Source organism: Zootoca vivipara, chromosome 1 (genome assembly GCF_963506605.1).
Source record: "Zootoca vivipara chromosome 1, rZooViv1.1, whole genome shotgun sequence".
NCBI classification, from domain to species: Eukaryota; Metazoa; Chordata; class Lepidosauria; order Squamata; family Lacertidae; genus Zootoca; species Zootoca vivipara.
The window spans coordinates 123,298,699-123,412,892 of NC_083276.1; the positions used below are offsets into that span (position 1 = coordinate 123,298,699).

Genomic DNA, 114,194 nt, shown 5'->3' on the forward strand with positions numbered 1-114,194 from the left:
TTTTGTGAATCTTTGCACTTTTGTCCATTTACTGTATTTATTTTTCCTGATTTGAACTATAAAATTGTGATTTTTCTTGAGTCAAAATGAGAGTACCCCTGAACATTTTTTTAAAGAAAAAAGCACTGTAATATAATATAATAATAATGTGGTTATAATGTCAGACTAGGACCTGGGAGACCAGAGTTCAAATCCCCACTCAGCTGTATATGTCACTGGATGACATTGGGCCAGGCAGTGCCTCTTAGCCTAACCTACCTTACAGGGTTGTTGTAAGATTAAATGAGGGGGAGAACCATGAATGCCACTTTGAGCTCTGGAGGAGGGAGGTGGGATATAAATGCAATAACTCATCATCATCATCGTTACCCAATCTCCGTGATCCTGAGTGTCTCCTGCTCCCTGGCTGCCCTATGTGCTCAGAATTGCTGCTCATAACACCTGTGTGATGCCACCTCTCTTACTTCAAATTTCCCAATGGCCCTTCCATTAGGCAGCCACCCCCAACCCAGGCAATAGTTTTTTTAAAACTGCATCTCTAGTTCCTTTGCCCAATTCAGCCTGCAACTAAACCTAAGCATGTGTAACTGAAACAACCACATATTGCTTCCCTGTTTATCTGTGTTTCCATTCCCTCCCCTTTGTTGTTTCCCATTCTTAGACTGCAAGGTGCACAGGGCAGGGACTTGTCCCCTCGAACTTTGTAAAGCACCAGTCAAACTGATGATTATATAGAACCTGTGATTTTTATAGAAAATAAAGGAAAAAATAGGTGCTGAATATTTGTCATAAATCTGTATACATCAGCGCTTGCACACATCCGGAATATGCTGTAAAAGGTACAAGGCTGTTGTGATCCTTGCTCCACACCTGCAATATGAGGATGACAACGATCTGAACTACAACCCTTCCATAAAGTGGGCAAAACTCTAATTTGCAATATAGGGGAAATTAAAAGAAAAAGAAAAGTTTAGACCCAACTGTGGCTTGGCCAGGCTACTGTTGAGCTGGGCTTTAAGCCGGCCCTGTCTGCTGGCGCGGACACCATGAATTGGGCTGTGCCCTCTTTGCCCACCGATAAGTCTCGGTTCATCTGCATATATCCTGCTTATGTAAATAACAGTAAAAGACAATACCAAAAGGAATAATACCGCTTGAGAAAGCAGTTGAAAATCCAACATCTACAGAAATTCAAGATGTATGTGCAGTTGGACTTAATGTACTTTTGGAGGAAAACAAAATGCATCTCAGGGAGTGGAACCATCATGCACAGTACAGAGGAAGAGTGCTCATTCGGCTGAAGACAGAAGATGGCAAACCATGTCAGCCTCGGTTTCCAACACGTAAGGCAGCAGAAACAATTCCTAAATGAGAAAACAAGGACACAGAAAATGGGAAGCAGTGACCAAAGCCTACAGCAAGGAGAGAGGAGTTAAAAAAGGTAAAGGAAAAAAGAATAAACGAATGTGGCTGGTACATGTGCAATGTATTAAATATAGATGAAAGCGGTTGTTGGCATCTGAACTAAAAGTTGGAGAAACAATTGCATTTATTGGTGCATAAAGTATTGATCTGATGGGTAGAGATCTTTCCTATTCCACTTAATTCAAGAGGGTTCTGGAAGCTTCTCTGTGCGAAAGAAACAAGCAGAAGCTTCATGATGTTTGGGTGATTCCTTCAGAGAAGCTGAGTACAAGCGGTTTAAACTGGTTCTGTTTTCTTTTCTGTGAAGGTCATGCTGACTAGAATAATGGGCCAGAAGGAGACTGAGTTTCACTCTTCTCCCTCTCTCTTTCCTTCTGGTGTGGTGTTATGAATATAGTGTTAAGGTTTAGTCTTGTTATAAGTTACTGTAAGTTTAAATTAAGTCCGCTGCAAGTGGACAGTCCTGAATGTATTGGATTTGTGACCATTATGCTCATTTGCCTTCAGTAGCAGTAAAGCTCTGCTGGATGAAATGCAATTGCCTCTGGTCTATTTTGGGGTGGGGGAACCCCGCAATGTGTTTAAGTTTTACTCTGCTAACTATACATTGGAATCTTTTGTTGTTGTTTAGTCGTTTAGTCGTGTCCGACTCTTCGTGACCCCATGGACCATAGCACGCCAGGCACTCCTGTCTTGCACTGCCTCCCGTAGTTTGGTCAAACTCATGTTCGTAGCTTCGAGAACACTGTCCAACCATCTTGTCCTCTGTCGTCCCCTTCTCCTAGTGCCCTCAATCTTTCCCAACATCAGGGTCTTTTCCAAGGATTCTTCTCTTCTCATGAGGTGGCCAAAGTATTGGAGCCTCAGCTTCACGATCTGTCCTTCCAGGGAGCACTCAGGGCTGATTTCCTTAAGAATTGATAGGTTTGATCTTCTAGCAGTCCATGGGACTCTCAAGAGTCTCCTCCAGCACCATAATTCAAAAGCATCAATTCTTCGGCGATCAGCCTTCTTTATGGTCCAGCTCTCACTTCCATACATCACTACTGGGAAAACCATAGCTTTAACTATACGGACCTTTGTCGGCAAGGTGATGTCTCTGCTTTTTAAGATGCTGTCTAGGTTTGTCATTGCTTTTCTCCCAAGAAGCAGGCGTCTTTTAATTTCGTGACTGCTGTCACCATCTGCAGTGATCAAGGAGCCCAAGAAAGTAAAATCTCTCACTGCCTCCATTTCTTCCCCTTCTATTTGCCAGGAGGTGATGGGACCAGTGGCCATGATCTTGGTTTTTTTGATGTTGAGCTTCAGACCATATTTTGCGCTCTCCTCTTTCACCCTCATTAAAAGGTTCTTTAATTCCTCCTCACTTTCTGCCATCAAGGTTGTGTCATCTGCATATCTGAGGTTGTTGATATTTCTTCCGGCAATCTTAATTCCTGCTTGGGATTCATCTAGTCCAGCCTTTCGCATGATGAATTCTGCATATAAGTTAAATAAGCAGGGAGACAATATACAACCTTGTCGTACTCCTTTCCCAATTTTGAACCAATCAGTTGTTCCATATCCAGTTCTAACTGTAGCTTCTTGTCCCACATAGAGATTTCTCAGGAGACAGATGAGGTGATCAGGCACTCCCATTTCTTTAAGAACTTGCCACATTGGAATCTACTCTGGATCAATATTGAGTAGAATTTCAATGACATGGATGCCTTCAGGCTCCCCTCCTCTTGCACAAAACAATTCTTATAATCCTCTTTAGCATTAACCAGCAAGATTCATTGAGAAGTCCAATGGGGCTGCCGCGGCCAGAGTAGCATGCTTCTCACAGGAAGAAGTACAATACAGTATCAGGAAGAAGAGGAAGGCCAATATCCAAAGTGCCACAGGTGAGGGAAGGAAAAGTGTGAGGTCCTGATTTATACACTGGAATCTGCTCTGGATCAATACTGAGTGGAATTCCATGACAGGTTATGGCCCAGAATGTTTTCTTTGCTGTGCCGATGGGTTCCTGAGGCTGAGCAGTGGTGAGGAAGTCCGGCTGCGCGGTGCCGGAGTGTTTGCTGTGCAATGCAGGAAGATGCAGCTGTTCCCAACGGGGATCAAACCAAACAACCTTGGTGTTGCCAGCGCCCTGCTCTAACCAGCTCGTCTTCTTCTTCCCTGCACCCACCCACATGGACTTCCACTTGGCTTTAACAGCAGGTCAGTCTCCACCGGATTAACAGCTGCAGCCGCGATGAGAAACCTGCCAGTCGCTTCCACAACTGCCTGCCATGCGCCCTCCAAGAAGCGCGCATGGCGCTTCCCGTTGCGCCTCCCTCTCCTTTGCGCGCAGCTCGACGGGGCGGTTCCCTCGCCTCCCGGGACGCCGCAGCAGCTGCAAATCGGTTGGCGGAGGGATACGCATGGGCTGGGCTAGGCGGGAGAGCGGCTCCATTGGCTGGGGCTTAGCCAACGCGGGATTGTTGCTAGCAGAGGAAATGGACGGGTGAAGGCAGAAAACTGCTGTCTCCGGGATGGAGAGGGTTCCTCTCCACGGTACTCGAGGCTGAGCGCCTGTGCTTGCAGCCGACTGGGAAGGAATCGCATTGCAAAAGGGCTTCTGATCTCTCCTCCCAGCTTAAGATGTAAGGGAATCTGGGGTCCTAAAAGTGGGGAGCGTAGAGGCTCCGTGGGTGGGGGACAGAGAACGAAAGCGGCTTTGGAGAAACATCAACCGATTCCGAGGATTTGGCACGAGTTGCAAACGGGCTGCTGCAGAATGGGTTCGTAATGTATGCATGCATGCGCGTAACCTGGTATAGAGGCCTGATAACTTTTGCCTCTTTCTTTCTCCCCATCCGGAGGAGTGGAACCGCTGGCACAGGGAATCATTGCTTGAAACTACTACCGGTACCCCTGGTAGGGAGGTTCCACTGCAACATTTTGTTGCAGGTCCCATTCAATCACTTATTCAATGTACTTATTTATGTATCTTGTGAAGCACCACCATGAACGCACATTGGGAATGAGGCTCTAGATCAGACATCCCCAAACTTCGGGCCTCCAGCTCCAGATGTTTTGGACTACATTTCCCATCTTCCTCGACCACTGGTCCTGTTAGCTGGGGATCATGGGAGTTGTAGGCCAAAACATCTGGAGGGCCGCAGTTTGGGGACGCCTGCTCTAGATTCCTCTTTCTGGTTGTGCAGTAGGTCTCTACATGAATAATGCTATACCTTCTTTCGTTTCTAAAACTGTAGCATCTGTTGCTAGTTACTCCATTCATAGCAGGTTAATGCTATGAATCTCTGTGGCTCTATGATATTATCTAGCTTAGATGCAGAGGGTCTCTGGTTCAATTTCTGGCTCATAGGAGCCAAACTCCTAGGGGCTGAGGTCTCTTCGCCCCCCATAAAATAATTTAGGGGGTCAAGCCCCCACAAAGCTGATAAGCATTGCCATTAAAATGGGGAGGGGGTGCCATGTCATGTGATCGATTATGCGGGATTAGGCTTACCTGCCCCCCTTCCCCACTATTTCATTCACGTTGGCACCCCTGCTCTGGCTGCATCTATGAAGTCATTCGTACTCCCCTTATATGGGAGGAATAAGACCAATGATTTGACAAAGGCCATTCAGTGGTCCATGGCTAAGTGGGATTTGAATACACTTCAGGCTTTGCCCAGCTGCCTCCTGCTAGAACCCTTGGCAAACTTTGATCAGCTCGTTCCCAGCGACACATTATTTCCTTCCTATGTTTAAACAATGGTGCTTAAGCTTTCACGAACTTTGCAGTTGAGATACTACATGGATAAATATTGTCACAGATTTGTGGGGGGGGGAGGAAGACCCCCCCTAAACCCAAGAAATTAATGAATGTCAGGATCTAGCTAATATTTGGAGACTATTGAAGGGAAGAATTCAGACCATTGGGGAAATACATGCTAAGCTTCCTTTCCAAGCCAGGGCCTCACCTGGGACAGAGGCACATGACCAGAGGTGTTGATAATAATAATAATAATAATAATAATAATAATAATAATAATAATAATAATAAATTATTTATACCCCGCCCATCTGGCCGGGTTTCCCCAGCCACTCTGGGCGGCTTCCAACAAAATATTAAAATACAGAAATCCATCAAACATTAAAAGCTTCCCTAGAGGTCTGGTAGTTGTTGTTCTCTTTGACCTCTGGTGGGAGGGCATTCCACAGGGTGGGTGCCACTACCGATAAGGCCCTCTGCCTGGTTCCCTGTAACTTGGCTTCTCGTAGCGAGGGAACCGCGCACTAGAAGGCCCTCGGTGCTGGACTTCAGTGTCCGGGCAGAACGATGACCCATCTAAAAGGAATCTTGGGCTTGAACAGATAGAGGTTGCCAAGGTGATGGGGTGCGTGAGAAAGGTGACAGGAAGAGAGTGTTTTAGCAAAGTGTGCTGGGAAGGAGAATGGTGTGTGGGGGGGAGAGAGACTGAGATCCATCTTGGGCAGGATGGATCCTGCCCAAGTGCTGGATCCTGCCCAGTGCTGCACTGCTGTGGGCAACAAGCCCGGCTTGAGATGATCATGCTGTAAAATCTGGACTCCATCCAAACTCAGGTGTAAATATGTGAATAAATCATATTTCTTAAAGCTACGACAGTCTCCACCTCATCTTCAGTTTTCCAAATGAGCACAGACCCTGGGTGAGTGCCTGGAATACCCCTGGAATCTTGGTACCACTTGGCAGAGAGTGGGGGTGGCACCCAACTTCTGTAAGAATATACAGTCGTACCTCTGGATACGAATGCTGCATAGTGTACAACACGGGTTACAAACGTGCCGAACCCGGAAGTGACGGAATGGGTTACTTCCGGGTTCAGCACATGCGCAGAAGCGCAACCCGCGCGTGCGCAGAAGCACTGATGCGGGTTACGTAGTGCTCTGGATGTGACCGGGGCTCCAGAACGGATCCCGTTTGCATCCAGAGGTACCACTGTATTCAGAACTTGGCAGTCATTACTTAGGAAAACAAATCTACCACCTTTGCTAGTGGGAAAGTTATAGCACAAGCCAATCTTTACTGTGTTGCTTTAAAACTTCATTTTAAAAAATGTTTTCTACTTTGTTTTCAGAGAGTAAACAGTGCTTTGTTTTCAGAGAGTGCTGGTGAGCACATTACCGTGATGGCTCGCAAGCAGATTGGAAAGTGGGAAAAGTACGGTAAAAGGTATTGCAGAGACTGGGAAAGAGAAGCTAGCTTAAAAGACTGGGTTCGGAGGGTACCAGGAGATGAGTCAAAAGCAGCATGCAGATACTGCATGTGTGAAATCAGAGCTCACCACAGCGATCTTGTGTCGCACAGTAAAACTAATAAGCATCAGAAGCATGTTGCGTTGCTCTCACAGCCTTCAGTGAATGTGGATAAACACCCCTATGAGTTTGAAAAGCGGCATTCATTGCAGCTTGGAAAAGAAAAGTCATTTGGAGCCAAACCAGACACATTCGAGGAATTCAAGCATATGGAAATGAATGATTCCATAAATGTGTGTGCTCTGAAATTAGCCACACACATAGCTTGCCATATGAGCATTTTTACTGTTGATCACCTGGGGTGTATTATTGGTGGAATGGCCGAGAAAGACATAAGCCTTCATAGGACAAAGTGCTCTACAATTATAAGAGATATCATAGGTCCTACAGTGCACAAAGAGCTGCTTCGGGATATTGGCAGCGGGCACTACTCCTTGATCATTGATGAAAGTTCTGACGCATCTTCACAGAAGCAACTTTGCTTGATGGTGCGATACTTCAGCAACAAGCTTAAATGCATTGTATCCTCCTTTGTAGGGTTAATTACTTTCAGTGACACTGATCTAATCACAGAGGCCCTCTTATCATTCCTAAACGAAAATAAGCTCAACATAAAGAAGTGTGTTGGGATTGGTGCCGATGGGCTCAGCGCAGGTATATGCGGTCACAAAAATTCGCTGCTCAAAAAGTTTTACGAACTCAATCCTTGCGGAGTTTTTATTAAGTGCACGTGCCACTCCATTTATCTGTGCTTATCGAGAGCTATCGATGTGCTTCCCCTGAACCTAGAATATATGGTTGCGCAGACCTTCTTGTGGTTTTCTCAGAGCACGTTTCGCCAGAAACGGTACGCAGAACTGTATGCTGCAATCAACGTTGGAGAGATTGCCCTGAAAGTGTTGCAAGTTACAAACACGCGGTGGCTGTCTATTAGTCCTTGCCTTAATAGAATACTTAGCCTGTATGATACTCTGAAGTTGCATTTTCAGTCTGTCAAAGACACTGAAAACGACTACAGTGCTCAGCTGCTCTATCAAATGTACTCTGAGCCTCTTAACAGACTTTACCTGGTTTTTCTGCAGCCTCTCGTCCAGGAAGCAAACAGGCTCAGTAAGTTATTTCTTTTGGAAACTGCTAATCCAGTAAAACTGATTACAGAGTTAGTGATGTTCTACAAGACTCTGCTACAGAGAGTCGTGAAGCCTTCTGCCTTTCCAACATGGTCATCCATAATGAACTATGACATTAGAAGCAAGCAAAACTACCTGTCCCTCTCCGAAGTTAATCTTGGGCAAGTGTTCCTCTCGGAATTAGCAGAAGCCAAAATCTCTTGCCAAATTAGAGAGGCCATTCAAACGATGTGTCGGGATTGTGTTTTTGAGCTTGCAAACCAAATAAAGCTTCGCCTGCCCCCAAACGTGGATCATCTTGAATCGCTCACCGCTCTAAATCCTTCAGTTGTTCTGAGTCCCCTAAGACCTGCATTTTCAGCTTTGTCGTTTTTGCCTTTATACAGAGGGGATCGCTTGCAACTGGAGCAACAGTGGAGGAATCTGGATACAGTTTCTTGGACAAACACAGAAGATAGCCAGATAGAGCAGTTCTGGGTAGAAGTTGTAAAACATACAGATGACGTGGGAGATAAAGATTTTGTCGAGCTAGGATTATTTGCCCTTGCACTTCTCACCCTGCCCTTCAGCAGTGCCGCCGTGGAGTGTACAGTTTCACAAATGAATCTGATAAAGCACAAGCTGAAGAACAGGCCACAGGACAGCCTGCTAGAAAATATTCTAAGGATCAGAGCTTACATGCACAGAAATAAGATTTGCTGCAACCAGTTTCAGCCATCCAAAGAGATGATTTCTTTGTTCAGTAGTGAATTTTATGCTGTTGCTAATAGCAAGGGTGCTATAGAAGGCTATGATGATATATTCTGAAGAAGAAAAAGTCGAGATTTTTAACATTGCATTCTTATAAGAGCATTGAGTGACTTGTAGTTATACACTTTGCCTTTCTGACATTCTCTTACTGTTGAATTCACTGTTTTTAGTGTCATTTCCACTGGTTTTTCAATTCTGTGTTTTATCTGAAACATGCTGCCTTTTACTGCAGAAGTAGCAGATACCATTGATTAAATATGTAGTTTTGAATATGCCTTGTATTTTGCCTCTGCTGCAGGCTTCCAGGTGCTCGCAGCTAGGGAGACTGCGAGAGATCTCAAGTTCTTAAAATCTGTTACTCTCTTCTGTCATTAAAAATGGTTCTGCATTCTTAAAAATAGCTTAAAATCAGACTATACTACCTGGCGACAATATTTATTGTGCAGTCTTGCATGTAAAAATGCTGAAGCAGAGACTGGAATTTATAGAGATGCCGAGATTCATGTACTGTAGAACAGTGTTTCCCAACCTTGTGCCTCCAGATGTTTTTGGCCTACCCTAACTCCCATGATCCCTAGCTAGCAGGACCAGTGGTCAGGAATGATGGGAATTGTAGTCCGAAAACAGCTGGATGCACAAGGTTGGGAAACACTGCTGTAGAAGGCTTGAGTCAGCTCAATGAAATCTACTCTTCCTTTCCCTTTAATCAGCTGACTATCACACCATATCACATACCGCTTTTGAAACACCTTTCAGTTTCAAAAGCAGTTTGGTTTTGTTGGGTGTCTGAGAACACAGTCCTAGGCTTACATTTCTTTACATCCTAGCCGACATGTTTGCATCATCGAGAACTAAAATAGGACAACCAATTCACTGATGAGAAACAAACCTTGAAATTAGCATATTAAACTTAGTTTGCTTAATTTTGCTTAATTTACTCCTCTGAAGTCAGTAGGATATTTTAATAAAAATATTGATAAGTGACTCCAAAGTTGTATCGAGGGAGGATTTAATGGTAGCTTAGTAGAGTTTTAAATTTGCTTTCAGAATAATACTGTTCTTTCAGAATACAGTAACCTACAGTAGACATTGGAAACGGGCGGGATTGGAAGTGGGCACCAACTTCAGTTTAGTGCAAACATCAAATCTTCAGGTGTCACTTTTCTAGATATCAGTGCATGGAGTTTTTCTTACATTCAAAAGTTTTAAAACAATTAACAATTATTAAACCAAGGCCTTAAAAGTCAACATGGACTTTTAGGTATAACATGTTTTGGTACTTGTATCAGATTTAATCATCAATAATAATCTTCTGGTAACAAATAAATTAAAACCCATACCAAAATGAGCTGGCTTTTGCATGAATATTTGACAAGTAGCAGGAACTAAGCTGTGAATGAATAAATTATTAGAGGGCTAGAGAAGAAAATGGAGTGAACTTGCAGCTTGACCTTTTTAAAAAAATATGTAAACATACAATGACAAGCTTCTTATGTTGAACATAATTGTTAGACTGCTAGCTTTAAATGCAAACTAAAGCTCACTTACCTAGGCCTAAGTTTTCTGGAGAGCTTTTGAATGAACTTTTCTAAGATCTGGTTAGAAATGGCAAATAAAATGTATCTGTATGACAGGATAAATTATTAGGTTTAGAATACAAATTTGCAAGAGGCTTTTGAAAAACGATATATAGTTTTTGGTTATATTTGCATTAGTATTAGCATGTATTTCATTCATTCCTTGAGAGTGCGGTGTGTTAATACAGAAGATGACAGACATAAACGTTCTTTGCTGACATTTAGAAAAAAAATCTTCATGAAAACTGTAGCTCTACACTAAAAGGATAATGATGAATACATAAGAGTGGGAAAATACATCTGTGTACATTAACATTACAGTTTTAGGAACTGACTTTTTTATTGACTCTTCTAAAAATTTTTAGCAATATACAGTTGTGAAATCAGTCTAAAAATAAAAAGCGACATTCAATGCTTTTAAATTTCAGAGCAGGCCCATTTAAATCAATAAGACTTTATTTCAGCAGGTACATTATGGGTATGAGTTAGTTGACTTACCGGTACCACCCAAAAGGATCTAAAATGTATTCTAGTTATTTGAACAAATGTTTGTTGTTTATATAAATAATTATTTTTATAATAAATGTTTACATTGTTTTGAATGTAGTCTCTTCTGATGTTTGCCAGTGAAGGGGGGCACAGCTAAATAAACTAATTCCGGAAATTTGCAAAATTTGGTACTAATGCCTGTTAATGATAATATATTCCCCAAGGGGGGGGGGGATCATATATGACTGCAACCCACACTTGTATAAGTGCACCAGCTTGTGAAATAAGAATCTAATTAATGCAGTGCCTAATTTAGCCACTCATTTCTAAACATAGAGCAGATATCTGGAAGATTAGCCTCTGCCTAGCGGAAACGTTTTGAAACGGATGTTGCAGAACTCTTCCTATAAAAACGATAAATGCTCTTTCCTTTGCTTAGAGTGGAAGATTTGGTAGTCCTGAATTACCTGAAGGTCATCTGGAGTCAGGATCTCTCCTTGAAACTTAGAAAAGCAGATACAGCAGGCTGAAGTTTTGACCATAATGGCTTAATTCTGCCTAAGGCTATTGAAACAGACTTTTAAGTTGGCTTACACCCATCTCAGTGAGTTTCATAATTTACAGTGTGCTGTTAATTATTCTATTACTTCTATAACATAGCCTCATCCTTATTTTGTTTCCCTTCAGCTAAGTATGTTGAGGCAAGAAATGTGACTGAAACAGACTTTGCTTGGGGGGATGAAGAGTGTGATCTTGAGCAACAGATAATTCATTTACGGTAGATCCTCTGCACATGAAACGGGCAGGATTGAGTAGTTATTCCTACTGCCTTCGATATAATAGGTCATATTTAAGTAAGACCTTGCTCCTTTAGTGAGCCTGGGCTTTTAAGTTACCAGTTTTAGAGAAAGAGAGGAGTTAAGAGCAAATTGTAAGAGTAAGAAGCTGTTTATCCGATTCTCCATCCTTGCGCTGCCATGTGCAGAACATTTGATAAGCCCACAACATGTGCATTTAGCTTCTGCACACTGAGCTTTATGTGCTTGGCAAACTTTTGAAAAAATAAATATGGGGCGGAAAGGGAACAGGCGTACGGGGAAAAATGACTTGGACCGTATATGTGCTTTTGGCTTTAGATGTGATCCCTAGTACATGACTCGCGCTTATGTTGCCAGCTTACTGTATTTGCAAACCACCCAGCGATCTTCAGATGAAGGGCAGTATACAAATTTAATAAATAATTTTTATGGGTTTTTTTTTTGCATTTATTTTCCACATTTTCAGTAGGAGCAGCTTTACTTGCTAACAGTTGCAGTTGTAGGCCACCCACCCACCGTGGCGCAGGATCAGAACTCAGGTCCCTGGGATCTGCAAGCAGAGGGCATCTGGGGATGGGGTGGTGGTGCTGGGAAGGGGTCAGGAGCCATTTCCCTGGGCAGGAGGGATGCAGCTGTTTGGGGCCCCTGGCTGTGATGGAACTGGGAGGGGACACGCATGACGGGGGGCGCAGATGCAAGCACTTGCCTTTGCAGGTGACGACCAACTGCTCACTGAGGTCTCGTGGGGGGGGGGGGACCAGGACATTGGAGGATGGGAGGGGGAGGTTTTTAAGCAGAGCTTGGTTGGCCACCTGTTAGGAATTATTTGGCTGCAAGTCCTGCATTGCAGGGGGGTTGGACTAGATGGCCCTCAGGGTTCCTTGCTGTAAACAGAATCTGTCCTTATTCCCTTATGGGGTACGCAAGAGCCCTTACAGCAGGCATAGGCAACCTTGGCTCTCCAGATGTTTTGGAACTACAACTCCCATGATCCCTAGCTAACAGGGCCAGTGGTCAGGGATCATGGGAGTTGTAGTTCCAAAACATCTGGAGAGCCAAGGTTGCCTATGCCTGCCTTACAGAGTCCTTTGTAGGTTCTCCATCGGTAGGAGAAATAACAGAGGCCAACCAGAGAATACAGTATTGAGAAGCAATGCAGCTAGTAAGCCTGATCTTTATTGAACTGTTGCAACAGGGTGCTCCCCTTACAGGCAGGAGAAAGTAGGAGGACCCAGAACAAAGGTGTGCCTGCCATTATATAGACATTTTGAAATTCCCTGCCATGGAGCTCAAGACCACCCCTCAGATATGTTATGTTTTTTTATAACAGATACATCATATATACATCACAGAAGGGGCGGTCTACAAAAGAAATCTGAGTGCCTTGTTTATCTCCTGTCACTTGATTGGATTACCTGGGGAGCCTGGCCAGTCTTTTTGTAATGATAAATACTTAGTTCCTGAGCTAGGTCACAGGCTCACCCTATTCATACACAGACATACCCTTAAGACAGGATTTGTGAACGAAAGACAATGGGGAGCCTTTTCCATTTTCCTTCGGCCTTGCAGAGAAATATTTGAGGTCAATTTGGGAGGGACAAAATATTTCAGGACTTTTTCTGTGGTTTACATATTTATGTACGTGTTTGCTTGGTACATTTATGAACATTTATTATATATCATTATTATATACCACTGAGCCTAGGGCTTGCTGATCAGAAGGTCGGCGGTTCGAATCCCTGTGACGGGGTGAGCTCCCGTTGCTCGGTCCCAGCTCCTGCCAACCTAGCAGTTCGAAAGCACGTCAAAATGCAAGTAGATAAATAGGAACCGCTACAGCGGGAAGGTAAACGGCGTTTCCCTGTGCTGCTCTGGTTCGCCAGAAGCGGCTTTGTCATGCTGGCCACATGACCTGGAAGCTATACGCCGGCTCCCTCGGCCAATAATGTGAGATGAGCGCGCAACCCCAGAGTCGGTCACGACTGGACCTAATGGTCAGGGGTCCCTTTACCTTTTTATTATATATCTAAGACCTTAAAATTCTTATAACAATTCTATGAAACGGCTTGCTTTACTCCTCTGAAAAGGCAAAATGTGGCTGCCCCTGGCAAACACATGCAATGTTAGGTTTGGTAGGAACCAAGGCCTAGGTTCAGCACACACATACCCCACCCAGGCACCCCCAAACTGCGGCCCTCCAGATGTTTTGGCCTACAACGCCCATGATCCCTAGGTAATAAGACCAGTGGTTGGGGAAGATGGGAATTGTAGTCCAAAACATCTGGAGGGCTGAAGTTTGGGGGTGCCTGTCTAGTTCATACCCTCCCAACTTTTCTCTCTGATGAAAATAGAGATGTCCTGTTCCATTATAATTATACTCGGGGCAACTGATTGGCACACTGCGTGGCTTCCAACATACACGGAAACATAATAAAACATTAAACTTTTTTTTTAAACAAAGTTTCCCTATACAGGGCTGCCTTCAGATGTCTTCAAAGGCTGTATAGTGACTTATCTCCTTGGCGGGTGGGGGGGGGGGTTGCATACCTCCATACACTCCAACATTTCTCTGATGAAAATAGGGATATCCTAAGGAAAAGTGGAACCTTCCGGGATCAAATCAGAAACCGGATGGCTTCTGTAAATTCTGGGACTGCCCCTGGAAAATAGGGACACTTGGGAGTTGGGAGGGTCTGCTAGTCTATATAGATTGGGGGCCAAGAAATGCCACGAGCAAAGTCTGAATCATTCTGAAACAACTTTAGATTGTTGTGTGTTAGGAAAACAGAGCAAGGACTTGAATATGAACTTTTGCCTGTTTATTTATGGGAGGGGGGAGCTAGATACCGTAATATCTCCATTCCCCTGTGTGTGTGTGTGTGTTATGTGTATATGGTTACAGGTAGGTAGCCGTGTTGGTCTGGGTCGAAGTAAAATAAAAAAATTCCTTCAGTAGCACCTTAAAGACCAACTAAGTTTTTATTTTGGTATGAGCTTTCGTGTGCATGCACACTTCTTCTTATGTGTATATGTGTGTTATGTGTATATGTGTCCCTTTTTTGGCAGAGGGAGAGAAAAGAGCTCCTACGGCCTCCCACACCCAACTATGACTGGCGGGTTCGCGCGGCGCCGCGGAATAACAGAGTGTAGTGACAGGCACCCTTGCCAACCAATCGGCTGCTAATTTTAACTTTCCACGGGCTTAAAAGGCCCTTATGTAACCCAAGCGCCCGCCCGGCAGCGCAGGCCTTGTGACTGCGCGCGGCCCCGCGTCGACGGCCTTGCGCGAGCTCGGCAAATCACGTGCCGAGGGAAGGCGGGGGTGGGAGGAAGAGGGTGGGTGGGGTGAGGCGTCCGCGAAGGAGAGGGGCGCGTCAAGGGGTGGAGGGAAGCGCGTGGCGAGCGCTCCGCTGACAGGCTGAGAGCCCGGGGCCGCTCGGGACCGATTGGGCCGGCCTACGAGCGGGGCGGGGAAAGAGGCGAGGCCTAGCAGTTGACAAGCCGCCGGGAGGGCGGTTGTCTCCGGAGTGGAGGAAGGGTTGGGATGGGGACCGTGAGGGAGACCTAAGCGGCGGCGGCGGCGGAGGGTCGACTATGGCGCGGAGCGGCCGGGCCGTTGGGAAGGCGCTCGCCGCGCGGCTGGCCTTCACTCCGCGGAGAGCCGCTCTCAGGTATGAAAGGCGGGGTCGTGAAAAACTCCGCCCACCGCTCTCTGAGGTGTGTGTGGGGGGGATAGCTCCCTCAGACCCAGAAAGGCCGGCGGTGGGTGCGGGGAGCTTCACCTTTCGCAGCCCGGCCTCTCTTGGGAGCTTTTTCAGACAGGCGAGGGAGGTCACCTCACCCCACCCCCCGGCTCTGAGGGTGGCTCCCTGCCCTTGTTAGGCTTCCTTTGGTTTCCCCTTTCCCCGCCTCTTCTTTCCTCAGCGCGACAGGCAGAAGTTCAACAGGTAGCGTTCGCGCTCGCTTTCACGCTCTCCCCGCTGGGTCGTGCTGTGGGGAGGAGTGGAAAGAGGCCAAGGCTTGGGTACCTGGAGAACTTGGTTCTCTCCCCCACCTAACCACCCACCCTCCTCCACCTGGATCCCTGTAACTTGGTCCTCTGCCATGGAAGAGAAAGCACAGGACAAAGCTGGTAACAAGAAAACAAAACGGAAGAAAAAGCCCGGAGAAGCAAGATGAGTTGTAGGAAGTCGCCTTTAACTTGCCCAACAAAATGAAGCGAGCAGAAGTGTGCATGCACACGAAAGCTCATACCAAAATAAAAATTTAGTTGGTCTTTAAGGTGCTACTGAAGGAATTTTTTACCCCCCCACCTGTTAAACATCTATATATTATATGGAATTAAATGTTCATTGTTGTCGGAACTACTCATATTAAGGGCATAGCTGCCAAGTTTTCCCTTTTCTCACAAGGAAGCCTATTCAGCATAAGGGAATTTCCCTTTAAAAAAGGGATAACTTGGCAGCTATGATTAAGGGACAGGGGGATGTAATAGTGAAATACTTTCACTACGAGACTCTCCTGTCTACCCGCCTGGAGTTCATTAACATTAGTAGACAATTCTCGTAGCGCTTTGCCTGGTTCGCTTGTCTGGAGTGTTTCTGTGGCATCTTGTTTGCAAAACGTTGCTGACTACAAACAAAAAGTGCAAGAAAAGGATATGTTGTCCTATGGCTTTTATTTACAGTGCAGTCCTATGGAAGTAAGTCCCACTGAGCTTGAGAAGACTTACTCCAGGGTAACCATATACAGGATTGCAGCCTCCCATCAATGTTTTTCTTCGACTTCCCCATTAGTATCCAAAGCCACTCCTCCTGCAAAGACCCTTTGTTCTTTGGTACCTGTTGTCTGAGCTTGGATGGTAAACATCATAGATTGTGCATCGTCTTAGCACATTTCTACTTACATTCACCCACCTTTATTCCTTTCCAACTCCCAGACTTTACTAAGAACCTAATGCCTTTGCACTACTATGAGCTGTCATGTGCTGCATGATTATACAGCCCTTGGCCCTTTCCACCCTTTGGATGTTCCAAATCCCTGGGTTTTTTAGCAAGGGTAAAATGTACTGGTAACTACTGATAGCAGAGACCACCTCATACACTACCCCTGTTTCCAAGCCCCAAAGACAGATATTCAACTTGGAAAATAGATTCTTGATAGGGTTATATGCATCAGAAAACTTTCTGATGCCCTCAAGTGATCTATTTTAGCATGTTTGTTGTACATAGTACCGTAAAGAAAGTTAAAAACCCTGCAGGTACTAAAATTGCTCAATAATTACTTGTAACTAGCATCCATTTATTGTTGCTATCAAAATAATGAAGTATCCCCCCCACTGGAAAATTTCCCACCCTGCATCACTAGCCAGAAACCGCCCCCCCCCCATTAATCATTGCATCTGCCAATTAATATCTGTCAATTAATCGTATCTTCTAACTTGGTGTTGATCAACCTTGGGATCCCCAGGTGTTGTTGGACTACAACTCCCAGCATTCCTGACTGGGCATGTTGAGATTTGGAGTCTAGTAACATCCGGTTGATAGTGATAATCTCTCTAGCCGCAAGGTTTTTATTCTATGGTTTGCTGATTAAGTGGGAAATGCTTTGAATTAATGTGCCTGTTGCTACAGTAAACGCAGGGGCAAAACTAAGCTTTATTTCACCTGGGTTAAAGACCCAGTTAGGCACCCCCCACACGTGCATTTGAGTACACACACACAGAGGTTGGGAGTCCTCTGGAGGCTTCACCCTGGGCAAAAAACCCCCGGCTATCCCCCCTGTAGTTACAGCATTAGTTAACATATATATTTAAGAAGTTTAAATCAGTTGCCTTTCAAAAATGTTATATAATTACAACAGTCTGTACAGTGGTGCTTTCTAAATTGCTTTTTTGAGGTATTAAAGCCTTTGCATTTGAACTTTACTCTTCACTTCGTCTTGAATAGCTGGTGTATGAAAATCTAGAGTCACCACATCAGTGTTACTCAGAAAAAGTATGCCTTTGAAATTGGTACAACAGTACGCTAGTTTTTGTCTCTAAACAACACTTTGAAACATTGATAATTTGAATTCTGTGATTCATAGATTACCTTTTTGATTGAGGAGATCAGCTGGGAAAGGTCAAGTTCATTTTTAACTTCTTATCCTTGTGCCTGTTCAATTCTAATGTTGTACAGTAATTCTAATCTAGTTTTATAGCTGAAGCTATACATTTAAGGTTTTGATGAGGACATACTGTGAAAAGCTTCACAGCTTTCCCTTGATACATAGAGGATTCCCAGCCAGTAAGCTAAATTACACACACACACACACACACCCAACATACACACTTTGAAATCTCAACTCATAACTTTACATATGTGAACACTGATCTTCTGGTGAAGGATGGTATAGAAATTTAATAAATAAAATGTCAGGGATCCCAGTTGGATCCATATGGCTGTTTCCCCCCAACCACATCCACTTACCCCACACCTGACATCATAAGTGACATACAGTAATGTAAAACCTCTGAGAGCTCAAAGTGATCTCTCAATTGTTCTTTATCTGCAGTTCATTGCTCCAAGCGGGGGAAGCTGTTTCCATTGAAACCGGTGCTGAAGCCTAACATTCTGATTAATTTTGCATTCAGTGTTGTTTCCCAAAGAAAATTGTTAGCAGTTAAGTGAAATATCAGAAATCTGGTCAGAGTTCACTAGATTAAAATGAAAAAGAAAAATCCTGCACACAATAGAAGCTTCAGTGTTTAGTTTGCAAGTTAAAATAATTGGTTCTGCTAAAGAACGTGGTTATTTTGCCATCAAGCTAAGTAGAAGATATCTTAATTGAAATCCCAAAAGAGTTGTTAGCACATGCTTGAGTACATATATTAAAATACAGCATGTGCCCTAATGTTTTTGTTCTGGACACAACATTGAGGGATTTTGAGATCAGAAAAAGCGCCCTACTTTTTCTGATTTTCTCAGAAGCTTGCGAGTATGGCTGCAAGTTAAAACAAATTTATGATACAACAGTTATCAGCTATGATAGCTAACACGAACCACTGTGTTTAGAGAGGGAATATGAATTCTGGATACTGAAGGACCACTATACAAAATGGTCATTGCTATAGTATCTTCCTTCTGGACTTCCAGAGACACCTGACTAGCTTTTCTTAGGAGTTTATGACAATACTGAATTATGTAAGAAAATTATGCAATAACATTATTTAAGTGACTGCCTTTCAGGGTCTTTCACATATATTACCAGCACTATTACTTTGGGGGTAAGAATTTAGATGTCTAGGGGAGGAGGGCTTTATTTATGGATAAATGTTGATATTTCAAGCAGTGTGAAATTGCTTTTGCCACCATGGTTAAGTTTTGAAAATCTAGATGCTTTCATTCTAAGCCAGCAACATTTGTACCAGTGCAGATCTGTGGCATGTGTGACCCTCAGGGGTAGGGAGAAATTTCCCCTGACCATTACCAGCAAGTTTGTCACAGAAGATGTTAGAAGACTCCTATACAAGATTGCTCTTCTCGGTGTGCTAAGAAGGGTGAGAAAACATTTTGGTACAGAGGAGCATATGATTACTACTTCTAGTTCGCACAATCCCTGTCTGTGCAAGAACAATAATTACTGTTTTCAAGGATGTGTGATTCAAGCTCATTTTACTGTTTTTATAGCAGAAAGGGACAAAGTATTAGAGGTGCTATAGGGCAGTTCAAACAGATGAGCATAGAGTAACGTGGCCTCAGACTGACTTGGAGCCAAGTCTTAAGGGGTGGATGGCCTTTGTAGTGTACTGTTGCCAGGTTCTTTCTCATGACTGAGATATATTTAGGTTGTCCTAAAAAGTTAGCCTAATCCTGAACAGCTTGCAAGCTATGATTGTCCTTGTGTTACATTTTGATTTAATGAGCGAGATCCAACTGCGATGTCCTGCTTGTGCAACAGCCTTCTACTTGCCAAATGGGACTTGCCCTTCCTCTTCTCCCCGTAACCCTTCAGCTCCCCAATCGGCTCCAGAAATACTGGAGAACCCTCTGGAGCAGATTGGAGGGCTTCAGGGAAAGGAGATGGGGCAGCCTTCTGGCTTGACGCTGGATCTTGCACATTGTTATTTAGATAAATTATAAATTATTTTGTTAAGCATGGGCCAATTCTAATAAAAAATTTAAATCATTGCAGGCATTTGACTTCTTGGGAAATTTTGTTGAGCAAGGCCCCTCTGCTTCAAGTACCTGGAACGCACTGTGTTTTTTCAAGAAGAACTTTTTTCAACATTACTTCACCATTTGGGAACAAAAGGAAAGAATATTCAGAAAGAAGAATTATAGGGTTTGTATACAAATACAATTTGTATTTGAATGCATGGTGTTGATTTGCATGGCCAAATATTGATCAATGTCTCGACTTCTATTGGTTTTGCCCAAGATGTGTTTACTTAAAATTGATTCAAGTCTTATTTCTTTGTGAATTACTTCATTCTTTTGAACAATTTACATTCACAGATAGTCACGTTATGAGGCAAACATGGGACTCTCATCTCCCTCTTTGCAGCATAATTTTTTATATGGGGATGTGGCAATTGCAGGGCACAACTAGCAAGCAGACTATATTATCCCTTCACTGAGATCATGTTGTTGTCTAATTTAGAAGCAAATATATTGTACAGTGCAGTTTAGAAAGAACATGGTGTGCTTAAATTAGGTGCACCATATAGTGTAATATTGTCACACCAGTACACATGTGAACGTTTCTTTACTAATTTGGAAGGCAAGGGTATTTAATAAATTTGACGAAGCTATTATGTTTTGCACCCACGCTGAGGGTTTTCTGGTTCGTCATCCCCTTGTATCCATGGAAATCTGTTCTTCAGAATGGGGTTTTTTGGGAACAGCACAGAATACAGGTTTGGAGGGCTGCAGCAAGAGAAGATAATTGTCCAACTGGAAGTTGTTTTCTCTGTGTGCAAAGTATCTTTTGGATCCAAACCACAGAATGGCTCTTTGCTTAAAGTTATAAAAACTGCTACACTGTTTTGAAACAGTTAAGCAGTCTTCACGTTTACAGTGAAAGGATTCCCATACATAAGTAGGTTACCATAGTTGAGTTGCTGAAGCGTGTATTTCTGTGTTAATAATTTGCAGAGCTGTACTGGCAATATTAATTTTGGTAGAAATTGCTATGCTGTTACAATGTGGCTTGAAGTGTAAAAATAAACCACTTGAGTCAAAGAACACCATAGAGTGAAGGAGACTATTACTGTATGTACATTTACATGGAAGTAATTAAGCTTCACTGAATACAGTGGAGTTTCTTCTGAGTACATTCATAGGATTGTGCTGTAAAACAGGTTTGAGCCTGATTTAACTCCTATTGAAATGAATGGGAAAGTGAAAATACCAAACACTTAAGGTAACTGTGGTCCATTGTATGCTCAGCAATTTCTGAGTAGGGAAGGGAAAGCCTTAGCGTTTTGCCCTTATCATAAAATAAACTTTAGTTGGGTCAAGAAAACTGGAGTAGTTTTGGTTTTTTTGGCTTTGTTAAAAAAATGTGTGGACCAAAACTATATATAAATGTTAAAAGGCTACAGGAGCTAGTGGGACCCCAAAGAAAAATATTACCTGCCCTTCCTACAAGGTGCTCAAGGTTGGCGCACATATTTCTTCATCCTCCATTCATTTTTATCTTCCCAGATGCCCTGTGAGGTAGCTAATGTGTGTGCGTAAGAGATGCATTTTATGACTGAAGAGCTCAAGCATAGGAAAGCACAAAAATGATGCAAGACTTGGCCATTTGAGTACTGCTTATAATAATAAGTTCCACTTTTCTTGTTGTCAGGTATTCTATGCAAGAAATGTATGATGTGGTAGCAGTTGTAGGCGAATACAAGAACTTTGTGCCATGGTGCAAAAAGTCAGATGTGTTATTCAAGCGCTCAGGATATTGCAAGGCACACTTAGAAGTTGGATTTCCTCCTGTGTTAGAGAAATACACTTCGGTTTGTACACTCGTGAGACCTCATATGGTTAAGGTAACGATTTTTTAAAGCATCTTGTATTGTTTAATTCAGGGGTAGGCAACCTAAGGCCCGTGGTCCGGATGCGGCCCAATCGCCTTCTCAATCCGGCCCACGGACGGTCCGGGAATCAGCGTGTTTTTACATGAGTACAATGTGCCCTTTTATTTAAAATGCATCTCTAGGTTATTTGTGGGGCCTGCCTGGTGTTTTTACATGAGTAGAATGTGTGCTTTTATTTAAGATGCATCTCCGGGGTATTTGTGGGGCATAGGAATGCGTTCATATTTTTTTTCAAAATATAGTCCGGCCCACCACGTGGTCTGAGTGACAGTGGACCGGCCCACGGCTGAAAAAGGTTGCTGACCCCTGGTATAATTGCTTGCAGCTTTCCTGCCATTCTGTTATATGTAGACAGGTGTGCTTGTTTAATAGAGAATGCACACACAGTGGTACCTCGGTTTATGAACACAATTGGTTCCGGAAGTCGGTTCATAAACCGAAGCAAACTTTCCCATTGAAAATAATGGAAAGTGGATTAATCCGTTCCAGACGATGAAAAACATCCCCTAAAGCAGCAATTTAACATGAATTTTACTGTCTACCAAGAGGTTTCTGAGGCCTATGGAGGCCTCCACGGAGGCATCGGAGCGTTCGCGACTGGGACCAGCCACGGAAGCGCTCAGATGCCTTCACGGAGGCAAACTGCGCAGAAAGGATACTTTTCCCGATGCAAGTGCCCTGCGCTGCGGCCGCGTCTCATTCAAGGCGGCTGAGAACAGTGCGGGAAACCCGGGGGGGGGGGTGTTTCCCTTCGGAAGCTCTTACTTCGCGCGTAGAAAAGGGCTCCCAGCAGCAGCAGCAGCAACAGTGGTGAGAGGCTTGGCGAGTTGTTTCGCTGCACGGCGGCAGCGCTCGCAGCTCTCCTTCCCTCTCTCTCCGCGGTGCCGGACGGGCGACCTTCCTCCTCCTCAGAGCAGCCGCCGCCACCACCAGGCGTCAGGACTGGCCGGGGTGGCTCGCAGTGCGTTTGGCTCTGGTTGGAACGGCGGCAGCTGCTTCTCTCAACCCTGAGCCGACGTCTCTCTCCACTCCGCAGGGGCGCAACGGTGAAGGCCTGGCCTCGCGGACAGGTCAAGAGAAGCGAGGCCGGGCCTTCACCATGGGAAAGTTCGCTTCAGTTTATGAACGCTTCAGTTTATGAACGCTTCAGTTTATGAACAGACTTCCGGAACCAATTATACCCCTGCTTCGGGTTAAGTACGCTTCAGGTTGGGTACTCCGCGGACCCGTCTGGAACAGATTAATCCACTTTCCATTACTTTCAATGGGAAAGTTCGCTTCAGTTTATGAACAGACTTCCGGAACCAATTGTGTTCATAAACCAAGGTACCACTGTAATTGGAGATGCTAGACTTTGAACCTGGAACTCTCACTGAGCCGTAGTCTCTAACCCAGGCATCCCCAAACTTCAGCCCTCCAGATGTTTTGGACTACAATTCCTATCTTCACCGACCACTGGTCCTGTTAGCTAGGGATCATGGGAGTTGTAGGCCAAAACATCTGGAGGGCCACAGTTTGGGGATGCCTGCTCTAACCATACCCTTGGGACTTTTATTCCCCCCCTCTGCTTCTCTGGGCTTAAAAAGGAAATAACAAATGAGAAATTATATAACACTAGCTGGCCCTGCACGCGTTGCTGTGAAATGGAGGGTAATAGCTCCCCTTCAGGTCCCCCTGAGCCTCAGAGTCCCCCTGAGTCGAGGCGAGATACTGTGGAGAGGGCAGGTTTCATCCCTGTGTCTCCCCCCCCCACCCTGTTCTGACCCATTACGTATCCCTGCCCTCTATTTGGACACCCCATCCCCCCCAGGCAAGCCCCTACCTCCACTTGGCCTAGTCTGGAAAGCGGCCTAGTCTGCAAAGCCGAGGTGAGATACTGTGGAGAGGGCAGGTTTCATCCCTCTGTCTCCCCCCACCCTGTTCTGACCCATTACGTATCCCTGCTCCCTATTCGCCCCCCCCATCCCCTCCAGGCAGGCCCCTGCCTCCACTTGGCGGTGTTGGTTATTGGTGGGGGCCTAGGGGTCTGATAATGGCTGCCTTGGTGGTTTCAGTTGCTTGGTTGATGATGTCATTTGGTTTGTGGGTGTGGCTTAGATTTCACAAGAAGGGAGGGGGTGGAGGAGGGTATTACGCCACTTGAGGGCGCTGTTTGACTTTGTGGAAAACCAGGTCTATACCTGCCCAGGTGTGTGATTTGAGGGATTTTTGTCCCCAGCAACGCTCGGGGAATATCTAGGTCTGAGGGTTTTGAATCCAATGCAAAAGTGTTGAAACAGTTAACCTTTTTCCTAGGCATCATGCACAGATGGAAAACTATTTAATCATCTTGAAACAGTGTGGCGCTTCAGTCCAGGAATCCCTGGCTATCCAAGAACGTGTACCTTGGATTTTTCAGTAAGTATGAGAATAATCCTTCCAAACTCTTCAGACTACCGAAATATACCTTTAAAGCCACAACAAGCTGTGCTTGCATGTCACACAAAACTATAGTTTAATGCAGGGACAGCCAGCATGGTGCACAGTAGATGCATAGCTGCCAAGTTATCCCTTTTTTTAAAGGGATTTTCCCTTATGCTGAATAGGCTTCCTCGCGAGAAAAGGGAAAACTTGGCAGCTATGAGTAGATGTTGTTGGACTACAGCTCCTGTTAACCCAGCCAGGCTCACTGATGGTGAGAGATGAAGGAGTTGTAGTCGGACAACAGCTGCCGGGCACCACGTTGACTACCACTGGTTTAGTAAGGTGTGAAAGAGGAGGAATGAGCTGCAGTGAACCTCAGATTTGTGCACTTCCTTCCTCTCCCTGCTGCATGGTTGGGAGGGGTTTGGAAGCGCTTGCTTAACTGCCATTTGTTATGTCACCCAAATCAACAAAGTCTGGTTAACACTGACTGTGATTTGGCATTAGCTTGTACAGAAGTAACCATGGTTGTTGAAGCTTGGCTTGTTTAAACTAACCATAGTTAGGATCTGACCCAGAACTATAGTTAGATGACGTGATAAGCCAGGGATATTGCTAGGTAGTTAAAAAGACTGGGGCCCAAGCCCATGACACAAATTTGCTTGATAATTTGCATGATAATTTCTGTGTAAAGAAACAAATTTAGATGGCATACATTAGTACAGCTAGGTGATTTTTGTCAACCCTGTTTAAGTAAAAAAAATACTCTGAACACGTGCAGTTTTACATTTTAAACTCACTTAAATCATAGCACCATCTTGATTACTCAGGAATACGCATATTGTTTGGGAAACATATGATATAGTGGTACCTTGGTTCTCAAACTTAATTCGTTCCGGAATTCTGTTCCAAAACCAAAGCGTTCCAAAACCAAGGCGTGCTTTCCCTTAGAAAGTAATGCAAAATGGACTAATCAGTTCCAGACTTTTAAAAACAACCCCTAAAACAGCAATTTTACTATCTAACAAGACCATTGATCCATAAAATGAAAGCAACAATCAATGTACTGTATTATAAAATAAAGAAGACAGTATTGCAGATGATAAAAATATAAATTATTATTTTTTCTTACCTGCACTGATGATAGTCATTCTTTGGATGGTTTTTTTTTTAATCCATTTCCACAGTCCTTCAATCAGTAGCTGAACTGGGTTCCACACAGTCACAAAAACAAATTAACCAAAAAAGCCTCAAAAACAAATACGCAAAATAAATAGAAAAAACAAAAGCGCCAAATTTAATCCGTTCCAGAAGTCCTTTTGACTTCCAAAATGTTTGAAAACTAAGGCACAGCTTCTGATTGATTCAGGCGCCCTGGAAATAATAGCTGACAGCTGCATCAGACATTCGACTTCTCAAAAACGTTCGAAAACCAGAACACTTACTACCGGGTTTTCAGCGTTTGAGAACCAAGGTACCACTGTGTTTATTTTTAAAAAGAAAAGTAGCAATATGTACATGCCTAGTCAGCTGCCTCCCGATGATAGAGTGCTTTAAAAAATAAGAGAGGATGATGCAGTGACCACTGTCATGGGACATGTTTGCCGCTACCCCCATTTTCTGCTGTTCTCTGGGTGTTCATTTTGGAGAAGCTCTGGTTGTGCCACTTCTGTTCCTGCGTGTTACAGCATGTCCCCAGTTGTCCTGTAAGCCAAAAAGATTTTTCTATAAAGTTGGGAATGGGGAAGAGATTTGAGGCCCAGTACAGTATAAAAGACCTGGGGTTCTGGCTTTCAAGGTCACCCCTTATAAATAAAACCTGTGTGCCACAATGTGGTTAATCAAAAGGAGATGTGAAAGCTTCCAAACTCCATGGGAGGAGGGGAGCACAAGTCTGATACTTGTAAACTGCAGTTTAGTACAATGTGCAAATGCTGTCAGTGTGTTGCTCCCAACTGTGTTTATTTTAATTAAAGAAGCCAAAAATGACCTGAATTCTAAACATGCCTTTTAAACGTGTATACATAAACATAAATTATTATAAACTTTAAAGTTTTCTTTCTGCTAGGGGAGGCATGTGAAATATCTCCACTTCTAATGTGTTTATTTTCAAATTATGAAAGAATGCTGATTTCTAAATAGCTTTGAATACACTTTGGGGTACTGGAAAACTATTAATTGTGCTTTCCTTCACTAAGCAATTCAACACCATTGTTTGTGTTGTTTCTAGCTCATCATTCAAACTTAGTTTGTTTTAAAATTAATATTTTTTTTCAGAAGATGGATTCTCATTTGTTACTACTAATTTGTAGTTTCAACATAGGGCCAGGATCCAAAGTGCCATTTCGGGCACACCAAGGAGCTTGGGCATATCTTTCAGGTTTTTCCATTTTCAACAGCAGATTTGGGGTGGGGTAGGTGCAAGGGGCTTCAGAGGGGGAGAATGTTCAATATTTTTGTGCAAGTGGAAATCGGTTCAATCAATTGTTTTATTTGTGTGTATGCTGCCTTTCCAAAATTAAAACCCTGCTCAAGCAGCTTGCAACATATAAAAAATTACATTATTACAAACTTAACAAAAGCAGTCATAAACAATAAATAAAACATCAGGAAGTACACAACCAAATTGAACCGTTTCCTCATAAATCATAAGATCTAAAATGTACAAAAATTTAACATCAATAAGAGCAACAACCCCCACCCTAAACAAAATTCCTAAACAATACCCCAGCCCAATAATCTGTTCAGTAGCCTCAGCTCTTTTAGCTGGAGTCAGTCAGGGGTCACCGTCCCAGGTCAAGTGGAAAAAGGCCTGCAAGGCAGGGAGCAGGTCTTCTGGGACTCACAGCCAAGAGAATACCAAGGTTGGCTGTCACTCAATGAAATGACAGGCTTTCCCTCATATCCTGATGTTGCTGCCTTGAATGTTGTTGTTATTACCCCACCCATCTGGCTGGGTTGCAATGAAATTGTCCAGACTGGTCACATTGGTGCCTAACCTAGTAGAACTATTGTAAATTCTACGGTATATCACAGGCCTCATAAACCTAAGTAGTATATTTTTTCATGAATTTCTTCCTGGAGTCTATAAACTTATTAATAAACCAGTGCACTTTTAAATGCACAATATACTGGTAGTCTGTCCAAAAGTTCTGCTACCACCTGCTATTGACTCCCTAGCTTCCTTTTTTTGTCCTTCTTTTTAGAAAGGAGCACAGCTTGCATGATGAGATCATTTCTGTAACTTGAGAATTTGTTTAATTTCCTTTTAGCTACATTGGTTTGAGAATTGCCATGCAAGTTCAAACTAGTAAAAACCAAACCGTTGCAAACAGTTCATTTATCCAAGGGCTGTTTTTGAGTTCTTCCACATTTTAAATCTAGTCATCTAGTGCAACCCCCTGGAATGCAGGAATCTTTGGCCCAATGTGGGGCTGGAATCCACAAACCTGAGATTAAGAGTCTCATGCTCTATTGACTGAGTTATCCCTTCACTTTGCGTATTCTGACTTTTTGTCAAAGTTTAAGAAGAATTAATGTGCGTTGCTATGCATGCTCAGTCACACTTTCCAATTCTGGTGCTTCTGAAAGTCTGTAACTGCTGTTTGCAGCATTTAAAACAACAGCAACAGCCTTATTTTTACAAACCATCTTCAAACCTTGCCAGCAAAGGAAGTGAAGCATGTGGCTATTCTATAGCACTTCCTGATCCTTCATACTTTATGCAAATTAGTTGAACCTTCTTAATAAACTTGGTTAACCATGTATTTTTTGTTGTGTTCAGTTAGTACCTGCACAAACTACTCTTGGCTTGGCTCAGATAAATTTAGAATGAAATTGAATGTTACATTGCCAACCCCGTCTTTTCTTCTTGTCTGCCTCTAACACTAATGCGAATATTGAGTGTGGTTGCAGCTGCAAATAGGTGATCAGAAGCAGGGTCCTCAATTCTAATCCTGCCCTGCTGATAGTCTCCCCCCCCCCAAGTGTTTGTCCTAGCTGGGCTCTGCAACTGGAGCTATGCTAAGGAAAACTGCAGCGAAGAATCAGCATGTGAAGGTTTTTTAAAAACTCTTATCAGTGCCCCTCACCCGCTCCACCCAATTATCTCAGCACACAAATTTGTGCTTGCTGTGATGATTCTAGTTCTGCCTTCACATATGTACATGATTGCATATTTGGCTGCAAAACTTTTGAGTGGTTCTACCAGAATAAATCCGTTTTTTAGACATTGCATAGTCTGGCATGAAGAGTGAAATGTTTAATGCTTGTGTCTGAATTTCCACAGCAACCCACCACAACCTGAAGAATAAGGGATGGATTTCTAGCCAAAAGCTTTCAAATTAACTCCCCCCGCCCTGTGTTTTTGGGATTCCACTTTTGAAATATTTTCTTTGCTATAGTTGAGGATTATTTCCGAATACAATAGCTAAGCATCTTGAAAGCTTGCTAATGAACCTGTTTCATTGTTTTCAATTTGATTTTGTCATGACTGACGACTGAAGTGAGGCTGTAGATAACAGCAGACTGTTGAAGACAGATAAGGCCAGATATAGAAAGGCCAAAGGCCTGGTTACAGAGGAACACATTGCCTGGTGCCTAAAGACCTCCTGGACCTCTCGCTTCTTTAAGAGTAATGTCCTTAACAGGCATACATTCTCAGTAACTTCATGCATATCCTTATAGTTTGGGTTGCAACCATGTGTTGCAATATGACAGTGGCAGTAGTGGTATTAGTTTTCATTTATTGAAAGTGAGCGGTTTAATTCCTGTGTCAGCAGAAAGGTAGTGTGCAGTTTTTTTCATGTCAGGTATTAAAATTTCAGCCTACATAAATTCTATTGGTGAAATTCAGTGGTGATGCTTAAGCAAGTGAAATGCTATCCACAAAAAGGTATTAGGAGACCTGATGGAAACTCAAGACTGCCCAACTGCAGAAAATCAAACAAAAAGAGAAACTTACTCCACACTGAAGCGTTTTGTGTTTACATTGGTATGTGGCTGTTAGCACCTAAATTCAATATGCACATAAAGATAAGTGGAAGGCAAAATGCAGAGCCACAGCTAAAAACTTTTCTGTATAAGGTGGTTTCATTAGCTGCAAGTTGAGGGAGCCTAACATGAGAAGATGCAGCCAAGAGGAAAATAGAGAGGTACTATCCTATATAATAAAGTGCAAGTGTCTCTGCTGTCTCCCTGCCTGCTTCCCTGAGCCGTAGCGCATCGGGGGACAGAGCCGAAGATCAGCGGGCGCTGTTTGCCGGGGTTGACAAGCCCCGGCAAGCAGCGCCCGCCGATCTTCGTGTCCCAGGGCTTCCCCCTCCGTTCCCGCCCGGCTAGCGCCTGTTTACTAAACGGGCTGAATGAAACTAGTGGTTCCATAATTGCCTTGAATATATTTGGCCCTTTGCTGAAATTGATGCAGAAAAGAATGGGTCTAGCCATCTTTTTGTGAGTGATACAACTTACCTTTTGTCTTTACAGATTTCTTTTGAGTTTCGTTCCCTTCTACATTCTCAGCTTGCCACACTGTTCTTCGATGAAGTTGTTAAGCAGATGGTTGCAGCATTTGAAAGAAGAGCATCCAAGTTGTACGGTCCAGAAACAATCATACCCCGAGAGCTAATGCTTCACGAAGTGCATCACACATAAAAGGGGGACATTAGTCTTAAACTGCTTGGACATCGTGTTTTTACATGAAGTGTTCTCTCATGTGGGCGTCCAGTCACATGGGAATTTGAAAATTATGTATACTACTACTGTACAACACAGGCCTGTAAGATGCAGATGTATATAATATAAAGTTTCAATCAAGTGCAATTATAAGGTGCTGATAAAGAGTGGCAGCTATAAACTACACCAAAATTGCCTTCTTCCTCTTGCCAGTTTTTATGAAACTCAGCACTACGTCTACTGCCTAATGTTTTGCAGTGTTTCTAATATTTACTATTGGAATCAAGTTTTAAGTTATTAGTCTTTTGAATGCATATTTAAGTTATTTTTGCTATTCAGGAAAAGCTTTAAATTAGCACATATAATTCTGAGAACTAATTTCTCAGTATGTGTAACTATACTTAGTATGGAATGTTTAGTGTGTAAGTGGAATGAATATATAAAGGGCTCTTTTAATCAATAAACATGTATGACATTGTGATGTGCTTTCACAAGATTCTAGCAGGTAAATCTGTTGGGAGTCATGAATTCAAACTTTAAAGTGACTTGAGTTTCACAGACCTACCGTGTTTCCCCCTTTTTAAAGCGTAGTCATAAAATAAGCCATAGCAGCATTTCTAAGCATTTGAGAAATATAAACCGTACCCCGAAAATAAGCCATAGTGATAGGCGCTGTGTGGAAGAGAGCACTGAGCTCCCCGAGTCAGCAGCAGCAACGCCGGCCGCAGCAGTGTTTGCTGAGTCCTTTCTTGCTTTTGGGACTTGGTTACTGTGCTGGCTTGGGATGGTGTGTGTGCAATTGCTGTTGCTGCTTCGTGTTTTTCAGCTGGATTCTCTGGGTTCTAAGCACTTTCCCCCGTTTGTTTGCGAAGCAGCACTCGGCTGCAGCCCCTGCCTCTCCCGGCGGCTGCATCGATCCCCAGGAGGCTGCATTTGATCGCTATCTCCTTTTCTATTTCTTTTGTCTTTGAGCACCCGGCCCCGCCCCCTCTCCCCTTCGTGGAATGAAGAACGGAGTTTTAGCAGCATTTCCTCATTATAAAAAAAAGGTCAGGAACTTTTACTTTAACCTCAAAAATGGGATATTTCCTCTCTCTAAAAACAACTCTGACCTGAACACCAATAAAACAGGGGTAGATCACCTCCAGTTTATAAATCCGCAAGTAGATCGCAGTCTCCTGGAAGTTGGGCTCTATACTTTGGCTGATTGCAAGCCTTTGCATCTTTAAAAAACAAAAACCATGCGCTTCTCAGTCTTAATTTTCCTTTAATTCATCCCCCTATACCCTCCTCCAACCATTGCCTCCTTCCATTCCTTACCCCCCTCCCTCTCTCCCCACTTCCCTCACTCCTGTGCGATCTCATTGCTTTTTCTGTTGTGTTGTCTATTTTATATTTAATATTATTACCCTTTATGATATTTTTTCCCTTGCGATAATTATTTATTTTTTATCTTTAACTAACTTTCCTTTCCATATTTTTCCATATATAACTCAACACTTTCCCATTCCTTCTTAACTCTTTGGATAGAGTGCCCCCCCCATTATTGTTGTTAATTTTACAATTCCTGGATTTTTTATGGAACCGAACAGTTTGGGTGCTTCAGAATGTGCCTTCTGTTGCTACAGGGCTATGGGGCTTCACTATTTGACCCCCCCCCCAGGTTGGGATTTTTAAAGTAGTTCTGTGGGTCCCAGGGCGCAGAATCACCCCCGATCCTTTCTTTTGTCTAAACAGACCTCTTCCCCCCTAACTTTGGAAGGCTGTGCTTCAAGGGTGATACCAGGGGTTTTTAAGACCTGCGCCTCTTAAGGATTGTTACGGTCCATAACTTCCATTGCTTTCTACAGGGTTGGGGGTTTAAAGCACTGCCACCACCCCCCACCCTGCAGGCGCTTGGAACTGGCAGCGCCAACAACGCGCCCAGCAGCGCGCAGAAGAGAGCACTGAGCGTCCTGAGCCAGTGGGTCCCAGTTGTACCAGCACTTTAAAAAAAAAAGACACCCCCTGAAAATAAGCCACTGTGTGTTTTTTTGAGGGAAAAAAGTTATAAGACGGTGACTTAAAAAAGGGGAAACACGGTAATTGTATATTACAGTACAACTTTGCTAGGATAAAACATACTATTTATTCCCTTTGTCTAGACTAGAGCAAAATTTTGGGCAATCCTCTCTACAGCTAGCACTGAATTTTGACATTTCCCGAAGTTGTATAACTGGCTGTGCAGCTCAATGTATCCTTTTCAACATATTCCTAAAACTGTTTCAAGATTACTACCTTTACCTAGGAAGAGTCTTTAGGCATCACAAGACAAGCATTTTATCTTGAGTGATGCTAAATACCTCGGGTTGCACAAATTTAAAGTAATAAAGCGAAGAATGTAGCTGCCTAAACTGATAGCTCTTAATCTTGAGCAAGAACAAGGAGCTATTTAGGCTAACCATTCTCCCATTCCTACAAAAAAAAAAAGTGTTTTAAGAATGATGGGCATCTGGCTTTGTACTCCAAGAAATGTTTTCAGGCTCACATATGCGATACAAAACAGGATTGAGTTGTGAATAAGTGAACACATTTCATACTTTTTTGAGCAATCTTTTATTACATAAAGTTGTCACATAATTGTATATTTGTCTACTTTGTACACAATTTTTATTCAGTCTTGCACACAATGGCTTCTGCATGTCCTAGTGATAGCAAGCACCAATAAAAGTTGATTTTAACAGAACTGCAAGTGCTTGAACTGTTTAGAGCACAGCATTAGTACACGGATCTTCCACCCAGTATCAGGAATGTACAAATGTCTTTATTCAAAGTACAAAATAAATTATCTGTAGGCATGGATAATGACTGTAAACGATTATGCATGTCTAAACTGAAATCCAGTAACTAATGTTACAGTGATTCTTCAAACACCGGCCCTTCTGCAGTCACTATCCATCCTGTTTCACCCTGACCTGAAGTTTTACTCAAAACTGTCAAGTCCCTCACTGTAGTTCCACGTTGGGACATCCCTGTAGCTGAGCATTAGAACATGCCACCTCCCATGCCGCCACCCCCCATGCCTCCCATGGCAACTTCCTTCTCCTCTTTAGGAAGTTCAGTCACTACTGCTTCAGCTGTAGACAGAAGGGAAGCAACACCTGCTGCATCCATCAAGGCTGTCCTTACAACCTAAAAAAAGAAGTTTAAGATAGATTTCAGTGAAACACTTGTACAGCTCATTACATATTGTGTTTAGATGATAGGCCTGTTGGGAAATAAGAGAACTTACCTTCGTTGGATCAATGATGCCTTTCTCTACCATGTTTACGAACTCGCCAAGCATGGCATCATAGCCAATATCGGCTCCGCTTTGCATGATTTTCTCAACTATCAGCGATCCTTCAACACCTGCATTCTTGGCAATAGTCATTGCTGGAATTTTCAGTGTTCTCTTGATAATTTCAATACCTTAAAGGAAAAGGTAAATTGATGTTAGCAGAAACTAGTCTAGGCAACATAATGGGTACATTTGAAATCCCATTACCAGCAAGGGAGCCAACAAAGATAGCAACCCTCTCTACTCTGCACATATGCTTGCCAGAAGACTTCAAGAACAAGCAGACCTTTTGCCCTTTCAAAAATCTTAACACCTCCCACATCTGGGTTGGCGAAACATTTGGCCCGCACAACCTTTTGGACATATGCCAGTGATGGACAGAGCAGTAAATAAAATTGTTATCTAATGGGAGGCCAGTTTAAACGTGCGCATGCGCACACCCACCCACCCACTTATTTTCTATCCAGGCAAGCAAGAGGCATCCTTAAATATTCAGCCCCTGAGCCTGAGGTTCCCAGTCCTTGCTCCAAGGGATGATGACCTTGGGGGCATCCAGATATTGGGACTCCCAACACCCACCAACATAGCCAATAGGAGCCATTCAAAGACAGGTTAACCAAAGGAGTTTCCTGCCCACCCAACTGTCTGGACCCCACAAGAAAGGCTGATAAATGCTCCAAGGAACCAAGATTTCTATGCAAGGGTCTACTGAGGTAGGGAGATGGTGCTGGGGAACCTCACGTTAGCTTGATCCAAGCCCTTAACTGTTACTTTCACTTCTATAAAGCATGTGTAATGCACCTACCAATTTTCTGATCCTCATTGGCTGGAGTCAAAGTATCTAGTGCTGGAATGCACCGAAGCAACGCACATCCGCCTCCTAGAACGATGCCTTCCTCTACAGCAGCACGAGTGGCATTGAGGGCATCCGTGACTCTGTCCTTCTTCTCATTCACCTCAACGTCACTCGTTCCTCCAACCTAAGAAAAAGTCTTATTTTAGACTGCTGTTCCAAGCTCTAATTTGAAAGTTATTTCACAAAGATAGCTCTATAGCAGTAAAAAGTGAATTATCTATCGCCTTCCCTAGGTAAAACTGGGCTAAAAAAACTCTCCTTTTGGCCAGGCTAGCTGGGGCTGATGCGGGTCAGACTCTACCATCATGTGGAGGGCCACTGGCTTCCTATTCTCACTTTATAGCCTAGAGAGAGCTACTTGCACCTGCAGGAAAAAAGGCTGCTATTATGCAGCGATCTACTTTTGGTGAATGTCACTGTGGTGTTCATCTTTTAGTTGGCAGATATAGGACTTTTTCTTTCATAATATTGTGGGGTGAGCATTTAGTAAATAAAATAAAAATACTGTATTACAAATTAAAACATCTAAAGTATATTATTTTAAAACTGTAAATGGCTTAGTTTTATGTATGTGTAATTTTTGTTTTTTCATTATTGTAAATTGCCCTGTGATCCTTGAATGAAGGGCGGTACAGTTGTACCTTGGTTGTCAAATGCCCTGGAATTCGGACGCTTTGGCTCCCGAATGCCGCAAACCCAGAAGTGATAATAAATAAATAATACACACTCACCTTTAGTACAGCTACTCCATCAGAAAGTTTGGCCAGGCGTTCATTCAATTTCTCCTTCTCGTATTCACTTGTTGTAACCTCCAGTTGTTCAACTATTTCCTGAATGCGCTTTTCAATTTGTACTTTGTCACCCTTCCCTTTAAGTAGCAAACAGTCATCTTTTGTCACAATGACTTCTCCAACTTTACCAAAGTCATGAGGTTGAATGTCTTCTACATTTATGGTCAAGCCTTCTTCCCCAAACACCTGAAACAGATTAATATTAAATACTTAAAAGCCCATGGCTTTTTTCAAATTACTGATCAGCTGGTTTCATTCAGACAGCTTCATTGGAAATGCAATCCTAAACACCCTTACTAGAGAAAGCCCCACTAAATTCAGTGAATGGGCTTATCAACACGCTTAATTCTTCACCTAGATTTTCCGTACTTGTAATTTCAAGTGACCTAAGTAACAGCTTCCTGGACGTTTGCAAAAATTGTTTTATTTATTTTATTTACTTCTACGTTTATACCCCACCTTTCCTTCAAGGAGCTCAACACTGCATACAAAGCTCTTGCTCTCAGCATTTTATCCCCACAACCACCTTGACGTAGGTTAGACTGAGAGACAGCAAGTGGTTCAAGGTCCATGGCTGAATGGGATTTGGACTCACAACCAGGGTTTAACCACTACAAATGTCTCACATTCTGAATTGATTTCTTAATCCACAGCGCTTACACTGGCAATGTTATCCATTTTCTAAGCAAATATTTTATGACTGGAAAGCAGGGCTATGTTCAGCACTGAACTACCAATGATGTATGCAACAGTAAACAGGGCATATAGCAGGGCTTAGGCCTGGGCTCAGCTGATCAGCGTGTGGTGCTTTCTTTAAACTGTGCTCTCAGTTGTAGAGCACGTTTTGTGTGCAAAAGGTGCCAGGTTCAACTCTTGACATCTTTAGGCAAAAATGGGAATGATTCCTGCCTGAACCCCAGGAAAACATCTGCCAAACATCTGTTGATTGTACTGAGCTAGATCATAATCTTCAGCTGACAGGTGAGGACTCTCTACTGCACAGGTGGAGAACCTATGACCCTTCAGACATTGGGACAACAGCTCCCATTAATCTCAGCCAATAGTCAAGGATTATCCAGATTCCCCACCACCGCAACAAGTCACAGCCCAAGCAAAGTTGGGCTCAAGGTTGGTTAGGGTTCTTAAGAAGAGGAAGACTACTGAGTTAGGTGGCACAATGGCCTGCGTTTGTATAAAGTTCCCATGTTCCTATGGCAATCTGAATTAACACCCAACATCTTTTGTTTAAAAAGTACATATAATCCATGACGGCTCTGCAAGGAATTGGTAAATGCTAATTATTTCATGCTAATTATTTAGTGTTAGCACTTAAGATACATATTAACATTTACTTACAGCGCCACCGGTAGCAATTGCCATATCTTTAAGCTGATTTTTTCTATTGTCACCAAAACCGGGTGCTTTCACAGCAACAACCTGAAGGCCAACCTTCAGTCTGAAAAAAGGAGAGAAATTCAGCACTCAAGAGTTCTTAGTTGTTTGCATCTGTAATGGTTTTGTTGCAGCTACTATCAAGTAGGGACACCCAAGTGCATGCTTGTCTTTAAAGGTTTTATTGTGCATAGTATTTACAGTGCAGAGATAGCAGAAAACATGACCTCCTAGTCACTTGCAGAATCTGGGAGTGGACGTTTCCTGTTGCGTGATCAGCATAAGAGTTTGGGCACCCAGAAACGCCTCCTCCCAACCTTACGTTTAGTGGTGCACCTTAATTCGGGTGCCGGAAGGGGCTGTCTGTTCCCCTCCACCTCTTGGTCAAGGGGAGAGCAAAGGCTCTCCAACATCACTGAGCCTTTCCTCCTCCATACCGCTAACACCGCTAACTTCCTCATTCCCCCCACCTGACCACTGCTGTTGCTCTCACTGGGCGAAGAGCTGGTCAACAGGACGGGGAGGAGGTTCCCTGTAGGAAGGTCCCCAGACAACATCTTTATTACGAAATGGTACAATGTTCTGGTACAATAAGGCTCTCTATAGTTGACAATACTGAAAACTCAACCTAAAAAATCAATGAAAGTGATCTACTACTCCTCATTTGTTTGTTTATTTGTCAGAATTTAAATTTGTTATCATATTAAAGACTGAAGACTACTGATGAACATCTCCCCCCCCCCGTTTAAGCCCACTAGATCTGCAATGTTAAGTATTCTTTTATCGAAGTCCTATTTCAATCAATAAGGCTTATTTATTTCCATTATGATCTGGCCATAAAGTGTACAATTTCTTGGACCAGACAATACCTGGAAAAAGAAAATGTTTAGAGAGGATTTTTGTCCTTCCCTGCAACAGCTAGACAGCCCTTTCTGGAGCAAGATTACTAAGAAAGATCAACTGGATTAAACTCGAATGTTAAAAATCAAGATAGAGACTTGTTCAACACCTACCTGTTTAATACAAGGGTACTGAGGGCCTCTCCATCAACATCTTCAGCAATAATAACTAAAGGCTTACGGTGATTATTGGCAATTTCAAGAGCTGGTACTATGGACTGAACACTAGAAATCTTCTTTTCACTGATTAACACGTAAGCATCTTGGTATTCACATTTCTGTCCTACAGATGAAAGCAACATTATTGAAATAAAATACAAAGTATTCTCTCAAGAGAGAGTGACTATAAACATTCCAAAGTTTCTAATCCTTTCAGAGCCATTACGCAGCCACCTTATTTGAAACACTTCAAAAAACATGTCCAATTACAGCAGACTTTCAATGGTCTCTAACATACAACAGTGTTTCTGTGTGCTGCTCGCAAAATTGAATTTTAAGATTAAGATAGTATACTCTGGTGTAATGCTAGTTTGTTTACCTAAAACCAGTAACATATTTCAGTTTAATTCAGGGATGGGCAGAAGAAGGATCAGGATCTACTGGTAGATCTCTCTGTGATCTGCAGCAGATAAAAGATTTCTCACTTCCAAATTTTTAACAATGGTGTAATGGTAAAAACAAAACAAGCCTTTTCAACTTCCTTGTAAATTAGACTGCTTGAAGAAAGTTGAAATAAAGGAAGCTTCGGACAAATATAATTTGTTACTTGTGGGAAAGATTAAAGCTGAATTCTATTTTTTGTCATTTAGTAGCAATCTTTTTTTCCTGTACCCAAAATTTCCTCCTCACTTACAAGTAAGCAAATAAAATGCAAGTATGAGAGTTCCAGCACCTATAATTTGTGAGGCAGCTTCATCAGCAACAGCATGCAAAAGGGCAAATGTGTTACGTACCTAAGGTATTCCATCAAGAACCACAAGAGGTTCATTAAGGTTTGGATAGTGAGATTAAGTTCCTATTCCTAACAAGTGGTGTGGGGAGCTCATCTTTCCCTGCGTGTTTATCCATATGTACAAACCACATCACATGCCAAAAAAGCTGGCACGACAGATCTAATTCTGTAAATTAGGGAGTGGGTTCTAATATTTGCAGACACCTCTATTTTGATGCAAAAAGGAACACATTACTAAGATTTTTTCCTTTAAATTGTGTTTCATCTATTCCAACAGAACCAAGCTGTTAAGGCAAACGAGCAGCGCGAGTCTTGTGCTCTAACTTACCTTTGGCTGTATTAATGAAGTAGGGAGAGATGTAGCCTCTATCAAACTTCATGCCTTCAATAATTTCTAACTCATCATTCAAAGTTTTTCCATCCTGTTTTTTTTTTAAAAAAGGTCATAGAAATTAGCCACACCCTGTGCGCACAACCCATCTCAGAACAAGCAGCTTCATTTTCAGTTTTAGATCTTTGGCTCCCCCATAATGGTGCACTTTTTCTACAATGATGAGGCCTTTTCATCAACAACAAGCTAGTATCCTATTTTGGCATACAATAAGTAGACACCTTACTAGAGTTACCCTTACCTTAACTGTGATAACACCTTTCCGTCCAACTTTTTTCATGGCATCAGAGATTATGTTGCCAATTTCCTTGTCGCCATTTGCGGATATTGTAGCAACCTGTCCAGGAAAAAAAAAAGTCTGTACAAACTAGCTACAAATACCACCTTTTTTTAAAAAAGCTGCTGGGGTATCAAAAGCATAGTCAGAGGCATTACAACCCAAATTTAAGGAATAGTGCCTATTTTCTCACAGATACGTTTTCTCACAGATACGTACAATATTGTTAAAGGAGTGAAATATTACATTTAGCAAGCCCTCTTAAATGGTGCACCCACACGATATACAAGTAGCAGGAAGAAGGAAGATAGCATTTACTTGAGCAATTTCTTCTGGAGTTGTGACTGGTTTGGACAACTTCTTCAATTCCTCAATTACAGCATCTACAGCGAGCATCACCCCTGAGGGAACACAGTACAGATATGCAATTAAACAATCTACATAGTCAAAAGCTAATAAAACTTAACCATTGTACTATGCTCCAAGAGCTACAAAAGGCTATAAATTATCATACAATGACATTATCCCTGACTGCTGGGATGCAAAGTTATCGCATTAAACACCAGAAAGAGATGGGAGGGAAAGATGAAGATGTGATCTACTGCCTCCTATCCTGCCATGCAGTCAGCCCTCCAGGGTCTTAATCCTCAACACACTTGTGCATGCTTTTAAAGACGACCACAAAAGCATTTTATGTGCCTCTTTTATAAAAGACTGATAAAGGCTCAGGTACCATTACACTTGGTAAACAACACATAACGTAAGTTGCCGCCAGAAACAATATACAGTGGTGCCTCGCTAGACGAATTTAATTCGTTCCACGGGTCTTTTCTTATAACGAAAAATTAGTCTAGCGAATCCCATAGGAATGCATTGTGGGTTTTTTTGCCCATAGGAACGCATTAATTGAATTTCAATGCATTCCTATGGGAAACCGCGATTCGCTAGACAAATTTTTCCTAAAATGAATTCGTCTAGCAAGGCAACCTCCACTCGAAAAATCCTTTCGTTAAGCGGAAATTTCGTTAAGCAGGGCATTCGTTAAGCGAGGCACCACTGTACAAAAATTCACTCACCGATATGCTTTTAACAGGGATCACAATCTATATATATAAAAAATGTAAACTGGGCATGGTGGGTATGTCTCTACTTTTCTCCGAAACCACTTGACCGATTGTGTTCAAATTTGGACACAACATCCCATGCGAATATGCGAGTGACCATATAAAGTTCGCGTGTACCAGGGGTCCCTAAACTAAGGCCTGGGGGCCGGATGCGACCCAATCGCCTTTTAAATCCGGCCCGCGGACGCTCCGGGAAACAGCATGTTTTTACATGAGTAGAATGTGTCCTTTTATTTAAAATGCATCTCTGGGTTATAGGTGGGGCATAGGAATTATTTCCCCCCCCAAAATATAGTCCGCCCCCCACAAGGTCTGAGGGACACGGCTGAAAAAGGTTGCTCTTCCCTGGCGTAGACAGATGTCACACCTACGCCAGATAAAAACCCCAAAACAACTCACCCTCCAGAACTCACAACTCACCCTAAAGTGCATGCTGCTAAATAGAACCCAATGTCTCCAAGGGCAGGGCAAGAGCTTGACGTCAGCAACCAACATGCTGAAACCGCCACAACGGCCATTACTGCACAAAGGGCGACGCCGGGATCCTACCCCTAGACACCAGCACCCCACCGTCAAAAGCAACCCCCCTCCCCGCCATGCCGCTCCGAAAACCACACTGCGCCCCACCGTTACGCAGATGACACCAACAGCATCTGAAACAGGCCAGACCCCGGGGTGGGGGGAGGAGGGGTCAGGACAGGGTGGGGGAAATCACAGGGATGACCCGGGGTGGGGCGCAGGGATAGTTCATGGGTCGGGACGGGACAAGGGATGGGCCGAGGGAGGGGGGGAAGAAGGCCCCAGGTACCTCATGGGTTGGGACAGCCTCGGGGGACTCATAGGGATGGCCCACACTGAAGGTGAGGGGAGTTTGAAGGGGAACTCTGAGGGTCCATTTAACAGACTGAGCCACAGCAACACGTGGCTGGGCCAGCTAGTATACTATATGACCAGAAAATTAGACACCCCGCTTCCCATTTTCTTTTCCACCAAAGTAGCACCTTCTCATGTTTCTGCAATATTGGTACACAATATTTTAAACACAATTTGAAAACAAGTTCCAAGATAAACAAGGAAGATAACTAGAGGAAGTAGCAGGTGTGAGCCAATGTTATTCACATCGTTACCTCTCCTGATCTCCACTGGATTTGCTCCTTTACTGATCATTTCAAACCCCTCTCTGGCAATCGAACGTGCCAGTACTGTTGCGGTTGTAGTACCATCTCCCGCCTCTTCATTGGTATTGTTGGCAACATCTTGAACTAACTTGGCTCCAATGTTTTTGTACTTGTCCTTCAAGTCAATTGACTTGGCTACTGTCACGCCATCTTTCGTCACCTTAGGGCTTCCCCAGCTCTGTTCAATAATTACTGTTCTCCCCTGTAAAAGCATGACATACACACACACAAAAATGAAACACTGGATTACTAAGGTAATTTCTTCTTGAGGCTGGAAGCCGCAACACTTTCCAGGAAGGCAGGTATGCACTCTCCCTAATACAATGCACATTGCCTCCAACAATGTCTTGCATAGATTTCAACAGTGCAAGAGACTCCCTTGAAAGATGGTGGACTCCCCAACCTTGAAGATTTTTAAGCAGAGGTTGGGTGGCCATCTGTCATGGATGCTTCAGCTGAGATTTCTGCATAGCAGGGGTTGGACTAGAGGACCCTCTGGACCCCTTCCAACTCTACAATGTCATGATTATAGAAGTAGATTAGGAGAGCCTGCTGGATGAGGTCAACAGCCCATCTAGCCAAGCATCCTGTTCCCCCAGCAGCCAACCAGTTGCCTGTGGAAGGCCCATAAGAATCTGAGCACAAGACTCCGGGATCGGAGTGAAGCAGCAATGGAAGAAGATTGGAAGCAATTTAAAATTTATTTAAAGAATAAGCATATAATTGACTAGAATTAGTGGGAGTGAGGGAGATAAAATAGAGGTTGTAGTTAATACAATGGTGTGAAATAGGTATTGTTAGAAGTTAATGATAATTTAATTAAGAAGTAAGATATAGATAGAATATAAAAGGATAAGATGTAAAAGATAGAGAAGTAAGGCAGTATTAAATTAATAATTAGAAATTATATAAGATTTAGAGTTTAGATGATATGTAAAGAATCGCAGGAGGAGGAATGAGGAAGCCAATAGATTAGAAATAAGGGTTATAAGTTAGAATTTTTGTTTTTATATTTTTTGTATTTTTGTATGTTTTTGTTGTTTGAAAATCTTTAATACATTAAAAAAAGCAAGCATCTGAGCACAAGAGTACTTCCCCTTCCTGTTGTTTGCGGCAACTGGTATTTGGAAGTGTTATGACCTCCAGCTGTGGTAGCAAAGCAGAGCCATTGTGGGTAGCAGCCATTAATAGCCTTCTTCCCCCATGAATTTGTCCACCCCTCTTTTAAAGCCATCTAAATTGGTGGTCATCACTGCTTCCTGTGGCAGCAAGTTCCAATAGTTTAATAGTGTTGTCTGGCTTGCAGTACTGATGCACAAGCTGGCTTTGGCTAACATTTACAGGCTTTACCACCAGCATATAATCCCTTATTGTGGGACACGGGTGGCGCTGTGGGTTCAACCAGAGCCTAGGGCTTGCCGATCAGAAGGTTGGCGGTTCGAATCCCTGCAACGGGGTGGGCTCCTGTTGCTCGGTCCCAGCTCCTGCCAACCTAGCAGTTTGAAAGCACGTCAAAGTGCAAGTAGATAAATAGGTACCACTACAGCGGGAAGGTAAATGGTGTTTCAGTGTGCTGCCCTGGTTTGCCAGAAGCGGCTTTGTCATGCTGGCCACATGACCTGGAAGCTGTACACCAGCTCCCTCGGCCAATAATGCGAGATGAGCGCTGCAACCCCAGAGTCGGTCACGACTGGACCTAATGGTCAGGAGTGCCTTTACCTTTATAAACCCTTACAGAGCTATGTCAATATGCTTGATGTACACATGGAACCAATGCTTACAACTCTGAATTTCAGGTTTTACAGACAAAAATAAATAAATACTATTTTTAGCAGGCATTCAACTAATGTGTCCCTTCATCACAAGTATTTACACTTGCACAATGGAACTCCCCCCCCCAAAAAAATCTGTTTTAGGGGCTCCCTCTATCTTTTAGAACAGATATGGGGATAGCTAGTGCTCATGTGAGTGGGACAGACATTCTTCTACATAAACACAATTTTTTGCTCTAACAGGACCCTTGTAAAACTTCACTGTATGATATTTATTTATGGGACACCTGTCAAGCTACTAATCATTCTGAGTGCTCACGGGTTGCAGAACACTGAGCGTAGACGTAGCTTGTTCCTCTCTGCCACCTACTGACACAACCATAGCACATCAGCCATGGCTGCAACGCCTATAGGGGCATATGTTGTGGGATTTATATAGCAATATATAATATTTATTTATCCGTACACATGGTGCATTTGGAACAACCCATGAATGTTGGAGGGGAGCAGCAGCAATATCTCATGTAAGGAAGTGTGGGCACAGATAATGTGAATAAAAAGCAATTGTTCCATTTAAACTGCTGGTATAGATAGATAATACAAAATGTAAATTAATTGTCCATTACTGTGTGGCTTTTAAACCTAAACACTGTTGTTCTTGTACCTTGTTTTACTTTTTCTAAGAATTTGTCTGCAAATCACCTTGATATTTACCAGATTAAATTCCAATAAGCCTTGGTAACCAGCCAAACTTTCTGCCTACTGCTGGCAATGCCACTCTTTGAGGAATAAGGTCTTCCTTGACTAAGGTATCGTATGGCACAGTTGGGCTGTGGGAAACTTTCTAACTTCGAACCGAGCCGAAAAGCTCACCAAGGAAATACCACCAGTTTTTTCCTGAGCCTCTCAGTTCATTGTGAGGGCAAGGATAGTGACTGTCCACAGTACTGTTGAGACTTTTGCTCACTTTAAGCACATTTTTACCAGTGATGAGCACATATATGGACTGCTACAAGTGGACAATGGTGCGCCTACAAAAGAGCAGAGGAATGTGTTACACAGGTGTAGGAAACTAAAGTAGGGAGCAGGAGAGGCAGGAAGAGCATGTGACTGAAGAGCAGTGAGTGTTTGCAATGAAGACGGACAGCGCTTTGGGACTGTTAATGGTTAACGGAGATCCTTCACGTATTACTAAAGATTCATGTTGGTAGCATATTGCAAGGTTCCCTCTAGATTACTTAGTGAGACTCCCTGCTGCTGCTTCCCCTGGCTGGCCTTAGAAGCCCAAAAGAATTTCAGATGAAGGCCACCTTGTGTACACACCTCTTGGTGCCCCTTGTCCTGCCTGAAGGTCTAGCCACCATTAAGGCAAAAAAGGAGATCAAGTGAGTGATGCAGTCTGCCTTATATGGCAATCCTAGCCCCTCTCAAACTAGCTATATATATGCAGCTGCCATGTAGACTTGAAACCTTTGACAAGTTTAGCTCAAAGGAATAACAAAGTGAGAGAATGCATGAAAGAACATGTCCCAGCTATTTCATTCATCTACTTGCCAGGCAACAGATTCTAATTTGTGTCAAGTATGTATGCCAGTGGCAATAAATTTACAGGAATGCTCTAGCAAACTATTTTAAAGAGGACCCAAAAGACGAGGTCCAGTCAAAGTGAAGCACTTTTAAACCTCGATTCCATTGGAAGGTATTTAAGCGCATGCTCACTTCTCTCACGGAAAAACCAGTCAGACCCCAAAGCTCTTAATTTTGACTGGATTGTACCCGAAGCATGTAGGATATATTTTGGACTTTGCTCATCCCTTCAACACAAGCTTCCGCATAATAGCAAGTAAAGCCATTTCAGTACCTTTGGTCCCAAGGTCACGGCCACAGCATCAGCGAGAAGGTCGACACCCTGCAGCATAAGAGCTCTAGCATCTGCTCCAAATTTAACTTCTTTTGCATAGGATCTGGTAAGGTGCGGGGCCAGTGCTCTGGACACTGGCCTTATCTGACGCAGCACTGTTGGTAAACGGAGCATTTCTACAAACGAATGAAATTTTAAAAGAAATCAGTGCCAAAACAACCACTGCTTTATCTGACATTCAATGACTGTAGCCATGAGCTCAGTTGCTACCATTGCTTGAAGTTGCACAAAGTGGCTTAAGTAGTCTGAATGCAAACACTGCCTTTTGAAAAATGGCAACTGAATTACAGGGCCATGCATGACCGGCAACAGCCATAAGAATCAGAGTTGGAAGGGACCCCTTGGATCATCTAGTCCAAACCCCTGCAATGCAGCAATATGTATTCATAAGCGTTGTTCATTTGAAGATCCAACAGGTGGCACAATGACTGTTAACCAGAAGGTGTCAAGCCCACCTAGGGACAGCTGTGGGCAGGATTACTGCTTGCAGGGGGTTGGACTAGATGACCCTCGGGGTTCCTCCCAACTCTAAAGTTCTATTATGTTATGTACTAACCCCAATTGACCCTGTACACTAGCATAGAACACTTAAGGCCCTCCATATATTGCTGGACTATTTTACTTTTAGAAGACAACTGAAGGCGGCCCTGTTTAGGGAAGTTTTTAATGTTTAATGCTGTACGGTTTTAGTATTCGGTTGGAAGCTGCCCAGAGTGGCTGGGGAAACCCAGTCAGATGGGCGGGGTATAAATAATAAATTATTATTATTATTATATGGACTACTGCTTCTTAACTACTGCCCATGCTGGCTGCAGTCAATGAATGTTAGGAGCATAATAAAAGGAAACCAGGTTTCACAATCCTGGCATACATATTTATGCTAAGGGGAAAAATATTACATAACTTCAGCACTGATTTCATTTCAACAGAGTGCATGTGCGTTTTAACACATGTACACATGACCAGAACTACTGAGCCAATGCTTGTTTAATGGGGCATATCTAGATAGCTTAGCTGGTTATGAAAATGCCAAGCTTGCAGGTCTGATCCCCATATAGAACAGCTGCATATCCCCGGTTTTTTTAAAGGGCATTAGTCTAGATGACCCACAGGAACCCTTCCAACTCCACGGTTCCAAAAATCAGAATGGATATCCTATTGATTCCAATTAGTTACCTTGAGGTTAAGTTTCAATGCAATGGAGCTGAGGGAACTACTGGACTAACCAAATACCAGGAATAATTGATAGGAAAACTGCTCAGGTCATCAAAGAAATCCCAATGAAAGAAAACGGGGAGGTGGGGTGGGATGGAATGGGTGGGAGAGAGTAAAGAGGCCTCGGGAGGAGAAAACAGGGAAGAAGAAAGTTCAATGAACAAGCCTAGCGTATCCTTTGCCCCCCACACGTGCTCATTCCTACCATCAGGTCGGCACCCAAGGTCATGCGGACCCACGCCTCCCCCTGCCGCCAGGATGGTAGCGCTGCAATGCAAGGGGCTGACTTTGGCCCACCTTTCCCCCTAGGGCGGAAGTGGGGGTGGGAAAGAGAGGGGAGAAGCCCCACCTTTAACGTGGAGGAAAAAACAGGGAAAGGTCTCCTTCAGCAGCAGCCTCACCAGGGAAGTCGCAGAGGGGCGCCAGAGCACGTGCCTCAATCCCAAGCAGCCTCTGCCCGCCTCCCCACACAAAAAAGGGCCAGGCGATCACGAGAGCCTCGCAGGGTTGTAAATTGGGGGGGGGGGGGTCAGCCTAAGCGGAAGCCGTCAAAGCGGGGATCGGACCTCGGCATGGAAAACTCGCAGGTCCCGCCGCCCCACCTCCCAACACACGTGTGTTGCGGAGCTAACCGCATTCACGCGACAAGGGAGCGGCGAGAATAAAGGAGCTCGGCCTGAAGGAGAGGCTTGGCGTGGCTTCTGCAAAGGCCGCTTCTTCCCCCTGATAAATGGGCTCTTCCTAGCCCCTCTCCCGCTACCCCCGCCACGTCTCTATAAAATGAAGGACTGATACACGCGTCGCCGCTGCGCCATAAGGAGTTCCCTGATCCCATCTACCCTTTCCCCAATGGGGACTAAACCACCTTGTGCGGCGGCGAGGGGGGTGGTCAGGAGACCATGCGGGAATGAAAAAACCGTTTTCCTGCACAGGACCCTCCCCGCTCCGATTGGTCATTCTCTTCCTTTCCTCCCCCCCCCCGCCCCCGCTTACTCTTTGGCGGGCGAGGCGGCTCTGCGCTGGAAGCGGTTGCAGGACGAACGCAGCGGGCTCAGCTCGGACCGCACGCGCACAGCCTGAAAAGCAGCGCGGCTCTCTCGCGTCTCTCCTCCGCCGTCGCCGCCCCGCCTCTTCCTCCTCCCCTCTCCAGAGCCCACGTGAGAGGTTGGCGCGGGAGGGAACCCGGGAACCAGCGTGGCGGCATAACCTTCGCGCCCCGCCCAATCCTCACCTCGGGAGCAGGAAACGTCAGGCGTGGGCGAGTGGGCGGGGCTCTCTCCCGGGAGCGCTTGCGCTCTGCGATTGGACATAAAAGGCACCGCCGGCGTATTTGCCTTGCGCAGGTTCCCGGGCCCCGCGGTTCCAGAATTTTCTGGAATGCACATGCTCGCGAAAGGTCGCGCTGGGCGTTGCGTCACCCCCGCTCCCCTTCGCCCTCGCTCATGACGGTGCTATACATAAACCCGACGGGAATGTCGCTTCGCGCCCACAAACCCGAACAAATCTGGTTCGCGACAAGTAATGAGAAAGCGCGAACCGAAAAGTTACGGGGAACAAGTTTTAAAGTCTATCCCAACTATTCTCCCCCCCCTACTCCTCAGCCAACCGCCACAGGAAGTAGTTTCCCCGCAATTTCCGGGGCACGGTCTGCGCACGCGCGGGCCGTGACCCTTTCTGCGCGTGCTAGCTCTGTGGGTCGGTCAGGGGTGCAAGGAATCTTCGCAGCGGGAGCAGGAGGCCTTGTAAAGCGCGCGCCATGGTAAGCTTCTCGCGCTTTTTTTTCGAGAAGTATTTGCAAAGGGTTGGGAAGAATAATCCATATTTCCTTCTCTTTCTCTCCCCCCCCTCATTATTGCAAGACTTGAGTCTCTCTCTCTCGCTCTCGTTCTCTCTCTCTCCTTCCCTCCCTCCCTCCCTCCCTCCATTCACGATAAAAGGTGTTCTCCTGTAAATTGGGCAGAAGGGGACCCCTAGTGGGGTTCAGTTGGCTGGCGAAGGGTGGGGCGGCACTGGTGAAAAAGTGCATAGGCCAAGGCAGGTGAGAGTGGACGCCTTCCTAGAATTGTAGAGGCGCAAGGTTTTCCCAGGGTCATCTAGCCCAACCTTCGCCCCCCACAATGCAAGAGCCTCCACGTGATGCACGCATGAATGGATTTGCATGCAGCTCGTCGCCACAAGGCGTGATGGCGAGAGGTGGACGAGGCAAATCCCAGGAGAGTAACTCCATAGCGTTAGCTGTTAGTGCAGAGAGGTAGCTCAGTTCGTATAGCGTGAGACTCTTAATCTCAGGGTCATGGGTTCAAACCACATTTTGGGCAAAAGATTCCTGCATTGCCGGGGGTAAGACTAGATAACCCTCGTGGTCCTTCCAACCCTTGGTAAAGTACACATGTGCAGCATGGAAGTACAAGGATTCAAGCCTCGTGAGTAGTCATGCCGCCCATCGTACTTTTCCAAGGCCTGGGGGGGGGGGTGAGGTGGTGAGGAGGAAATCTTGCACATGCCTCCTTGACCCTGTCTTCCCCAGTATATGAAGGAGTGGTTACTTACCAGTCAGTCAAATCTGACAACTCCATGTGCTCTTTATTCTTCCTTATTATCTTATCCCTTTATCTTCTGAATCTCTTGACAGTGTGTGATTGGAATGTCCTCTGCTTTGCAACAAGTTGTATTTATTGTGTGGTGAAGAGTGCAAACTGCAAATGCAGTTTTTTTGCTGTATCAATCGTTGACTGTTACTGAGAGTGGATAGTTGTTGGTTCAGTAGTGCTGCAAGGAAAGGAGTTATTGGGCAAGCAACAAAATAATGGGAAATAAGATTAATCCTTATCGGGTCAAATTAGTTGATTTAAGCTAAATCCCTACAGCACAATCCTAACCATACCTACTCAGAATTAAGTCCTATTAAATTCAATGGGACTTGCTCCTCAGTAGCCGTCTCCTTGCTCATAATAGTGTAGGAGCATGCAGGGATTGTTATTGCCAAAAGTGGGGTAATAGGGGTATGTGATGGACTAATCTAAAGCAATTTGGTACCAGTTGATAGAGTTGGTATTGCAAATTCCTAATCCTACAGAAGTTTCAAGCAAAAGTTTTACTGACTTGTATCCAAATAGGTGGCTGACTTTTTAAATTTTTTTTACTTATTAATCTTTGTTGCTGAATACTCTTGGTTGGGACATACTTGTTAAATCTCTTAATAAACTATACTTTATCAAGAATGGGTTTTCAGAAGTTTTAAAGTCTCTTAATCACTCGTCTTCAGTGCTGCATCTGCACTGCAGACTTGAAATTGGATTCTATGGAAATAAGTCCCACTTGCTCACGTTTAGGTATTTCCTTCTGCAGCAGCGACCTCTAGTGTCCAAAAACTACAGATAATCCAGCCCTTCTCCTGGTTTCTAGCTGTTTCTGTAAGTGTCCATGCTGGATATCTTTGGAAACCACGAGAAGGCCGGAACGTGAGCCAGTGTCATGTGATCTGGCTACCTTCATTTTAGCTCTCTGGTTTTCTATTAACTCCTACATAGTTGCTCTTTAACCCATACATAGTTGCCTGTTTAAAAATGTGGATTTGTTTTGCATCTAACCTTGCAAAAGGCTTCCTTTTAAATATGAAATTGAATACTGTACATTACTTTTTACAGAAAGTAGTAGCTAAAATGTTTTGGTTAATGGGTAACATCTAAAATTGCATGAGAATATTTCCCTTTCTCCATGCCCTGCCCGAGTCCCTCAAACCAGAGCAGAATTGGGGTTAGGAGAGAACAAGAGGAAGGGGTATTCAGTTGTGCAAGCAAACTTCCAGTGCACCAGTGGGTGGGCACAAGTAGATGGCCTCCCAAATACCCTTGTTAATAATGTCCAAAGTTCAACATGCTTTACACTGTGGAATGTTAATTTACATTTCTTGCTGTTAAAATTTTCCTTGTGGTGCTATAAAGTTTAACTTGAACTTAAGGTTCTTATTGATGAGCCTTGCATACCTTTCTGTGATATAATTTGCTTGCCCTAATAAAGCTATTGCACTAAATTGAATGTTGGTAGATTTTTCCATGGTATCTGTAAGTTTCTAAATCACTAAAGCTTGGAAGTTGTCCCAAACTACTATTCTACAGGTATGCCTATTCTTCCAATTTGAAACACATAAGCAATATAACTCTCTACCTTTCATTTCTATCTTCCAGTCACATCCTTATGCAAAATTTGTTTATTCCAATGTAGTTAATACTGTTTTAAATAAGATCACCTAGGTATATTGAGTCGGACACGACTAAACAACAACAGCAGCAATTCTTTTTATATGGAAGATGGCTTTTTCAGATAGCTTTTTCTGCAGAATTCTTCCCTTGAGCAAGATCTGTGGAGTGAGAATCATTTCTTAACAGCATGCCATGGCAATAATTTTGGTGTTTGTTCACATTCATGATGTCCTTTATTTGTAGAAAGGAGTCACTGAGTAATTAGGAAGAATGTATCTTAAGATCATGTGTACAAAAACCTAAACAAAGTATTTAACTTTTTCTTGAAGTTGCTTTACCTAAAATGTACTGACATGTGTAACACTTCATTGGCCATAATGGGGATTGTATATATGTAACTATGTTTTTTCCAGATTTTTCCTTATTCCCCCATCATTCCTACTGTGGTGCAAAAGTGGTAGAATCACATGTTCACTGCTTTAGATGACAATGTGCTTGTGGCTGAGAGACACAAGTTTGCTTATTGTACACTATGACTTGTGATTTGTTTTAACAGGCAGGACAGGCATTTAAAAAATTTCTTCCCCTCTTCGACCGTGTATTGGTGGAAAGGTGTGCAGCTGAGACAGTAACTAAAGGAGGCATTATGCTTCCAGAAAAATCACAAGGAAAAGTGTTACAAGCCACTGTTGTGGCAGTTGGAACAGGCTCTAAAAGCAAGGTAAGCAGACCTTTCCTATAAATGCTTTTTATAGCTTTTCAGATAAGAAACATGTAGATTTCTTAGTGCTCGGCAAAATCACCTCTCCACTCTACCTCAAGCATCATGAGCTGTGATACAGTGGCAGTAGGTTTCTAATTAACATTTCAAGGTGTGATTATCTGCTCCCTGATCTCCTGGGCACATTTTTTTCTCCCCCAGCTGTTTTTCTGCCTTTCCTCACTTACACTTCAGCATCATCATATGCCTCTTCTTTCCTCAACCTCCACTATGATCCTTTCCCCCAAGCCCTTAGACTATTTGAGAAGGAATTGGAATGGGCAGTGGCCATTGACTACCTGGCATGTCTTCATAGCACAGAGCTTATGGTAGCTGAACTCCTTGCTTTTCTTAGTGATAAAGCCTATAATGCTGTAACTCAATGCAAACTTAGCTGTTAGTTAAGGTTACCAGACGTCCCCGTTTCCCGGGGACAGTCCCCAGATTTACAAATCTGTCCCCTGACAAAATCCATCCATTCTGACTGAAGTTGAAGTGTCCCTGGATTCACTGGGAAACAAAATCTGGTAACCTTACTGTAAGTCCCATTAAATGTGGCACAACATTGTCTCCAAGCAAACTTTCATAGGATTTGGGTATAAGTTTGGAAGAAATAAATAAATGGGTTTTTTGTGCATGTAACAGATCTATGTTATGGAGTAGACTTCCCCATCCTAGTGCCCTCCAGCTGTTGCTGAGCTACATATCCCATCATCCCTGTACTTTGCCATGGCTGGCTGGTGCTGATAGGAGTTTGAGAACAAAACATCAGGTTGGAGAAGGCCACTGTGGAGGTTGTGTTGAGCACTTTATCTTCCAGCCACTCTTTGTGTCTTTTCTGGCTTTGGGGCGGGCGGGCGGCAAAGGGCACTCATCTAAATGCATTTTACTTGCCTCCTCATACTGGGTAAGTGACTTATAAACTGTCTGTGTGATGTTTATTTACTTACTATGGGTTGCACCCAGTACTTTACAACTGGACATTTCTTTCCTCTCCTCTCTGCATGCACCCTCAAAATCTGCTCCAGCCAGGGGTGTGTGCCCTGGAGCAGTTTTTGAGGGTGTGTAGTTACATTGAGCATGCAGAAGTCTGCCAAGCTAGTGGAACAGTAGTGTTGATACAGCCCTGTATTTATATTTTGCCTTTCCGCCAAAAGCATGGGAAGATGCTCTGTGGGTAGGTGGTTCCACTAACCTGTTCTGGATGGGGTTGTGTTCCCTCTAAAAGAGCCGGTACATAGCTTGTGGGTACTCCTGGATACATCTTTGTCATTGGAGAATCAAGTGACCTCTGTGACTTGCAAGTGCTTTTTACCAGCTTTGCTTAGTTTGCCAGCTATGGGCATATCTAGATCGGGATCACTTGACCACCATGCACTAGTAGCCCTGAGATTGGATGACAGCAGTGTGCTTGGTATGAGGCTGCCCTTGGGCCTGGTCCAGAAGCTCCAACTGATGCAATATTGCAGCTGCGTTTCCACTACAGAAAACTTTTAAAGAGCATTGTAACATACGTTGTCAGTAACTATTCTTCATCCCCTTTAGGAGGGAGACACTCGTCCAGTTAGTGTAAAAGTTGGTGAGAAGGTTCTGCTGCCGGAGTATGGTGGAACAAAAGTTATACTGGATGACAAGGTTAGTATGTGAATATTATATATATATATATATATATATATATATATATATATATATATATAATACTCTGTATGGCACTTTTGTACTTGCTTAAACTCTTATTTTAAAAACAAAGCCAAAAGCAGTGCTTATCTTAATTTTATGGAAGATCACATACATTTCGTTGGAATCTTCATGCCCTTTCCCAATAAACCTCAGTGGTCTGCTCACCTAATTCTCAGATAGATAACAACAGTTTCCATATGCCGTATTCCGAGATGTATGCACACTGCCTCAGCCTCTGCCTACCTTCTATAAACATTTCATTGCTTTCCTTCATCTCCATCCAGAAGTAACTGCCTCTGGAATAGCCACTGTCCTCTTTCTGCAACCCCATTCCTTTGTTGTGGGAAGTGGAGAAGAGATTTTACTGCTTTTAGGCCTGTTACCAAGAAGTAATGAAACACATTTGTGACTTATCTCCTTAGGGAGAAACCTGAGTATGGAATAGGCAAGACTCGCCCCTTTTAGCCACTGCAGTAATTTCCTTGTGGTTTACCTTGCCTGTATTGGAATAGAAGTTTGCTAAGTGTGTGACCTGCGTTTCAAAAATAACCACCATTGCACAAATTCTAGCATTTTTATGTACTGTTTTAGGGCCAAGCCATCTGCGAAAATAAGTTTGCAAACCAATGTAAAGTGAGAGAAAGTTAAAAAGTTTATGTATATTTATGTAAACCTTAGGTGAGATTTTAAATCTCAAGAGAACATGCATCTTTTATAGAAGAATTGCAGCTGAATCTCTTAAATTTTCTTTTGAACCCCTGTAAACTATTCCAATCAATTTATCTGAAGTCTGTCCTAGGGGAATTCAAGCCCCTTTCAGAGCAATAGCAGTGATGAAGTAGAAGAACTGTCCTTGGGTTAATATTTGTATAGCACTGATCCAAGGACATATAATAAATCTCTGTGTTGGAAGAGCTTCAGTGTTTCAGCTTTTGAACTACTTAACTGTTTATCTTCAACATGGACAAATTTGTTTTCTTTATTTGCAGGACTATTTCATATTTAGAGATGGTGATATTCTTGGAAAATATGTGGACTGAACAGTTCATCTTGCTGCGTTATCATTAAGTTTTCATTCCACAAAAAGTGCTCAAATGGTTCTGTTCCATCATGTAAATAATTTCTTTATTTTCTAATAAATGCAAATTCTCCCAAATTACCAAGTATCATTATGACTTCAAAATAAAACAATGTGTATATCCAAAATACATTTCTTACTATCTTATTCCGTGTGTTCTGTTTTTTTTTTAAATAAAAAAATATACTTAGAGCAGCTTGCTGGCTAATTAAGTAGCTAAAGCATTTCAGGGTGAAACAGTGATGGCTTGTGATATAAAAAAACCAGCTATAGGCTAGGAGCCAAAGAACCATGAAACCAGTTTGGGGTTTAGCTTCCTGCCTCCCCCAAAAAGCATCCCTCCTGTGCTGCATTGCAGTCTTCTTTACGTCATGCCATTATGATGTGGAATCCTAAAAAACTTTTTGGACCGATTTCTCCATCTTTGGAAAAACAAAAACAAAGCATCAGAATGCTTGGAGAGTTCACAAGTCAAGTATAATTATCCCTTAAACAAGTCAATGAATAAAATATTTGCTTCCAAGCTGGAAAACATCACATTTCCTCACTAGGAGCTACTGGTGCACAAACTCAAAATGGCTATGCTATTGCGCTGTCACGGAAGGGTTACCAGCATTTGAGGGAAATAAAATATGCAATTCTTTAAAATTAAGGATGTAACAGTTCCCAGAAAAGCTACTGCGTTCTGGTCAAAGTGCTGCATGCTAGCAAATCCAGCAAGGGGAAGCATATCCAATATTGAGAAAACCAAACTAGCTTTGTCAGGCAAATAAAAAATGATGACACCTACTGGTCGGCTCCAGACATTATTGGAGGATGCTGATTATCTGGACCCATTCTAGTTTGGTGTCGAGCTCCAGTTTGGAACTGAAACAGCCTTGGTTTTCATGACTGATTACCTTGTTTAGTGTAGAGAGGAGTGCAACTTTGTTGATTCTCTTGGATCTCTCCATGGCTTTTGATACTGTTATTGAAATAACTGTGGGTTGAGAGTGGAGGGCACTTGCTCCTACAGGGCTGGTTACAGAGGGTAGCATAAGGAGATTTCTGTTCAGCCCCATGGAAACTAATCCATGCGGTCCCTTGGGGTTCTGTCCTGTCCCCTGTTCTCTGTATGACACTGCTGTATGAGGTCATCAGAAAATTTGAAGTTTGGATGCCACCAATATGTGGAAGTGGGGTGCTTCCTAGGTCTGGGAATTGGGGGACCACCTGTTTTTTATGGGGTTGCACATACCCTGAAGGAACAGTTACATCTAGGACTGTTCCTCAATACCACATAGTCACTGGAGCCAGGGGTCTTTGGTAATATGGAATGCTCATGCCCAGGTTTCGCTACTGCTAGCCATTCCTGGACAGGGATAGCTTGGCCACAGGGGTTCATACTCTGATGACCTCCCATTTTGATTAATGCAATGATTTCTCTCAAAATGTTTAAAGGAAGGAAAAGAAGTGGGAAATACTTTTGCCCTAAAAACAAAATGAAGGAAGGCATGCAGAGATATACAGTATAAGGCACATCAAGATTCAGACATGCAAATCACAATAACAAGGGGCTTGAAAATGAAATGCAAAAGTTTGACACTGAAATCGATGCACTTGAAACTTGATCATGGGTAGGCAAACTAAGGCCCGGGGGCTGGATCCAGCCCAATCGCCTTCTAAATCCAGCCTGGGAATCGGCATGTTTTTACACGAGTTGAATGCGTCCTTTTATTTAAAATGCATCTCTGGGTTATTTGTGGGGCATAGGAATTCGTTCATTTTTTTTAAAAAAAATTATATAGTCCGGGCCCCCCACAAGGTCTGAGGGACAGTGGAGTGCCCCCCCTGCTGAAAAAGTTTGCTGACCCCTGAATGAGAAACCTGATTTAGAATATACTTGCTTGGCTAGAGAACAGATGGGGAGAGCAATCCAAATGATGGGAATCCAAAATGTGAATTCTGCCCAGGTCAAAGCACCCTAATTCAAACCCTAATTGGCAGCTGAGAGAAGTTGAGCTCAGTGGAGGCCACAAATACACCCAGAACCTTTACTACCAACCCTGTGGTAGACCCCCTTCCCCATCCTCCATAAAGGAAGGGAAGGAAGGAAAAAGGGGAAGAAAAAGTTGGGAATCTTTCCTTCTGTGTACTTCCTTAAGTTAACAGTATCTAAGCTACTATGTTTAGGATTCAATTGCCAAAAAATAAAGAGCCTCTCCCTTGTAAATTATGGGGGGGACAATATGATGCACAAGCTATGCAGAATGTTCTGCGCAACAGCTGAGAATGTTAAATCATTCACTGCAAGGCTATATCGCTGTGAACAAGGACTGTACTGTTTATTTGAAACTGGCTTATCATGGTTTAGTAGTTGACAGGTCAGCTTCAGGAAAGGCATGGCTGTGAACTATGATTCTCTTTAATTATGGATCACAACCAAAATATATTTTACACCTCCCCTTAAGAGCAGGGATAGTCAATATTGTAAGGAACTTATGAGGTGCATGTGGAGAGGGAGAGAAAAAAATCCAAAGCATAATAGTACGGGCCCAGGATTCAATAAACTATTTTTAAGTATGTCCAAAGGGCTTGGGTTTTGCCTTTTAACAGCACATCTTGCAAATAAGTTGCAAATAACAAAAAGACCTGCACCACAGACCTCCCAGTGTGACCAGACAACACAGTTGGGTAATAATGCAACGGTGGATTTAATCAGACTGAGAAGTCAGAAAGGTGTACCCACTTTTCCCTGCTTCTACCCAAACTTCATTAGAAAGACGTGGACCACTGCCAGAAATTCAGGTTCTCATTCAGATGAAGGAAAATAATGACACAAGTGCCTTGCTCCCTCTAGCTTTCTGTCAAGTAAATTCCAGTTTGTTGTAAAGCAGACAAAGGTACCGTATGTTTGTGCATAGACACTTTATTTCCCCATACATAATTCATCTCTTTTGTTAGCCACACTGTACTGTAGGTGGTCTGCCGGATTGGTGCTCCTACACGAAAATACTAGGGTATTCTTTTAAACAATTTTGGATACTATTAATCTGCCAATGAGACTTAACACCTGTCCTTTTTATTAAATTAGTGTACTGTATATAAGTAGCTGAGTTGAAATTGATCTAGCCAGAAACTGATGTGACACTGGAAACACCTGGGTTTTTTTAATGCCAAGTCACAATGAAAGTTTTGTTCCCATAGTTTATGTTGCTCCTACAAATGTAATAAGCAAAACAAGAAATTGATAAATGTGTTGTATTGTTCTTTTACACACCTCCCCCCATTGTCTAGTCTGCCTGGCACATATGGTTGTTGTTATTCAGGTTAGTTTACACCCCCCCCCCAAGCTTTTTAGTGGAAGTTTATTTATGGGGACGGTGGTTGCTAGCTATTTTTATTAAAGAACAAAGTGAGCTCATGCAATTACACTGCTTCAGTGACAGGAGTGCAAATAACTGCAAATTTCTGCAACACTTGAAAAGCTCGACACAAGCCAAAACCTCTTCCCTTCTAGAGTGAAAAAGTGATCCTGATTAAGCCAAAAGCCAGGCTTTTCTTTTCTTTTTTGTTATGGAGTAGATCCACCAGAGCAACAAGTCAAATGTAAAATTTAAAACCCCAAACCTTATTTGAATGTTACTTTACCTTTTAGAAAGGTTTGATGCCAACAGATGAAAGCTAGGCTCCCTGACCTGCCACTGAAGCTAACAGCTGCGGCCAGTTTTCTGTCTGTGGAGAAAATCTTCTCAAGGACAATTAATTCTGCTTGTTTTGCTGAATCTGCTCTGAAAAGCAAGCAAATATGAAATATGAGCAATGTTTTTGAGAGGGAAAAAGCTGAGGTTTGGCCCTGGGGAATGATGGGAGGCTGTAGACATGTTTGGCATAGCTGTAGGATAGCTCAGGCACCAAGTGTGTAGAGCAATGGTATATTTTCATAGACCAAAGTTATAAGATTTTGAATTCACCAGTGCTTCTTCTAAAATGGAAAGGCTCCATCCAGAGGTTAAAAGGAAATCCATTCTGGACTCTTATTACTCTTATGTTGCAATGGACAGGCTAAGAAATGGACCACAAATTAAGGTGGATGCAAGGAGGTTTACTGCTTCCTAGTTTCCCCCTTCATTGTTCTCCTGAAGGCACATTCAAAAGTCCCCGAGGCAGTCTGACCTTCTCCAGACTGCTGGAAGACCCAGGTAGAGGACCTGTGAGACTTGGGTTCAAATCCCTACTCAGCCATGAAGCTCGCTCACCAGGTGACCTTGGGGCAGCCACTGCCTCTCCACCTAACCTACCTCACAGGGTTGCTGTGAGGAGAGAATGGGGAGCCTTATGCACGCCACCTCGAGCTCCTTGGAGGAAAAGTTGGTTATGTTGTAAATGGAATAATAATAATAATAATAATAATAATAATAGTAAAGTGTTATGTTTCAGAGAAGCATCTGTGTCTGGCCAATGCCTTGCCCTGTTGTCAAAAGTTAGCAAGGGCAGGTAGCATGGTTGCAAGCGATGAGAAATACGTCCGCCTTTCGGTCCAAAAACCTATTTGCACCAGTTGAACCAAAGGAGTGTCTCCACCCCTATCATTCTGCCCGGACCCTGAGGTCCAGCTCCGAGGGCCTTCTGGCAGTTCCCTCCCCGCAAGAAGTGAGGTTGCAGGGAACCAGGCAGAGGGCCTTCTCAGTAGTGGCACCCACCCTGTGGAACGCCCCCATCTGATGCCAAGGAAATAAACAACTATCTGACTTTTAGAAGACATCTGAAGGCAGCCCTGTACTGTATAGGGAAGTTTTTAATGTTTGATGTTTTATCACTTTAATAATAATAATAATAATCTGTTGAGTGGCTGGGGAAACCCAGCCAGATGGACTTGGTATAAATAAATTATGAATATACGCTATTTTGACTCCCGCCCGCTGCTAAGGGTGTTTTTTTATTTCCCCTCCTGTTCCTGTGAACGTCTAAGCAAGCTTCTCTGACACACCCATTATTATTATTTTAAAAAACAGCACGTCCTTTGTTTTTCTTGTCCAGGCTTCTTTCTTTTCTCCATAGCTGTCAAGTTTTCCCTTTTCTCGCGAGGAAGCCTATTCAGCATAAGGGAATTTCCCTTAAAAAAAGGGAGAACTTGACAGTTATGCTTCTTTCTTGTGCAGCGCGATTATTACTATTATGCTTTCTTCCCACGCAGTTTCGCGTTTCGCCTATACTGTATATGAGGCGCCGTATCCGTCTCTGTCTATTTCTCTATCTAGATTTATACACCGCCTTTCCCTCACGAGATATCAGAGCGGCTCACAACCTCCCCTCAGCCCCCTTTCCCGCCCTTTCCTTCCCGCCCTTCGCATACTCGCTCCTCCCCATTTCCCCATGCCGTTCTATTGAGCTTCTCTCCCTCCCTCCCCCCCCCCGCTTTAGGAGGAGGAGGGGGCGCGCGCTGTTCTGCCCGCTCATCCTCCCTCCCCCGCCCTGTGAGACTTCTGCTACTCGGCGCTCGCGCCTGCCTCCCACCCCCGCCGATGTGACGTAGGCCGATCACGTGCTTCTTCCAACCGTTCCCGCCGGGCGTTCGGCCCTCTCTGGGTCTCATCCCCCTCCCCGCGGAGGAAGCTCGCTCGTCTCGCGTTGTCCCGTCCGTCGTCTCGCGCTTCTCCCGCCTCCCTACTCCTCCCCTCCCCGCTTGGTTAGTTGCTGCTGCTGCTGTGCCACCGCCGCATCCGGGTCCTGGCGCCGCTCGCTGTCACTATGGTCATGGCGGAGGGGACGGCTGTGCTGAGGAGGAACAGGCCGGGCACCAAGGCCCAGGTAAGCCCGGCGCCCGCTCGATGGGTCCCTGGCTCTGGGGGGGAAGCCGGGTGCCGGCGGAGGAGGAGGAGTGGGCCCCGGTGGTGCGGCAGGGGGATGACGGGCCGAGAAGCCGGCGGCGGGCGAGGCCTACTCGCGCTCCACCTCGCTCCGTTTCCCGGGGAAGTGGAAAGAGGCGCCGCCGCCCGGTGTGAAGGGCCTCGCCGGTGGGTCGGGGAAAGTAACGCGAGGGTGGGATGTTCCGCTCAAAATGGCAGGCCGCGCTAGGTATATTTGGGGGGGGGGGGGTCGGGGGTTCAGGCAGGTACTGGTACCATGGCCGGGGTGCTGATCCAGGTTTGACCAAAAGGTGGTGGGCGGTTCCCCCCCCCCGTGTACTTCGCGAACGTCTGAACGCCCCGCTGTGGCCTTACATGTCCTGCGGCTCAAGCAGGGATTTCTGGAAAGGGATGAGAATAAGAGGGAGTTGCGGGGAAGGGACGTGGGTTGTGGGGGGTTTTCAAAGCAGCTGCTTCGGAAATAAGCGAATTTAGGGACGTGACGTTGGTTAGGAAAGGAGGGTTTAAGGTACCTAAAAGAAAAAGAAACGGTATGTAACCTGTGCAGGGAGGAAAGAGAAAAAGGGGCTGTTTGGGGGAGAAGAATATAAGGGCACAGGGAAGAGTTTGACGGAGTTGGTTGCCCCACAGAGAGTGTCCATGGGGTTAGGATTTAGGGCCAAGGTGCCCAGGGAAGGTGACTTCAGGTGCTGGGTGCAGGGAGAAGATGGGGAAGATTGCGTGTAAAGGGGGCAGTAACTTCATGGGAGGAGTTGGAGGGTGGTGGTTGGAGTAGAAGCAGTCTAGCCTGTATTTTGCAGGGCTGGTGCCTGTGAGGTTGCTCATGTACTTGCTGTATTTTTTTAAAAAAAATAATAATGCATATTTGGCAGAGATTCATGTTGACAGTAATCTTGCCTGCTGTAATTAAGACCCAGGATACACCTATATGTGTTTAACCTTTCAAAGTAGTTGGTGTTACTGTGCTGAGAAATGCGAATCTTTTCTGTCTCTCGCTCTCCCTTTTGGTGTATTGTTTTAACTGCTGTCTTGAGTATGTGTGTTCCAGCCATTTCCTCTCAAAACTGGATGCAACTTGTACTGATGTATGTTTTGTCTTACTTTATTCCCCCCCCCCCACTTGCCATCCTTTTATAATAGCAGTTCATGCTGTTGTTGTTTAGTCGTTTAGTCGTGTCCGACTCTTCGTGACCCCATGGACCAGAGCACGCCAGGCACTCCTGTCTTGCACTGCTTCCCGCAGTTTGGTCAAACTCATGTTCGTAGCTTCGAGAACACTGTCCAACCATCTCGTCCTCTGTCCCCTTCTCCTAGTGCCCTCAATCTTTCCCAACATCAGGGTCTTTTCCAGGGAGTCTTCTCTTCTCATGAGGTGGCCAAAGTATTGGAGCCTCAGCTTCACGATCTGTCCTTCCAGTGAGCACACAGGGCTGATTTCCTTCAGAATGGATAGGTTTGATCTTCTTGCAGTCCATGGGACTCTCAAGAGTCTCCTCCAGCACCAGTTCATGTAGTGTATACATATAAATTTAGTCCATCTTGCTTGACTTTTAAACTGTCAGCAATTTCGCAAGTTAAAAAGTATAGGTAGTATTACCCTCTTTTTTTCATAGGCTGAACTGCTGATAAATAAAACAAGCACAACAATTTCCAGGCATGGCCAAACTTGGCCCTCCAGATGTTTTGGGATCACAGTTCCCATCATCCCTGACCACTGGTCCTGTTAGCTTCGGATGATGGGAGTTGTCCCAAAACATCTGGAGGGCCAAGTTTGGCCATGCCTGCAAGTTTTGACTATTCAAGACAAATTCTTGACTATAAATTATATGTATTTGTTGTATCGTTGAGTCTCTTGTATACAGCAAAGTGCCTTATTTTGACTGAAGGAAATAACCTGGAGGCAAGTAAGTTCATTTTATAATTTAGGTTAAAGAAAACATTTGTGAAGTTATCCTAGGATAATACCAGAGGAACGCACCAACTGAAAAGGGTGTGTGTGCATGAAAAGCCCAGTAATGAGTGGGTTCTATAGCAAACTAACTACCTTAGATAGGTACATTCACCTTGAAGGATTGGATATCATATGCAGCATTGAGATGTTGGAGTCATACAAATGGCTGAATACTAAATTGATATGACTTCTGTTGTTATTTTCAAGTTATTCCTCTTACTGCTAAAATTATGTAGCCAGGCCTTTAAATATATATATATATATTTCTGTATAAAGTATCGGTCATCATTTTTCTGTGCAAATTAAATCTTATGACTTGCGTTTTTATAGTGCCTTCTGGTAAAGCATTAAGGCTTGAATAAAGTACAGTAGCAGGAAAACTGTGACATACTTGGGATATTTTTCGTCCTCCATCTGATTGTAACTTCCTTTATGAATAGTGAAAAAATTATGATGTGACTAGTTAGTTATTTTCATGTATGTTCTTATCTATAGCGTTACTCTTTTTCAGGAACATGGTGTTTTTTCCAGTTGAAAAGATTCATGAGTCATCCTCTTGAGATAGCTGTGGGAGACATACCTTAAATGTCTCCTGTAAAAGGGGTGTGGGCTGATAACCATCAGTGTATTATGTAAAGGCAGATAGATGGATAGATTTAGAAAAGATTGCAAACTGTTTTGAGTTTCTCCTGGCACATCTTAAAATTAAGTGCATCCATTTAGAGAAAACAAGGACAGACTATAACACTGTAAAGAACTGGAATTATTACTGTTATTCAACCTATTTAATTAAAAGTATTTATAGTCAAAATGCCCATCACAGAAAACTAGTTTACCATTGTATACTGGTATATTGGAAACTCTGTATTGCAGCCCTGAACATTTTTTGCATGGAGTTAAGTTCTATTGAAATAAATAGCACTATTTCCAAAACCAAAGAATTTAGGGTTGCAGTCTAATAGCCCGGCCCTGTGCATTGCCAGGTAAGTTTCACTGATTTGTGTGACTTCTGTATAAGTGTGCAAAGTTGCAGCTGACATTTTGTAGTCACTGAGGACAATTAGGTAATAGGTGAACATGTCTCAGCAGAATAACTAAGATATTCTCTCCCCCCCTTCCGCCCCTTGCAATTTGTAGTGAGATATTTAGAATGCTGCAGTTGGCCTCACTACTTGCTTTGCTGGTCAATAAGTACAGTAATACCTCGGGTTACGAACACGATCCGTTCCAGATCGCAGTTCGTAACCCGAAAAGTTCGTAACCCGAACGCGACCCGAAGCGCCATTTTGCGCATGCGCAAAGCGCTATTTTCACACTTTGCGCGTGCTGCTTCTGCGCGCGCACGCGCGGCAAAAATACTTCTGGGTTTGCGCAGTTCGTAACCCAAATTGTTCGCAACCCGAGGTGGTCGTAACCTGAGGTACGACTGTATATCAGATGGGATACAGAGACTGCTACATCATTGCAATGTCATGGCTTGTGATATTACACTGATGTCATTACCTGACCCTGCTGTAAGTGTAGGTTGCATATTGCTGCCTTGGCAATAGCTACTGTACTTTTACTAGACCCCACATTCAGCTAGTTGCATTAACTCAGAATTGGACAATAGAGATGGTGAAATTAGGGATATCCTGAAAGACTTTACAGTCTTGTTGGAACAGCTGAGCAGTCCTAATAATAGAATGAAATTGCACTTGGACATTTGTGCGAAACTGCACATTATATAGCTGTGTCTGTTCTGTTTTGATGTATAGCACCCTAAGTGCTTTTGCAGTAATGAATCTCTTTTGGACTGGAATCTTTCTGTTTTTCTTCAGTTTGCTTTAAGTCTTTTTTTCTTACTATCTTAGGATTTTTATAATTGGCCTGATGAATCTTTTGAAGAAATGGACAGCACATTGGCAGTTCAGCAGGTACATTTCATTGATTTCTGCTTCTTGCTGTTTGTTAATTGCCTAGAATATATATCAGTGCATTTCTATAGTTACAAAGACAGTTTTACTTGTAGTATGTAAAGAGCAGCTGTGATTGTTTGTAATAGGTTAGCCTTTAGCACACCAGAAAGACAGTGGTGTTCCATGCATGCTGTTACTTAGCTTTCTTTCTTGCAATTAAAGTTGGGTTTGTTCAACCCTCAGATGCCTTCACAGTAATAGCCTTTGGACCACTGAGCCCATGTTCCTTCTAATATGTCAGTATTACATATTGTGCTTCCAGTAACAGCTGGAACATTTGAGGCCCAACATAAGAACGGGGTGCAGATTGGAGCGGATTTTGAGGGTGTGTGAGGGTGCTGCAGGGGAAAGGATAAGGGAAGATCTATTGTGCTATCAGAAGTCTGCTGTGCAGCAGCACTGGATTCAGCCCTAAACAGTGTGTCGAGAAATTTCTACAACAAACTTTACCACAGTCTTGAACACACTTAAGTTTATTTCTGACATTATTATTAACATCAGTGAAATGTATCTTATTTAAATATTTCTTTCCTCTAGTATATCCAGCAAAACATAAGGGCAGATTGTTCAAACATTGACAAAATTCTTGAACCTCCAGAAGGACAGGATGAAGGAGTTTGGAAGTATGAACACTTAAGGTATGATCTGGGCTGTAAAAAAAATACGGTATATGTTTGAGCTTAACTGAAACCAGTCTCTGAAAAAAGGCCTTGGGGCCTTCATCCTTGAATGAGTGCCTACTTGGTACAGTGGACCCGTGTTGCGGACGTAATCCGTGATGGAGGCATGTCCACAACCCGCAGCGTTCGGATCCCGCAGCACCACGTCTGGGCATGCGCGTGACGCTATTTGGCGCTTCTGCACATGCGTGAAGCATGATTTAGCACTTCTGCACATGTGGCGAGACCCGGAAGTAACCCTTTCTGGTACTTCTGGGTTTCCCGCGGTACGCAACCTGAAAACGCATAACCTGAAGCGTCTGTAACCTGAGGTACCACTGTATTGTCCAATTCATTGTCCGTATCATAAGAAAAAACTTATTTGACGGTTAAACGTACTTGTTTCTGTCACTACCAAAGCCTTTTTGATTAAATTCGAATTTCTTATGATATACTCACGTTTACAGACTGGGGGGGGGGCAGAATTCAGGCCAAGGGTTAAAAGCAGCCGTCCTGGCTTCTCTAGCCAGCCAATTTTTGTATGATTCCCACCCATCTCACAACCACACTTTAATTCCAGAAATAACAAATTACGTTTTCAAGCTGAACCTACTGCTCCAGATGTTTGGTCATCCCCAGCCAGAATAGCCAATGGTCAGGGATGATGGGAGTTGTAGTCCAAAACATGTGAAGGACACCAAGTTAGAGAATACTAAATGAAAGGATTTATAATGCTAAATATAATCCAAAATATTGTAGTTCATAACTATTGGACTGGTGTTTTAATGGGGGAGGGATGTAATTATCTAACCTTCTGTGTTCTAAAATTTTAGGCAGTTCTGTCTTGAGCTTAATGGCCTTGCGGTTAAACTTCAGGTAATTTATTATTTTATCTTCCTTTTGACAATTAAGAATAACTTTTTTTATGTATTTGCGTCTTAATGCTTTGTATTGTTCTTCAGTGCTCTGTTTTTTATTAGTCATGGTAGAAGGAATAAAGAGAGAGAGTAATTTGAATGTGAGGACCTATGCCTGACTAAATCTATATTTATTGTACAAATGTTTCAACAGACTGAATGCCATCCAGATACATGCACGCAGATGACAGCAACTGAGCAGTGGATATTTCTTTGTGCAGCCCATAAAACTCCCAAAGAGGTAAGAAAGGATTATAAAAAACAGCTGCCAAGACTCTTCCCTGCTTATACCAAGAATGTTAACTTCACACAACTGTACCTCCGGCCCTTATCCTGCTACCATTTTCCACTCACTATTTGTCTATAAGATGGTTCGGGTGTTCAGCATGAAAGGTAAGCACACGTGCAAGTTGGAGATCAGCATGAGTTACTGTGAACCTGTAATTCGGTAGTGGTAGTAGTAGATACAAGTGTCATTCCTTCAAACTATCTCACCATAGCAGTCATGGTTCAATTTAATTTGCTCCTGGCCCCACAGCTGTTGAATCTTGACATCATCTTATAACAAACTTAGTTTTCTAACCATGACTGCACATTTTACTGGATTTTTTAAAAAAGTTTTCATTAGTCTTTTCCAAGCCAAGTACTAATTTGTTTTTCTGCATAAGAACTTGGATAGTTTTACTCTTTTAAAGAGTAAATAAAAGCAAGCAGGCTTCCCCTTTACCTGTAGCATGTTGCTCAGAGCCTTCACACTGGAATAGTAATAGTTCGTGAAAAGACAAATACTGTGTGTTCAGACACTGTTCCATTGGATAAGCTCTTATTGAGCATTTACACAAGAATATATACAGAAATAGCTGAGGGGATTAGTTTGCCTACCCATGGCTTAAACTAACCATGTGTCATGTATTTCATGGGATAATCATACAGGTTATGAGTATATTACCATGCACAACTTTATTACTGTTTTTAGATACCACAAAGGCATTTGACAGGATCAAATTGACTTACTTGCTTGCTGTCATGGAAGGCTTTAATCTTCTCAGTTGCTTTAATCCATTTTATCTCTATTCTGCATCATCAGCAAGAATACTGGTGAATAGACAATTAGAGGAACAAGACAGGATTGCCCATCTCACTTCTGTTACTTGTGTTGTCGATAGAGCCACTCACTACAGCAAAATGGAAAGATCTGTAGTGTCAAGATGAAAGCAGGGCAGATCAGGAATGCTCTATATCTAGATGACATAAGTTTATCCTTGCAAAAATATGTGTTTCAGGTTACAGAAAACGTGCTATTTTGGGATATAAGAAAAACAGGCAGAAAGTGTGTGTGATTATGATCTGGATATAACAAAGAAACAAGCTAGATATGTAGGAATAAAGGTGGTGTGGATAGCCAAAGGACTGAGAAAATTGCTAGCCATTGGATCAGGAAGTAAAACTAGATTTAGAAAGATGGAAGAAATGAGTTTGTCTTGGATGGCCAAAGTAAAATATGATCAGGCAATGTTATGAAGGTTTCTACTTTTGTCTACTTCATTATGAATATTGCTTGATTTGCATGAATTTTGGTAACTACATGTCAGGAGGTGCACCAATAATAGAAACTAATACCTCCAATCAGATAGGAGGACTAGCAGTTACAAACTTATTGTCATTTTATGAAGCTGCTCTATTGAATTGGCTAAATGTATGGTTATTACAAACTAAGGATAAAGGTGTATACTAACTGGAATAGCTTTATATCAATACTTATTTAGGATCATTGGTGTGGGTGTCAAGGAAAGAGGAGAACAGTTGGAGCAAAATCTGATTCCACAGCAACTTTTTATAATATGGAAAAAAGAAATTAAGTGTGTAAATTTATCTGTTAGGCTCTCTATGAAGACATAGTATTAGGTTCCTTAGGGGAAATGGACCAGGAGATTCTGAAAGTTAGGGAATTCATGGTGTATCTTATTTAGGCCATTGGTAGGGAATGGGTAGATGTTATGAAGGTATGAAATTACTCAAAAAGGAGTGTGGACGTTCTTATGGTTTCCATACTTCAATTTAAGGATTTTTGAGCCGGGGGGGGGGCACCACAACTGCAGACAGTTCTCATTTTGACAGCTTGAAGAAACGGCATGTTAGCAAAAAACTACAAAGTACTTTTGGATTTAGGAAGAAGGATCACTATAATGAGCCTTAGGTAGAAAACGGGTCTTGCTTTTTCTATCCCAGGAGAAAAATTGAATGAGATCTGGTGGGGTCTTTTTTTAAGTCTCTCATTGAGTCTGTCAGTATGAGAAGCGGTGGAATTGTCAGATGGCATCTGATTTTTGGATGTGTAAATAATACATAACATAAATTAGATTGAGGAGTTTATTGCACGGGGAATGACATTTAAAAATGAATTTAGCAGCTAAAATCTTGTGTCCCTATTTTGGCTATATGGAAATGGCTATTGAAGTGTCCAGAACTTGAAGAGATGGGCAAATTAACTGACTTGATTCACAGGAGGAATGGTAGTTCCCAGAATATTATGTTTGTTTGATAAATGGGGCATTTTAAAAATAATTAGAACAGAATATCAAGGGAAGCGCAAGGTTTGACAGGAGTTTATTTTTTGGGAATGAGTGCATCTGTTTTGTAATTGTTATATGAATGAATAAATAAGAGTTTGCAACGGTGGCTGTGTGTGTCACTCTCATACCAGTTCTTAAGAGGAATTACACGCAGTGTGACAATCTGCCCCTGTATTTAGATATCTGAGTCAGTAGGTATGATCTTTTGTGTTCTTACTTCAGTAATAGTGTCTACTTTGCCAATTGTTTTTACTGTTTCTTTTTTCCGACCTTGAGCCATTATCTGAACAGTTTTCATAGAATCCTAGAATTGTATTGTTTCGTTATAGGAGTATACATAATATTCTGAGTGTTTTCCTACAAAAGCTCATTCCTCTAAAGCAAGACAACCTTTCCCCCTTAGTATGCCATCTTACTTTATGGGTGTAGGATTAGAGCTAGTACGGTAATAACTTCGGATGGCATTCAGTTATGTTAACCCACTTGCATAAGAAGAGTTTGGAATAATGGGAATCTGATGGTGCAAGAGGATTTCCAGTTTCTCTTCTCTCCTTTCTAGTGTCCTGCCATTGACTACACCAGACACACATTGGATGGAGCTGCATGTCTTCTGAATAGCAATAAATATTTTCCCAGCAGGTAAAGCTCAGTGTGAATCTGCTTGCTTTTTAAAATATTTGTGATTGGTTCTGAAGGCAATAATAATAATAATAATAAACAATAAATAATTTATTATTTATACCCTAGCTACTCTGGGTGGCTCCCAACAAAATAATAATAATAATAATAATAATAATAATAATAATAATAATAATAAAGCGACAAAACATCAAACATTTAAAAACTGCTTTCAGATGTCTTCTAAAAGTCAGATCGCTGTTTATTTCCTTGACATCTGATGGGAAGGCATTCCACAGGGCTGGCGCCACTACCAAAAAGGCCCTCTGCCTGGTTCCCTGTAGCTTCACTTCTCGCAGTGAGGGAACCGCTAGAAGGTCATAAGAGCTGGACGTACGTGTCCAGGCTGAACGAATCTATATATAGATTTGGTGAGCAAATTATTGCCACTAATAATTTTTACATGGATAATATATGAAACTAATACTGTCAACCATCATTAAACATTTAGTGCAACAATAGCAGAAGTAAGGTCCATGTATAATTTTTTTTAATTGCTTACAGGGTTAGTATAAAGGAATCCTCCGTAGCCAAACTAGGATCGGTCTGCCGTCGGATTTACAGAATATTTTCACATGCATATTTTCATCATCGCCAAATATTTGATGAATATGAAGTAAGTACTCTGATACTAAAGCTGCAATTCTGGAAGTAGGATAGAGGATTGTGCTATACGTACCTTAATACAGTATTGAGCTAGAGGTCATGTTGCGATTGGTCAGAGAGTTCTGCTCTTTTTGACACTTTGTTTTAGTACCAGCATTTATTTCTGAACTCTACTGAAACTGAGTTGTTCTTAGAGACCACTGCTGAGTCTCATTTTTTGCTTCCAAAATGTGGTATGTGTAAGAATTCTGTTTAGCTTGTAGAAGGTGGGTGGTGCTGTGGTCTAAACCACTGAGCCTCTTGGGCTTGCCAATCAGGTGGTCAGTGGTTCAAATCCCCGCGATAGGGTGAGCTCCCGTTGCTCTGTCCCAACTCCTGCTAGCCTAGCAGTTCGAAAGCACGAAGTGCAAGTAGATAAATAGGTACCGCTGCAGCAGGAAAGTAAACAGCATTTCTGTGTGCTCTGGTTTCCCTCATGGTGTTCCGTTGCGCTAGAAGCGGTTTAGTCCTGCTGGGCACATGACCCAGAAAGCTGTCTGTGGACAAACGCCGGCTCCCTTGGCCTAAAAGTGAGAAACCCCCTAGTCGCCTTTGACTGGACTTAACCTTCCAGGGGTCCTTTACCTTTTACCTTTTACTCCAAAATATCCAAAACTCCAGACATATTCCAGTGAGAGTAGGAGAATATTGGCTCTTCTTCACATACTTAGTGCGCAGTGTTTTGTCTGAGATAGGCAGTGGGACTTAAAGTTTCACGTGCCTCAGATCCGAAAGCAAATTATGTTGCTTTCTTCCTAGTATATTTAAATGTGCATTGCCTTGTTACATAAACCCTATCCTTTAGATTCAGCAGAAATTACAAAATGTTTCCATGTACTAAGCAATAATTCAGATGATTTGACAATAGTGCAACAATGCTTATTTGTTACAACTGCCTACCTAACTAGGATTCTGTGTGCAGAACTGTGCCATAGCATCCCAGACTTATTTCTGTCTGCCTGATTGACCCTCTGCTTTTGTGAGCGGGAAGTCTCAAGAGCAGAGTGTTGATCAAGCATTCTGGTGGGTCGCGGTATGTACTTTTTTCCTACGCGGAAGTCTCCATATAGGAAATTATAACATGGTCCTGAGTAATTTTGAATAACTTCTTTCCTAATTCTATCTTTCATGGGGTGTGTGTGTGTGTGTGTGTGTGTGTGTGTGTGTGTATGTATGTATGTATGTATGTATGTATGTATTAATGCATTTTTTATTTTTCTGTCTTAAGAATGAAACTTTCTTGTGTCACCGGTTTACCAAATTTGTGATGAAATACAACCTGATGTCCAAGGACAACCTGATCGTACCAATTTTAGAAGAGGAGGTGCAGAATTCAGTTTCTGGCGAAAGTGAGGCATGATGAGTGTCGTGGACTGAATGATTCCGTAATTAACATTGTGTACTGTATATATCATTTAGAAATGTCAATCATGTATCCTTAGAGCTTTGTTTAGTATACTTTTTGTATGCTGTGTGCGTTGCCTCTTAATATGGAATATGGTTTAAGTTATTCATGAGCTGTATATTCTTCAATGTGGCACTCATGGTTTTTAAATAAAATTAGAATTATCTGTTTATACTGCCTGTTAATAAAAGAATTTACAGTTCTGTAAAATTGCTGCTAAACAATCATTGGATCACAATCTTCAGACCTTGTCCAGTTTAAACCTGAAGCTTCCTATATACCAGGGGTCCCCAGACTTACCGCGCAGCGGGCCGGTGCCCGCCGCGCCGACCGTGCGGCGGGCCGGAGGGCAGGGGAGTGCGCGCCCGTGTGCATGCGCACACGCACACGGTCGGGGAAAAATCGCCGAAAATCGCTTGTGCGCATGGGCCTCCCCCGACCCGGAAGTGCATCGGAAATGACCTCTTCTGGGTCGGGAGAGGCCCATACGCATGCACACAAAGGATTTTCGGCGATTTTTTGCCGATTTTGAAGATCGCCGCCGCGCCGTGCGCCGTAAGAGCGGGCGGCGGCAGCGGGCGGCGGGGGTCGTCGCGGGCCGGATTGGGAGGCCGATTGGGCCGCAACCGGCCCGGGGGCCGTAGTTTGGGGACCCTGCTATATACTGATGAAGTTGGAATTTTAGCCTTACTTTGACTAACACCAGAAGCTTGCAAGTCCATTTAACTCTTTACGTTTTGTATTTTATAGAAAGTACCCTTGTTTTAGTGCCCAACTTTTGCTTTTTGGGGTGTGGGCATATATAGCGTCTAAACTCTTGTAGTATGTGTGTATCCAAATATTCATTATTACAGTATTAATACCAAAAGGATAATACTTATTATACTGCCAAAAGTGTATTCTAGATTTTTTTCTTTATGGACTTGCCTTTCTGTATCGGTTGAGACTTGTGTGTATCGCAAAAGACCGTATGTTCATTTCAGTCACCTTAAGGCAAAGATTCCGCTCCGTGGTTTCCTTCCTGCACCTCTTGCCAGTCGGTAAAAGCAATTTGTGTTCCTTTCTGCCTACAGTAAAGTGCTCTGTGGCTTATACCTGTGCATATTTATAGTAATTGCTTACAGGTGATACCTTGCATTAAAAGTTCATTTTACACTACTGCAGAGTGTGCCAAAATAGCCTTGCTCATTTGTAACAAAAGGGTTCGGTGGAATTTTGAACCCTACTCATCACAGTACATGCAGCTGGATTCTGTCTTGCCTTTCATCCATGCAAATACCACCTGCTTTATGTTCCAGTAATTGAATTCCACCCCCCACCCCAAAATCTTAAGTGTATGTTCCTTAAATAGCATTTGCAGGTTTGCATTAGTGCTAAGGTTTCATGAGGACTACTTAATGGAGTTTGAGCTATTTTGAATGCTGTAGAATTAAATATTTTTTTTAAAAAAAACTATAGCAGGCTTTGTAACATTGGATGTATATGAATGCAGAAATCTGAAAGCACTAGCAGTGATCAAATTGACTTGGTGAGATTTTTTTTTGAAGTGGGTGTATGCTCCATTCACATTAGAACATTAACCAGTCTCCCTTGATCTGTTGAAATGGGCAAGTTTCGGCTTTTATGTTGCCAAGCTGACTTCACACACACACACACACCATTTTGAAGAGTGCTCATTATCGCAGAATGAAAGGTGCAAATTTATTTCCCAATATTGATAATTTGTGTTTCAGATTAGCATTGCGTACATGCCTTAATTGCAAAAAATATATTTCAAATTCAAACAGCAAGAATGCCACCTTGCATCCCTTTACTGGAGAAGGGACACATAGCTTTTCATGGGCACAAGCCCCGCTTGCTTTTAACAGGGCTATGTTGGTGGCAACTTTGTTGGGAGGTTCTGCACCTCTGTGCTGTTCTTACTTTCAATATAAAATATGGTTTTAATGGTCAACAGGGTCATCACATCAGATGTGTTCTTAGCAACAGCTAGTTATGTCAATTCACCCAATGTAAGGCCTACCTTGAGTAATGTAGATGCGATTGATACCTCAAAGCAAGTGGCTAAAGAATTTCCTTTTCAGAGGTAGCAGGGTATATATGGTTATTGTCAGAAATGGCTGGTTCAGGGCAGCCCCCCCCAGCCGGAAAATGAAATAGCACCTTTAAGCATTTCTGTGAAAATCCGTGGTGCTTGAGGCTGCAACAAAATCTCAACACATCTCCATATTATTCTGGTGTATGTCTCTGAAATGGCTAATCTTGTTTTTAGCAAATGAATCCAATTCTGCACTGTAAACTTGACTTCATATAATCAAGTTAAGTAAATGGGGCACTGCTTGTAACCTTTAATGCTGTTGACTCAAGTACCTCTGATAATGTGTGCACACATGTGCCTGGCTGATACTGTAGAACTTCAGTAAGCATAAGTGAACTATTGACTTTGTATGGTAAATATATATTGAGGGTTTAACTTACATTCTGCATTATAGGGAAACTGAGATGTGTCTGTCTTTTGAATTACATTGTAAAAAAAAGTAGAGGTTGCAATTAAATCTTTTTCTTTTTCCAGACCAGTCTATTTTGCTAAATTGTTTTGAAATTATTTTACTCAAGAGATTTTCTAAAGTTTCATACATAGAATTCCTTGCTGTAGACAAAGTGTATGTATTAATTGAGTTAACTGGAGAAGACTTGAATGTGTCGTTGCGTCTTACTTGCAGAGGATTTATTAGAAATAATAAGCTATCTGGAGGATTTCCCCCCATAAAGGAAATACCAGTTTCAGAAGAGCAATGTTCGTCAGAACCACTGCAGGGGGTGGAAAGGGTTGAATTCCCACCCCTTGACTGCTCTGATAAAGTTAATTATCACCCCTGCTGATGCAATTTGTGTTTTTAAAAGCCTGCAGCACAGGAACTTTTAATCTCACATGTATTTTGAACCTTTGTACAAAGCAGCATCAAAAAGTCAATCAAGGCACTGGGTTTAAACCCGCTTATATCTCTTCTGTTGGTCACGATTTTCAGTCATTCACAAATAGCCACCTAATAACACTTATGACTGCACACTATTAGTGATTTGTTTTTAGTACCAATTTTTTATTACAGCGTTTGAGTTTGCACTCTTAACACGAGGAGAGTTTAAATCTGAAACCTAAAAATGGCACACGGTTCTCTATGTACAGTTTTAATTTGGTGTTAAACCTCACGATATTTAAAATAGCGTATTAAGAGAAATGCTGCTGTATTACATTTCAAGCATTTTGTAAAAAGTCTTCTGTTTTGCAGAAGAGAACGCCCTATCTGCAGTTGTTTCCAGCTGACAAGAAAGATTGCTGAGATGTCATCAGCGACATATAGTGCTGTTCTAGAAATGCAAAATCCCAGTAAATCAGACCTTACTCAAAAGTTAGCACTTCTGCCAACACTAAAATAAGAGTTGTGCTATGAGTATATTTACAGAGTTGAGGGGAAGTATAATGTGCACATGTTTGTATAAGATAAAAGGAGAAAATTATACCGACACATATAAAAAGCAAATTCTATTTTTACATTATTATTTTTTAAAAAATATGTACAGGTCCATCTAATCCATTTTCTGGTCACATGCAAGTGACTTGAGTGACTCCATCTTCTTGGTCAAACTGCCCATCATCCAGTTCCCTTAGTATGCCATCACTGCTGCTGAATCCGGCGAAGCTTTCAAAATGGACCCCTCTGTCCTTGGGCCAACACTCTGCAGAAGGCGATAGATGAAACTCATCCGTAGCTTGTGTATTTTGCGCAGGCTGGGAAGTAGCTGTGTCTAATCCAACACTTCTGCTGGGAGCCTTTCCTTTTTCTTCTCTAAGTTGCCTGGTGGATTTCTTCTGAAATGGGGAAAAAAAAAATGAATTAAGAGCTCACAGAGGAAGGGAGCTGAAAGAATGTGCGTTTGGATCTGAGAACAAATGAATGGAGGATGAAATGGCTGAAGATTTGCAGAATTTACAGTCTGGTCCCACACACTGGTTTCCTGTGTAGTGATAGAAACTTTGCCATCTATTGTCTGAAGCGAAAGTTAGCTCCAATTCTGGCATGCAGTTCCCCATCCCTGTCTTCATAATTATGTGTGGCCAATGCTGGGTAAAGCCAAGTTCCCAGGAGTTTGAAAAGCCTTTAAATGCTGTGCAAGTGAGCTACAGGGGGAACCTGCCAAGTAATAACTTTGCACCATATTCTGTAATGGGAAACAAAAATTAATGCAACAGGCAAAGAATCTCACACTCCCAACACGCATTGAAGCTTTCAGATAAAGAATCCTTAATTTGGTCCTGTGGGGCGCAAAAGCATATTTTTGTGATGCTGGAGGTGCCCCTTTTGATTTTGACTAGAGGATTATTCAGAATCATTCTCCAAAGGTATTCTTAACTAAGCAGAACATAAAAGTAAGCTCTCGGAGATACGACTTGGGTCTGCATTAGGAATCTAAATCAATACTTCATAGCCAATACTTGAATGGTATAGGAGCCTCAGGAACATTACTCTACTCACTGGAAAATTGGTTTCCTGTAGCCTCTGTTTAGTACTGGGTGGGCAATTCGAGGAATAAGATTTGTCCTCTTCCCCTTTCCCTCTGAACTCCATGTCATCTACAAAGTCTAAAAACACCTCAAGAAGACCCATTGAAACCGACGAGTCCCATTGATTTCGATGAGCCTATTCACAAAGGCTGCAGTCCTTAACCCCATTTACTTGGGAATATGTTTCCTTGTATTCAGTGGGACTTCTGAGTAGACATGGTTAGGGTGGCCCTGTAAGCTTGCAGCCTCCCCTTTGTAACATCAAAGCGCCTATAATTTATTAAACAGCATCATTTATAAGGCGACACAACATGGGCAACTTTAGCAATGTAATGGCAGCTGTTAGCTATAGGGGATTGCGATTTGAAAAATGCTTCTAAAGGATCTGAATCAAAAGGGACGGGTGAATCTTTGAAGCACAGAAGAGGAGGGCTGTCTGTGCCCATCGGTTTAAATATTCTGTGTCAAATAGCCCTGGGGGTGGGGGATCAGCAGTTGTTTGACCTTTGCAGCCTTTGAGATACTGAGGCATAAGGTTGCCATTCTGTACCCTCTCTTTGATTTCGTTGTAACTGAAAACCTCAGACTCCTGGACTAGTATGTGGGAGGTACTTGCCAGAGTGGGGCAGCCAGCTGATGTCCTTCCTGGGCAAAACAGGGCACATTAAAGTAAAAAGCTATGGGAGTTCTTAAATGCTTCCTCTGCTGCTTAACTTATTACATCTCTGGAAGGAAATCTCCCAGAACTAAATATTACTTTGTCATGTAATGCAGTAGCGGTTTAGCTAGAGCGGAGGTTTTTAAACAGAGCTGCTCCCCCTGATCACTTTTCTTCCCTTCTGCTGTTTTCCTCATTATAAAAAAGCAGCGAAGGAAGAAAATGGGGAGAGAGAGGGCTGCCAATTCACTGAAGATAATTTTAAATAAATGTTACATTACTGTAATCTAGTTACTTTGCTTTAGGTTTTTTTTAAAATAAATAAATAAAAGGAATAATAAATTTCTTAATTGTAGGGGACGGTTTGTGCTTGATGCCTCACATTTTAATCTTAAGTCTCTAAGGATGTTATGCACAGAAAGTTGTTAAGGCAATTGTATTAGCACACTGACCTGGGAGCACACCCCACTGGGACTTACTGCTGGGTAAACTTGCATTGCACTGTAGGTTTAATCGCTTAGATTAGAAGATAATGGATAATGTTAATGAATGTGTCTTTCTGGAGCTCCTTAAAAGGACAGTTTTTCTTGAATGTCATTTTTTTTAAATAAAAAAGTTGGCACTTACTGTTAAAAGAAAAGTTTATGCTAGCTTAGGTCCAATGCAACTTGGTCGCCTGTGGATATCATTGAAAGGAATTCAAAAAGTCATGATGACTTAAATCCCACTGATTTCAATAGGACCTAAGGCTGCAGTCCTATATACTGGGAGTAAGCCCCACTGAATTAATTAGTACTTGTGAGTAGATATGCACTGGATTGCAGTGTAAGTGTTCCTAACTTTTTTCTGGGCCCATCCAGGATTTGTCTTGAACAAACTGAGGAATAGGGGATGTTTTCTATTGTGCATGCCATTCCCCCTGAATCAGTGAGAGCAACACATGTGCCCATGGAAATAGGCTTTTGTGCATGCATGGACTGAGAACTGGATGCACTGGACAGTTGCTGTGTGCATGTTTCTGATGCTGGGACAGGAATAATGTGCAGCCATCTCTGAATGCTTTGATCTGAGGCGGTGTGCAGCAGCTGCGGGAAAAGGTACATTTCATGCTGGGGATTGTTAGGAAAGGAATCAAAAATAAAACTGCCGATATCATAATGCTGTTATACAAAGCTATGGTGTGGCCGCATTTGGAGTACTCTGCGCGGTTCTGGTTCCCTCGCCTCCAAAAGGATATCAAAGAGTTGGGGAAGGGTTCAGAAAAGGGCAACACAAATGATCGAAGGGATGGGGAAACTCCCCTACGAAGAAACGCCACAGCGCTTGGGACTTTTTAGCTTAGAGCAGGGTTTCCCAAACTTGGGTCGCCAGCATGACTCCCCTTCCACGGTTCATTTTGCATATCATAAATCTGTGCATATTTTACATAAACAAAACCATTCAGTATCCCATTATTACATCCATCAAAACTTGCATACACGGTTGAATATATCTTAACGCTGCCAACGTTTTCAAGTGTGCACAATTCCCCCCCCCAAATATATTTAATAAACATTTTCCAATCTTCTTTAAATGTATGTTCTTCTTGTCCTCTTATTCTATGTTAGGTCTGCAAGCTGCGCATATTCCACCAGTTTAAGTTGCTATTCTTCTTTAGTTGGGACCTCGCTAGTTTTCCATTTTGGGGCTAACAAAACACAGGCTGCAGTAGTCACCAGCTGTTTTTGGATTACAACTCCTAGCTAGGGATGATGGGAGTTGTAGTCCAAAAAGCAGCTGGAGCCCTAAGTTTGGGAAACACTCTTTTAGACCAAGAAATGCAAACTCAGTATGCCATCTAGCAGAAATACAGGAAGGAAGGCCTCTTGTAAGGATGCCCCATAAAGGAAAATGTTAATAATAACCCAGTGATCGGGCCACGGTGACTATGGAGAGAGCAACTGCAGGCCGTGGGGCTGCTGCTACCACACCCTGCTCAGGCAACATCAAAATAGCCAGTGTGGTTTTTGCACAGATACTCCTCGCAGGGAAATTACCCAGCTGGACGAAGGATCATCTGAGGTCAGCAACTGCACAAACTATTCTGAGCCCTTTTAATGTCTTTTTTTCCCCAACCCGTGAGGAAATGGATAATAGTCTGTCGCGCAGCTCATCCTAGTCATTGCATAACCCCACACAATGTGCTCCTTATTGTGGAGTGGGGTGGGGGAAAGGAAACCTCTGTTGCTGCTGCTGGGGTTATAATGAAGTTCTTTCTTTCCCAGACACAGCCCCAGGCGTAATTTGTATGCTTGCCCTGGATTGCAGGGGAATGCCAAATGGTTTTGCAGAAAATTCAACAAAGTGTGGGGGGAAAGCTAGTGGTTGTATTATTATTATTATTATTATTATTATTATTATTATTATTATTATTATTATTATTTAAGTCTACACAGTGTTATCTTAGCCTATTTGTGAAGAAGCAAATTTAAAGAAGAGAACAGGAGTAAAGTTGGGCAAAATCCTCTGAGCCAACAACTCTGGCTGAGGCTTTAAACTCCTCTTGTTCTGTCATGAAGCACAGAGGACGCATGCAAACAACACCGGCTAATTTTAACAGCCGTTGCGCCACACCTGCATATCTCTGTTCGCTCATACCTACTCAGATCATCGTTCTTACCTCAGGCGTCTGAGCAGCTGGGCTCCACATAACAGGCCTCTGGAGGAAAACAACTTGCTTTGTGGCCAAATTTCCCTCACTGAAAAATGAAAGAAGCTGCTTTTAGAACGTTTGGTTATTAATTAATTAATTGCAGATGCAAAGCCGCGAGACAGACATCCCTACGAAGCGAAGAACAAACGGTCTCCGAAGTAGTCTACTGCAGTTAACACCAGACTAAATTTGGAACCAGCAATTCTTTTAAGATCAAAAATTATAAACGGTCAATCTGCAGAAGCTTCTATTGAGGCACATGATAATCTTACTGGATGAAGTCTCAACGAACGTAAATTCAAGTGACAAAACCATTAATTCCACAGGGCGTGACTGGTTCGACCATGATTGTCATGGAAAGAAAAAATATCTTAGGGACTCTTGCAGAGAGTATAGGAAAGTGTGTATAGGAAAGTCAGTTACCTCCAGCCTATCTTGAATTTAAAAGTCTATAAAGCGCTGTCAGCAATGAAGAAAAGGCAGTTTGAATATATTTCCTGGTCCTTACTACTGAACGCTTCCTTAAAGAATGATGCTAAATCGTTCTGGCAACTGGTTTCCCCACCTTTCCACCACTTTCACTGAAATGGTAGTTTGTGCTACATCTCACACCCACCCACATTATCGATTTATTCCAGCTGTGGGGAACCTCTGGTCCTCCAGATGTTGCTGAACTACAGCTCCCATCATCCCTGGCTGATGGCTTGCTGGCGCTGATGGGCGTTGCATTTTAGCAACATCTGGAGGCTGCAAAGTTCCCCAACCCCTGGCTTCCACAGTCCACACACAAGAACACAGCCCATCTCATTTTAGTCACACTGGACAGTGCTATCATTACCAATTTTTACATGCAAGGTTATGTTGTTGTTTTAAAGCTGCTTTTAATCTCCCCTTTGTTCCAGGCCACCTGTCTCCTTCACGCCTTAGTTTTCTCCAGGGATAAGATATTTTTCCTGCCAGATGTCAAGCAAGGAGAGGAGGCTCCCGGACCGTCCTTGCTCACCACTGAAGCTCTTCTTCTTCTTACTAATCTAAGCAGAAACTTACTGACACAATGGCTACGGTTAGCCAGCTTTTTTCAAAATAAAAAAAGAGGAAAATTGGCTGCATTCCCCACTGGTATATCCACCGACCACCTAGATACAAGCTGAATTTTGTCGGGCTGCACATTTGGGGGGGGGGTGTTCAACAGCTTTTTAAACTTTGGCGGACAGCATGTTCATGCCGTGAAAATATTTTGCCTGCAGAAAAAGATCACATGAAATTTCCAAACCGTAAGGGGAAATCAATGCCACATTCTTCTGATGGTCCCATCAGTGCAAGCATTTATACTTGCCAGATGGAACAACCCCCCTCCTTCACCCTGTGCACTGTCCCGGGGTCTCTCCTGACCCCCCCCCCCAGAGAAGGTTTGGGGCAGGCATGAATGCATGGGGGGTAGGGCTGGGCAATAACTGTTTTCCAACGTAATATTCCGCCAGCTAAATACAGCGATATGGTGGTATATCACGATGTCAGAAAGGAGCCTGTGTCCAAGCATCGGCGGATGAGGCAGGGGTGCCAACCCTCTGTTTGTAGGCCTGCCTCATCCGCTGCCTTGGCACGGGCAGGGAGGGGAGCAAGCAGCCCGTTGGCACCTCCCCTCACCCATCCCAGGGCGGCGGAAGGCAAGGAAACCTGGCGAGGCTCAGGGAGCTGGTAGCAGAAGGACTCAGGAGCCGCCATCGCGGTCTGCCCCTAATGCCAGTCCTGGGCGATATATTGACCAAGCCTAAGGAGCAGGGGGGGGGGGGGAAACCCACCTGTGCTAGCAGGAGTCCTTGAGCTGCCTTCTGCTAGCGTTCTGGGCTAGATATAATTCAGCACTCTGTCTTGAACTCAGGGTCCTGGAAACAGCAATTTGGGAATGCTGTGGAGAGAAGCTTCTGAGAAAGGGACATTCTCAGAATTGCCTGGGTGTGTGCTCAGCTTGGCCATATGCTATCCCCCGAGTCACAGCTGCTATTATTATTTTTAATTTTCAACTTTAGTTGGATGTCACCCAGTTCATAAGTTTGGAATTTGCTAAGGAAGCTGATGTTACATGTCATTCCATCAAACATCTGGAGTTGAGGACTCTTAAGTCATTTAGCCTGCCCACAGAACTATCACAAATCCTGTAGAATTAACTAGAACACCAGAGCACACAGAATACAGTAGTTGTTTATTTCCTTATTATCTGATGGGAGGGCGTTCCACAGGGGGGGCCCCACTACCGAGAAGGCCCTCTGCCTGGTTCCCTGTAACCTCACTTCTTGCAGGGAGGGAACCGCCAGAAGGCCATCGGTGCTGGACCTCAGTGTCCGGGCTGAACAATGGGGGTGGAGACGCTCCTTCAGGGGAAGGGCCACAGCTCGGGGCAGAGCAGATGTTTTGGAGGCAGAAGGTCTCAGTTTCAATACTTGGCAACTCCAGGCAATGTCCCTTACCGGAAACCCTGGAAAATTGCTGCTGCCAGTCTGTGTAGACAATACTGGAGTAGATGGACAAATGGTCTGACTCAGTATAAAGCAGCTTCCTCTATTCCTACATAGCCTAGATTATTGATTATAGTTTTGTAATCATTGGTTGTAATTGTTAAGAGTGAACTTCTGTTTAATTATTGTTTGCTGATACTTCATTTCACTGCGCACTAACGGATTATTGAATATTACTTTATTTTATGTAAGTTGTTTATTTTAAACTTATGTTTTGCATTGGATAGTAATAATTTAAATAATAATCTTATTATTTACACCTTGCCCATCTGGCTGGGTTTTCCCCAGACACTCTGGGCAGCTTCCAGAATATAAAAACAAAATATATGGATCCGATTGTTATAAGGTGTGTGATATCTGTTGTTTCTTCAGCTTGTAAACCGCCTTGCGTAGAGTAATATAGAAAGGCGGTTATGCAAACTAAAAGTGGAATGAAACGAAAGCGCCGGCTGCTGTGAACCCTATTACCTTTCCCCTTTAGGAAAGGGAGGGAGGGAAAGAATTTGACCCACCCCATTCTTGCAACTCATATAAATGCATAGCTTGGGGGGGGGGCACTGGGTGCCACACCGTGGGTGGCGGCACTTACCGCGGGGCCTGCAGTGTGCCTGAGCCACGCGTCTCTCCTGGGAGTGATGCCTGGGCTTGGGTGCCTGCAAGCTCCACGCTGCCCAGGAGCCCAAGCGGCTAGCTACTCCGCCTGATGCATAATGTGCCATTATGATACTAAACTCAGTCCTTGCAAAGACCCAGGCTGCGTACGAATTTGTGGCTTAAAACGCAGCAAGGCCATTTCCCCCCTGTTGCATTTCAAGACACATTTTTATGTTGTTGTAGACACCTGAGCAGGGGCGGCAATGCCTTCACTTTATGCCCATTACCTGATTTGTTTCCCTGCACCAAATTCCAATTCACGGAAGCGGTCATCTGAGCATGTGCAACAGCTGCCTGCAATGTACACACCTCAGCTCAACCATGGCTTCCGTTTTCTAATCAGATGGAAGCTGGTTTGAAGGGAAGCACATCAAACAGGAGTATTTTTTTCGAGAAGCTGCAGGAAACCTAGGGATAGTGGCTAATGTCATGCATACTTGGCTTCAAACGCCAGCGGTGGGAGTGCACTTGAGCTGGAGTAAACATTAATGTGTACACAGCCAGGTCAAGTCAATCACTTCAAAGTTCAATTCATTTCATCGAGAAAGGAAGACTCTGAAATCAAGCCAAAATGTTAAGCGTTGGCTGGGTTAAGTCAAGCAATCTTCAAATGCCTATATCCTCTGCAGGTATAAATTTAGCATCTTTGATGATACAGAACAATATTTTTTTATTGGATTCCTACAGGAAAACTAGCTTCTGTATTAGTGATTAAGGAAGCTGTGGCCTTGCCTACAGACCGGCAGTCAAGGAAATGCAAAGGAAAGCGGGGGAAGGGTGGTGGTTGAAGAGGAAGAGGGAAAGAGCTGGTTGGGATGGGGGAGGGGGAGACCAAAGGGGCACAATACTCAGAATGGAAGGCAAGTGAGCGTAATAAAACTAGCAGCAAGAGAATACACAGAGAAAAATGGGGGTTGAGTCTCTAAAAGTGGGCCACGGAAGTTGAACTTCTTATGGAAAGGAATGGGGGGGGGGGAAGCAGTCAAAGAAAAAGGATGCAGAGTCGAAGAATCAGACTAACAATGCAATCTTAAACATTTATAATCAGAAGTAGACAGATCGGCAGTGTTGCGTAGTGGTTAGAGTATGACTAAGATCTGGGAGACCAGAATGTTCTTGAGTGACCTTAGGCCAGTCACTGCCTCTCAGACTAATAAACTACCTCACAGGGTTCCTGTGGGAATTAAATGAAAAAGGAGAGAACCATGTATGTCACGCCTTGAGCTTCTTGGAGGAAAATGGTGGGATATAAACGGAACAAATGCACTAATAAATACCACTGAATTCAAGAGTACTGTACTTACTTCCTCACTTTCTGGGAATAAGCCCTACTGAAAATAATAATAATAATAATAATAATAAATAATTATTAATTATTATTATTATTATTAATTATAATTAATAATAATAATAATAATTAGTAGTAGTATACAGCCCTATACCCATAGATATTGGGGCAGTTTGCAACATAAAATTACAATATAATAGGACTTCTCAGCAGACCATGTTGAGATTATGCTGTTAGATTATTTGAGGCTTAGATAAGAAAGAGGGGTCAGGATGTTAGAAGAAGCTAAGCATTGCATAAAGAAGAAAGAGGCCAGCAGAAGTAGAACGCAAGAACAGGTCATAAAATCACTCCTGTGATTTCACAATCCCATCAGCAGTATTAACAAACTTGATAGTAATGACAGCCATGAATCTCACTGAAACCAAGAGGGCTTCATAAACATATCAACTTTTGTTCTGGCTTGTGGCCAGTCATTTATAGGCTTTCCCCTTGGTGTGAAAGCATCTCCTACGACATTGCAGCCTCCATCGAGAATTTGCCTGCAAATGTAGATTTCAAATGTACTGTCTGTGCATTTTCCTGCTTGGTTTTAACGAGACAGTTGCGTTTACAGACAAAAGCAAAAAGACTAGTAAACAAAGAACCGCCTTGTCTCAATATTCAGTTAATTAACTGATTTCTACGCTGCCCTTTCATCCAAAAGGATCCACATATAAAATGTGCTCCTGTTCAGGGCTCTAGGCAGCTAGTCTCTCTAAGCTGGGCATCCCATGCTCTTTCCATTTCTCTTTTCCAGTTGAGTCTACATTCCACTGTTACTCATTGTGCTGTTGTCAGCTCCCTTACGCCAGTCTGATCTTGTGTGTGTGTGTGTGAAGATATTTTTGTGCTTCTGCAAATTTTGGGATTCCCCCAACCATACTGATACTTCTGTTATTTCACAATGGCCCCATTTTGATTACAATCTTGGCAACACTCACTGGCTGTGTGCACATTACTAAACTTGAAATGCAGCTAGGTTATTCTTTTTCTCAATTTGGATCAAAGCTGGAGGTTTTTTTTGGGGGGGGGGGAGGTATTCACGAATGCAGTAATTCATAGACCCATAGAGTTGGAAGTGACCCCAGGGGTCATCTAGTCCAAACCCTGCAATGAAGGAATTCCATCGAAGGCATCCATGACAGATGGCTATCCAACCTCTGCTTAAAAACCTCCAAGGAATGAGAGTCCACAACCTCCTGAGGGAGATCGTTTTCCACTGTTGAACAACTTTTACTTCCCAGATAGGTAGGTACACAACTGTAGCATCACTGAAAGCAATAGGATTTAATTCAGTCACAATTAACTTGGACTGCTGATTTCAAAGGAACTGAATCATGTCACAACTAAATTCAGTTGCATCAAAGCCTTGATGAAACTAAAGTTAGCTAAAACTGAAAGAGAAATCTTGTTCTCAGTGAACTATCTAGATCAGGCTTCCTAAACCTCGGCCCTCCAGATGTTTTTGACCCACAAGTCCCATGATCCCTAGCTAGCAGGACCAGTGGTCAGGGATGATGGGGATTGTAGTCTCAAAACATCTGGAGGGCTGAGCTTGAGGAAGCCTGATCTAGAATAAATACAGTGGTACCTCGGGTTACAGACGCTTCGGGTTACGAACTCCGCTAACCAGGAAGTGGTTGCTCCAGTTTTGAACTTTGCCCCAGGATAAGAATGGAAATCGCACGCCAGTGGCGCAGCGGCAGCAGGAGGCCCCATTAGCGACAGCGCACCTCAGATTAAGAACCGTTTCAGGTTACGAATGGACCTCTGGAACGAATTAAGTTCTTAACCCGAGGTAGCACTGTATTTCACATTAGATCAAATGCTGGATCACCATCTTTTTATGGGGGAAGCCGTGTTTGTTGGACAGGGACAATCCAGACAAGGCTCTGGTCCGTTATGTACGGAGTGGCTACCATTCCCCACCCCCCTTGAAAAATGTTCTGTGCCTTTAACAGCTGCTTGATGAAATCCAACAGGTGCAACTCTTCCTGACGTGGAGACAGAACTGCTGAATTTCTGCATGCAAATCACAGCTGTTCCAAGGCACAGAGCCTTGTCACAAAAAGATGACTGGATTATGGTTGGAAGTCTTTGTGCTGACTTCCCCTCCGCTAAGAAAACTAAGATACACTGTGCAATCTTCCTTTGTTATTTTTATCGTCATCATTTTTATCACCGATCAGTCCACTGCCAAGGCAAGACATTGGTCTGCCACATCCACTTCCACAAGGCTAAGAGGAAGACATAACCACCACCAAGTGCAATTGTGCACCCGGTCACGGCAAAACTTGAACCCTTCTTTGAAAATTATCGGGGGGCCTCAGCCCCCCAACCCGATAGCACCCCTGACCATTAGGTAAATCTGAACGAATCCTCAGAAAACAGGCTTTCTGGAAGGCTCCAAATATAACCGGTTTATTTTATTAAGAAAGTTTCATGCAGCACAGTTATAGGGCCTCCTAACCCCTCTAACAATCTGAACCTGTCTCTTCTCCCTCATTTCCACTCACTTTAACTCATTTCCATTTCCCTTTGCTATTGCTGGTTATTACTTTTGAGCTTCCTACATATTGTTCCACTGCCCTGCTGAGTTAATGGGTGATGCCTCTGGTCAGGCAAGAGGAGCAATTAAAAAGCTGTTTGGGAGTTTTTTTGGGGAGCGGCCAGCGGCCAACTCTTCCAATCAAATTTGCAGCCCTGCTACTTTTAATTAATAACAGCGTATACAGAGACATGTGTATACACTGGAAGGCTGATATACGCATCTTCTGTGAAACATGTCGCTTGGCACTAAGTACCACCACATACAAGTATGTGCCTAAGGAACCAGTGTTCAGGCTATTGAAATAACTCCAAAGATTCCACTGGGAAAGACTAGGGAGGTGAGAGAGGGGGAGAAGGAAGAAACATCATATTAGATGCAAGCCTTCCAGATGGGTAAAAATGTGCAGGATTCTGATCCCAGGAATTTGTCTGGCAACAAGGCATTTCCTTTGCTGTGCACCCTACTGAACAAAGGCATGGAATAATTAAAATAGTTTGACTACGGCAAAACTTTGGTTTTAACAAGGAAGCAGGCGAGTGCTACTTAGACTGGAAGCAAATTTAACGTGTGATGTCTGGGCTTATTAAAATGCTGAACACGACAATGTCCAGGGGCTTACTTTAATTCACAACTGAGTTGAGTGATGGTGGAATTTCTACTGAATTTCAATGAGGGAGGGAAAGTGCATTAAAAGCGAGTTTCTTTTATAAGTTAAATCTCAGTCCGTCCCCCCCCCCCCGGGCTTTCTCTTTTACGCCTTTGCCAAAGAATGCATAACTTAGGCGGACAAGGAGATAGCATACTGCTTTTTGCCTTCCTAACAGTTGCTAACAGTTGTGTTTTTTCCTTTTATTTGGCTGCTTTGAAGGGTATATTTAGTCCATTTGTTGAAGCTGATAGCTGTTACAAGTTTGCTGACGGCATAACAGGCTTCTCATGCAGTATCCTGGGAAAGGAAATAAAGGGAGCTGCAGTCATGGCCAGAGGGATGTGCTTCCTATTTCATTATATTTTATAGAGAAAGAAGGAATTAGAAATGAATTAATTTTGGTTTTTGTATATATGGGATTAGACATTTAATTATTTTTAATGAGGGCATATTGCACCATTCTTGGGGTTGAATTTGCTGGTGCTCTTCTTTTCATGGGAAGACTTTTGATCCAGAGGAAGACCCTGCGAGAGGAGGAGAGGGGCTTTTTGCCAATTTTCCTCCCCTGTACAGTTCCCTGAAAATGTGCTTCAGGTTTTCTGGGAATGGGTAGCTCAGTGGAGTAGAATGTGGTGTTGATAATGCCAAGGTTGCTGGTTCAATCCCTGTATGGGACAGCTGCATATTCCTGCATTGCAGGGGGTTCGACTAGATGACCCTCAGGGTCCCTTCCAAATCTACAGTTTTACGGTTCTGGGATGGAAGATGGTGGTTGTGGGCTGTGGCAGGAGGAAGGAAGGAACGGTAATAATCACAAAGACTGTGAACGGAAGAACTTGGTTGTGGAAGGGCACCAATGGACACAACCCTAAATAAAAACAAGTTAAAAATAACAGCAGCAGATGGTCTATATGTCTATCTAGCCAGCAACGAGAATAATGAAAAGCCTAGAAACATCTCAGCCAGACCCAAAAGTCTTCTATTGACTGCCACAAGACAGGGGAGCTCATTCTGCTCTCATTTGCTTCACCAAAAAAAAAAGGAAGAAGCTGTAAGTGGACTGTAGTCCATGAACATAAGGTGCCTTTAGTTTGTTGCTCTTAGACTGCTAAGTTACTGGAGAGTCACACCTTTTCAAAGCAGTGCAATTGCATCAACGCTTGGTGGGATGGCTTGGCCGTCTGCAAAAAAAACCTGTTAATTGGTAGAATATGAGTGTGAAAATGAAAGCTGCAGAGGGAAGCCAATGAGTGCTTCTTTCACTGTTTTATTTATTCTTAAGTGTGTGACTCCTTTTACTCTAGTTAGTTGCACTGAGAAGCTTATGCATATGGCTGGATCCAAAGGTTACCTTGAGTAAGGCACCTGTTCAAAAAAGATGCAGTCCCCCTGGTTCCATCTTTGATACCCTGAGCCTCACGAGTTGATTTTCAGAGTCCCCAGAGGGCTCCAAGGACGTAGCATTAAAGGTCTGTTATGTGAGTAGAACTCTGCTTGTGTGTCTTAGGAACCAACTCATAATTTCCCATTTTTATTTATTCTTTTAGCCAGGTATTCCCTGATTTCTCTGCACAGAGCACTGCGCCAGCTGATTTGGGGGGAAAACAGCAGCTCTGTTCTTACATTTAGCACTGCAATGTACAAGACGTTGGGATACTAAAAGTTATTAAGATTCAACAGGAGTTCTGATGTTAAGAGTTCAAAGTCGGTGGCAGGGGGGAGGGAAAGAGAACCGTAGACTGCAGAATATGCTGTTCTGTATTCAGACATGTGATTTGCATTCTTAAGGAAATCCGCCATGTGAAAAACAGCATAAAACCCATCAGACAAATACCAATTAATGTGGCATTTCCTCTGTTTGCTTGTTTTTAATAAAGTTGTTGCTATGTTTACTCTGCAGAATAGATACCAGTGGAAATGATTTATCAGTTGAAGGATATAACACTGAAGTTTTAAATATAAATCATGTAATAGTTTTGCCAGCATGTAATAATAAATCATGTAATAGTTACACCAGCACTCCAACTCACACATGTGTGTGCCAGAAGCAGACTTTTGGATTAAGAACCCTAGCAAGATGAGGAATTCATGTGCAGGGTATGTGGTTCGCCAACCTGATCTAACACCCTGGGCTGTACAAACAGCAATTGGAATTGCTGGTCAGCAAAGGAGCAGGCCTCCATTTAGTCTTCAAACATGCCCCCTTTACTGTCAAACAGTATATTACTACAGGTTTTGCCTTAAAAAAATAAAAAAAGACTATATCAGGCACCCCCAACCTGCGGCCCTTCAGATGTTTTGGCCTACAACTCCCATGATCCCTAGCTAACAGGACCAGTGGTCAGGGATGATGGGAATTGTAGTCCAAAACGTCTGGAGGGCCGAAGGTTGGGGATGCCTGGGCCATATGCACACTTGTTGGATTGGAGCCCTCCTATTTAAGAGTAGCTGTTATTGTTGCTATTACTGTTGTTTATTATTTTGATTTCTTGCCTGCCTTTCACCATGAAGTCCCAGGATGGGTTACAACAGTTTGAAAGCCATTAAAACAGCTCATATGAATACTGTCTCTCCAGAGTGGTGCACACTCTGGTTATCTCTCACTTGGACTACTGCAATCCGCTCTACGTGGGGCTACCTTTGAAGGTGACCTGGAAACGACAACTAATCCAGAATGCGGCAACTAGAATGGTGACTGGGAGTGGCTGCCAGGACCATATAACACCAGTCCTGAAAGATCTACATTGGCTCCTGGTAAGTTTCTGAGCACAATTCAAAGTGTTGGTGCTGACCTTTAAAGCCCTAAACAGCCTTGGTCCAGTATACCTGAAGGAGCATCTCCACCCCCATCATTCTGCCCGGACACTGACATCCGGCTCCGGGGGCCTTCTGGTGGCTCCCTCATTGTGAGAAGTAAAGTTACAGGGAGCCAGGCAGAGGGCCCATCTTGGTAGCAGCACCCACCCTGTGGAATGCCCCCCATCAGATGTCAAGGAGATAAGTATCTACTGTATACAATCTTTAGAAGACATCTGAAGATGCTTTAGTTGAGATTCCTGCATTGCAGGTGGTTGGACTAGATGACCCCAGGTTCCCCTCAACTCTACAATTCTATGAGGCTGGCTGCATGTGCTGTTGATAATGCACGTCTGCATCCCACCATTTGGTAGAGATTCCTTGGTCTACCAATATCTCGAATATTCCCTTAATTTTCTCCCTTTATTTCAAAAATCATACCCATCATGGCTCAGAAACAGTGCTCATTCATTATTAGCACACGATAAATCATACCACTCAATAACTCAAATATTATTGTCTGCAAGAGTTGGCCAATTATGTAATATTTCCGACTTCCTCTACCTCCCCCTTTCTGCTTATGATGTCTGAGTTCCCTTCTAATGGCAATCAAGCCAAGAGCCGCTTCCTGTTTGCCTTTAAACGCTTGTTGTGGTTAAAATCTTAAAGGATGTTGATGGAAAGCAACTTGGGACAATCTCCCTTCTGCTGGTTTTTCCTACTTGATCATTTCAGATCCCAAAAAACAGCAAATGTGATGCTGCTCTAAAGGTTTCAGTTGATCAGAAAAAAATGAGCATATTCAGACAACAGCAATACCACGTTCATGCTAAAATGAATGTCTTTTGGCAGATGTCTCACTACTGCATAACATTTTTTGTGATTCAGTTTTACAACTAGCAACCCAGCCAGATGGGTTATTAATAAATGAATGAATGAATAAATAAATAAATAAATAAATAAATAAATAAATACCCCAATTTATTTTCCCTAACAAAAGTGCAGAAAATATTCCGAATGAAACTATGGGACAAAAAACCCCACATGTGATTCTTATCTTCAAAAAACCCCAAACATTTTAGGACAGATTTTTAATCAGAGCTCAAGTCTGGATGGAGATTTTCAGGCTACAATTTTTAAGAAACAAAACAGGGAACTCCCAAATCTCAGTTGCTTCTGCTTTTCTTTTCTGTGAGAACAATGTACTCTTCTCCCTTAGGAAAAAAAAACCTGCACTTGAGTATTTTATCAACACTATCTGGAACACCAGTGCTGCTTTTCCACTTAAAAAGAAGAACTGATTCAGAAACTAGGTCAACTCCCTTGGAAAAAAAATACTTATTTGCTTGGATCAGTTCCTGAATTACTCCACCCACCACCAAAATTACACGGACAGTTTTCCTTCCCAAGCAACAAACTCTGCTGAAGTAGTTGGTAGCCTTTGTAATTACAGCGAAACAGTCACTCCTGTTTGAATCTATCACAGAAGAGGGATACCATAATTGCTCTAAATTCAGGGATTCCCAAACTTGGATGTCCAGCTGTTTTTGGACTACAATTCCCATTACCCCCGACTGCTAGTCCTGCTAGCTAGGGATGATGGAAGCTGCAGTCCCAAAACAGCTGGAGACCCTCACAATGAGGTAAGAAGCCCAACAGCTGCTGCTTACAAACAGAACTGAGAAACCTCCCTCCTCAGGCTGACTTGGTTAACATAGTCAGGAGGGACGGAGACCCTGCTCAGCATTTTATTTTGGGGTGTGCGTGTGACTCATTTGGAAGCCCTTTATTGGCGCTCCCGGAGAACCGTGCCTCTGAGACAGAGCTGCTCGAGTGAAAGCAGAAGCCCTGCCAGCCAGGTGGCATCACTTCAGACCCCGTGTGCTGTCAGAAGCAGGTATGTCCCTGCAAGTCAGGGAGAGAAAGGCACCATTTTCATTTACCTGTCCAGTCGGATGATTGGAGTAGGCAGCACACATGTTAAAAGCCAACCGAACTCAGCCAAGGTATGTAGCAAAGGACCATAATCTGTTTTGATTTCACTGCCCTACATAAAAAAACAAAAACAAAACAAAACACACACACAAACACACAAAACCAGAGGCATTAGTATATTTGGGGAGAGCAGCAAGCATTTCCACAAGCCAAATAGCAGTTTTGGACACCCTTGTGGGACCAGGTGGTTGGGCTCCTCATAATCCAAGCCATATAAATAAGAGACCAAAGAGACTGGTTTTGGGTCAAAACAGGCCACAACATTATTGAATACAGATGAAAGATGTTTGGCTTGGGCATGGGGCAATCAAAATACTTCCAGTCCGCCTGCCGGAAGTGACACATGGTCAATACAGACGGGGGTTCCTAAGACTTACATCAAATAAGGTGACACCCCCCCCCCCGGGGACCGCCATCTGGGAGAGTGCCTTTGGTCCTGGCCCCAATGGCCATGCAAACATGGCCCTTCCCACCCACCCCCTGGTCCCTTTAACGGGATACCCCAGCATTTGCAGGGGCAAGCAGAGACTACAACCTCCCCCCCATCCAAAACAAAGGATTGCCCCAATGCCCAACCAGTTGTGACGATTGCTATGAGGTAGGTAAAACCACCAGGTCAGTGCCAATCAGCCTGGTGGGCAAATTCCTACCCGGCCCCCAAAAGAACGGTGACCACTGTAGCCACAGCAAAGTCATTGACTATCAGCTAAAAACTGAGGGAGGGTGGGGAAAACTGGCGAGGGAACGAACAGGTAGTGTCCCAGGTACAGGCTGGTTAAATGGGCAACTGGCAGAGCCGACTGAAGCCTACCTGCTCTGCCGGCTCCACCCCCTGGCACAGCCCAAGTCCCAGCCTGCATCCCAATTTGCCAAGGCAGGGTGCAGGGTAGGATCCGGTTCCTGATAGGTGGGGGACCTACCAGGAAGGGCATGGCAGTTCTAATGCCTGATTAATCCCATGACTGAAAAAGAATGTGTGTGGCAGGCAGATGAACTCTGAAAAACTGCATTATTGGCCCAACACAATTAACTCTGCTAAACCTGAGAAGTTAGATAGCTCAGACAATTACTGGCCAAGTCTGTTTATGTTATTTGGCTATTATTGATTATTTAGCTATTCAAATTTTGCAAGTTTATATTGGATCTGATTTGCATGTTATACTCACATATAAATTTCATCTCCCCTCTTTTCCCTATCCCCAGTTGCTATTTGTTATTATTATAACTTTGCTATATTATTACTATAACTTTAATGTATGCCCTGCCCTTCCTCCCATGACAGAACCAAAAAGAAAAGGAAAAAGGATGTTATGTGCCTGATTGACCTTTTACTCTGTCGCTGAACTGAGAGCAAACAAGGAAATTATGAGGAGTCTGTGATTCTGCTTTCTTAATTAAAGCGGCCTCTGATCAAACATAGCAATTGTGTGTGGGAGCAATCTAGGTATTCTGCCAAAGCCACTTTTGCTGGTGCAGAAACAAGCCATGTTTAAAACGAAAAGGTAAGTTTGCTGCTCCTTCCTTCTGTCTGTATGTATGCAGAGCTCTCCCTCACATGTTCATCAGAATTGAGCCAATGGGTGGTATAATACAACGAAGTAGTTCTGAAGTAGTTCTGTGAGCACTAGGATTTCCTTTTACACAATGGAACTTCCTCTCCCTGCATGTCCCCATACTTCAAATTTACTCAGGAGGGAGAACAGATTTATGGGGTGTGCAGGAGGCAGACAGGGAGAGGAAGCTCAGTTGCCCAGCCCAAAGCCTCTGTGCTAACAGAACTACTTTGCTAGATACTTATTTTATGCATTACTTCTCCTTACTAAAGGGGGGGGGGATATTTCAAAGGCAAACACATTTTTGGGAGGCCACCTTGATTGGGGAACTTAACAAGTCAGCTTATTGTGCTTCTTCCATTTCCTAGAAACCAGTTCCATCATTTAAGCAAGAGGTTCAGTTTTTCCAGCAGAAGCTGCTACCACATACTGTATATACTGTCAGCAGTACAGTGACTAATTTCTTTGGGCCAAATCAAACATCAACCCAAATGTGGTTTTTCAAGTTTGTCTGCCAAGCGTATTTTGCATGAAATATTCAAATAAGAATGTGTGACGCAGAAATCGCAATATGCAACTGTGGCAAGCTCCTGATATTTATTCGGAGGCTTCTTGCTGAATACAATAATCTGCTATGATGTATTTTAACTAGCAGATACTACAATCTGCTAGTGTGTGCCTTAAAAGTTTGAATCGGTATGTAACCTTAAAGGCATGACCAACATCCACATTATCAATATTTCCTTAGCAACATTTATGTATTAATTAAGAGAGTTTACAAGAAAATATAGTAATTGGGTTTTCCAACTCATGCCAACTCAGTTGCACCCATTTTACAGACTGGCTTATACTAATTTATAATCAATATCATTCTGAATCTGGAGACAAACAAACCTATGAGACTAACTTGCATACATAAAAACAAAAACAAGGCATTTACCTCAATTACAGTCCATTGTTCAACAACAATGGCATCATTTCCTTTCCTGTTTGAACCGGGCACTCCTGTGCCTTCTTCTTCATATATAAATAAGCCTTCTAATGATTTGGGCAAGTAGTCAGCTAAGGAAACAAGAAAAGAAGGAAGTAAATGATAGAAACTTTGAATTGTTAATAAATATATCATTAATGTAGCTGCTTTATATTTCATTCAAATTAGGGTGTTTTTCTTCCTCTCTGTCTTAACACGTCAGCACTCTTCTGTGTTTGGAGTCTGCAGAGAAAAAGAATGTCACCTTTACTAACTAAACTGATCATGGAATCAAGTGTGGATTGCACCAGCTTCTAGTGCTATTCTCCATGAGAGATTACACACACACACACACACACACACACACACACACACACACACACACACCTGGTATGGAATTACTGTGTAGAAGAAATATGTCATTTCCCTCTCCTAAAGAGCCTGTAAAAAGGAGATACTTGATTCCTGGCACATTGCATGTGATAGATATAGGGGAGTGTGTGTGGGGGGGGGGGGGAGAGAGAGAGAGGGAGGGAGGGAGGGAGAGAAATCAGCGCCTGAACTGTTGTCTTCTGATCTGTTGTAGCTGTATAATGTTCAGATGATCTCTGCCTGCCTGCCTCTCTCTCTCACACACACTTCTTAGGATATTAAGGACCCCTGGATGGTTGAGTCCTGTCCAAGGCGACTATGGGGTTGTGGCGCTCATCTTGCTTTCAGGCTGAGAGAGTTGGTGTTTGTCCACAGACAGCTTTCCGGGTCATGTGGCCAGCATAACTAAACTGCTTCTGGTGCAACGGAACACCATGATGGTGCAACGGAACACCAGTGCATGGAAATGCCGTTGACCTTCCCGCCACAGGGGTACCTATTTATCTACTTGCGCTGGCGTGCTTTCAAACTGCTAGGTTGGCAGGAGCTAGGACAGAGCAACGGAAGCTCAGCCCATTGCTCGGATTCAAACCGCTGACCTTCTGATCAAGCAAGCCCAAGAGGCTCAGTGGTTTAGAATACAGCACCACCTGTGTATACTAGGATGTCACACCCTCACACATTATCATCACTGTGAAGAGTGCTGCAGAATGAAGTGACAACATCAGTGTGAGACATTGGGAGCACACCCTTCCTTCTCTCTCTTAACACATGACCATTTTAGAGGTTCTTTTGACACAGGGAGATGACACATTTTCCCTACAGATCGACCCAGGGCATCATTTGCTACTTCCAAGTAATGGTGCTAGCAACTTGTGGAGTCCCCACACTTAATTCCACCATCTGTTACGTTGCTATATGTACTTTTCTCTGTAAATGACAAACACAGTCAATCACCCATGACATACGAAAACAAAATCTAGAAAGGTTTAGTTTCCAAAGATAAATGAAGAAAAACATTTTAATAAATATATCTAATTGCCATATTAAAATTGTTTATGTTAAACTATTTTCCACACAGGAAAAATCAGTTATGGAAAGCATTAAAATGAACATTAATAGCCAAATGATAACATTAAGAAGACCTCTTAAATGAACCATGTTGTTTGCTTACATATACTTTATGTTAATGTGTAAAATATAAAGCACTAAGCAGACATAAAATAACTCACTTAAGAGGTTTTCTTAATGTTATCATTTAGCTATTACTGCTTCTCACTTGAATATCTTCCATACAAGGACTGTGTGAAATGTTTGTTAGAAGCAGCTCTTCAGAGAAGAGACCTCACACAAAGAAACTGTTCTTAATGCCCTTTGTTCCAGTCATACCCAACTATCACCAACAGTGATAATAACAGTAAAGAAATGAATATTGAGTGAAAAATTAGCATGCTACTTTAAAGAACTCGACGCTTTTCAGTTACCAAACAATTACATTGAAGCCCAAACTTCCAATCACATAAGTAACCAATTATGTGCTATTCTCCTGCTTCAGAAACATCCATATCAAATATGGTATCTTAAAAGACACATTTTTATATGCACTTTGATGCATTATTAGAGCTATGAATGGTATCAAAAAATTCAGAAAAACAAAAGATAACTGTGTTCCTATCCGTGTATTAGTTTAGGAGTTGTGAATCAGGTCAGTTCACTCACAAACACCGCTAACTGCAGCAGTACTTTTTTGCAATCTAATTCTCTAAGAAAAATTAATGTTGTTAGGAAAATATTACTTGCTGAAAAAATAGAATATTTCTCTACTATTTCCGTCTTCCCTCACAATAATCATTTCCTCCTTCCTACTCTTATTGTACAACATTGATTAACTAAGAGAAGCCACTACATTATCCAGGTCCTTTACTGTTCTGAAATAAATAATACTATTATCGCCTTTTTCAGGTGCAAAGAGACTAATGGTATGATTACAGTTACCTTTAGAAGCCTCCCAGTGTACGAATGAGTCAATTAATGACAACCCTTGTTTGTAATAAAACGTGGTTAACTCTAGCCAGTCAGCATCCAAAGTACTAATCACGGGTCCTTTCCTCGACACTTTTAGAGACAAAACACCGTCGTGATATGTCCAACAGGTGGAATCATCCTCAAAGACGTTGAAGACTGTATACAATTTGTTATCTGATAAGATATTAGAAAATAAAGAAGTCAGGGATAATGAGGGCTTGAAGGAATGGAGTAACTAGGGGGGGAAAGATTAACCTTTTAAAAATGGAACACTTATCAGTATTTCAAATGGAGAGAACTTAAACTTGTCCACAGATCATGACATAAAGCCTCAACATGGCAAATGAAAACAATTTAAACTCATGTGGGGTGTTGAAACTCAATATGCTGGAAGCTTCTGAGCCAACAAACAACTTAATAGAGGTGTTTAACGTTTGAAATCCTCCTCCTCCTTAGTCAGAACAAGGTTGTCTCATCTTTGAGTTCTTTTCCTAACTCTCAAAATGCTCATTCTCTATCTCTCATTGAGTGCACAGCTCTGCTTTTTAATCTTCCCTGCCTAGTCCTAGGCACTTTGCCCGTCTTGTTTTACATCCCCTTTCCCAGTGCTCTAATTTTCTCATCTATCCAATCTATTTTTATACTGTTGGCATCTCACGGCATAATCCGGTATCTGCAATTATGCTCCGACATCCCTTCACAGAGCTCTGATTTTTCCAAACTGAACTTCAGACAACTTCCTTTTCAACCTTTCCAAGATTCACCTTTCCCACCCTGCGCATACTTGCCTAAGTTGCTATAACTTTCTTCTTGATTACCTATGCCATATATCTGTTCTTTGGTTAATACAGAATGCCTACACTGCCTCTGTCTGGAAAATGCAAAGACCTTAGGAGCTTCATTTGTCTGTAAGACCTTCATAGAACAGTTTCTCTGAACCACAAACAGTTTATATTACTCCCCTCCTCCAGTAGTTAAAACCACATCGTGTTAAATAGAAGATGGGGAAGAATATGGAGAAGAGGGAGAGAATGATGGGATCCATTGTGGGCACAGCCACATGGGACCGTATGTCAACAAAGTTCTGTTTCACCCTCACCACTTTACCTACTTGATGGTGTAACTGGTGATTAGGAGAAATGGGAGGTGAATGCATATTTTTTGTATGCCACCCAGCCCTGTCTTTCTGCTTGAGCTGCATGTGCAATCCAAGTAACTTGTAGGAGGGTGATGGGGCTAAATGGGGATGCTCACAGACCAGGGATGCACAAATCTGCGGATTCTTGTTTCTTTCAGTTTCCCAAGTTTGAGTTCACTACCACATCAGTTTACTTAAACAAAAAACAACCCAACTCCTTATGAAAATTCACCATTATTTCCAAAAATTCCTCATCGTATTCATTTTGTAAGACATTTTTGTCAAATATACCTTTTTTTTTGCAAAACAATTTTCCCCTAATGTAATTCATTTTTTGTATGTTGCTTTCACTTCCACGTGCATTTTATGCACACTTGAAGCCCAGTATATGCACACACAGCTCCTGGTGGGAAAACTGCACTGCAAAATTCAGAGAAGTGCCGTTTTCACAGGCTAGTCGTGTTTCAGTTTGTGCATCGTTTCAGTAACTGCAAATTAAGTAGGTTGGCCTTTAAATGCAAATTCAATTGAAATTCTGCTCCATTCATAGCACAGACCCCTCGTTCCTACTGAAGGCCACCCTGTTGCTGTGTGTAGCATACCCACATGCCTGTTTCCATACACATCCATATTTGTAGCTGGGGGTTGGGGAGGTGGCAAAACAGGTCCATCAGGTTTATGGGGACCTTCTGGACAAGGGCACTGTGCCTGCATGTAATAATGACCAATAATTCAATTTCGACTGAAGTTCACAAAACCACATACTGGCAATTGAGACTACACCCAATGACCATCATACTCATCGAAGCAATGCTATGCAAAATAGATGAATTTTGCAACCTTTCTGTAATGCTATCAGGGACACGCTATTTCTGACCTCATTCAGGAGGACATTCCAAAACCTCAGGGTGACTGCAACAAAAGTCCTGTGACCAGCTGCTGATGACTGCATACAGCATCATGTGAAAATATGGAGCAACCCTTTCTCTGAGGACTGCAGCTGGCAAAGGGACTCACACAGAGAGAGGCAATTAGGTTTGTTTCAGGTTGTGAAGTCAGCACCAACATGTTGAGCTGGGCCCAAAACTGCACAAGCATTCAGTGGAGTACATTGGAACAGGTTACCTATGTTCTTGCCACAATCATCAGCAGATGGGCTGAAGCATTTTGTAAGCACTCCAGGCTAAATTAATATTTATTTAATTTAAAAATAAACAATCAGATATCAGGACGGTGGACAGCATAAAAGCACACCATACCCCATCAAAAACAAGAAATCAGCAAATAAAAACTTTCAAACAGACTATGACTTGTTCAATTAAACGAATATAATCTATTAAAATGCATGGGCAAATAAAAATGCTGTTGATTGCTATCAAATGACAGCAGTGTTGGCACTAGGCGAACCTCTTTGGAGAGGACCTTACAATAATGAGAATGTCATTGTCAAGAAAGCCCTCGCCTTCTAGATTATCTTATCACAGGGGTGGCAAACTTGTGACTCTCCAGATGTTGGGGACCCACCCCTGTTGTGGAAGTTCATCTTCAAGAGCAGCCTCACTTAAGAGTAAAGGTAAAGGTACAGGACCCCTGGATGGTTAAGTCCAGTCACAGGCAACACACACCATGATTTGCGATATATTGCCAGGACAAAAATTATGAAACCAGTATTACGATATGGACTTCAAAATGGTTTTGGACGATATACAGTGGTACCTTGGGTTAAGGACTTAATTCGTTCTGGAGGTCTGTTCTTAACCTGAGGTACCACTTTAGCTAATGGGGCCTCCTGCTGCCGCTGCGGTGCGATTTGTGTTCTCATCCTGAAGCAAAGTTCTTAACCCAAGGTACTATTTGTGCGTTAGCGGAGTCTGTAACCTGAAGCGTCTGTAACCTGAGGTACCACTGTATTGATATATCACCTCCTGCCATCACTATTTGCTAATGTTGGGGGAAATGGCTAGGTCCAAAAGCACCTTCAGATCTTGAACCAGTCTGGATGGCAATCGTGTCCAAAAATGGAAACTTACATTCTTTGGAAATAGTTAAGACTATTTATGTAGCAATTTTCAGTACCTTCTTTCCTCAGTTTTGTTGAGCTAGGACTGCCTTCTCTTCCATCTTGAAAATCTGTCTCTCGCAACTGCCCGATGTCTGGCTGGATTTCTTCTTCTATGCCACTCTCAGAGGACTGCCCACTCAGAGTCCCTTCATTCCAGGGCTTATCACTGTCATCTGGGTTGTGTCTTCTCTGTTCCCTACTTCTTCTGCTTAGGGTTGAATCCGACTCTGCATTCCCATCTGTGCTTGTGCCATTGCAGATTTTCGATTTTGGACAAGGTTGTGTTATAAATCCGACAAACTTCATTCCTCTTTTTGCAGCATCGTTGATCTGTATATTCCCCACCCCCACCCCACAAAGACAGTTATAATTAAGCTGTGCGCATTTATAAATCATTTCTAAATTATTATTCAGAAATTAGAAACATTGTGAGGGGTCATTTGCATGTGATGCTTTCGTTATACAGGAGTATGGGTGTGGGAAGAAAGGAGTGCACACTGATGTGTGAAAATAGTACATGTCTGTTCAGATACCTGGGCAGAAGCTGGGGCTAACAGAAGGCAAGGGAAGTGGGTTTGAGAGCAATCTCCACAACTGCTGCCTCTATATTGCTTTACCACACCCATCCTGCCCCTCTACCCCATTGGCCAATGTGGGGCAGCTCTGGAGGAACCATAAACATGCCGTCTGCAGTGCCACAGCTTATGAAATGGTCCGCTGGGTCAGAGCTCAGTAACCTGGTCCTCTAGTACACATGGGTTTTGCAGTCTTCGCATACATTCTGGTATCTGGCTCAAGTGGGATTCTCTTTTGAATCTTAGATTCTTTCACAAATGGAACCAACCTCTTCTGTTTGCAGAAGGAGCCAACCTGGACCTAGTCTTATACAGTGGACGCTCGGGTTGTGAACGTGATCTGTGCGGGAGGCACGTTCACAACCTGCAGTGTTCACAACCCGCAGTGCTGCGTCTGCACACGCGTGAGTTGTGATTCAGCGCTTCTGCGCATAGTGCGATTAAGTGTTTCTGCGCATGCGCGAGCGCCGAAGCCCAGAAGTAACCCGTTCGGGTACTTTCGGGTTCAGCGAGGGACGCAATCTGAAAAGACGCAACCTGAAGTGTCTGTAACCTGAAGTATGACTGCATAAGTTTCCCTTGCAGTGGTGGATCAGTTGTCCTCCACTTGGTATCTCCCAGATGATTTTGACAACAGCTTCCTTCAACACGGCCAAAGGTCAGGGATGATGAGAGTTGGTATTCTCCATGACAGCATAATGAGTGGACAAATTCTTCACATACAGTCGTACCTTGTATCCCGAACACCTTGTGAGTTGAACTTTTTGGCTCCCGAACTCCGCAAACCCGGAAGTGAGTGTTCCGGGTTGCAAGCATTCTTTGGAATATGAACGTCCGACGCTTCCGATTGAGTGCAGGAAGCTCCTGCAGCCAATCAGAAGCCATGCCTTGGTTTTCAAACGTTTTCGGAAGTTGAATGGCCTTCCGGAACGGATTCTGTTCAAGAACCAAGGTACGGCTGTATTTAAAATGCAGAAAGTGCAGGTAGCTTGTGTGTTACAGGTTCCTGATAATGGCACCAACCTGTTGTAAATCCCAGAGTAGACAAAATCTGCATGTCTCATCAGCCTGAAACCCATAGCATTAAAAATAGTGCAATATGCCTTTAGATCTAATACTACAGTTGTTATTATAAATAACTTGTTTTCTGCTCTCAATACAGTTTCAGGCAAGAAGTGAGACACAATGAAGTATGGCATAGCTGCTTATTTTATAGATCATGTAACATAAAAACAGGTGGCAACTATTTCAGGCCCGTCCAATTGATGTGTGATCACCAACATGCAGGTTCTTTGGGACCCAGAAGGCGGCAGGATGGGAGCAGAATGGGGCGGGGCAGAGTGGGGGCATGGTGCGCTTAAACGTGCTCCGCTGAAGCGCATGGGGGCCACAAACAGAACACCTGCGCAAAATGGTTGTGGCCTGTAGCAGTGCCACACTACAAAGTTCATATCACAGTAAAATATAGAGAGCAACATTTTGGAAGCTATTCAACTATGTTTTACTCAGCATGAACCCAGCATGAAATTAATGAACATGGCTAAGTTAGGTCTGTTAGTTTCAATGGGTCTACTCTGAGTGAAGCTTAGCTGAATACCACCCAATGATTTTTGACAATTTTGAGGCGTTTATAAACAGTTTACTGCAGCAGAATAGAATTCTATAAACCAGATTCATCTATCTATATATAGTCAAAGATACAACAATTCACAGTTATCTGGACTACTGACCGATTCCACCTGTTAATGTGACTATGGGTTGGTTTACATGTAACACCAAACTGTGGCTATGGTATGTGCTCTCCTAACTCCCCTTGTGCGTTGCATTTCATCAGTTACATTGCAGATTGTAGCAAGCCATAGTTCATTACGTCTGAACTAACAAACTATGGGTTGTGCTCGCCCTATGAAGCAAGATTAAATCCTGGTGTATAACCCAGGCTTGTGACACAAGAACAAACCATCACTTGCAGGTTCAGATTTAAAATGAAACTATGGTCTGCAAATCAAGAAGTGACTAGTTGAGTAGCGCACATGAGGGAAGGCTCAGTCACATGTGGGGAAAAAATAACCTACATGACATGTTGAAAATCCTACAAGCAAAATATTTCAAGGAGGAATTGTTAAGACCGTCCTACCTTTTCCAACAATCCTTTCACCACCTCATTTGTTAGCGTTTCATATGTTGAAGGACACTCCTCAATCACAAGTCTGGGTTGTCTTTGTCCTCTAGATGCTTGATGCTTTTGGCTGGAGACAGAAAGAAAGCAGCCTTTGTTACACTGATGCATCTTGTACAAAATGCCAGCACGCACAACTTCCTTCGTTCCAAAATATTATGAATTCAATCTTGGCAACTCTTTTGTTTGGCTAATGCTCCATGGAGGCCTGATTACAAAGTCGCCCAAATGTGTTACTTGGAACGCAACTGAATTACCTTTTGAAACAAAGTATTTATGGCCTGGCTCTATGTTTCTCATATCTATTTGGGAGAAAGGCAGGATATAAATACATTAAATAATAATAGAAACACTTATTTACTACGGTACATACCTCAGTTTGAGACGCAGTAGTACGACTCGATAAATGTGACTTGCTGGAAAGTGTCTTCTTCGTCCAACTGACAGTAAAACAGGATGAATAGCTCCTACCACGTATCCTTTCATATAATATTCCTCCACCTTTTTTGCAATTTCCAGCACAGAGCTGATCTTGATCGCCTCTGGATTTGAGGAAGCTAAAGGGATTTCAATTACACAAACATTTCAGTGACTTCCAATGGCACTGGATAAAAACAGTAGCTTATATATATTCTGTATATAACAGGCGTCAGCAATCTTTTTTAGCCGTGGGCCAGTCCACCGTCCCTCAGACCATGTGGTGGGCAGGGCTATATTTTTTGGGTGTGTGTGTGTGTGAAAGAATTCCTATGCCCCACAACTAACCCAGAGATGCATTTTAAATAAAAGCACACATTTTACTCATGTAAAAACACCAGGCAGGCCCCACAAATAACCCAGAGATGCATTTTAAATAAAAAGAGACATTCTACTCATGTAAAAACATGCTGATTCCTGGACTGTCTGCGGGCTGGATTAAGAAGGCGATTGGGCTGCATCCGGCCCCCGGGCCTTAGTTTGCCTACCCCTGGATATAAAATTTAAGTTGCAGTGTGGGGTTTCGCTGTAGGTATCTACTAATAGGAACTTGGCTGTTCTGCATATGGCTCTATATCACACCACTGACTCAGAGAAGTTGGAAGGATTAGTGGTTACAACAACAGGTGCAGGGAGAAAGCTATAAAAATTAAAATAGTAGCTATTATGGCTACAGTACAGATCGAGGGCTGGATGTAGTCTATACTAAAAACCTTCATTTAAGAAATGCAAACTATACATCAAGATAGCTAGATTCTGTGACCTATATAAACTACACACATTTGTAGGTACGGTAGGTATTTACCTGGCATAATTTGATTTTGCTACTCGTGGGCAGGGCTAAGGAGTTGGAGAAGGCACCTTGTCCCCTACAAGTCCTACTTAACCTATCCCATGGCTTTTTAGATTTCATCAGGCATTGTTCACATATTGTCGAACCTATTTTTGCATCAATGGGAGCTAGGAACTTGTATCTATTAAAAGTAAGTAAGAAAGAAAAAGCTGAGATTTTCAGCAGGCGGAATTCCTGCTCAATATTAGATTCTGCACCATACAGTTGTCGGTTGCTCTGAACCGTAATTTCAATCAATAGAAACTGCAAAATTAGACAAGCTCAGATGCCAGCATTTTTTCATCAGTTTGCTCACATTCGTTTTGAGGTCTGAATTGATTCTGTATAGTTACATTTTAAGCTTCCTTTCAGGACAGAGACCTTTCAAGGTGGCTCACAGAATGCAGAAAACAAAATAATGTTGAATCCCATTAACACAGATATAAAACAACAGATTACAGACACCAACATTTTAAGGCAAACCACTGTTAGGCAAACTGTTATGCTAGAAGTACTGGTAGCTTTCTCCCCCGGGGTAGACAGAAGGTGAACAAAAAAAACTGAATTGAAAACTTTGTGCTTAAATGACATGCAGAGCCTATAAATTAATTTTCAGTCAGCCTGATGATAGTATTAAGGCAGGAACCAGACCTAAACAAATATGAGTATGCTAGATATATCAACCAATGTTCAACTATTCCCGAAAGGGTAATCTATAAATATATTTTTAAATATGTATATACATTTCCAGTTTACGCATTAAAATATGCAGTACAGGACAATGCAGGCCTGTACCCAACTGTATCCATAAAATGGTACAATATAATTAGTCCCCTTAGACATTCACCAGTTAATATGTGGATGCTCTTAAGTAACATATTCACACACAAATGGTATTATAGCTATATCATGTGGCTGAAGCTTGTTGGGAATGTTCATGTAAGGTAGATGAATTATTCCAACCATCAAGTGTATGTTTTCTTGGTTTTGTACAGTGTTTACATGTAGGTGTCATATTTAGATGGCATTGTTTGTCACACACACACACACGTCAATCCTAGCTGCACAAGGTGGCCTATAGCCAGCTCCAAATTTTGCTAAGATAGCAAACAAAAACATAGGATTTAGTGTTCTGAAGGCTGCACAAGAACATTATACAGTAAGCAGTAATTGTACCATGGAGCTACTGAGATGTTGCTCTTGCCTCTGTGCTGCAGACAGACACATCATTACTAACTTTTAGGATTAGGATGACACCCATAATTAGGTAATTATGGTTGCAATAATACTTGCCTGAACATGAGCCTTAAAAAGGTAAAGGTAAAGGACCCTTGACAGTTAAGTCCAGTCGTGAACGACTTTGGGGTGGCGGCACTCATCTCGCTTTACAGCAGGGGTGTCAAACTCAAATTCATCGGGGGCCGCATCAGCAGTTTGGTCACCCTCAAAGGGCCGGTTGTATCTGTAGGACTATGTGTCCACTCTTTATTATCATAAATTATTGTCACTGCATTCAATTATTACTGTTTTTTGTAATAATGTAAGTAATAACTAGCTCTGAAAGCAGAAACAGTCAGAATAATGGCAAGTAGATATTTAAATGTACAATTATTGTACAATTTATTGAAAAATGATTTTTGGTAACTGCACCGGGTGGTGGAGGCTCGCTAGGGTTTCATGCAGGACCTTTGCAGAGCTACTAGTACCTGGAGATGCTGGGGTCCTTCTGCATGCAGGACAGATGTTATGCCAGTGAGCCACCACCCTTCACCAAAGGGACTGGCTGAGGTTGACTCACTGGAGCTGCTCTCCTGGTTCCAGGGTTTAAGGGCCAGAAGTATAAAGCAGCATCCTATGTTTCTGAGGAGAGGGAGGGGAGGGGAGGGAGGAAGGAAGGAAGGAAGAAAAGAGGGAGTGGGAGGGAGAGAGGAAGGAAGGAAAGAGGGGAGAGAAAGAAGAGTAGGAAATAGGGAAGGGAATAAAGAAGGAAAGAAAAAGAAAGAGGGAGAGAAGACGGAAAGGGAGAAAGAAGGACGGAAGTAGAGAGGGAAAGAAAGAATAAGAATGAGGGAGAGGAAGAAAGATGGGAAGGATGGAAGGAAGGAAGGAAGGAAGGAAGGAAGGAAGGAAAGAGGGAGCAGGAGGGAGAGAGGAAGGAAAGAGGTGAGAGAAAGAAGAGTAGGAAAGAAGGAATAAAGAAGGAAAGAAAAAGAGGGAGAGAAGACAGAGATAAAGAAGGAAGGAAGGAGAGGGAAAGAAAGAATAAGAACGAGAGAGAGGAAAAAAGAAAGGGAAGGGGGGGGTCGCCGCCTTGATTCAGCGCCAGAAAAGAGCACAAAGGGACCCAGGGGCAAAAAGCATTTCCCGTGCAGCGTGAGGCAGCGGGTGTCCGTTTTAGGAGAAGTGCGTAAAGTCTCAGAGTTGCACGTTCATGAGGCTGAGCCGCTGCTGAGCTCACGTTCATGAGGCTGAGCTGCAGCAGGAGGAGGATGAGGTGAGGCAAGAGGAGGAGGAGGAGGCTACCCTGGTCGGTGCCCGGCAGCGCTGTGTGGAGATTCCCGAGCCTCTGGGACGCAGCAGTGCTCTGTAGCACTTTGAATCCTCCTCCTCCTCCACACGGCGCTGCTGGATGCTTTGTCTGTGCTTCAGCTTCAGCAGCAGCAGCAGCAGCAGCAGCAGCAGCAGCAGCCGTTTCCAGGCGCCGAGCCATGGCAGGAGGAGGAGGATTCAAAGTGCTACAGAGCACTGCTGCGTTGCAGAGGCTCGGGACTCTCCGTGCGGCGTTGCCGGGCGCTGACCCGGCAAGCTGCCTCCTCCTTCTCCTGCTGCTGTGGCTCAGGGCGCTCCACGCAGCGCTGCTCCGGCTGCCTTTCTATCCCCCCCCCCGCTCCAACTATTTGTCGGCGCTTTGTCGGCGCGGCGCTTCAGCAGCAAGGTCCTGCTGCTGGGTCCCACTGGCTGGGGCGCTCGGCGGGCCACATGACGAGGTCTGGCGGGCCGGATTTGGCCCCCGGGCCTTGTGTTTGACACCCGTGCTTTACAGGCTGAGGGAGCTGGCGTTTGTCTGCAGTTTTTCCAGGTCATGTGGCCAGCATGACTAAGCCGCTTCTGGCGAACCACAGCAGCTCACGGAAACGCCGTTTACCTTCCCGCCAGAGCAGTACCTATTACCTAATCTACGTGCTCTTTGACGTTCTTTCGAACTGCTAGGTTGGCAGGAGCTGGGACCGAGCAACGGGAGCTCACCCCGTCGCAGGGATTCGAACCGCCGACCTTCTGATCAGCAAGCCCTAGGCTCTGTGGTTTAACCCACAGCGCCACCCACGTCCCTTTGAACGTGAGCCTTAGATTTGAGTAAATATGCATCACTGTAACAGTAAAAGGGGTCTTGTGTCTTCGCTGGAATCCTAAAGAGATTACAGAAAACTAGGTGAGCGTATCTAAACATTCAGATCGTGTTTATTGAAGGGTTTGCGAATTTAACAACAGGGAAGTATTTAAGCACAATATTGCTGACAGATTAGATTGAGATAAGGCCCTCTGCCTGGTTCCCTGTAACTTGGCTTCTCGCAACGAGGGAACCGCCAGAAGAAATAACCACCATCAAACTACTTTCAGGAACGTAAAAGCTATGCAGCTGAAAATGCTATCTACTATGTAGCAAAATAAAAGCTGCAAACAAAATCTGGAATGTATTAAATCAATTGCCAATTTAAACCTATAGACCGGTATATCGCTTATGTATTAGGTAATCCAGCACGAGACTCAAAGTACATTGTCGTTGTTGCTACTGTTTCTCCACACAAAGAGGTTTTGCTTCATCCAATGTGAAATGAAGAATGAAAAGCCAAAAATGCAGGAAATGGACTAAAATGTGTCCTGCACAGATGAATCTTCATGAAATCTATACTTGTAATATACATTAATATATTTTGGCTACTGCAGTCATAGAATTTAAAACTAAAATCAGCTACCCACATGCTGTATAGCCATGGAGAAGCTACACCAAAACGTTTTAGCATAAATTATGAGTCCCAGAAGCAACTACTGTACAGCAGAACAGAACTGCCTGTTTTTAATGGGAAGCCGTCTGGGGTCGGTTGTTTATGTTTTCAACTTTCTGGGACAGGGAGTCGGTTAGAAACAAGAAAAACCCTACAAAAGAGGGAAGTAGCCTCACACTGTCTGCCTTTTAACTGCACAACGTTTAGTGTTCCTTCCATGCCTGAGCTACAAAAACAAAACAGAACTATGAAACAAAGAATAGGAAGCTAAAGGGTATTTTCCACTGTAGAAGTGCTCTTAAGTAGTGTTTACTGTCAAGTTTAACAGAACTGCCGATACTGACAGGAACTGGCTTTCAGCTATGCAGATTTTTTTCTGAACAGAGGCACCAATGTTCTAATTGTTACGTGCATACACGTTTCTGGCATTCATACGCACAATTTAACACATTTCTAAACCATTAGCCTAATGATTAACAGTGACTGGTGTTGAGAGATTCTCGTGAATTACTTTCCCCATATCTAATCCGAAGAAATAAAATAAGGAAAACTTTTGCCCATTTAAGCCTTTGACACAGAGTCCTGCTGAAACAAGATACCTACCTTCCAAAGTAAAATCAAGCAATATGTACTCATAAGCAGAGTCCGTCTTTGTTTCCACTTGCGGTCTCTTTAGCGTTGAAAATATTTTTCCAGGGCTACTATCATCTGGGTCCTCTAGTTTTCTGAGTCCGCACCCCATGGTCACAGCCGGCAGGGAGGTGGGGAGCAGGAAGGTGCAAAGAGGGTGGAGGTAGAAATGGAGAACACCACAAAATCTGTTTCCCTCTGATTGAAGAAAAAGAAGGAATCTCCAAGTTTTAGATGCTGTTTACTGCTAGCCACAACACCAAAGAAAAAAGAATATTCAAGTCCCAAGTTAGAAACAGGAGGAATTTTCTAGCCATAGTTACATCCATGCATATAACCCTTTTTGCTTTCAGGCGACGAAGTCCTCCTGGGCAAGAGTGTTACTGCTCTTGCAGGAACATACAAAGTGTTACAAACTTAGCAGAGATTTTCCATGCCACGTCAATTTACAGCCAGCCCCTGCTAGCAGTGTTCTGTTGCAGAGGGCACCAATGAGTGCTTTGTCTGTCCCTCTTGGCTGGCTGATAATGATGAGAGAAAACAACCGAAATAAAAAGTTGCTGCAAAACTTCAGCGTGATCACTTGCAGCCAGAAGGTCTGTTTTGCTGCAGTAGCAAAGAAAGGGAACAAAAAAGAGCAAGTTAGTCAGATAATGGGACTAGAGAGCCTCAACATGGTTTGAGACAAAATCGTTTCCAGAAAGGAAGTCAACTTCAAGAGGAAATTGCTTCTGGCATCTCAAAGGGGAGGAAAGTAAATGAAAAGCAGTTCAGACTCTTGTTTTAAATGTGAGTTTGGATCTGACTTCCTTTGCACAGGACAGCTAGGGAAAAAATGTATAGCAAAAGATTCTCTTGGCTAGAGAGCAGTACAAATTGTATTTGGAGTAATTGACTTAGTACGGTAAGTTAAAAAATATAAAAAAGCACCTTCTCTGCTTTTGATAGGCTCCCATTTAGAAACAGTATGAAATGTACATCATAGCAAACCAGAGCGGGGATTTGATTCACATTATACAAGAGCTCTATGGCAATCTTTTGTTGTTAGAGTGGCATTTGAAGGATGAACAAACAAAATCGGTTATGATTGAATGGGCCAAAGACTTGGGTCATAATGTTATGATATCAGAGTGGGAGAGGTTGTGGAAGAAGGGAATGAAATTTATGGCGTGTACTGTTTTGAAGGAGAACTTAATGAAAATGATGTATAGGTGGTATTTGACGCCGGTTAAATTAGCAAAAATGTATCATAAGGGTGATAATAAGTGTTGGAAATGTAAAGAAGAAATAGGCTCATTCTACCATATGTGGTGGACATGCCCCAAGATAAAAGGCTTCTGGGAAATGATTTATAATGAAATGAAAAAGATATTTAAAAACACATTTGTGAAAAAACCAGAGGCCTTTTTACTTGGTATAGTTGGGGAAGAACTCCCAAAAAAAGATGTTAATTTATTTATGTATGCCACCACAGCTGCGAGGATTTTAATTGTGAAATATTGGAAGAAAGAAGAATTACCCTCTCTACAAGAATGGCAAATGAAAATGTTGGACTTTATGGAACTTGCAGATTTGACAGGAAGACTCCGAGACCAAGCAGATGAGAGAATGGAGGAAGATTGGAAAAAATTCAAAGTGTATTTAGGGAATTAATCTTGAACAATAAAAGAGTGAATATCTAGGGAAATATAGAAGTTAAGGCATTAGGGAATAAAAGAAGAGATTATAAAGTAGAAAGAGGAGTTTTTAATAAAAGATGGAGATTAAGATGAATTAAGAAAAATATGAGGATGAAAATTAAAAGTAATGGACTAGAAACTGTTACAGATGATTTTAAAAATGAAAATCAGATAGAGGGGACTTGGGGAAGCAAAAGAGACAATGACTCAAAAGATGAGAAAAGATGACATTTTTGTATTGTTTATTGTTTTGTATTTTATATGTGTGGTGTTGTTGTATTGTTGTGTTATATTGTTAAATTGTTGTTTTCTTTAAATGTTTGATAAAACCTCATAAAAAATATTTTTTTTAAAAAAATAGAAACAGTATGAAATGTACATCATAGCAAACCAGAGCGGGGATTTGATTCACATTATACAAGAGCTCTATGGCAATCTTTCCGTTAAGCTAACAGTTAAAACAATTCTTTAAACTTCTGTTTTAGGGGCTTTTTCAAACAAGGAGCAAAGGAGTGGATTTTCAATTAGTTGCTTGTATTTGTTTTCATTTCTTCAGGACATGCAGCCTAGCCTAGCCACAATCTTATCAACTGCATTGTTCAAAGGCGTCTTAAGACCCCTGCAAGTTGGCAGCTAGCACTAGATTTCTGCACTACAGGGGGTTGGACTAGATGACCCTCAAGGTCCCTTCCAACTCTTCAATTCTGATTATATGATCCCAGTGCTTACAAATAAATGTGCTGCTTCAACTTTGACCTGTCTATGAATGATTTCTTTATACAGCTTACATAAGTTTCCTTGAGTTATAGGTATAAATAATAAAAAATTATTAAATTATTAATATTAGTTTACACTGTCTGGAATTTTCTATCTCTCTCTTTGGACTTGCAGAGATAGAAAAAGGCACCGGGGCCAGCTGTATAAGAACAAAAGTCTGAATTTCCCATAGATATGCTTAAGTAGTCATGCAGGGGTTATTTTTGGTTCCTGGTCTTCACGTCAAATTGAGATTTTTAAAATCTCATTTTCCGCCCTTAGTTTATCATTCTGTACCAGGCTCGTTGGAGCAGTGGAAATAAGCACAATGAATAGGCATTTGTGGGTTGAAACAGGCCACTTAATTTTGGTTTTATAGCAGATAAGCAGGGTTGGCATGGCAGTAGGGCAAAGATCTGGTCTGCATTCCATCAACCCTTGCTGCTGCGATGTTTCTTGCTGCCAGTCAGCTGGGAAGCACCCATGGGAGATGTACAGCATTAAACGCCATCATGGCAAACAGGAGTGGAAGGAATCGAGGAAGCTACCAGTCTACCCAGAGGCCCAAATAAATGAACTTACCTGAAGGCCCTTAAGCTTTTTTGTGGGCAGCAAAGACCTACCTCTAAGTCGTCATATAGCCACTGGAAGGCCACCAGCAGGTCCAGGCAGCCCCTGGTTTCACCAGCTCCCGCAAACAAAAAAAATTTGTCAAGGCAGTGGGTGACCTGTTGGGTGTCCCACTACGGGACACACTGCCCTCTCAAGGAACGTGCTGAAGGTTTCAAAGGCTGCACATACAACAGATGGGTGGGTTACAGCATTAAAAACAATATTTAAAACAATTCAAAACGTCCCATGTTTGTTGATGAACCAACTGCCCTCAAATATAAACCCAAGCAAAAAGTTCTTTTGTTGTACCTGAAGAGCCAAAATGCTGTCTAGATATTGCATTTTGCCATTACTGCACCTTGGCTACAACACCTCACTTGCTAGTGGAAGGATCCTTGGAGTCAGGATAACTACTAGAGTAGGCATAGGCAAACTCGGCCCTCCAGATGTTTTGGGACTACAACGCCCATCATCCCTAGCTAACAGGATCAGCGATCGGGGATGATGGAAATTGTAGTCTCAAAACACCTGGAGGGCCAAGTTTCCCTATGCCTGTACTAGAATCACTGGGCACACAGCATGAGGATTCTTCTAGGCCGAGCACCTTTCCTATCTATGTATCGCTGGGGACTGAGGATCTCCTGTGCACAGGTGCCTCAACTTCTCACTTAGCTGGGTCAGAAACAAATTAAAGGGATGCATTCAATTGCACAATTGGACCTGGTGAGGGGCATCTGATCTTATATTGCATTCCATTAACTTTGTCCATAGAATACAAGTGGAGCTGAGAGCCATTTCACATTTCAGGAAAGGGACAAAATTATTTAAGGAGTTTCTCAACTAGGTTTAAAGGTTTACTCTTAGAAATTCTGTTCAAGATTAAACATTGGCGGCGGCGGTGGGGGGTAATTTTAAGGATATATGTTTTGTCGTTTATTTCATTTTACATCCTATTACTATTACTACAGCAGCATCAACTAAGATCAAACAGCAACACATTGCCCAGTTTATTGTTTATAACAGCTGCTCCTCAATACACAGGTAGAGTTAATGTGGCCATGTGGTCTGAAACACCAGAAGGGGAGCAATGACCCCTCCTTGTCCTCCCTCCATGATACCCCTGAATTGGAATAATTAAGATCTGAACTATTCCATGACCCGACACCTTCAACATAGTTCTATCCAGGATTCTGTTTCTTGATAAGGTGTTATATGAAACACCCATAACTTGCTTCTTTATTTTGCTGTCACTATTGTTTTCTAAAAATGAATCTGCATTACCAATAGTAGATAAAGAATACTTTATTTAGATGAAACTTTTGTTACAAAGCCATTGGCTTTTAAAAAATGGTACAAGCTACAGGAACCAATATTGTTACTGTATATCATACATTCATGGCAGAATCCAGTCCAGTGTGGGCCTAGCACCCTTGCACAAATAGTTCATAGAGACATGCTTTCTCCTTTGTGTGTGGAGGTTGTGCAAAAGGCATTAGGTTGAATGGAAAGTCCATATATATGCCTACAAAGCTGCTTCCTTGCCTCATCCTTGTTTGGGATGTGTGTAAATCAAGGCTCTACTGAGCCTAACAGAATCCTTCAGTGTGACTGGATTATACCCATAGTTTAAACAAAAAATAGAGAACAAATTTGTAAAACTTTGAAGTACTATAAAATTATTGATAAAACATCTTTCTGTACATTTATATTAACTTACTTAAGGTTGCAGGAACTACAGCAAATGCATAAGGAGCCATGTTGGCACCCTGTTAATTTAGCTAGAATTGTATGACAATGCAAAAACATTCTACTTATGATCAGCATTTTTATGAATTACTTCTTATTACCATGGCAAAAGTAAATTCTTGTATTCCTTTGAAAATGTGTTACATACATCCTGGTTTCAAGTGCCATTTTACAGCTATCTTTTATGTTATCACACCAAAAGCTCTGATCAACACTGTCCAATAATGAAGCCCAAAACAAAATAATACTCTTCTGCTATACCTTGTAGCAATGTTCAAAATCAGAGCTCCAAAGTAATATGGAATTAGCATGTATTTTTAAAAAAATCTAGTGTCTTAGTAGATTTGTATGCATATTCCTTCAAACATCTTCCTTGTGACATTTACATTTCTTAAAAAGCTGGTGCAGTATGAGCGTCCCAAAACTACCATTTTACCCAAACATTTACACTAACACATATTACAATAAACTTACATTGTAAAACTATACTAAAATACAGGTAGAAAGTCTGTATGCAAAGCCATGTGTTCTGTTACTTTCGTCTATCTTATTAGTAGAATGCAGTTTGTTGAGTAGTTAATTTTGTTACATGGATTACGGAGTATGTTAAAAAGCATAAAGAAATAGCAAAGTGATATGTCAAATGACAATGTGATGATTAATGTGAATTTCCCCCAATTCACTAGCACAAATAACAATTTGGTGTTCACATTTTTTGAACATTTCAAAACAGTCATAGGAAAAGTCTTGTTTTAATTAACATTATGGTAGTTCTTCACCTATTTCTTAAAATACGTTTGGAGTTATGATCGTAACATTACTTAAATAATTCATTTAATCTGTAAATCTATGGCAAATATGATTCTCTCATGTATCCCAAATAAAAGTTTTAAAATCAGGATTGTAACACAGAGCGGTGTTGTTAATGTTTGCTTGCTAACCCTCAATATATAAATGAGGTGAATTAATAAGTACACTAGACTCAGGAGCTATTTTTTCTATGGAGAAACATAATAAGGGGGAAGCAATATATTAGATTCAACTAGCTTTCAAGATAATATGGTTGACCATGTATTAGCTCAAATTCTATAATGTAATGTTGCATTTTAAAAAATCCATGCATTTCAAAAGGATTGATAACAGCCCACAGATACAAAGGGTAGAAGACAGCTTTCTTACTTCTGTTATAACCCCTTAGAATTAGGTATGAAGGAGGGACCTGTCTATACATTAGACATTTCTTTCTATTACTATATTTGTGTGTATTAAGTAACTCTTGGTCAAACAGGGATTTAAAAAAATCTAATCCTGATGTTTATATTCCTCTCTTAAATGAATTAACTAAAATGGAAAGTCTTGGGTATTATTTAACCTGATATAAATATCAATAACTCCGTAACGCAACCAGTAAGAACAAAGGATTTCAAGTATGAATGACATTGTTTTCTAAATTGTAGTTCTAAATGCCGAACATTCTTTGGACATCTCAATTTTAAAATATTTTCAGAAAATTATGCTTTTTTTAGTCTAATATACTAAGTAAAAATGGGAACCCAAGCAAAAGATTCAAAACTGACCCTGATTGCTTGGATGAAATTAGCTATATACAATGGTTTCATGATATACTTAGAAATAATGCCATAGTAACAGAACACATGGCCTTTTCTTGGCTACTTTTATATTGTTTACAAGGATATATACAACTGAGCAAATCCTTTCATAGTTATAAAGCAGTTTCACATAGATGTCAACACATTTATACAGATATATTTTAAAACCTCTGCAAATATAAAAACAGTAACATTAAACAGATAACCCCCAACCATTCAAGTTCTTTATACTTGACATAAAAACTACTTAAATCTGATAGTTGCTGGGTTATCACAAACATTTTTACAAAAGGTATAAATTATTTTTGCATATGATCTTTTTACGTTCTATAAAGGTGCAAACCTATTTAAAGACTCAAGAGTGAACATGTTATTAGAAAAATAAATAAAATTTTAGTAAAAGTCTGAATTTATCCTAACTCTAGCCACATGTAATGGTACGTACACTGTGGGCAAAGCAGGTAATAAGGTTGTATTTAAATGTTTATTTATTTCCAGTTTGCTGTTAAGACA

General features: G+C 42.7%; 5 protein-coding genes, 1 non-coding gene and 1 pseudogene across 11 annotated transcripts; 4 read left to right on the forward strand and 3 right to left on the reverse strand.

Annotated features, from left to right (window-relative positions):
* Positions 1-1,046: 1,046 nt before the first annotated feature.
* Positions 1,047-1,503, forward strand: LOC118084421 (signal recognition particle 19 kDa protein-like; annotated as a pseudogene).
* Positions 1,504-3,905: 2,402 nt separating this feature from the next.
* Positions 3,906-10,812, forward strand: LOC132593037 (uncharacterized). Of its 2 annotated transcripts, none has more exons than XM_060281534.1 (2): positions 3,906-4,190; positions 6,522-10,812. In XM_060281534.1, the coding sequence occupies exon 2, from the start codon at positions 6,573-6,575 to the stop codon at positions 8,634-8,636; it is 2,064 nt and encodes a 687-aa protein (XP_060137517.1). In that variant the 5' UTR covers positions 3,906-4,190; positions 6,522-6,572; the 3' UTR covers positions 8,637-10,812. The 2 variants fall into 2 exon arrangements, with proteins under 2 accessions (XP_060137517.1, XP_060137521.1); XM_060281538.1 differs by having other exon boundaries at positions 3,906-4,052.
* A 4,179-nt stretch (positions 10,813-14,991) lies between these two features.
* COQ10B (coenzyme Q10B) lies at positions 14,992-32,126 on the forward strand. The gene is made up of 5 exons (XM_035136683.2): positions 14,992-15,134; positions 19,639-19,788; positions 21,298-21,490; positions 23,834-23,935; positions 29,426-32,126. The coding sequence occupies exons 1-5, from the start codon at positions 15,058-15,060 to the stop codon at positions 29,591-29,593; spliced, it is 690 nt and encodes a 229-aa protein (XP_034992574.2). The 5' UTR covers positions 14,992-15,057; the 3' UTR covers positions 29,594-32,126.
* Positions 32,127-32,185: 59 nt separating this feature from the next.
* Positions 32,186-46,841, reverse strand: HSPD1 (heat shock protein family D (Hsp60) member 1). The gene is made up of 12 exons (XM_035136704.2): positions 46,695-46,841; positions 44,427-44,602; positions 40,743-40,995; positions 38,810-38,892; positions 38,456-38,551; positions 38,152-38,245; positions 36,986-37,154; positions 35,937-36,036; positions 34,521-34,766; positions 33,739-33,913; positions 32,886-33,064; positions 32,186-32,785 (listed from the first exon to the last, which is right to left on the reverse strand). Exons 2-12 carry the CDS (start codon positions 44,598-44,600, stop codon positions 32,639-32,641), a joined length of 1,716 nt encoding a protein of 571 aa, XP_034992595.1. The 5' UTR covers positions 44,601-44,602; positions 46,695-46,841; the 3' UTR covers positions 32,186-32,638.
* LOC118075711 (small nucleolar RNA SNORA17) lies at positions 42,852-42,985 on the reverse strand. Its single transcript, XR_004691439.1, has one exon. It is a non-coding gene; the product is annotated as a small nucleolar RNA SNORA17 (small nucleolar RNA).
* Positions 46,842-47,152: 311 nt separating the features above from the next.
* Positions 47,153-72,629, forward strand: LOC118095479 (MOB-like protein phocein). Of its 3 annotated transcripts, XM_035136747.2 has the most exons (9): positions 47,153-47,460; positions 50,460-50,624; positions 63,075-63,137; positions 63,717-63,817; positions 64,672-64,714; positions 64,910-64,996; positions 67,888-67,967; positions 68,511-68,622; positions 69,880-72,629. In XM_035136747.2, exons 1-9 carry the CDS (start codon positions 47,458-47,460, stop codon positions 70,009-70,011), a joined length of 786 nt encoding a protein of 261 aa, XP_034992638.1. In that variant the 5' UTR covers positions 47,153-47,457; the 3' UTR covers positions 70,012-72,629. The 3 variants fall into 3 exon arrangements, with proteins under 3 accessions (XP_034992638.1, XP_034992630.1, XP_034992623.1); XM_035136732.2 differs by lacking the exons at positions 47,153-47,460; positions 50,460-50,624 and adding an exon at positions 58,982-59,211; XM_035136739.2 differs by lacking the exons at positions 63,075-63,137; positions 63,717-63,817; positions 64,672-64,714; ... (2 more) ...; positions 68,511-68,622; positions 69,880-72,629 and adding exons at positions 52,209-52,298; positions 53,333-53,549 and having other exon boundaries at positions 47,319-47,460.
* RFTN2 (raftlin family member 2) lies at positions 71,992-107,900 on the reverse strand. 3 transcript variants are annotated; one of them, XM_060281549.1, is made up of 10 exons: positions 107,252-107,381; positions 102,618-102,786; positions 101,709-101,892; positions 101,294-101,405; positions 98,596-98,911; positions 95,352-95,555; positions 92,955-93,076; positions 90,410-90,513; positions 77,938-78,016; positions 71,992-73,927 (listed from the first exon to the last, which is right to left on the reverse strand). In XM_060281549.1, the coding sequence occupies exons 2-10, from the start codon at positions 102,622-102,624 to the stop codon at positions 73,661-73,663; spliced, it is 1,395 nt and encodes a 464-aa protein (XP_060137532.1). In that variant the 5' UTR covers positions 102,625-102,786; positions 107,252-107,381; the 3' UTR covers positions 71,992-73,660. The 3 variants fall into 3 exon arrangements, with proteins under 3 accessions (XP_060137532.1, XP_034992613.1, XP_034992605.1); XM_035136722.2 differs by lacking the exon at positions 102,618-102,786 and having other exon boundaries at positions 71,992-73,924; positions 107,252-107,900; XM_035136714.2 differs by lacking the exon at positions 102,618-102,786 and having other exon boundaries at positions 107,252-107,899.
* Positions 107,901-114,194: the final 6,294 nt, after the last annotated feature.

Bases quoted from the DNA above. Each gene is read 5' to 3' on its own strand.
- LOC132593037 (XM_060281534.1), top strand. From the start codon at position 6,573: ATGGCTCGCAAGCAGATTGGAAAGTGGGAAAAGTACGGTAAAAGGTAT.
- COQ10B (XM_035136683.2), top strand. From the start codon at position 15,058: ATGGCGCGGAGCGGCCGGGCCGTTGGGAAGGCGCTCGCCGCGCGGCTG. The intron at 15,135-19,638 runs GTATGAAAGGCG...AAATCATTGCAG, and splicing joins CCGCGGAGAGCCGCTCTCAG to GCATTTGACTTCTTGGGAAA. The intron at 23,936-29,425 runs GTAAGTATGAGA...TTGTCTTTACAG, and splicing joins CGTGTACCTTGGATTTTTCA to ATTTCTTTTGAGTTTCGTTC.
- HSPD1 (XM_035136704.2), bottom strand. From the start codon at position 44,600: ATGCTCCGTTTACCAACAGTGCTGCGTCAGATAAGGCCAGTGTCCAGA. The intron at 40,996-44,426 runs GTACTGAAATGG...ATGCTTTTACAG, and splicing joins CCGTGACCTTGGGACCAAAG to GGGAGAACAGTAATTATTGA. The intron at 38,893-40,742 runs GTAACGATGTGA...GTGTTCCCTCAG, and splicing joins TCCAGTGGAGATCAGGAGAG to GGGTGATGCTCGCTGTAGAT.
- LOC118095479 (XM_035136747.2), top strand. The intron at 63,138-63,716 runs GTACATTTCATT...TCTTTCCTCTAG, and splicing joins GCACATTGGCAGTTCAGCAG to TATATCCAGCAAAACATAAG. The intron at 67,968-68,510 runs GTAAAGCTCAGT...AATTGCTTACAG, and splicing joins AATAAATATTTTCCCAGCAG to GGTTAGTATAAAGGAATCCT.
- RFTN2 (XM_035136714.2), bottom strand. From the start codon at position 107,390: ATGGGGTGCGGACTCAGAAAACTAGAGGACCCAGATGATAGTAGCCCT. The intron at 95,556-98,595 runs GTACTGAAAATT...ATATCTTATCAG, and splicing joins AACAAAACTGAGGAAAGAAG to ATAACAAATTGTATACAGTC. The intron at 73,928-77,937 runs GTAAGAACGATG...TCCCCATTTCAG, and splicing joins CAGCTGCTCAGACGCCTGAG to AAGAAATCCACCAGGCAACT.